This window comes from Odocoileus virginianus, chromosome 7, assembly GCF_023699985.2.
Source record: "Odocoileus virginianus isolate 20LAN1187 ecotype Illinois chromosome 7, Ovbor_1.2, whole genome shotgun sequence".
Taxonomy (NCBI): Eukaryota; Metazoa; Chordata; class Mammalia; order Artiodactyla; family Cervidae; genus Odocoileus; species Odocoileus virginianus.
The window spans coordinates 32,319,660-32,441,555 of record NC_069680.1 but is presented as its reverse complement, the minus strand read 5'-3'; the positions used below and the strand labels follow the sequence as shown (position 1 = coordinate 32,441,555).

The following is a 121,896-nucleotide window of genomic DNA, read 5'->3' as shown; positions in this document are numbered from 1 at the left end:
GGGCTGTCGGTCGTGCGTCAAGTTCCCGCCGCCCGTCACTGGGGCCGAGGGGTGTCCGCCGCAGAGACCGTCCTACTGGCAGCCGGCCTAACGGACGGCGGGTGGTCACCACAGCTGAGGGCCGGGCCTTCCTGGCCCCGCGTCTGAGGGACGCGGGGCGCTGGCCACAGCTACCGGCCTGGCTCCACGGGCAGGTTTACAGTCAGCCTGCCGGCCCCTCCGCGGCAACCAGGCCTCAGGCTGCATCGCTGGGCCGAGCCGTCCCGCCAGGCCCCGCCCGCCGGCCGCCTCAGTTTCCAGGCCGCTCCCGCACGTCCCGCGCGTACCTGCCGGACTCCCGCGCTGGCCCCGCCTGCGCACGCGCGGACCCCTCCCCCGCCCTCGGTTGCGCACGCGCGGTCCGCTCCTCAGGCGCCCCCGCCCCGCCCTGCCCCCGTCTTGCGCACGCGCGATCCGCTCCTCAGAGCCCTTGTACCGCCCCGCCCCAGCCTCGCGCACGCGTCGCACGCGCCGCACGCGCCCCGCGCCTCGCGCACGCGCAGGCCCCGCCCCGCGGCCAATGGGCGGCGCCGCCGCTTATCTGCTGTGCGTCGGCCGTCGGCGTCAGTCAGTCGGGGCCGCGGGCCGACGGCGCTTCGTCCGCTACCCGCGGTGCTCCGGCCCCTGCGCTCCCTTGGCTCGCCCGCAGACCCCGACCCGCCTGCCGCGGCGCCCTCGCCCCGCCACCATGTCGCAGAGAGAGAGCCCCGGGCTGCAGGAGGAGAGCCTGCACGGTAAGCGGGGGCCGGGCCGGGCCGGGGGCGTGCGGCGAGGGGCCCGCGGCGAGGGGGCGGCCTGCGGAGAGGACCCCCGGGCGGCCGGGGCGCGGGTCTCCGCGTCGGGGCGGCCGGAGCCCGCGGGTGCCTCGTCTTCCGAGGCGCAGCCGGGTGCTGGTGCCGGTACCGGCCCGGGGAGACTGGGAGGACACGGTCTGGGACTCGGGGCAGGGCGGCCTGAGGGGAAGCGGTGGGGGTCCCTGCGGCCGCGCCCTTCACGATCTCTCGTGCGGGTTCGCGGGTTGGCCTGCCGGAGGACACGGGGCAGCTGGCCGAGCTGCCGCCCCGCTAGCGGACACCCGCCCCCGAAACCGGACGGGGGCGGCCTGGACCCCCGCTCCGGCCGCGGCTGGAGGTGGGGCCGAGCGCCGACCTTTATTCTCTGAAGCAAGAGTTCAGTGGGCCGCGGGAGCGCGTAAATAATGTTTGGAGAGGACCGTGGACACCGTAGAGAATTTTAAAGATTCATTAAGATTTAAAAATCTTCACACTGCCTGAATTTGAGCCACTAATTCTCTTTATTTGTTAAAACAGCGTTTTTACTCGGCAAGACTTGGCCAAATTCGTCGTATATTGTGAAACGGCAATCACAGCCTAAAAGTCCTATAATCTTTTCTTAAATTTCGACATGGGCTATTTTCTTTGAGACAGATTAAGGGACTGAATCTTTGCCTTAAAAAAGATCTAAAGAGCGTTTGATGCACCGCCTTTAAGTCAGTCCTGTTAGTAGACAGCTCTGCCCCTACCGAGGTGTGTTCCCTTAGTGGTCACGTCGGTCCGAAGAGTCCGCAGTGTCCAGAGCGGCTTCATCGCCAGTCCTTGGTTGGCAGACTCAACTGCTGAGTCATTGGCAACGCAGAGTGCCAGCTTATGGGTTAAAAGGTTTGCTCCTCTGTTTTGTGTATTCTATAAAAAGACGGTTACACGGTGAGTGGAAACCTTCGAGGAGTCTTTGGGCCGCCGTCTGGGGGTACGTGCAGCCCGGCACTCGCGCCTCTGGCCAGTGTGGGAGGGGTCACGTGGGCAGGGCCGCCCTGGGAAACCGAATCCGAGAGGGATTGGTGGCTGGGCCGACACTTGTCCTGGGCTCGGTTTTGATTTGATTACCTCTTGTTTACCTCGGAAAGAACTGGGCGCAGTTGGTGGCTGAGCCGGAAGACAAAGGCTAAGGCGCTCCCCTCTGCTTGCCTCCTCTGGCCGGATGCTTTCCCTGAGTCTTGCTGCCTCTGCTCCTGGTCCGTTCTAGTTAAAGCTGTTGAAGGGCAGCATGATGTCCTGGACGCCTTTCCTGTCTCAGATAAACAACCCCTAACATGCAGGGGGGAAGGTGAAGTTTTGTAGTATTATCTTGCAGCATCGTGGGAGGGGGTGCGAGACTTAACTTCCCAGAGGTGTGCGCCCCGCCCCCCCCCCCCCCCCCCCCCGCCTGCTCTGCTGAGTGGGGATCAATGCCATCAGGTGGCACTGGCTTACCCTGAGATGGCCCCCACCTCTTCACCTGCTGGTCTGTCTGCAGCCAGTCAGAGGGTTGTGTTGTCACAGGCCCCCACCATGGACAAAGGTGCGGTGTGTGAAGAGGCACAGAACGTGCAGGTTTCATGTCCTGCCCTTTGAGAGGGAAGGGGTTTCCGGCATCGGGATCCTGGCCCGCCCTGTGCTTTTCAGCTGGCCGCAGTGAGGCCGAGAGGGGAGGCAAGGCACACAGCAGGCAGGTGACAGCAGCTGGGGCTCTTAGGGCTCCCCACTGAGTCCTGGGCTCCTCGGGCTTCGGTGACAGAAGGCCTCAGACAGGCAGACGGAAGGGGGGTCCACCGGGTCCTGTTCAGATACGGGAACCTCAGTGACCCACCTGCCTCACTTTATGTTTGAAATCACTTGTTGATCAAGCCTCTTGTTCTGTCCCACCTCACTCAGTAAGCTTTTAGAAACGGGGACTTCTTAAGGCCCACCTCTGGGGAAGAAGCCTTCTGACGGGGGTGGGCCTTGCCTCCAGGCGTAGCACCTGCGCTGCCCCAGGGCTGTGCTCAGGATTCCACCTGTCCCAAAGATCCCAGGACATTGGCCCCGGCGTCTTGTAGGTCATTCCCCTGTAGTTTTTAACCCTGGCTGCCCACCGTCACCATTGTGGTTTTTTCAGAGTAAAGGTACCAGGGTTCTGTTGTAGCATTCCAAATCAGGATTTTCCGCTGGTGGGTGAGACTGCTGGAGAAGAGGGAAGGCACCAAAGGGGATCCTCCATAGCCAGGTTGCAACCTGTTGTCCCCGACTGGGGTGTGGGGTGCTCTGCCGGGGCTGCTGGGGAGGGATGTTGGTCTGGGGCCGGGAGTGGCGAGTCTCACAGTGCAGGCAGGGACTGTGAGAAACCCTGTGCAAAATACTCAGGATGGAAAGTGTGGGTGCTATGTTGAGGTTATTTGATAGGGTAAGGCTCCACAGGCTAAGAAAGACAATTGTGATTATCTGTTTTCAGGCTAGGGTAAACTGGAAGCTTTAGTCAACCACCCAGCTTCCCGAGCAGTGGCTACATGTGATCACAGCTTGTGCCCAGTTACTAGCAGTTGAGGTCAGCTGAATTAATGGCTTTTGTGGCCCAGCCAGTAAGTGGATGTGTCTGGGTCATTCCTGTGGCCTCTCCAGAGCTTGAAGACGGGACAGCATTGTTGGCACAGATCCTTTTGGGGCCCATGAATTATCTCATTCAAGATGTGGTCTTTCCTTCCTTTGGGACCAAGTATCCTGGGGGTCACAGGAGGTTTTTTTAAACAAAAGTAAGAAATGGCTTATAGTGTAGGCCCGTCCTTCTCTTCTGCAATGATGGGGTATTGGCCTAGGCTCTCCGCCCATCTCATCTGCCCAGCCCACCTGCCCTGTGTCTTGTTAGTGTGAATTACAGGTCAGGGTGGCCAGTGGCCTGAGGCGGGGCGAGACTCGCCGGGATCAGCACCGCCACCCCTTTTCCTGTGGCCGATTATCTCACAGGCTGTGTGGGTTCTGAGGAAGCGATCCGAGGCCGGAAAGCAGCTCGAGGGCTTCCCTGGCGGCTCAGCGGTGAAGAGCCCGCCTGTGGCACAGGGGACGAGGCAGGTTTGATCCCGGGGCCGGGAAGATCCCCGGAGAAGGAAACGGCAACCCACTGCAGTATTCTTGCCTGGAGAATCCCATGGACAGAGAAGCCTGGCTATAGTCCCTGGGGTCGCAAAGAGTGGGACACGACCTAGTGACTAAAGAACAACAAAGCAACCTGAAACCCCTCCTTCTTGCTTAGAAAGGCGAGTGATCTTAACTGCAGGTGAAAGAAGATTAATGGCCCCTTGTCCTCATTTTCCAGGGAGCTGCTCCCCTGTGCAGTGGCTGCAGGTTAATCATAAACTCTGGTCCGTTAGTGGATCACAGCCTCTGAGCTGGCCCCAGAGCTCTGCGGTAGACAGCCCGGATAGAGGTCTTTCTAAAGGATGCCCAACACTTTCAGTGAGACGGTTCCATAAAGCATGCTTATCTCCATGGAGTCTGGAGTGGAATCTAAACACACACCTGAAGCTCATCGTGATGTTATTTTTTTAAAGAATATTCTGTCTGCGGCCGTGCTGGGTCTTTTGCTGCACTCGGGTTCTCTCTAGCTGCAGCGAGCAGGGCTCCTGTTCGTTGCGGTGTGTGGACTCTTCCCGAGGTGTCTTCTCCTGTGGAGCGCGGACCCTCGGCCTCCAGGGCTTCAGGAGCTGCGGCTCCCGGGCTCTGGCGCACAGGCTTGGTAGTTGAGGCCCGTGGGCCTAGTTGCTCTGCGGGCATGTGAGATCTTCCCAGGCCAGGGATTGAACCTGTGTCCCTTGCATTGCAGAGGGGATTCTTAACCACTGGGCCACCAGGGAAGCCCTGAGACTGACAGTGTTATATGTCCATTATATTTAATTTGAAAAATATATTTAATCTTTGTCCCTGGTTCCAGATCCAGAGCTCAGGTCTAAGAACCCTTGGACTTTCTTGAGATCTTTGAAAACACTTGAGTCTGTGCTAGTGAGGGGACTCCCGAGGCCCTCGGTAGCCTCAGGGTCGGGTGGGGATGGCTGGAAGCTCAGCACTTGCCCTCCCCAAGCCTGCCTGGGGAGGGAGGGGCGCTGAGGTGAGGTTACTGGATGTACCAGGAGAGGGCGGGGAACCAGCCTCGCCCACCACTGCCTGAGTACCTTCCCTTCTGAGAAGGCGTTCCTGTAAGCAGGGTACTGTTCTGACTTCTGTGACCTGTCCTAGGGAATTGTTGAATAGGGACGGTTGTAGGAGCCCCTGAATTCTTGGTCTGTCAGGCATTTGAGGTGGCCACTGTGGGGACAGTCTTGTGGGACTGAGATCTTTAACTTGTGGGATCTGAAGCTACTACAGGTAGTGTCAAAACCAAATTGCTGGGCAGCCAGTTGGTGCCGGAAAACTGGTTATTGATATAAAAGCCCCCCACCCCCCAAATTTCATGTCAGAGGCGGCGTCAGGCGCCACACGTAAAGGTGGTCTGGGCAGCCGGGCCCCGAACTGGGCCCCACAGAGCCCAGGAGAGGAGCCCAGGAGAGGGGCCCGGGCCTGAGCTCTGGCCCCGTTGCGTGGCGAGCGCAGGCTGGCTGTCCCCTCACCCCGGGAAGGAGGGGGCTGTGGAGGCGTCCACACGGAGCCGCTCTCTGTCAGCTTCAGGGCTTTCCTCCCCCGGGATCGCCACCACCTCCAAGCTGGGCTGTCGCCCGAGTGACGCGGCGTCCTCCTTGCTTCTGCTGACCTGCGGAGGCTGGGGGCGGGCAGTGCCCAGGGTGCCCCAGGCCTGCTGTGGGCCAGGCCGGTGTGAGGAAGCTGGAGAGGCTGAAGAGAAGACAGTGCGTTTGGTTGGAAACTGGTGATCATTTGGTTGGCGGCTCCGTGGGAGGGTGCCTGCGATGGACGTTTACATTTTACGCCTGGGATTTGCCTTTTTGATGACTGACCTGTTTGTAGCAGGCGGCTGTCGGGGCAGGCAGGACTCTTGAGGAGGCGGTGAGGCGGGGGTCTGGGCCGGGTCCGAGTGTCGGGGGGTGCAGAGCAGCGCTGAGGCGGGCCCCTGGAGGGCCCAGGTCTGCTGCCGGCCTGGGCACTCCTGTCCTGCACCTACTGGGGAGGCTGGCCCGTGACCCGCCGTGGACGGTCTTGGGCCCAGAGGAGACCTGTGTGAGCGGCCGACTCGGGAGAGGCCGGGGCAGGGATGGCAGTGTTGTCCGTGGACAGGGCAGTGGACGGCCGCGTGGAGTAAGCTCACCTTGTCAGGGCACACATGGGGGGCCAGGTCCCGGAGGGAGGCAGGGCAGTGGACCTTCGTGGCCTCAGATCTGACGGAATTAAAAGCAGAACTTGCCGTCCTCTCACCTGAAGACCGGGGGTGGAAGGGCAGTCTCCACGGTCGCCAGCATTCCTGGAGCGAAGGACGGCTCGTGCCGGCTGTCCCGGTGGTTTGGCGCTCAGGGTGGATTCAGTCCTGCAAGTCCTCCTGTGTGGCCAGAAGAAGGAAAGGCTCGTGTCCTGAACACTGAGCTAGATAAAGAAAGATGCTCAGCAGAAGAGAGGAGCGGGTTTCAACAGCTGACTTGGAAAAGAAGCTCTCCCCACGGCCCGCAAGCCTGTGGAAGAATGTCCAGCCCGAGAGGGCAGCAGCGCTGAATGAGCCGGACGACCTGCCCCCTCCACCCGCCCGCACCCCCGACCTGACCCCTGCTTGCCCGTGGTGATGACCCGCCCCCCACTCCGCTTGCCCGCGGAGGCTGCATCTCAGTACTGGTCCCCAGGCTGATGCGCGGGGGTTGGCTCTCCTGCCCGGGGCCGCGTTGGTCCCACACTGGATGCACAGCAGGGCTCCCCGCCCCACACAAGTGCCTTGAGTGGTTCAGACGTGAGAGCCTGTGGCTGCTGGCCACGCAGCTGAGCGTGGAGAAGTGGGCAGCGGCGCCCTGTGGGGCCACGGGGCTGGGCCTCCGGTCTGCACCGCAGGCGGACCTTCTTACCTCCGGAGCTCTCTAGTGTCCAGCCCTGTCCTCCCGTGGACTCGCCACGCTGCTCTCCTCCTGAGTTCAGCCCCATGTCAGCCTCCACAGCACCCAGCCGGGAGCAGCAGCGGCGCCGGGACCAGTGACCCCTCCCCTCACAGGGGCCTGGAGGGGCTCGGCCCGGTGACCGGGGCAGCAGGGGGCCCGCCGGCTCAGCTGCTGTTGCCCCGGTGAATTTACCAAGTCAGCTCTGCTGCGGCGGCGGGCTGGGGCACAAAGCTAAGCCTTGCTAATCGGTCACCCATCTGTGGGGCCTCAGGGTCAGAACGTGAGGCTGGAATGTGGACATTAAACCTTTCCTTAATTTCTAAGTCCCCAAGGCGCTGGTTGAGCCCTTTTTCTTCTGAGAGCTGAGTGTGGGGGAGAGTCCTGGCACTGGCCTCTGCTGATGGAGCAGATGGTCTGGGGGGCGGCTCCCGAGGGTCCCTGCCGAGGCTCACTGTGCACAGGGCCCGAGCCAGGCCTGGGGGCGCTACGGCCGGATTCCCGGCGGAGGGCCCCTGGCAGTCTCCGGCATGTCTCGAAACAGACGGGGTGAGCTGGATATCTTAGTGCCAGACTCTGGGATGGGCGGAAAATTGCAACCCTGTCCTTCCCTTGTCCCCGGCAGGCTCCTGGGTGGAATTACACTTCGGCAGTAACGGGAGTGGGAGCAGTGTTCCCGACTCTGTTTCTATTTATAACGGCGACATGGAAAAAATACTGCTGGACGCGCAGCACGAATCTGGACGGAGCAGCTCCAAGAGCTCTCACTGCGACAGGTGGGCGAGCGCGTGCGTCCCGGCGAGGCTCCGCGGGCCTGCCCGGGTGGGGCCGCTGCCCCTGCTGCTGCCGGGCATCGGAGCGCAGCTGAGGAGGCGGGCGGTGGAGGGGGGCCCGCTGTGACTCTGCGGCCCTGGTCCCCCCAGGGCTGGTGGGAGCGCCTCCTCCCCTGTGTGGGGGTCTGTGTGTCCTGATGGAAAGGTGACCGTGTGCTGTCTCCCCCAAGCCCGCCCCGCTCACAGACCCCCCAGGACACTAACAGAGCTTCTGAGACAGACACGCACAGCCTCGGAGAGAAGAACAGCTCGCAGGTAAGGTGTGCACGGCCTGCCTCCGCAATCTGTCGGTACAGGCTGCTGGGTGACCTGGCCCGCAAGCGGACTTCTGGTTCCTCAGACTTTCTCTCAGCAGTGGGGGGTGGGGGCATCTCCAGCACCTCCCAGAATGGACTGGAGGCGGCGGGGCCCAGTTTGGCTCAGGGTGTGCGGCCAGGGCCCCCTCTGCCCCACACGACCTCCCGGGGGATGCGGGTGGGAGGAGGGAGTGGTGGGAGCTGTGGGGGTCCTTGGGGGTCTGGAGTCACTGGAGGCCTGCCCAATGGGACGGCGCTGCTGCGTGCCTTCCTCGACGGCACTAGTTGCTTCTGGAAACCGTGCCTCGGGCTGCAGTGACCAGCGCTTCTGTGGTTCGGGTTAGGAGCTAACTAGGCTGGCTGAGGCTGCGCTGTTTTCTGACCTCCCTTTAATGGATCTCTTAGATTGGGGGGGGGGGGGGCGCATAGCCCCTGTTGGGGGAAGTCCACGAGAGCCGGGTGGGCTGTGGCCCCGAGCTGCCTCTCTGTATCCCTGGGTCGGGATACCTGGCCTTGCCAGGCCGTCTCCCTGCCTGCTGCCCCTTGTGATGCTCAGGGGTGTGTAGGGATCTAGGAACCTGGGGGGCCCTGCTCTCCTAGTAGCTCAGCCGGTAAAGGAGCCGCCCGCAGTGCAGGAGACCCCGGTTCCACTCCTGGGTCGGGAAGATCCCCTGGAGGAGGGAAAGGTTCCCCACCCCCTGGCTCCCTGTGAGAGCGGTGGGGACCGAGTCTCCAGCCAGTGCCCCCTGGTCCCCCTGCTCCCTCCTCAGGGAGTCAGCGGCCCTTGGCTCGGGCTCCTCCGGGGCGCTGCCCGCCGCTCGCGGATGAGCGGCTCCGGCCCGGCTTCGGGGGTCCGGGCAGCTGGCTGGTTTTGGTGCCGTGTTCTAGAGTGTTTCCATAATTTGCTCCTGAATTTAAAGAGGAATTCTATCATTAGGTACAGAGTTTTTAAAATTTGAAGAAATGCAGCTTCTTAACAGCTCTTCAGTTAGTGTGTTATCACTAACACGTGCATTTTTAAGAAGGCCACTGAAGCTGGGGTACACATCGGGGTCTGGTCTTCTCCTCTCCGCAGACGTGGGCGTATCTGCTCTCACCGCTGCTCAGCCTCCCGTCTGCTTAGGCATATCCCTGCTGGGGGCCTTTAGGGGGTTTCCGTTCTCTCCTTCATAGCTGCAACCACAGCCGGCGTCTCTGTGGACGTCTGTCCCTGCTGGCCGGTGCCTCCCTGGGGCGGTGCCTGCAGCTCAGGGCTGCTGGAGTCCGGCGGGCCCTCCCTGGGGGTGTGGTGGGGCTGGGCCGCGGGCTCGGGTGGTCGGCGGGCTTCCTGGGGTGGAGGCAGCAGGTTCACCGACTTCATCTCCCCGCAGTCTGAGGAAGACTTCATGGAGAGGAGGAAAGAGGTTGAAAGCATCCTGAAGAAAAACTCAGACTGGATTTGGGATTGGTCCAGTCGGCCAGAGAACGTCCCCCCGGCCAAGTGAGTCTGCATCCGGGGGCCTCCGGGGCCGGGTGCCAGCGCCCGCTGACCGCCCTCTCCCCGCAGGGAGTTCCTGCTCTTCAAGCACCCGAAGCGCGCGTCGACGCTCAGCATGCGCAACACGAGCGTCATGAAGAAGGGCGGCATCTTCTCCGCGGAGTTCCTCAAGGTCTTCCTGCCGTCACTGCTGCTGTCCCACCTGCTGGCCATCGGGCTGGGGTGAGTGGCGCTGCGCGGGGCCCGTGCCGGCCTCTGGCACAGGCGGGGGAGCGGGGCAGACCCTGGGGCGGCCCGCACGTGGAGGGCGCTGGTTGCTGAGGTGTGGGTGCAGGGGCAGAGCAGCTCCTCCTCGGGCGCGGCTGCAGGTGGGAGTCCACCACTTTGGCCGCGTGTGTGCCTGTCAGAGCCGCTCGGCAGTGAGACCGGCCAGGGCTCCCATCCTTGTGACGTGAACACGGGGGCCGCCTGGGCCGTGGGCACCTGAGCCCAGAGCTGCTCCTGGGGCTCACCCCGCCTCTGTTCAGGCGGGCGCGGCTTTCCCTGGTCCTGACGCGGGAGGATGGGCTTCTCCTGGGCAGCCTGCTGGGCCGCTGGATGTCAGGACAGGCTCCTGACGTGGGCTGGGGCCACCGGGCTCTGAGAAGGTGGCAGAGGAGGCGCCGGTCCTCCCTGCCCCACCTCCTGAGCCCCGGCCCACAGCCCTGCCTCCCGCCGCCACCCGGTTCCCCCTCTCAGCACAGCGCAGACTCTGTCTCCACCCGTCCTTCTCACAGTCAGGCTGTCAGGGTCCTGCAGGGAGCCTTGTCCAGAACCAGCAGGCAGGTCCTCCGGGGCCGGGCGGGGTTAGGCTTCAGCCTTCATCTCGGGATGGATTTCCGCAGGTGTGTCTGCTCCCTGACCTCCTGGGGGTCAGGATCCAGCCCTCTTGTCCAGTCTCCTCCATTGCTCTGCGGAGACTCCCCCTGGGCTGTAGGCCCTTGGTGTCCTCCCCCCGCCCTCCTCCTGGGCAGCCCCCCGAGCCCCTCCGTTTCGGGCTCCCTGGCGTGCCCGTGCGCAGCAGTGGTTTTTGTGAGATGTACTGAAAGGCCCAGGGCCGTCAGCTGTCCTGCGGGTGACTGCCTGATCAGGTCGGGAAGTGGAGAGGGAGCATCTCAGCTCAGGAGTCGTCTGTGTGTGCCGAGTGTGTGCGTTGCACAGCGTTAGAGCACAAGTGGATTCTTCTGAATTGGATGCTGAAGTGCGTGCTGGTAGGCGTGAAACACAAGTGTTCAGTCAGTGTTGACAGCCAGTCCCCTTCGTAGATGAGCCGGGCCAGTCCACTGCTGTCTCAGCTGCGCACGCCCACGGAGACAGGACGCCCTTTAACGACCGCCTCCTTTCTCTGCCAGGATCTACATCGGGAGGCGCCTGACCACATCCACCAGCACGTTCTGATGCAGGCTTCAGCCCGGCGTCCCCACGCTGCGGGGCCCGCGCCCCGCACAGCGTGCGGAAGCCGCCCCATGCGTCGTTTCTTCTGTCAGTGCCGCCTTCCTAACTCTGAAACAGACACTAAACCACGCTCTCCCGCAGTCACACGGGATCGAGCAACAAGCATGTCGTTGATTAATATCTACTGTAATAATTCGGTAGTAACCTTTTTTCAGATATTATAAATATCAAAGTATAAATAATTTTAAAATACCTAGCTATGTTGTATGTAGTATTTTAATGAATTACCTGCAACCATGATTGAATTAAACACTATTTTGAGAGAAGGAATACTACTGATGCTAGAAGGACTACCTGAGGGGTTTATCTGAATAAACATGTGGCCTTACTCCCGCTGCAGACGTTTCGGTGGACGCGTCCGTCCGCTGCAGACGGCCCTTAGGGCCGAGTGTCTGGTGGCTTTGGTAGGCGGCGTGCAGATTCCAGGCCACAGCGCGGTGGCGCTGCACCGTCCCCACCCCGGGCCGTCGGGCAGGACAGCGCGGACCCCCCGAGGTTGTCAGCACCACCCCGGGCAGCAGCCACTGGCGGCGTGTAGAATCCAGGCTGCAGCAGGTCGGGCCGCGCTGAGCCGTCCCCGCCCTGGGCCGTCGGGCAGCAGCCACTGGACAAGCATTGTCTCCTCGCGTCTCCGGATTGCTGAGTTTAGTCTGTGTTCGGTTTCTGTGTGGTCTTAGTATCAGCTTCATTCTAAGCTATTGTCTATTTTAAAAGGCTGGAAATAGAAAAAAAATAAATCTTTGCCAAATCCCTGGTTATGGTATTAACATATGGTTTAAAGCCAAACCATACGAGCTTCTTGGTGAAGCCAGGTGTATCCCGCTGCCTGGGTGTTAAAGGATGCCCTTTCATACACTGTATCAATAAATGCTGTGTATTTGCTTCACTTTTCCACACTAAATTCCAGTTGTGTTCAATAAATGTAACATTCTAATTTTTAAAAACTTGGTTTATATTTAAATGACCTTGGAGGTAGCTCGCAGGCCTTCCATCTGAAGGTGAAGCGTCGGCTTCTTTACACCGATTGGTCCTGAGGAGGCGAAGCCTGTGCTGCGCTGACCCGCCCGGGCCAGGGGTGCCTCTCACCGCGACGGGTGTGGTTGAGGCTGCCCTCGGGGCCTCCGGGAGGCCAGGGGTCCCCAGGGCCAGCGCATTTGGAGAGCGCGGGTGAGTGGGGCCGCGATGGTAGGCGGCTTCGTGCAGCCAGACTGCAAGGACGTGCCCAGGGCTGGGGAGTTGTAAGTTCTTGAGGGTATCCTCCCTTCATTCTCTGGAACACCAGTTTTAATTCAGGACTGATTGCACTAACTTCCTTTTGGTTTCGTTTTTTAAAACCTTGGTTCTCTTGTTTTCCGGCAGGATTATTTTTCTGTTCCTACCCCCAGGTTGCGTATCCTTTCTCCCAGCTGCCTGCTGACTGATGCTGTCACGGGCACAGCTGGGCTGCCAGGCTCCCTGAAGCTTCTCTCCCCTCATTGATGTTACAGTGGATGTCTGATCCAGTAAGGTGTGGGACTGTGTGTGTGAGCATTTTCACTTTTTTGGGCAAGAGGACAGCACGGTGACAGCTTCCATACCCCCTCCTGTTAACACAGATCACACTGTCATCCATTTTATTGACTGAATAGCACGTTCACACAACCTCCAGAGGATGTTCAAGCCTGTGCTTGGCTGTCTCCTAACTAGACTCGGCAGCTGCGCCTGCAGACTGTGGGGTCACGATGGGGGAGGAGGCAGGCAGGCCCACCCTGGTGGGAAGTGGGCAGCACCTTCAGCGACATGTGTCTGGGCCACTTCTGGTTTAGCACTTGACAATGCGTGTGCACGAAGATGACGACTTGGGAGAACATGACAGGGTCCCTGAACCAGTACCATGTGGTTTCCAGCATAAAATAAGCAGTGGGAAAGCATCGCAGTGTCCCCAGTTCTGTAAGCAGTGGCTAGGCTTTCTGAGGCCCAGCCTTTAGCCCCACCCCCAGCTGGTGAGCAGGACCGCCTGGAGAGCTCAGGCAGCCGTGTGGCCGGCCCGTCCCCCGCTGAGCTGTCTCGGGGAAGGGCTGAGTCTGCGGAGCCCTAACTGCAGGCTGAGTGACAAAGTGTGTGCAAGTGAAACGGTTTAGTATTGTTCATGCAGAAGAACTGATGGGGAAGACTCATGAAAGTCCCCTCGATGGTGAGGAGATCCAACCAGTCCATCCTAAAGGAAATCAACCCTGAATATTCACTGGAAGGACTGATACTGAAGCTCCAATACTTTGGCCACCTGATGTGAAGAGTTGACTAGTTGGAAGAGACTGACGCTGGGAAAGACTGAAGGCAAAATGAGGGTGGCAGGGGATGAGATGGTTAGATAGCATCACTGACCCCACGGAAATGAATGTGGACAAACTCTGGGAGACAGTAAAGGACAGTGAAGGCTGGCGTGCTGCAGTTTCATGGGGTTGCAAAGCGTCGGACATGACTGAGCGCCTGAACAACATGCAGAAAAGAGCCAGAGTATGCACGTCTGCTCACTTGTGCCAGAAACTTGGGATGAATCTGCCAGATATGAATGAGCCTGGCTGTCCCCATGGACTGGGTGTAACCAGGAGAGGGCGTGGGAACATGGTTGGGGGGGGGGACCCTCTGAATAACCTACTCCTGCGCCCACAGTGCTGCTTCATTTACTGCAAAAGTCATTAATTCAAGTCGGTGATAACATGGGAACCTGACTATTGAGAATGTGAACTTTCCTACCAGTCCAGTGGTTAAGAATGTGCCTGCCAACGCAGGGGACATGGGATCGATCCCTGGTCTGCGAAGACCCTACGTGCTGTGGAGCAATGAAGCCCGCGGGCCACAACTACTGAGCCCGCGCTCGACACGTGTAGAGAAAGCTCGCACACAGCAACTAACGCGCTGCAGCCAAAAATAAACACGTGAACCTGTGTCCAGTGAACCACAGGAGTTTTACATCATCAGGAGGAGAAAAGGCTTAAATGGAGTCAGAGTGTCAACTGGCAAAGAACACGGGAGAAATTCCTGTGCATCCCTTAGATTACACACTCCTCAAGGGAGACTCTGAGGGCTGTCAGCCCAAGACGGGGACCCCTGCCTGGCCACGCACACCCCAGCACAAGGTCCTCTGAGAGGCAGAAGGCTGCTTTCTTGTTCAGTGGGAAGTATGTCTTGAAGGAAACATGGAAAAAACTGTCCAATTACACAGTACGAATCTAGTTAAACATCAGAAATTTATTAAAACAGCTAAACAAATATGTACCCCCTCTTTCCAGAACTGCTTGAGGACCAGGGCTGACCTGATACTTAGACAACTGTTCAATGTCTCAGATTTGTGAACTGCATCACAACCAACACAGGGTACAAGAATTACCTTTAAAGTAAGTGTATTAGGTTGGTGCAAAAATAACTGATTTCAGACCGTGAATTTTAAATCGTCATCAGTCAGTTCAGTCACTCAGTCCTGTCTGACTCTTAGCGACCCCATGGACTGCAGCACGCCAGGCCTCTCTGTCCATCACCAACTCCTGGAGCTTGCTCAAACTCATGTCCATCGAGTCGGTGATGCCATCCAACCATCTCATCCTGTCATCCTCTTCTCCTCCTGCCCCCAATCCCTCCCAGCATCAGGGTCTTTTCCAATGAGTCAGTTCTTTGCATCAGGTGGCCAAAGTACTGGAGTTTCAGCTTGAGCATCAGTCCTTCCAATGAACACCCAGGACTGATCTCCTTTAGGATGGACTGGTTGGATCTCCTTGCAGTCCAAGGGACTCTCAAGAGTCTTCTCCAACACCACAGTTCAAAAGCATCAATTCTTCAGTGCTCAGCTTTCTTTATAGTCCAACTCTCATATCCACACATGACTACTGGAAAAACCGTAGCTTTGACTAGACAGACTTTTGTTGGCAAAGTAACATCTCTGCTTTTGAATATGCGATCTAGGCTGGTCATAGTTTTTCTTCCAAGGAGCAATAAATCGTTATAATTAATTTCTACAGAATAACAATCTGTGCTTTGGGATTTGATGAACTCTTGGAAAGTATCTTCTGCCTCCTGATGGTTGTGGAAATGTTTTCCCTGCAAAAAGTGGTTGAGCTGCTTGAAGAGGTGGTCTGTTGGTGAGAGGTCAGGTGAATATGGTGGATGAGGTAAAACTTCATAGCCCAATTCGTTCAACTTTTGAAGCATTGGTTGTGCAACATGTGGTCGGGCGTTGTTGTGGAGAACTGCGCCCTTTCTGTTGACTGGTGCTGACTGGCGTTGCAATTTTTGGTGTTCATTGATCCGCTGAGCCTACTTCTCAGATGTAATGGTTTCACTGGGATTCTGAAAGCTGTCGTGGATCAGAGGGGCAGCAGAACACCAAACAGTGACCTGAGCTTTTTTTGGTGCAAGTGTGACTGGAAAGTGCTTTGGAGCTTTTTCTCAGTCAAGCCACTGAGCTGGTCATTGCCAGTTGAATAAAATCTGCTTTTCATGACACGTCACAATCCAACCGAGAAGTGGTTCATAAGTTTTGCATACAGTAAGAGAAGTTAAAAACGACCATTTTTAAAATTTTCAGTCACCTCACGAGGCACCCACTTAGTGAGGTTTTACCTTTTCAATTTTCTTCAAATGCCAAATGACCGTAGAATAGTCAACACTGAATTCTGTGGCAGCTGCTTCTGTGGTTTTAGAGGATCAGCCTGGATGATGGTCCTCAATTGCTCACTGTCAACTTCTGATGGCCGGCCACTACACCCTCACCTCCAAGGCTCTTGTCTCCTGTGCAAATCTTCTTGAACCCCCACTGCACTGTATGTTCGTCAGCCGTTCCTGGGCCAAATGCGCTGTAGATGTTGCGAGTTGTCGCCGCTGCTTTCTGACCCATTTTGAACCTGAATAAGAAAACTGCATGAATTTGCTTTTTGTCTAACATCATCTCCCTAGTCTCAAATAAATATAAAATACACAGCAGGTCAGTCATTAGCAAAAAAACATAAAGCAAGAAATGATATATAACATAACCACATTAAGGATGTATTCCAGTATCAAACGGTAAATTTCAACAATGCAAAACCCGCAGATGTGTTTGCACCCGCCTAATACGCTTGGTTCTCAATTTGCAACTGAAATGTGTGCTGATGGGGCCCCTCCACCACAGCGACTCCACGAGCAGCGCGTGGGCCCGGCCGCCCGCCCCCCGAAGACTGGGGCCCCGGCTCCAGTGCGGGATTCCGCAGAGAAGCTCCAGGGACTTACTGTTACCTCTGTTTTTTGGGGGGGTGGGGGAATCTTGATTTCTGATACCAAAGATCCTACTGTTAAACCATCAAGGGATAGAAATTAAAACGGTTTAATTTTCGCTGCCTTTAAGTGTGAAATCTAGGGTATAATTTTAACATTTTAAAAAAGCATGTTATCCCCCCACCCCGCACCTAGTACTTTTAAACAAATTTTAGAAAAAGCACAAAAGTCTTCAACTGCAGGGCATCTGTCGTGTGCTCTAAACCCCGAGTTGGTTTCTCAGCAGCGGTTCTGTTACTACTCCCTGTGATTTTCTCTCTGTTAAGGCTTTGTCCAGTCCTTACCTGGTGGGTCAGGGGTGCCAGTTCTACAGAAACAAAGGTTACAGAACTTTGGGGATACATACACTCAGAGCCTCAAGCACTACACACGTTCCACCATTCTGTCAGTGAAGGATAAAAGAGTTTTAAAGTCTTAGTTCTGCATAATATCGTTATGTGCAATGAAAGCAAATAAAAAGACAATGCTTATTTTGGACTTAAAAACACTCTTTACAGTGCGTTGCTTTTATTAAGCGGTTGCCCCAGGAGGGGTGACAGTGGACGCAGGGGTGGCGGAGTGAAGCTGCCTGAGAGCCCCCGGGCGCAGAGCTGCTGAGGCGGGCGGGCGGGCAGCGGCCTGGCTACGGCCGAGGAGGAGGGCTGGCAGGAGAGCTTGCACTGACGCCTCTTCTCTGGGGTGTGGATGTCTGGCCTCTAATCTGGAAGACAGGCTTAGACCTAAATAAAGCCATCTACATTAGTCACGGCCCCTCGAGGCCTGCCCGTCACTCCGCTTCCAGCTGGCTTCTCACCTGAGCAGCGACACCCAGGGCTCCCCTCCCCGGAGCAGAAGCCGGGGTCCCCGCTCGGAACCCCAGGCAGTCTGCGCTGAGGCAGGGGGGCGTCCCTGCTTCTCTGAGGAGAGGCGGCCACCTGTGCTCCGACAGCGAGCAGGCGCGATTCTGCAGGCGCGGGGCCCTCTGCCGCTGTAGCTGACCTCATCCTGGAAGGTGTACTGGTGGCTGGCTGGTGGCGGCCACGGCGGTGACACTCTCGGCCGCGTGCCTGCGTGGGCAGAGTCTTCCTGCTGGTCCAGGCTGCCCACGCTCACCTCGCCTGTCCACTGCCTGCCCGCACACACCCTGTGAGGCTGCAGGCTGGCCTGGGGCCTGCTGTTCTCCCTGGAGGCCTCCAGCGTCTCTTCCCTCTGGGTGGACCTATTGAACATCCGGAAGAAGCTGTTGTAGGGCCCATCAGGACAGCGCCGCGTGAAAGACGACAACCTGTAAGCCACGAGGAACCCCGGCCCCGCTGCCCAGACAAGCGGCTCACCGCCTACCCCACCGCTGCACAGGTCACCTTCAGACATCAGACACGAAAGATCGTAACGGCCAGGGGACAACCACGGTGAAAATGTCTGACTGAGCCTCATACACAGCTGTATCAGTAAAAGCAAATACAAAGGAATCAAAAAGGAAAAAGTAGTGAATTTACACTTTTAATTATATTAATGTGTTTTTGAAAAAGGTATAAACCTTGACTTTCTCCTTAGAATGTTTCCCATCTTCAGTGAATTCAAGATCTCTTCAGCTGCACAGGGCGCGCTGAATCCACAGTGGGCTTTCAGGACGCAGCTCCCGTCTTGAGCCGCGGCTGGGGTCCCCTCCCAGTGTGGGGGCCACGTGCATGTCCATGAGCGCGGCCTGGCCCCTTCCTGCACCCCGCGTACACTCTGCTGCGCGGGACTCCAGTAGCTGGATTCTCAGGGCTCCACGTTCTATTGTTTCCGATGGCCTGTGTACACTGCCTTTCCTACGCGTGCCTGGCCGTCTGCGCCGGTGAGCTCTGGTTTCATGGGTTTCAGCCCGGGGAAATCCTGGGCCCTGGCGCCCTGGGAAGGGCAAATCCTCCACGGGGGCCGGGCACCCTGCATGGCCTCAGCAGGTCTGCTGAGAAAGCATTTTGTGAGGGCTCTGATCCTGGGTCCCATTGCAGGCTGCAGCTGTGTTTTCCACCTTCTGAAGCCGGGGGGACCCCGAGCTCCGTGTGCCGCTGGGACACCAAGTCTGCCACAAGGGTGGCCCACCCAGGCCCAGGGCCCCCACAGGGCTCTGTCGGTGCCCAGGCGGCTGTGCTGAGGCCTGAGGGCGAAGTCCTGTCTCTGCCCCGGGCGCCACATCCTCCGCGGGCATGGACACCACGCGGGGCACGTCAGCCTGTGAAGAGTGGGCACGCAGACGTGATGCGTACACTCCCCACGTGCCTGGCCAGGCCTGCTGGGCGTGCTCCGCACATCAACACACACACATAGGCATGCTCGTGGTCACAAATCTCAGGGGACGTGATCCACCCCAGCCCAAGGTCTCTCACACACACGTCTCCCTTGGGGCCAGTCTAACGCAGACGGGTGCCTTCTATGGATCCCGAGGGTGTCCGTCTCAAGAGCCAACCTCTGCGGGTCCAGAGTCACGGCTCCCCCCAACCCGGGCTCCCGGCTCCCGGGTCCAGCTGAGGCCCCGAGGCCAACGCCGCGCCCTCTTTACTCTCAACCACAAAGATGCACAAAGGACGGCAGCGTCACGGTCAGCAGTTCCCGGGGCCTGTGCCGCAGGGCGCCTCGGGATGTCTAACAGCCCCTCACCACCACCGGAGGTCCTCGGCTCAGATGCATGCAAGCCCCACCCGGCACACAATCCCATCACAGACCCGCGGCAACATCTCCTGCCGTCTCACGAGAGGAGATGTTTCAAATGTTATTAAACACAGACCTCTAGGCAGAACCAGCACGGTCGTCACTTCTAAGGCACGTGCCCACAGACGACCAGAAGCATCGAAACGGCTGTAGCCCCGTCAGAGCGGGGCGTCACACCAGCCACCGCACTGGCGTCCCCACATGGCAGCATTCTGGGGTCTTGTCCTCTGCTCGTTCCCAAAGCAAAGGGCATCCCACCCACACTAGCTTCCTCACCTCCTTCCTTTCACTCCTCTTGAAAATAATAGAAAATAAGAAATTATCATCCACTAAGCATTTCGGAAACAGCCAGTGTGAATCTAGCACTATGCTTGCTGTTCGGACTGGGATGGAATTGCAAGCAACGAGAGAAGCGTGCCCAGACACCCCGTGTCCACACTGGGCAGCCGGGCCCGCGCCTGCCCTGGCCCTGGAAGGCCCGGTCCCCACGCAGGCCTCACTGGTCAGGGCCACTCCAGCAGCACTTGGCGCTGTCGGAGACGCCGTCACCACTGCAGACGGAACACAGCTCGCTGCGAAGGTGCTCGTGGGCCTCGTGGAAGCGCAGGAAGGGCGGGGCGGTGGCGCCCACGGCTCGCCTGGTGGGTCTCGACGGGCCAGCGCTGCGTGTTCAGGTCCCACACCTCCACAGACAGGTAGTCCCGGCCCATCCAGTACCGACCGCGTGGCTGAAGTTCACGTCAGACATGGAGGAGCTACTTTCTGAGAAGGACCTGCTGCTGGGCTCTTGCCAAACCGGAAAACAGTGTTTCCACTTCTATTTAAAAACCAGAGAACAACCCACTCTGCAGTGCAAGCGAGGCCTCCAGGCTCACCCGGCCCTGGCCCGCAACCCAGAGCGCCGCCAGGGCACCCGCAGACGCCCTGCATAGCCTGTGGCTCCACGGGGGCCGGGGCCCGGCGCACCCCAGGTGGCAGCCTCCATGCCGGACGCCACGAAGGGCAGCGCGAGAGGCGGATACGGGCGCAGGGCCCTCCGCCACCCGGAGCGTAGGCGCTGCAGGGCCTCCCTCAGCTGAGGACGGTTGGACTCCAGCTGGAAAGGTCCCACCTGCCACGGCCCACCAGGAGAGGGGTTTTCCTTCACTATTCAATGGGCAAGACTCACTTCAGCAAAACCCAGTTACTGTTTTCAGATTCTGAAGACTTCCTGGGCAGACCTTCTTTCTCCAACACTTCTGCTCTATCAGCAATAACTTGAGTGCTTGTCTTCCCTCACCCGCCCGTGTGCCAGACCCCAGAGCCTGCTCTGGCTCGGGGAACTGTGGGCAAGGAGGCCTGTCCTTCCTTTCATTTTCAGCTGCTGCTTTTTTCTTTTTTTCCAGCTGCTGCTTTTTAAAAAATAAATGTATTACAAGGAACCTATATGTTTATTAACTCTGCATCTGAAGTTAATCCTGAGCAACCTAGTGGCAATACTGAGCGTTTACTCACATAAATAACTTGGCTGACAAATAAAACCGTTCTGGGAATCTAAACCTGCTTACTCAAGAGTGTTGTCTTGAAAACACAGGCCAAATGCTCAGGCCCTGGCACTTTGCAGCGGGAGACGCTCTGGACGGACTGACCGAAACACTGACATCACTGCAGGACAAAGCGTACAGAACAGGACAGTCCACGGTGCTCTGGGCCGGGATGCCGTCAGCGCTCAGCGCCCGGGGGCATGCTGGCAGAGTTCCCGGGACACACACGATGTGTCACGTGACACACAGACTTTCTGGTTGTCTACAAAGTAGGGCCTGCTTCTTGTGACTAAAAATGACAAACCCAAAGCTCTCCTCCCCCAGAAGAACTTCAAGGCTCAGTGGGCGAAAGCCTGGGCTTTCCTGAGGGAACTGGCTCCCAGGCCAGCAGAGCTCCGCAGGGACAGAGCCCATCCCAAGGGGGAGACGGCCTCCGGCCTCAGCAGAGGGCCCTGTGCACAGAGGGGCTGGCCGGGGTGACCTGCAGGCCCTACCGCGGGCACTCAGGAAGCAGGGCCTCCGCGCAGGCAGGCACACGGGAGGCAGGCGGCACCGCAAGGTCTCTGGAGGTGGTGAGAACCCGGACAAGGCGGGCTGCGGACGGGAGGTACGTGAGCTCGCCAGCACTTACCCTCGGCGTGCCGGCAGCACGGGGCGGACGGGCCCCTTGCTGGTGCTGTGGACGAGCTCGCTGCCCTGGAGGGGGCGGGGCTCCGCTGTGGACGAGCACGCTGCCCTGGAGGGGGCGGGGCTCCGCTGTGGACGAGCACGCTGCCCTGGAGGGGGCGGGGCTCCTCTGTGGACGAGCACGCTGCCCTGGAGGGGGCGGGGCTCCGCTGTGGACGAGCACGCTGCCCTGGAGGGGGTCGGGCTCCGCCATGACCACCTCCGTCAGCTCCTCCATGTTGGCTGGCTTCTGTCCACGATTTCTGGAAGCGCATGGTTAGGGCAGGGCTCGCAGGCAGGAGGTTTAAGAGCTTAGGTGTGAAGGAAGCGATTACAGGCACTGTAATCTGCCAGGTAAGAGGATCTATGTTAATGCACTAATCAGATCCAGCAACGCCTGGGGAGAGGGGGCTGCCTTCATCTCATTCAGAGCAACATAACACACATTAAAAGATAAGGAAGAAAAGCAGACAAGTGCCCACTGCACTCGAGTCCCACATAACAGCCACAAAACGGCACAGACCCAGGAGTATTGCCAGACTCCAGTGGATCCCGACAGAGTCGAAGTACCTGATACCAAGAGCCTGTCCTAAGCGGTCAGAGCAAGGTCACATGGCAGGCTGCCAAACAGAGACATGGCTTGACTGAAAACACGAGGAAGAGTGGAACCTGGCTGTGGGCCCGGCCAGGAGAGCAGGAACTGATGACAACATGGAGGCTGAGAAACCCAGGGACCCCCCCCCCCCCCCCCGCCCCGGCAGAGCCTGCAGCCGTCAGACAGCACGCGCAGGGCCCCGAAGTGCTGAAGCGCGACGCTGCCCAGCACTCGGTGGTAGGTACCGCCAGGCTGCCGAGCAGGGTGGGGCCAGGCTAGCCCAGAGTCGGGGAAGCACACGGGGCTCACAGGGCCGTAAAGCCAACGGGTTCCGGAGGACTGGTCAGCGCAGGCCTTCGAGGACACCCCCGACTGGGGGAGGAATCACCCCCAAAATGAGAGAATGGTGACCCAGCGCGGGAGAGAGCTGGTCAAGGGGCATGGCTGGGCATTGGGTGAAAGCTAAGTGGGAGGCGAGGAGCCACAGGGTGCCAGCTTGCCCCGTGAGTGGATCCAAGGCACAAGAGTGCCGACAGACCCCAGGAAGCACGTGCCAGTTCCCAGGCTTTATGACCTCGGCCACAAGAAGGGCATCTGAATCCTGATGGGGGGACAGAATCTTTACAAAAACCACGATAGATGCTACTACATAAACAAACCCTTCATGACTTACAGTCCTCACAAACTACTGAGAGAGGATGTGAGCTTCCAACAGGAGAAAAAACGATAAAGGACACTAATAGTGCCACAGGAATGGACATCAACTAACAGACGACATCCTAACTCAGCAATAATCAGAGAAACGAAGGCCAGTCTGGTTTCACAGAACCAAGAAGTGACTTTTTTAAGAGCTCCGACGTTCTGCTGAAAACGCTCACCAATGGCGGGGAGCACCCAGTCATGCAGGCGGCCGGGGAGTCAGGGTGCACAGCCAGCATCCAGTTCCAGGCCTGGGCACCGAGTCTGACCAAGCACATGAAGGCGTGTCCACAGGGGTCACTGCCAGTGACCTGTGGCTCCAGGAGCAGGCCTGACGTCCAGGCCACACACACCGTGGACCCGCGGCTGTGACAGGCGCTCCTGGCACAGACAGGTGTCAGGAGGGTGGGAGAGACCTAGGCTGAGCGCAGGGGCTCGCTGCTCTGAGCCAGGCGCGGAGCTGGGAGCCTGCAGCTGTTCTCCTAGTCTGCACCGTCATCCTAGGAGGCACATGCCAGCGCCTCAGCTTACAGAGGAAGAGAAAGGCTGGAAGAGACCCCCGACTGACGCCAAGGTCACTGAGTGAGCCCAGGCCCCGGAGCCCTCCCGACCGCAGGGACACTTCAGCAGGTGCTGGCCGGACAGAGGCCAGCGCTGCACGCACTGCTTCAAACAGCGAGCCACCACACCAAGCAAGAGGACAGAAACGGTCAGCATGACGCATCGGATGCTGCAACCACGGCCTGGCCCAGCAGACGCCATTCCAAGACGCGGCGTATCACAGGGCTCCTTCACTTTCTAGAGAGACCAATAACCTAATTTTTGACTATTCCGTACACAACTTGTCTTCTAGAACGTCATTCTTACATAGGAAGTCACTTCTGGATTGGGTAATTAAGCGTCATTTTAATCAAAGCCAGTATTTTCCATCCTTATTATCTATTAGCAAGTTTAGAAAAAGAAGCACAGAACAGGCAGCAGTATTTACCTTTGATGTACACACTGTTTACAACTGCCTTTGCGTCAGCCCTGGAGGCAGGAGCTGAGGCGATTCCCGTTACAGAGACAGCGAGCTTCCCTGAGGGAGAGGGAAGTTCCGAGTTTAGAGACAAACCTTGGAAGTCACAGTGAACATCCCCTGCAGGGGTCTGCAGCAAACCACATCCAGAAGAACAGACTCCGAGACACAGCAGTAGAATGGAGGTGAGGAGGACCCGTGCGAGAACAAGCCTACAAAACACTGCTAGGATCCAAACATCCTGGTTCAAATCAGGGTTCAGATTTTACCCAAGCGCATGGCTTTCTCTGCCTCGCCTCCTGGAATCAGGGTGCTGCCACTGACCTACACGGTCCCCCACCCTGCTCCCCCGTCCTCCTCACGGCGGGGCCGCGCCTCTGTCCTGTGCGGCCGCCCAGCACTGCGCGCACGCAGCTGGCAGCGCGGGAGGGAGGCGGGCCCGGGCCAGGCTGCTGCAGGCATGGGGGGCTGTCTGCCACACCCGCCCTCCTCTGGCTCCTCGGCCACTAATCCAGTCTGCTCACGCACTGGGCCCTCACTGGGCAGATCACTCCCAACAAAGCTTGAACTGACAGACCGACTGCGTGGCCCACAGCGCTCAGGGGACCCAGGCAGGTGGTTGAGGGGCACTCTAGGCGGTTGAGGGGCTGGTCTCCGGGGTGGGCGGGCCGCCTGGCCTGAGGCAGCACCCCAGGGTCTCACCAGGGCAGGACTCAAGCTTGTTGAACCTCTTCACACACTTCATTTTATTACAGACACCATCCATGGGGTCCTCACTAGGCCAACAGCAAGATACCAGATTTTAAGTTTTACTCAATTTCACCCATGTCAAATGTGATGAAAAATTGAGATATCAGAATGGATGTGGCCATTCACAGTGTTCCTAGGCACACCAAAAAGGGACTGAAGAATTTATTTATGAAAAAAGAACTAGCAGTGATGCTAATGGATTGATGAGCCAAGAATTCTGGGACATCAGGGTCTACTCTAGCTGGCTCAGAGGAAACCTGGCGGAGGCCTCCCTGCCTGTCTGCAGGTCAGCTTCCCACAGGGAACTGCACTCAGCTCCACCTGCTCCATCCCCACCGACCGAGCTACACTGAACCTCGGAGGGAAAGACAGCAGATGCATTCAGAGAGACCTGTTGTGGAATTAAATCAGTCTTTTCTTCAGTAGCATTATGTGACTTTTCGTCTTTGTGAAAATAAGAGGACTCCCACTCCACAGCACACATGAGGTGACTGTGCCGACACTCCAGGGGAGGCAGGTCTGACAGTATTTCTGCGCGCGGCACAGCGCTCTCTGCGCGGTTGATTTGAGCACTGCCACTGACTAATTCATGACAAGTACTGGATAGTTTAAAAAAAATGTACCATATACCTGCAGTGCCGTGACTCTAAACGGATCTCAGAGTCGTCCATCTTCGTCTTTTAAATTATAGTCTGCTCTTTTATCCCCTTCACTTATTTACCATACGTTAACAGTTTTATCTGAAAAGAAAAATTTCATTATCTATATTAAAAGAAAAACTGTATATTATGCACCGGTACTAGCTGAGTGTTACAGCAGAAAACTGTGGTCCTACCCTGGTTTACAGGGTAGGAGTATTAAACATTAGTATTTCCAATTATACACAAACATCTTGTTTCCTACAAATAAGTAAAGACATAGAGACGTATGCAGAATTAGGAAATGTACTACTGGGAGTGTGTTTTGCATACTTTGAGTTTTCAACCTGTCACTTGCTACCTAATAATTTACCATCCCCCCAAATTTTAAAGCAGAAATAACTTCCAAAGAAGGTTAAAATAAAAATGAATCTACACATAGAAATAAAATCCTAACCCAAACAGCCACTTAAGGAAAAAACGGCTCTTACCATTTGTACAGAGCAGAAAATAAGCAGCACTCTGTTAGGTAACCACCTAATTTTATCAACTTTTTCTTCAATTTCCAGACTTTTCAAATAGTCCAACTCTTAATGACTTTGAAAGGTACTGTAAACATTATACTCCCCCCTGGAATGAGGGTGGCTTTTATTCTGCAAGAAAACAGAAAGCCGTTTTAATGAAAAGAACACAATGTACGTAGAAAAATATTCAGTACTCCCCATTTGAATATCAAATGACCACATGCATTTTTAAAAGTTATTAAAAAGTCTGGGTCAAATAAATGTCAAACAGGTGACACTCAGAATTAACTTTACTTGGAAGAAACACATAATGAGGCCAAATCCCCAACCTCCTTTTCCACCTGCAGGCATCTGGCGGAGGGCAGGGTCTGGGGTGCTAACCCTGTGTGCACAAGGACCCGGCCGCCTCTGCTGGGTGGGGGGTGGTGCTCTGAGAGCGACCGAGGGGCGGAGGGGAAGGGGCTGCGGCCTGGCCCCGTGGAGAGCCCTGAGCTCACTCCTCCAGGGGGAGCCACAGGGCACGCTCCCCATCACCTTCGATAGCAGCCAGCACGTGCCGGCACCACCAAGGAAGGGAGTGCTGCCCGGCAGAGTCACGAGTGGGCCGTTATGGTCTAGGGGCCAGCGCAGGCACATCCCGCCGCACGCCAAGGGGAAGCGAGCTGCAGGAACACACCCGTGGTGAGATGCCTCTCGTGCTCAATTTTCACACACACAGAACAGTTCTACACACTGCAGTAAAAACAGACACACAAGCTCGTGACCAAGCTTGGGAGGCACAGAGATAATAACACAGGGTTTGAGGGTAACAGGGCAAGATGACACGGTGGTGGGTGGGGTGGGGCGAGACGCGTGTGTCGTCCACAGGCCAGCATCTCCTTTTCTTTCATAAAGGAAGGCAAGTCTGGGTGCTGGGTTCATAAATATATTTATACTAATCTCTGAAATCGTCTGCATGTCCAAAATGACATTTTCTGTGAAACAGTAGTGAAGTGAAAGTCACTCAGTTGTGTCTGACTTTTGGGACCCCATGGACTATACAGTCCATGGAATTCTCCAGGCCAGAATACTGGAGTGGGGAGCCTTTCCCTTCTGCAGGGAATCTTCCCAACCCAGGAATCGAACCAGGTTCTCCCGCACTGCAGGGGGATTTTTACCAACTGAGCTATGAGGGAAACTCATTGAAATAGTATTTCATAACTAAAAATCAAGGGGACCAGCATTTTAATTCTTACTCTGTACCAGGATCTAAAATCTTACACTTCTCAACATGTTAGTGTGTGTGTCCAATAAACGGAATAAGCAACCTTTATGTCTAGACAGACACCTCCTTATGATTCTGCATCAAGACCATGTATTAGGAAAAACTCCCCAGACCACCCACATTCCCTGCGACCCAGCGCTCCTCAGCAGGACCCTGGCACTCCCAGCCTGTCCCCAGGGGCGCGGGCTCGCAGTTCATGCTACTTACCCTGCTCTCCCTCTTCATGGCCCTCACCTGCTTCACAAAAAGAGCCAAATACACCAACAGATACTTCAAGCTCTCGAATGAACAAATATTTAAAAGGAAAATCTGTGGCACTGGTGGGTCCCGGGCCTCAGATGTGACTCTAGGAAGACAAGCGGCCATCACAGTGCTGCCCGACCTTCCCGGGCCACTCTCTCCTGGAGCGCCACCCTCAATTCCTGGGACCTGAGGTCACTGCGAACCCTCGCCCTTGTCCTCCACCCTGAGGCCCCATGAGCGGGGAGGGTGGGAACAGAACGGGGGAAGGAAGGGACTCCGAGCAGCAGAGGGTGTGGGGAGCAGAAGACGAGGAGAGGGGGATGGCGGAGTCCACTTTGTTTTGGGGCACGCTGGTCCCGTTAGTTTTGATGTCCCTGGGGGCTCCCGCAGAGAAAACCCATTCTGCATAGAGGGGGCGCCATATCCACAAGCTGCTCAGCCCAGACAGACACGCTGGGGCCCTCGGGCTGAGGGCTCTGCTGCTAATGTGGAAGACAGCTGGAATATCCGATGCTGACTAACTTCGGTGGCTCCCCCTCGACTGAACGTCCTGTGTCTCCCCCAGCCAAGCAGAGGGCTGCTCCAGCCTCCACAACTTCCACACTTCACTGATTCTGAAAGGCACATTCTGACCCCTCGGGAAGTTTTCTGTGGCTTCTGATCGAGAGCTGCGGGACTGTAACGGAAGCAGTGCCATCAACCTCTGAGGCGACAGATGAAGAGTCAGTCCACACCCTCAGCCACGCTTAACACGCAAGTCCACAACGCGGATTAGCATACAGCCACCACTGAGGCATCTTACAGGCAGATGGAATAGGAAAGCCTTCCTTTTATATTAACCAAATATGGGGAAAAAGATGGGGAAAAACGTTGCCCAGGATTTATAAAAGTGCCATTGTTTGAGCTTATCAAATTTAAACAACTTTAGGTACCTGCTACTGTACAAATCTGTCACAACCTTGACTTAATACTTCTTCACTGAACATTTAATGAGACAGCTTCTCAAAACTACAATACTTATTAACACATTTTATAGCCGGATGCTTTTGACTGTAATTCACATTTGAAGCTAGTGTATTTTTAGGTTTAAACACGACCCCCCCAAAACAAGAAAAACTTCATTTTCTATAAGGACATTAATAATGTCCATTTTAATAAAATGGCAAACTTCAAGGAGTTAAAAGTGAACTCTTAAATTTAAGATAGCTATGGCTTAGTAATCAGTTGAATAATCCTTCTGCTAAAAGTAATATTCAAATACTACCACCCACTTCCACTTCTGTTGAAAAGCATATACAGTTCTTTTTACATAGCTGTGTGATAATCTATCTCCAAAATAAGAATGCAAAATTATGAATTTATCAAATGGTCTGCGAAGATTCAGAAATATGAAAGATATATATATTCGCAAAAGAACTGTTACAACCCCAATCAGAAAAAATACAATTAAAAATTCTTAATGTACACAGACATAATTAAACTGAGGGCTGCAACAGGCATATGTTAATAACCAGCTGCTATATGTTAATAGCCCAGGGCGAGTCCCGACAGATGCTACTGCGCACCCCTCTGCGGTCACAGCGGTGCATCTCCTGCTACAGGAAAGGAGCGAGGGCCCACCAGCCCCAACACCGGAGCTTCACCCCGATGCAGAGACCAGAACGTGGAGAGGAAAAGGGAACCGCACACCGACCTGCCGGGCAGCAGGCAGGAAGGCCCTGGGTCAGGGAGCCCCAGGCCTGGCCGCCGTGAGGGGCCCCACCCTCAGGAGCACCGCCAAGGCCACTCGCCAGGGGCCAGAGGGGCTGGGGGGGCCGGTGCCCGCGCCCACTCTCCTCTTCGTGGTGAGTCAGAGGGGCTTCCGCCCCCCTCCCCCGAAGGGAGGGGCCTAACAGACGCGCCCACGGGTGAGGCTCACCCACGGCTCCTCCAGGGCCCGTGTGCTGAGGCAGGCAGCAACCAGCGGGCCGCACCTCCACCGCGGGGGAAGAGCTTCCCTTCGCTATGGGATGAGAGCACTCAGACCCAGCACCTCACCACCACCCGAGCCAACCTGGGGGCGGGGCACGGACCCTGCTCCCGCCCTGTGGATGGGGGCTCCGGGCTTCTCCTTGACCCCAAGATAGCCTCTGACAGAAGCCCCTACACGGTGAACGTTAACACTGAGAAGCTACTGTGCTTGCTTCCCCACGAGTGAGACGAGAAGGGTCGAACGACCTCACCAGCCGGTGGACTGCAACTACTGACCTGTTCCTGCTGGAAAATAACTCCGCCGCCCGAGTCCCCTGTGGCAAGAGGTCTCCAGGGTAATTAAACTCAACAGTTGAGATGATGTCAGCTGTCAAGAAACAGATGCAATCCACCAGGCTATGGTAAATGTAAAAAATCATCAAAAAGGATCAAAAGAAAGATGAGCACATGTGAAATTTCTCCTTGGATAAAGAAAATTTTCCCGAGAAACCTGAAATCATCCAGCAGCCACTTCCTGGCTCTGGAGCCCAGAGTCTGTATGGGTTCATTGGTCCCTGGCACGTCGGCATTTCTCTAGACTGGGCTGTCTTGATATATGATATAGAGTAGAAATTTAGGAAATTAATTTTCAGAAAAAACAAAAACAGAGAAGAACTGGCTCTAGAAGACTGCTGCCCAACGTATAACCCATGCCTGGCATCACCTTTAAAAACAAACCTGGTTCTTACACGACAGAGACAGAAATGCTTCCCCCTACGTGGTGACTGGTTAGCTTCTGTGCAGAGAGTGCCGGTCAAATCTCAGGTCTGGGGCATCACCGCCATTGGTAAGGATGACATCATCACCCAGTGGGATGCTGAGACTTCCGACACGGTCAGCAGAGAGATCTGGACATCCGCTCGGGAGGGTAAAGCGACAGGAACAAGGAGCAAAGCCCCGGCCGGAAAGGCCTCGGGTGTGCAGAGGCGAGCACTTCAGGCGGAGGAGACGGATCTGGGCTTAGGACACGGGTTTCTGGTCAGGAAGGACACCCAGGCTGGGCTTCAGGGGAAACCACCTTCCCTGGGGTTCAGCTTTGCTGAGCACCGACCGATCAAAGCCTTGGGTCTGGTCTCCTGAGGGGCTGGGGTGAACGTGTTTTCTGACCGTAAGTCAACTCTTCACTTCGGTCAGCTGCTGCAGAGAATCTCCTCTCTGGCTGCTCCATGGAAGGGTTGGAGCACTGCAGACCTGAGCCTGCAGCTGGGGCAGGCTCAAAGCAGGTATCGTACCTCCGCGTTACGGAGAATAGAGGGTTCAAAGACAAACAGTGTAAACAGCTGTTACACACAACTTACCTACCAATGGAAAATAGACCCCAAAGTTGAAACTACTTGAAGAATGTCCCAGAAAAGTGGCCACAAAATAATGTAACTCTTGAGTGAAAAGTGAAAGTGACTCAGCCGTGTCCAGCTCTTTGCGACCCCATGGACTATGCAGTCCATGGACTTCTCCAGGCCAGAATACTGGAGTGGGTAGCCTTTCCCTTCTCCAAGGGATCTTCCCAACCCAGGGATCGAACCCACGTCTGCCAGACTGGAGGCAGATTCTTTATTAGCTGAGCCACAAGTGAAGCCCAACTCTTAAAAGATCTGCACAAACATTATTTGTTAATACACGATATCCTTCCTAAAGATAAGTTCTTACTTAGATGAGGTGGTTGGACACAATCACTGACTCAATAGACATGAATCTGGGTAAACTTCAAGAGATTCTGAGGGACAGCGAGGCCTGGAGTGCTGCAATTCCTGGGTTCACAAAGAATCAGACACAACTTACTGACTGAAGAACAAAAATGTACTGGATTCTGCCACCTGGGTTTTTTTTTTTTTCTTTTAAATCTTCAGTAAGCCTTGGGAAAGAATAAAGCTTCTTGTTACAAGTGTCACCTTTTAAATTAAATTACCTGAAATAACCAACTTTGCTTAAATGAAACCAAAATATTCTTATTGGACTAAAAATCTACATCACTTATACCCAGCGGGTGCACAATATTATATAATTAATGGTATCCAGCTCTGCCAGTGATTCTCACACTTAATTAAAATGGCATGAATCTTTTAAGAGAAACTCCGTGACTGCCAGCGGTGAGAAAAATTATTTTCATTAAGCTACGTAAATATGTATGAGCCTAAATACCCTCTGTAGCTTTTAGAAGAGCTCTAAAATCAAAATAAACAAACTAAATACTAACAAAATAAAACAACCAATAAAATTTAAATTTCCAGCATAAATTTAATCTGATTACAGATGCCAGTTAAAAGCAAACTATAGTTTATCAAAATGTGAGGTGGCAAATGATGGTCTCAAGATTTAAAATATTTCTCCTATATATAAAGGTGTATCAGAAAAACAATGAAATTGTTGCAGGAAGGGGGACCCCTTCCGGGGCCCGAAACTGGGCTCTTGTCTAACTCCCAGAAATGAATTGTCCGAGGAGACACATGCTGACAAAGCAAGAGATTTTATTGGAAAGGGCGCCCGGGTGGAGAGCAGGAGGGTGAGGGAACACGGGAGAACTGCTCTGCCGCGTGGCTCCCAGTCTGGGGTTTCATGGTGATGGGACGAGTTTCTGGGTGGTCTTTGGCCAATCATTCTAATTCGGAGTCTTTCCTGGGGGCGCACGCATCGCTCAGCCAAGACGGATGCTAGCGAGAGGGATTCTGGGAAGTGGACAGACACGCGGTGCCTGCTTTCGACCTTTCCCGAACTCTTCCGGTCTGTGGTGGCTTATTAGTTCCGTATTCCTTACCAGGATCTCCTGTCATAAAACAGCTCATGCAAATAGTTACTATGGTGCCTGGCCAGGGTGGGCGGTTTCAATCAGCGTGCTTCCCCTAACAACTCCCCCCGAGAGACTTCATACTCAAGATGCTTCTTGGGAATTGGGGCGGAGGTCTCTTTCTTCTGTAACCTCTTCCTGCTGTGCCTGGGCGTAGGCTTGCCTAGCAGAGCAGAAGTCTCTCTCTCCCTGATCTAAGCTGGGGTGTTCCACATCTGAAACCAGCTTTCACCCTTGTAATAACAGCAATTTAGTTTGAAACTGTTGGCGCCTCTCAGAGATGAAATAGAAAGGGGCCAAACAGGAGACCTAACAGGATGGTCATCACTGGTCCCCAGAAACAGGAGGCAACATTGGGGTGAGGGCTGCGGGGTGTGTGACTTTTTTTTTTTTTTTTGATTGGCTGGCGGTGGAGCGGTGCTCCAGGAATCTCGTGTTTGGTCTGAAGTCACCACCCTCCACCCGGGCGGGGGCCCCAGTTCTGTAGAAGAACTCAAAGACGTTGTTATGCATATTTCTTCGAGTAGGAACGGGGACCGGTCTCAAGGTTGTACCACTGTTTGATTGTTTCGCCTCTGTTTCTGCATCCTCTCCCCTCCCTGATTAGCAATTGCTTGAATCCACCCTTCGGAACTCAGGGAAGGTCAAGGAAGCTGAATGAAGCCCATATCCTACAGATAAGAAACGGAGAACACACAGCACATCTGTGCTCCAGAGTCGCCACCCCACAGAGTCCTGCTCAGTTTTAATTTAGGGAACAGGACCACTATGACTGTGATAAGTTCCTGTCAAAATGGGGCATAGGACTGCCTCAGCTTGGAGAGGAGACACTGAATTGGAAGTATTCCTGAGTCCCAAGTCCTAGGTCTGAGCCTTGTATGATTAAAATCTCAACCCCTTGCCCTGCCATTTTGTTGTAACAGACCCAGTTAGTAGTAGCTGGAGGAGGGGTAACTGGAACTTTAATAGACAAAATAAATCTCTTTCTTTTTAGAAGAATAGGCCTAAAACCCAGTCTGGACCTGGCACTTCGGGGAGACTTTTAGCCAGGTGGCCAGTTGCCTAGTTTTATAAAAAGTAAGGCAGAAGTTACTAGCTTCCAGCAGACATTGTTTTGAGAATGGTGACATCTAAGCTTGACATGATTCAGAAAAGTCAAGTGTTTAGCAATACGAGGTCTAATCTGAAATCACAACCATACTAACACCTCGTTATATCCCAGGATGTCTGAACCATAGCTGAGTACTCTATTTTGACTTTTAATTGTAAAATTTTCCTTAATAGCCAAAGCAGATGTCACCATTAATGACGTCAGTGTTTCTCTAGGTATGAGAAGATGCAAGAATCGGGACTCATAAAATCTCCTGAAAAGATCTAACTATCTGAAGGCCTGTTCTGCCAGTTTTTCTCAGAGCACCGAGTGCCTCATTCCTGATTTTCACCCTGAACTCCTTTCAGGGCCATTGAAAGTCAGCAGTTGCAGTGGCCATGATTTAATCTCTGTAGATGTAGATGGCAAGTGTCAATCTTCAGTTGGCAGAGCCCCTTTTTGCTCATAAACTTGACCATGATTTTGAGGGGGGCATTTCATGACCATTTTATCCCATGGTGCTGAGAATGTCCATTCTCAGGTTTGGCTAAGATTTTGCTGACAGGCCACTCAATGTGCTGTGACTGGACTAGGCCATAAAGCAGTATCCAAAATTCTCTGGACCACCTGTCTTACTAGCCTCTTGGTCCAGGAAAACATTCCCTCTTGTTGCTTCTTCCCATATCTAGAGTTACATTGTTATCATCATCGATCTCATGTGGAACTATATATTATCCTATCAGGGGCCTCAGTCACACATTTGGCAGTGTAAGAAACAGCAATTTTGTGAAACAGGTGAAATACAAAGAAACATAGCCAGCAGTATTAGTAAAGTCACAAGTAAGACTTAAGAGCTTTCATTAGATGTAGCCCAGCATATCCCAGGTCGTCTTAGTCCACTCTGTATGAATTTTTATGTTTCAGGGAAATTATACATTGGCACCACTGTCTAAAAGGCACATAGCCCAGTTTTCTAGTGTTATTAGACTGATAATCCTTAGTATGATTTAATTGTTTCCAACACAGAGGAGACTTTAAACCTAAATTACCATAGCTTGGTGTTATCTATATAAATCCTTCCCATAATTGTGGGAGATTTCTTTCTCCTTTGCTGAAACTTTTTTGTTTTTTGTTGCTTTGATTGAGCTTGAGTAATAGAAAAAGGCTCAAATTTATGGCCAGAGTCGGAGCAGGCATTATTAATTGGCCTGGTGAGGGGATCCCATCTAGTGATATCACAGTGACCTGAATACAACTATAGTTTTTTCCCCCCCCTCAGGGCCAACCAGTTAGAGCCTTGTAGTAGAGAGATTTACTAAAGTAACCCAGAGCTAGACACAGGTAATTGGCCACAAACCCAACAATTGGATTGATTTCTAAAATTAGCATAGGATCAGGCCTATGATAGAAAAGCATTTGATTTATATACAAAGGTCTAAGAAGTCAAGAAAACACTATAAATGATCATACGAATCAGGTCCAGCATTTTGGGCAAGCTGTCTACCTCTGATGTTGTTGTCTTCTCATCCTGGTGTAGTGTAGTTTCTCCTATTTGAGCATCATTTTAAGGTGAGATCAGGTCGGCTGTCTTCTCTATAGACCAATCCAATGTAGGGGCCTTTGGAAGTGGGAATTAATCTAAGAGTTAATTTCCCTTCAGTTTCATTGTGCATGAGCTAGTAAAGAGTACCTGATAAAAGTCCTTCCATCCACGTTGGAGACAGTCCCTTAAATTATGTCTTTTTCCAGTCCTGGTTGCAGATTATGAGGCATCTGATCTTCATCCAAAGATAGATTACTGAGATAAGCTTCAGAAACTTAAGATGTTCTTTACGAATTCAATTAAATTTTACATTAATATTACATAACAGCAAAGAACTATCCAAGAAATGAGTCTTACTACATGCAGACCTCCATTAACAAACTGGGATTTAACATTTTTTGAAATATCTTTTTCTCCCTAAGGTTACCCTCATTTTTATCAAATACAACCAAATTAGGGCTAGTTTCTTTGCAAAATAAGTCTGTTCTCACTAATTTTGGTCTAATGATTTATATAACCATAATTGTTTACAGACTTTTTATTTTGCTGAAACATTTATAGAATCTCAGACTGAATTTTAATGTAAAACAGGGCTGGGAAACTCACACCAAAGGCTTATCATAGATTTTGCCTAACAAATCTAGGTGAACTCTTCCCTTTTCAAGGTCTCAAAAATTCCTTGAGATTTTTGTACCTGTTAGTGAGATAACCTTCCTAGCTCATTTGATAAACTTACTGGAAACCTAAGAGTTTCAAATTTCTGGAGGAGTCAGATAGAGAGAAAATATAATTGTTTTGTTTATAACGTATAATTTTACCAAATTATTTTCATAATTAGTTTGAGAGGAAAGTTTTCCCTACTCCCGGAAAACACAAGATTCAAACCTGTAATTTTTCAGATAGAAACCATAAAAATTATAAGCATATTCGCTGGTTCATTCAGTCCTTTGTTAACTTTTGTGAAGTCATTAGGTTTCTCATTAGAACACCAAGACATATCAAAATGTTAAGAACTCCATATAATTTCTAGGATATTATTAGTAATTTTACCATACATTATAACATGAGCAGATTTATTACTTACTTGATAATCTTTTTCATGTAATTTAACCAACCAAATTTATATCTCTCTTTGGGGTGTTTCAGGGGCCCTCTGAAGCACCCCAAAGTTAGCTAGAGGTCAAAGGAACTTGAAAAGAATTCGATTTAGGAAGTTTTATCGAAAAGATCAAGATCAATTAAAAGCGTTTAGAACATTTGGTCAGATTTAGTCAACGTTGATGGGTGTATCATTTAGCTTGTTGATGTCACAATGGGCGTAAAGACCAAGGCTCAAGGTCGAGTAAAGCTCAGCTCCACCATCTGGGACCTAATTGACTCTGGCCAGTTTTCTTATGATGTGTCATTCCTAACAAAATCCATTTATCTAACTAATTGTAATCCAATTTTAGAAAATCCTGACCATGCATAACTCTTTTTAGTATTTTTTCATACCTTTTATTTTTTTCACTGAAAGCAAACTTCCTGCTTTCCTTTAGCAACCAAGAGCTAACTTTTATATTAGCATTTTATAGATTGGTGAGCATAAATACCAGTGATAATTTCTAAAACCCTTGCTTTCTTAAAACATTTTAGGATGGCATCAAACATTATTCATTTATAGTCCCAAATCTCTTTAGTTTTTCTGTAAAAGGAAATCAGTGTTTAGTAATAAATGTTTCAAATTCTTATTTTATTTGGAAATGACCTAATTATTCAATAGACTTCCAATACTTAGTTTAGCACAACCCTTAGAAATTCAAGTTATGCCAATCTGGAGAGACTACTATAGACAGATATTCCTAAAGAATACAAACTCATATCTCATTTACATTTTTTAGAAGTTTCTTCACTCGAGGTAATTTCCTTGTTGACAAACTTATAACAGATATAAAATTTAACTTATATTAAACCTAGGTACAATGAAAATATTCTACTTGATGTTATTTACTCTAAGACATGTCTATATTAGATAGGTCAACAAACAAACATTAATATCAGGTATTTAATACTGAATATCTCCCAGTTCACCTGAACCTGGAATTTGTTTAATTTAGAATTATTTGATTTGTAAGCGCTTACCTTTTTTAAGCCAATTAAATAGAGCTCATTTACAAATTAAACTAAAAAATATTACCCAGAGACAAAGACATACCAAGACATATTTAGACAGACACAGTGCAAGATCTAGCTTCATTTTCTAAGTTTGGTCATGAATTAGATATTACAATATAAAATTTACTAGTTTATAACAAAGTTGAAATAAATAAAAATTTTAAAGGCTTTTCCCCGTTTTCCCCTCAGTCTCAGGAGTTAGAGATGGCCTAGATAAGTGTTCTTGAGAGCCCTGGTCTCAAGGCACAGGGAAAGAAAATCAAGTTCTAACAAAATGGCGGCAGGTCTAAACCAAATGGTGGCCAGACAAAGCAAAATGGCCATCAAAAATCACAACACAGAACACAGAGTTAAAACACACACATATAAACCTGGCAGTCCTCATCAGACACTCCCTTAAATACAAGAATGCAGTCTCTCAGAAAACCTTCTATAAAGACACAGTAGTTCAGATGTCTTCAAAGATTTCAAAAGGAAGAAAGGAAGCCAGGTTGAAAGAAGGAGGAGGAGGCGGGAAAGGGGGCAAAAGGCGTGGCCTTACAGACGTCTCCTGCCGCCTGCAGACACCCAGGCGTTACGGGACTTTTCCCTGGGCTTCCAGAGAAGGGAGGACTGGAACTCGGCCCTACCAGAAACCAGACCAGAATTCGAGTTCTCTGCCAAGAGGAGGTGATCAGTCTCCAATCCACAGCTCAGGTTGAGGCCCTTCGACCAGATTCCTGCATCCAGGACCGGGGAACTAGAAAAACGGGAAGGTTATGAAGGGCTAAGGAGAGGAAAGAGAGAGGGAAGGGGAGAGGGTCAATAAAGTCTCTTGTTCCTTACCGGTCGGGGCACCCCGGCCAGTTGTCCGCGTCAGGAGGAGACCAGGGACAAAAGGGTCCCAGTTGTGGCCGCTGGGTCTGGTCCACTGGCAGGCAAGCTGGCCCCTGAGTACCCCGAGCGAGTGGTCAGGATGTCAGTCTCAGCAAAGAAGAGTCCCGCCGGAGTCGCCATTTGTTGTAGGAAGGAGGACCCTTTCCAGGGCCCAAAACTGGGCTCTTGTCTAACTCTCGGAAATGAATTGTCCGAGGAGACACATGTGCTGACAAAGCAAGAGATTTTATTGGGAAGGGCACCCCGGTGGAGAGCAGGAGGTAAGGGAACCCAGGAGAACTACTCTGCCGCGTGGCTCGAAGTCTGGGGTTTTATGATGATGGGATGGGTCTCTGGGTGGTCTTTGGCCAATCATTCTAATTCAGAGTCTTTCCTGGTGGCACACGCATCGCTCAGCCAAGATGGATGCTAGTGAGAGGGATTCTGGGAAGTGGACGGACAGGCAGGGTCTCCTCTCGACCTTTCCCGAACTCTTCCGGCTGGTGGTGGCTTATTAGTTCCTATTCCTTATCAGGATCTCCTGTCATAAAACAACTCATGCAAATGGTTACTGTGGTGCCTGGCCAGGGTGGGCGGTTTCAATCAGTGTGCTTCCCCTAACAAAATTATGATATTTCTTTAAACATGCAGATTCACAGGTCAGTGCAAACGGCTGAAACAAAGCCAGAAGCAGCCCCCATGGTTTATAGAGTCAGGTCCGTTTACAAACGCATGGATGCACACAGGCCCTGAAGGGCCCCTTCAACAATCACCATGAGCAGGTTTATCATTTTGCTTTGTTTTACATCTAGTTACAAATACTAGAGCTTTAGTAATAGATATGTTTTCATGGGTATCTATTTTGTCGTTATAGATACCTCGGGCGGAACTAAAACTCGGAAAAGCAGAGTCAATGAATACAAACTGATATACACAAAATAGAAAAGCAACAGGATTTACTGTATAGCACACCTATAGTCAGTATCTTGTATCTTCTAGTAATAACCTATAATGGAAAATAATCTGGAAAAAAATACACAGAACGGAATCACTTTGCTGTACATCTGAAACTAACACGATACTGTAGAATCAACTAAACTCCAAGAAACAAAACCAAAAACCCCTCAAAAACAAAACCTTACAATGTTTAGGATGACAAGTGGCAGCCTCAACAGTAGGTGTTCATAAGCAGCAGGAAGAGGAACTTTTCTCCATTGTTATAAAGCTAGTCTTTCCCTCTTCTTAACAGGTCTTTTTATCATCACAAACAATGCCTCCACAGTGTGGAACATTAAGTAACAGAAAAGTGTAGAATAAAAGCCAAAGTCCCTCTTTGCTGCAAACCTGAGCCCTCACCCCCGGGCCCCCAGACATTAGCCATCCAGCACCTTCCTGACATTTACAACCCGTCTCAGTTTTACAGGGGATCACTGACCTGTCAACTGCTTCTCACCTAACTCACCTAACATTTCACAAGCTGCTTTCTGACAGGCACAGACCCTTTAATCCATGATATGGGTGCACCACAATGCATTTAATCACTTCACTACTTTTGCACATTTAAGTTTATCCAGATATTACATTGCTGCAATGCACAATTATAAATATGTCTTCAAGAAATGCTGACATATTCCTGTAATGGAGCCATATGCTCCCAACCCTTGCTTAAAGTTTGACAGATACTGTGAAACTGCCCTCCAGAAAAATGAGTTCAAGATACTCTTTCCAGAAAGTGAAAGTTGCTCAGTTGTTTCTGACTCTTTGCAACCCCATGGACTACACATTCCATGGAATTCTCCAGGCCAGAATACTGGAGTGGGTAGCCATTCCCATCTCCCGAGGATCTTCCCAGCACAGGGACTGAACCCAGGTCTCCCGCATTGCAGGCGGATTCTTACCAGCTGAGCCCCCAGGGAGGCCCAAGAATACTGGAGTGGGCAGCCGATCCCTTCTCCAGCGGATCTTCCTTCCTGCATTGCAGGTGGATTCTTTACTAGCTGAGCTACCAGGGAAGCCCACTCTTTCCAGAAATGTAAAGCAAAAATAAAACCTCATCACTGCTTTCATTAAAATGTGTATGCTCATTAATGCTCTTTCTTTGATGATCTGTATTAACTTTCTTACCCCTTTTTAAAACTGAATGACATGCTTACAGATATGGTTAAAAATGAGGACTCATCATTTGTTTTTCTCACCCGAATTTCCCACACCATTCTCAGGAGAGGTAACGTAATTCCTTTGGGGCAGGTATCAAGACTCACTAAGAAGTCACAATGCGTTAAGGTACTTCCTATGTGCCAGCACTGTACTAAGTACAGCCCAAGATGCAGAATTCACACTCCTGAACTTTAGTTGCAGCTTTCTGTCTCTGGAGATCTAGATAAAATGGGATGAACTCTGTTTCCAGTCTGCCTAAGTAAAATCCTCACCAAGCTTTCTGAATATCCCAGGCCGTTCTGTTTTCACGGTCACCTCTGAGCTCCTGCTACTATGAACCACTCTTCTCGCTCCACACATTGTTCCTCTTCTGCGCCATTAACTGACCCAAACAAGCATCTCAGCCTTTCTTAATTCCCAGCAGCAGCAACAAAAAAAAACGCTTTTACGATACATAGATACAGTAGATATAGTTGAAAAATTAAAAATCAAATAAAAAATATTCAGAGATTAATATTTGTAATGCATACAAAGCTTTTAAAAACTGATTTTTTAAAAAACTCAGAAAAATGGACAAGAGATACAATTTGACAATTCATGGAAGAAATGGATATAGTGGATAAAAGATCTCAATTGTGTAACTGTAAGGAAATGCAAATTACAACATTAAAATTGACATTAAAATAGCAACAATGAACAAGATGGATGTTCTCAGCATGCGTAGTGAAGGTTTAAGCGAGCAGCCTCTCTGGAGGACAACCCGGGCCACGTGGAGAGGTAACGTCCACGGCCTCAGTGTGTGTACTGAGTCTTCCAGCTACAGACCTGCCTGCGGGGCAGATAGAGGGGCAGTCTCTTTAACACAGCATCTTCTCAAACAGCAAAAACTGGAACGCACTCACTGAGGGCTTGTTAAATAAATCAGTAATTCATCCAACTAAATACTGTGCAACCGTCAAAGCATCCAGTTGAGCTATGCAAGAAGGCACAGCTTTTTAAACCATTTTTAAGCGTGAAAATCCATGAAATTAGAAGATGCTTGTTCCTTCGAAGGAAAGCTATGACAAACCTAGCCAGTGTATTAAAAAGCAGAGACATCACTTTGCCAACAAACCTCTGTACAGTCAAAGCTATGGCTTTTCCAGTAGTCATACATAGATATGAGAGCTGTACCATAAAGAAGGCTGAACACCGAAGAGTTGATGCTTTTGAACTGTGGTGCTGGAGAAGACTCCTGAGAGTGCCTTGGACAGCAAGAAGATAAACCAGTCAATCCTACAGGAAATCAACCCTGAATATTCATTGGAAGGACTGATGCTGAGGGTCCAATATTTTGGCCACCTGATGCTAAGAGCTGACTCACCAGAAAAGACCTGGATGCTGGGAAAGATTGAGGGCAGGAGAAGGGGGTGGCAGAGGAGAAGATGGCTGGATAGCATTAATGGACACGACTGAGCAAACTCCGGGAGACTTTAAGGATGGAGGAACCTGGGGTGCTGCAGCCCAGGGGGTCACAAAGAGTGGACATGAAGAGTGGCTGAACAACAACAGCAGCTGGGTTCTGGCCCCGGAACAGCTGGGCTGAAACCCTGACCTTAGCACCACCAGCTGCGTGTCCCCGGGCAGGCGACCACAGCTTCTGAGATCCACAGTGCGCATCGGTACACACAGCAACAGAAGCCCTCCCATCTCCAGGGGCTGTGTGCAGGGCCAGACGGGCAGAGGGCACGCAGAGCTCAGAAGCAAGCCTGGGTCACCGCACGTCTCACACCACACACTGGGGACGCAAACGGGCAGCAGCAAACCACCACCGACAGCAGGACTCAGACCGTGCAAGGGACGGAGAAACCGCTGCTCACACACAAACTAAGCGCCAAAACAGACGTACACAGAGATGCATGGACAGAAGATGGTCTAAAAAATGCACACACCCTGCTCAGGGTGGTTACCTCTGGGGAGGAAGGAGGGGAACGCTTGATTTCACTCTTTTTTACACCCGCATCGTTTGAGTTACTTTGAACAGTGAATGCCCTGCTTTGGTATTCTGAGACAAAACCAACAAGCTCCAGGAAAGATGAGAGGGAACAGATAATCTTGAAATCTGCCCTGTACTGTCATTCCTATTGCTTGAGGCTAGCTTTATAGCAGTCGCTCTCAAAGTGTGGCCTGTGGACTCCTGGGGGCACCCAAGAGCCTCTCTGAGGTCTACGAGGTCAATATGTGAACACCGCGTGTGCCACCTTCACTGTGTCGTCAGCTGCGTGAATGACCAACGGCAGCAGTGGCTGGAGCTGGTGTCCAGGACACATCAGCAGTGCTGCTGTTCACCTCGCCCGTGGCAGGAAGAAAGGAAGACAGCTGCTTTTATTCAGGAACATCCTTGACGACCTGTCAAACGAGTTGATTTTCTCAATCCCATGCCTGAGTGTGAGGCTTCTCAGGGTCTCTGTGGTCCTACAATCCCAGTGCCTGAGTGTGAGGCTTCTCAGCATCTCTGAGGTCCTACAATCCCAGTGCCTGAGTGTGAGGCTTCTCAGCGTCTCTGTGGTCCTACAATCCCAGTGCCTAAGTGTGAGGCTTCTCAGCGTCTCTGTGGTCCTACAATCCCAGTGCCTGAGTGTGAGGCTTCTCAGCATCTTTGTGATCCTACAATCCCAATGCCTGAGTGTGAGGCTTCTCAGCGTCTTTGTGGTCCTACAATCCCAATGCCTGAGTGTGAGGCTTCTCAGCGTCTCTGTGGTCCTACAATCCCAGTGCCTGAGTGTGAGGCTTCTCAGCGTCTCTGTGGTCCTACAATCCCAATGCCTGAGTGTGAGGCTTCTTAGAGTCTCTGTGGTCCTACAATTCCAATGCCTGAATGTGAGGCTTCTCAGCGTCTTTGTGATCCTACAATCCCAATGCCTGAGTGTGAGGCTTCTCAGCGTCTTTGTGGTCCTACAATCCCAATGCCTGAATGTGAGGCTTCTCAGCGTCTTTGTGGTCCTACAATCCCAGTGCCTAAGTGTGAGGCTTCTCAGGGTCTCTGTGGTCCTACAATCCCAGTGCCTGAATGTGAGGCTTCTCAGCGTCTTTGTGGTCCTACAGTTCCAATGCCTGAATGTGAGGCTTCTCAGCGTCTTTGTGATCCTACAATCCCAATGCCTGAATGTGAGGCTTCTCAGCGTCTTTGTGGTCCTACAATCCCAATGCCTGAGTGTGAGGCTTCTCAGCGTCTCTGTGGTCCTACAATCCCAATGCCTGAGTGTGAGGCTTCTCAGAGTCTGTGGTCCTACAATTCCAATGCCTGAATGTGAGGCTCTCAGGGTCTCTGTGGTCCGACGTGCGATATGCACCCGGCATGTTTCCTCCGTCCGGAGCATGGCAACGGGCTAGAGGGAAAGTCCAGGCGCGGCTGCGGTGCTGCAGGCTGCACAGGCACTGCTCAGAGAGTGCCACTCAGCTGAAACAGCAACGGCGCTTATTCAGACTTTGACACTAGGCGCAAATTTTCTTAAAAATGAACCAAGTAAGCTACTCTCTACACAAACTGGACAGTGTTTGTTGCCGATGATAAAATCCAGAATCAGAATTCTTGAAAATGTGTTTTGACTACTACTACTTTGACAGCTTCCTACTTTTAAGGCTTTTCTGATGAGATCAGTATTCATTTCCTCGATCTTGTATAATGAAATATATTAGCACTTAGAAGATGTGAATGAATACCAACACATCTAAAGTATACCTTAAAGAAGCCAGCATGTGCACAGTTTGTTGTAGCACTGCTATTAAAGTGGAAATTAGGGACTTCCTTGGAGGTACAGTGGTTAAGTCGTCCCACTTCCATTTCAGGGGGCATACGTTTAATCCCTGGTGGGGGAACTAAGATCTCGTATGCCACGCAGCATGGTCAAAATATAAAATAAGTAAACAAACAAAGTGGAATAACCATAAGCAGATGAAAACGCTATTAAATCATCCCTCCCTTTTCTAATGACATGTAAGTATGAGGCCAAATTTTCATGTATTTCAATAAAATAATTGTTAACAAATTGAATGCAGAAGCAGACCTGGAATCCAGCTGCATCCTATAAGCCCCACACTTAAAACGCTTGCATCGTATAAGACAAAGGTACTCTTCTCTATCTTTGTTTTGAGAAAGCTGTTTTTCACTAAAATATGTTAAGATGTAATAGATTATCACAGTGAAACAGCAAATATTTTCAGTTGTCCTAATTTTCAACACAGTAAATACTGATAGCTATAACCCTCATGGTCTTCAAAAATTACTAAGAATATAAAACCAAGAGGTTTTGGAACCAAAAGGCTTTGAGAACCACTGGCTTAGCACAGGGCAGGCAACCACCACCTGAAATCACAACCCGGCCCTTGCTGGTCGGTAGATACTGGTCCCGGCCGACGGCCCTGCCCTTGCTGGTCTGGAAGCAGTGGTCCTGGCTCACGGTCCCGGCCTCATGCTCCTGGGGCCTGCGGCTGCTTTCCTGCTACAAAGGCATAGCTCAGCTGAGCAGATGAGACAAAGAAAAGACCGGCCCGCAACGTCTGGAAGACTTACTATCTGGCCCTTTAAGGAGAACTGGAAACCTTCTGATTTGGAGCAAGTCTGCGCTCCTGGCCTTTGCTGCTGCAGCACTGCAACCCTGCGCGTTTCGGCCTCCTCTCTCCCCATCACCACCCACCTTCCAGAGGCCGGAGCCTTCCGTAAAGCTGAAGCTGCGCCTCTACTTAGAATCTGAAAGGTCTGTGAGCACATCCCAGGTTCCCAGCAGGGAGCTCTAGGCGCCCCCTCACCCCTCGGGCCCAGCACTCCAGGCCCTGCTTCCCAGAGTGCACACACCTCACCCTCTCCAATTTCCACTCCGAGCCCTCAGCCTGGATGCTCTTCTTCCCCTCCCAACACCCTGACTCCCCGTCACTCCCCGCCCGAGTCTGTGTACTGGGCACACGGGCACCTTCCCTCCGCACACCCTGCCCTCACCATGGGGCAAGGACCATCTGCCGGCCAGTCCCTGTCTAAGCGGAGGTTCCGAGGCGGACACTGGGTCTCTCCATCCCAACACGAGCAGCCCTCAGGACTCTGCTGCGAGCTGTGCAGATGAACGAAGCTGAGTCAGCTCCCCCAACACCCTTCATTTCCCCAGGCCGGCTTCCTGGAGGAAGTTATTCAGTAACAGAGTAAGTTATGGAGGAGGAAATGGCCACCCATTCCAGTATTCTTGCCTGGAGAATCCCATGGACAGAGGAGCCTGGCAGGCTACAGTCCATGGGGTTGTAAGAGTCAGACACGACTTAGTGACTGAATCACCACCAGAGTAAGTTATTCATCTATGCAAGAGGCTCTCTTAAAAAAAAAAAATCAACATTTCTCTATCATCAAAGAGGACACAACAAATGTCCAGGGTGTGGAGAAAAGGGAACCCCATGCACTGTTGGGTAGGAATGTAAACTGGGGCAGCCACTGTGGAAAACAGCATGGAGCTGTCTCAAAGAACTGAAAATGGACTTAACGTATGATCCAGCAATTCCACAACTGGGTATATATTTGAAAAGAACAAAGACATTAATTTGAAAAGATATATGCACCCCAATACTCACAGCAGGGTCATTTACAATAGAAAAGATATGGAAGCAACCTAAGTGTCCAATGGACAAAGATGTGGTACATACATACAATGGATGATGACTTAGCATAAAGAATGAGACTTCGCCATCTGCAGCAACACAGATGGCCTTGGGGGGGTATCGTGTTTAGTGAAGTAAGTCAGACAAACACTGTATTTTATCATTTATATGTGAAATCTAAAAAATACAACAAACTAATGAATATAACAAAAATGAAGGAGACTAACAGAACAAACTAGTGGTTATGGGGGAGGGGGATCTGGGGTGGGGAAGTGAGAGGCACAAGCTATTCGGTCTAAGACAGGTTAAGGATGTACTGTACAACATGGGGAATACAGCGAACGTTTTGTAATGACTGTTAACGGAAAGTAACCTTTAAAAATTGTATGAAAAAAATTTTTAAAAGACACCAACATCTTAACAGTTATCAGTTACTGTGAGCCAGTTTGCTGACGCTTTTCCTGCATTATCTGGAATCTAACAAACCTGTAAGGGTCACAGGAAATAGCACCCCTGTGTTACACATGAGGAACAGATGGTAAGTAACCTGTCAAGTTAACACAAAGCTAGTAAGAAAGTTGAAAGGGATTTGTACCAAAGTCTGTATCTTGATGAACACCAAGTTGAAGAGCAAGCCTAACCTATAAGATAAAACTGGAAAATAAGCAGGATACAGCCAATGCTCAACACCAAGACCTGCTAAATGACAGGAAGGTCAGGTTCTGATACAGAATACTGGATGTGAAGAGTGGCTGGGCGATGATCCATAAAGTGGAATCTGAGATGGATTTAGACGGATGAGTAGGTGTGGAAGGAAGACAGGAAGCTAAAACAGTACAGAAATCCGCCACTTCGGGTTTTTTTAATTTTGGTCACCCCACTTGGCTTGCAGGATCTTAGTTCCCCGACCGGGGATCGAACCTGAGGCCCTAGCAGTGAAAGCCTGGAATGTTAACCACTAGACCACCAGGGAATTCCCGAGAAATCCCCCACTTTTTGAAAGCTTGCTGTATATCATTTCACTTTAAAAAAAGGCCTGCATCAATAACCTGTCCTTGCTATCTGAAAGACAGCCGAAGATTCTCACTCTTGCAAAAAAAAAGAAAAGCCGTCAGCACTGTTTTGCAGGAAGTGTTCACACAGGCAGTGAGGCCTGAGCAGTGGGGGCCCTGGCAGGCCGCCTCCAGGAACTACACTCAGCACCTCAGCGCCAGGCCGGCGGGGCTCTGGACCGTGTCTGAGTGTCGGCTCTGCCTCGCTCCTCCGTGCCTCCTCGGCAACATGTGTCTTAAGCAACTGCCTCTTGCCTTCACGCCACTTCAGCTTACGGAAGGCTCTGCAGATAGGATGGGCTCTGTAGACAGGCTCTTCCAGATAGGAAGGCAGGAGAAACAAGTATTCTACACTGGGAAAGAAACGAGCCAAGAGCAATGGATGGGAAAGATCATTAAATAATAACAGAAAAACCAGGTCCCCCATGGAAGGGCCCTGGGTGAGTGGAGAGGGAGGTCAGGAAAAAATATGAAACTGCTACTTTCACATTTAAAAACAGGTACAACCAAACCCAAACACATTAAAATACATGAGAATTAATGAACAGCTGGACCTAACACTCCAACAACACCTTACAGGTTCAAAAGCACTGCACTGTTTCATCTCAACAAAAATCTTATTATGTGATTTCCAGATAAGCAAGCTGAGGTTTAAAAAGGGCCTTCAAACTTGATAAATAGCAGACACAAACTGAACCCAGAGCTTCCCATCGAAACAACAGATTTTAAAGGTCAAGGGGTATGATCTGGCCCTGCCATGCATCCTGTAAACCTGCACCTGGTTATACCACCAGGGTCAGGCCCGGTCCCTTACTGCACAGCCTGGCTGCGGACACAGAAGCAGACCTGGGCTCGGCAGGCGCGGTGGATGCATCCGTCTTAAGGAAGCCATCGATCTCTGATTTCCTAGAGGCAGAATCTCCTAAATAAAATGGCAAGAATGTTACTAGATTGTTTTCCTGTTTGATGGCCTTCCCCACGAGATGCTTTCCTGAAGGCCCTTTTCAGTGACACAGGCATAAATATTAAGTAAATGGGGATTCTAAAACGGAAGGTAGACACCAGACTGAAAACAATTCAAATAATCAAATAAGGTGTCCCACTGTGATTTAAAAGAAAAAAAAATCAATGATAAACACTGCATCTCTGTTTTCTTTTCACAGGAAACAACTCAATACTCCAGAAATAATGACCTCGACTGAAAAACTTCTGCATTCACAAATATGGTATTTCACTGATTCTAAAGAGCCCATTTCCTCTCATTTAAATGTCTTGCAAATTCCCATGTATCTAACAGTCAATGAAACATACTGAACATTCCTTCTATTCATGCCCAAGTGCTCTTAATTTTTATCCTTCCCCAATTTAAATGTTTCTTTCTTTCATAATATCTATGCAAACCCATTTATGAAGGGTGGCCATACCAGATTACCCAGATACCCATATGATTTATACAACTTCCCAGACTCAAGATTGAGGTTAGCAGATGAACCTTAGATTTTGTTAAGCACTATTTCTTTAGAAAAAGATTAATGCCTAATTCAAAGGAACAGATTAGATTATGGATTAAGAAACAGATTATACAAAAAACTATTTAAATCTGGGTAGCAGTTCATAGAGTTTTGCCAAGAGAATGCACTGGTCGTAGCAAACACCCTCTTCCAACAACACAAGAGAAGACTACACATGGACATCTCCAGAAGGTCAACACCGAAATCTGATTGATTATATTCTTTGCAGCCAAAGATGGAAAAGCTCTATACAGTCAACAAAAACATGACTGGGAGCTGACTGTGGCTCAGATCATGAACTCCTTACTGCCAAATTCAGACTTAAATTGAAGAAAGTGGAGAAAACCACTAGACCATTCGGGTATGACCTAAATCAAATTACTTACAGTGGAAGTGAGAAATAGATTTAAGGGACTAGATCTGACAGACAGGGTGCCTGATGAACTATGGACTGATGTTCATATGGATGAAGGTTCATGACATTGTACAGGAGACAGGGATCAAGACCATCCCCAAGAAAAAGAAATGCAAAAAAGCAAAATGGCTCTCTGAGGAGGCCTTACAAATAGCTGTGAAAAGAAGGGAAGTGAAAAGCAAAGGAGAAAAGGATATACCCGTTTGAATGCAGAGTTCCAAAGAATAGCAAGGCAAGATGAGAAAGCCTTCCTCAGCAATCAATGCAAAGAAATAGAGGAAAACAATAGAATAGGAAAGACTAGAGATCTCTTCAAGAAAATTAGAGATACCAAGGGAACATTTCATGCAAAGATGGGCACAATAAAGGACAGAAATGGTATGGACCTAACAGAAGCAGAAGATATTAAGAAGAGGTGGCAAGAATACACAGAACTGTACAAAAAAGATCTTCACGACCCAGACAATCATGGTGTGATCACTCACCTAGAGTCAGACATCCTGGAATGTGAAATCAAGTGGGCCTTAGGAAGCATCACTACAAACAAAGCTAGTAGAGTTGATGGAACTCCAGTTGAGCTATTCCAAATCCTAAAATATGATGATGTCAAAGTGCTGTGCTCAATATGTCAACAAATTTGGAAAACTCAGCAGTGGCCACAGGACTGGAAAAAGATCAGTTTTCATTCCAACCCCTAAGAAAGGCAATGCCAAAGAATGCTCAGACTACCGCACAATTGCACTCATCTCACATGCTAGTAAAGTAATGCTCAAAATTCTCCAAGTCAGGCTTCAACAGTATGTGAACCGTGAACTTCCACATGTTCAAGCTGGATTTAGAAAAGGCAGAGGAACCAAAGATCAAATTGCCAACATCTGCTGGATCATCAAAAAAGCAAGAGTTCCAGAAAAGCATCTATTTCTGCTTTACTGACTATGCCAAAGCCTTTGACTGTGTGGATCACAATAAACTGTGGAAAATTCTGAAAGAGATGGGAATACCAGACCACCTGACCTACCTCTTGAGAAATGTTTATGCAGGTCAGGAAGCAACAGTTAGAACTGGACATGGAACAGCAGACTGGTTCCAAATAGGGAAAGGAGTACGTCAGGCTGGATATTGTCACCCTGCTTATTTAACTTATATGCAGAGTACATCATGAGAAATGCTGGGCTGGAGGAAGCACATGCTGGAATCAAGACTGCCAGGAGAAATGTCAATAACCTTATATGCAGATGACACCACCCTTATGGCAGAAAGTGAAGAACTAAAGAGCCTCTTGATGAAAGTGAAAGAGGAGAGTGAAAAAGCTGGCTTAAAGCTCAACGTTCAGAAAACTAAGATTATGGCATGCGGTCCCATCACTTAATGGGAAATGGATGGGGAAATAGTGGAAACAGTGAGAGACTTTATTTTTGGGGGCTCCAAAATCACTGCAGATGGTGACTGCAGCCATGAAATTAAAAGACCCTTGCTCCTTGGAAGAAAAGTTATGACCAACCTGGACAGCATATTAAAAAGCAGAGATATTATTTTGCCAACAAACATCTATGTAATCAAGGCTATGGATTTTCCATTAGTCACGTATGAATGTGAAAGTTGGACTATAAAGAAAGCTGAGTGCCAAAGCATTGATGCTTTTGAACTGTGATGTTGGACAAGACTCTTGAGATTCCCTTGGACTGCAAGGAGATCCAACCAGTCCATCCTAAAGGAGATCAGTCCTGGGTGTTCACTGGAAGGACGGATGTTGAAGCTGAAACTCCAATACTTTGGCCACCTGATGCGAAGAGCTGACTCATTTGAAAAGACCCTGATGCTGGGAAAGATTGAAGATGGGAGGAGAAGGGGACGACAGAGGATGAGATGTTTGGATGGCGTCACTGCCTCAATGGACACAGGTTTGGGTAGACTCCGAGAGTTGGTGATGGACAGGGAGGCCTGGCATGCTGCAGTTCACGGGGTCACAAAGAGTTGGACATGACTTGAGCAAGTAAACTGAACTGAACCAGTTCATGACAGGCCCCTCCTCTGACTCTTTCCCACTGTTCCTCCAGAAAATCAGGAATGTGCTGAGTGCAGACCCAGAGCTCCCCTGCAGGACAGCCGTGGTCCTGAGAGGGCGGGCGGGAGAGGCTATCTTGGCACCTGAGGTGTCTGTGTCACGTATTCTCCCAGACTTTGAGAATGGCCACTCTGAATCCCTTGTTACCCAGCTCACAGCGTTTTGATAGGCACCTCCTTTAAAGACCTCTCATTTCCATTTTCTTTCAGAGGTCACTTTCTACAATTCTTGGTGGGGAGATCTCTCCTGGGCTTTTGAAGGACAGGGCAATCCCAAAGTGGGGCAGCCACATCCCACAGCGGGGGCTTCATCAGTGCTGGCCACAAATGGCTGCTGACACAGGCCAGCGGGCGTGGGCTCTGGAGCTTGCCGGCCAGCTGTAAACCCTGGCCTGGCCACCCTGCCGACCAAGTGACCTGCCCCGGTGCCTTGGCTTCCCTGTCTAAAGCTGGGAAGAAGAAGAGCCCCTCTTTCCCAGGGCTGCGTGAAGACTGAATGAATGGACACAAGGCACCTGAAGCAAACTCTGGAACATAAGAGACTCAACAACTGTTAGCCATCTTTACCTCTGGGTTGGGTCTTCTACAACAGGGGTCCCACCCTCCAGGTCGTGGACTGGTACCCCCCGTCAGACCAGTGATGGCACAAGGTTAGAAATGAAGTGCATAATAAATGTAACACGCTTGGCTCACCCTGACCCCACCCCACCCCTGGTCTGCAGAAACACTGTTTTCCACAAAACCGGCCTTTGAGGCCAAAAACGCCTGGGGACTCGGCTTTATAAGGTGGTGGGGTGGGGGAGGGGGCACCGAGCCCTCCAGCTCTAAGTAGAGCGCAGGGTACTGCAGCCGGACAAGGGAAGAACTGTAACACGGGGGATACCTGCAAAAGACGGCTGCGGTGACAGTGGCCTAAGGGAAGGGACAGTGCTGGGAGGCGGCGAGTCAGCACCACATGTGAAGAACCTGCCACCATTCTGAACAACTTCCCTAGGGCATAAGGACCTGGACCAGGAGCTGACAGCTCTCCTCACTTCCTTCTGGAAGTCTCCCCCGGCTTTGTTACTTTGACGCCTGCTCACCTACTCCACCTTCAGGGGTGATGCCTACCACGAGGGCCAGCTTGTCGTAGGGGAAGGAGAGAGGGCAGGCCACCAGTGACTGTCACTCACATATCTTGTCACCAGCAGCAGACACTGACTAGCTCCTCTTGAGTCCACCTCTATCCCTGCCTGAGGGGAGCATGATGGCTGACCTGACCCACAAACAATACCCTGTTATTTAAAAAAAAAAGCCACCATCAAATCTTACACATTATAATTCTTTCTTCAGGTGTCCCCCAAAACTAACAGTTTCAAAAGCAAAAAGGAAATCAAAAGCTTCTCTCCACTGTACTGATGCTTCAGCCTTCAGAAATCAGGGGAGCCCACACCACCCCGCGCCTTCATGCTCACTCAGCGCTGCCCGTACTCAGCGCAGGAGAGGTCCACCTCAGTCTCCCCTTCTCATCCCCCACGGCAGCAGAAAGCAGAATGGCCTCCATACTCTCAGGTTACCAGAGGACTCTTCAAAGTAGAGCTTGGAGTAGAACAAAACACTCACCAGCCACAATCTGAATAAATAAATTCACTGCACCTCTAGTCCAAAAGTCCAAGGATCAGTGCACAATAACTCCCTTAAACTACGAATCTGCCATTAATCATCTCTCATCAACATTTCCTCACCAAGGTTGAGTCTCACTTCATTGACCCACTACAGCCTTTGACTGTGTGGATCATAAAAAACTGTGGAAAACTCTTAAAGAGATGGGAATATCAGACCATCTTCCTGTCTCCTGAGAAACCTGTATGAGGGTCGAGACACAACAGTTAGAACCCTGTGTGGAACTGACTGGAGAAAGGAGAAACAAGGCTGTTTACTGTCACCCTGTTCAACTTATACGCAGAGCACATCATGCAAAATGCCAGACTGGATGAGTTACAAGCTGGAATCAAGATTGCCAGGAGAAATATCAACAACCTCAGATATTTGGACAATACCACTCTAATGGCAGAAAGTGAAGAGAAACTAAACAGCTTCTTGATGAGTGTGAAGGAAGGCAGTGAAAAAGCCAATTTAAAACTCAATATTAAAAAAAACTGAGATCATGGCATCTGGCCCCATCACTTCACGGCAAATAGAAGGGGGAAAGGTGAAAGCAGTGACAGATTTCCTCTTGGGCTCTAAAATCACCACAGATGGTAACTGCAGCCATGAAAATTAGAAAAGGACTGCTTCTTCGCAGGAAAGCTATGACAAACCTAGATGGTGTGTTAAAAAGCAAAGCTACCACTTGGCCAACAAAGGTCCGTATAGTCAACACGTCATTCCATTTGTCACGTATGGATATGACAGCTGGACAATAAAGAAGGCAAAGCACCGAAGAATTGATGCTTTTGAACTCTAGTGCTGGAGAAGTCTCTTGAGAGTCCCTTGGACAGCAGGGAGATCAAACCAGTCAATCTTAAAGGAAATCAATCCTGAATACTCTTTGAAAGGGCTGAAGCAGAAGCTCCAACACTTTGGCCACCTGATGCAAACAGCTGACTCACTGGAAAAAACCCTGATGCTGGGAAAGATTGAAGGCAGAAGGAGAAGAGGGCGACAGAGGATGAGATGGTTGGATGGCATCACCGATTCATTGGATATGAACTTGGGCAGACTCTGGGAGATGGTGAGGGACAGAGAAGCCGAGCGTGCTCTGAACAACAACAATCAACATTTCTTCACCAAGATTGAGTCTGGGCACAACCAGCTTCAGGACCGACTTGGCTTCTTAATTCTAGTTGCTTAACAATCACCACACTACTTTGTCTTCCTTTCTCACGGACTTTCACGATAATGATACAAGTCAAACAGTGTCACAGCTACTTGATAAAATGATGAATGTTATCAATGTTAGCCCTGAAGGGTCACTGAAACCAAAGTGTTATGTGAAGTAAAACAGAAAGCTTTGAACACATGCAACAAGCAAAAAGAAAGTGGGTAATTACCACAAAGTGATCTAAGAAAATAGATAACTCAAATATAAACCTTTTAGATATATTCAAAATTTTAGTTAAAGTAGGGGTTTAAAATTGGGAAAAAAGTCAGTTTAGTTAAGAAAACAAAATATTTTTGTGAAGATTTTTAAAAGTAAAAATACCATTTTCAAAGTATAACAGCAACACTTAAAACAGACCGTTTTTGTTAGACTTAAATTTTAATTCACTCAGGTTATCAACTAAACCTTCTTATAAAAAGGGAAGAAACCAGAAGTTAAGACAGACAGAAAGCCCTCCAACCTCTCTAGCCATAAACAAACGGGTTTTGCTTTACTCCCAAAAGCAATTTTCAGTAAGCTGAAGTTACCCAATTGAGACTGCAAATGAAAAATGCGTTAAATGAATACAAAGAAACAATTCGATCTCAAATCATACACATCTGCACAAACGTCCCAAGCACAGTTTTACCTGCTTAGTGATCTAGGCACTGTTTCGCTCCCAGGCCAAGGATGTCCAGATGTCACTCTACCCCGGAGAGGTGCAGAGTGAAGAAGGACTGAGCCGAAGGTCATGGGAGGGGGCCGAGGTGGAGGAAAGGGACCGGACACCTGAACAGAGGCTGTTAGTTCCTTGGGGCAAAGAAGGTATACTTCACGGAAGGACACACACTTTTTAAAGAGAAACCTAAAGGCTGGACTATAAATAAAGCTGAGCGCCGAAGAATTGATGCTTTTGAACTGTGGTGTTGCAGAAGACTCCCTTGGACTGTAAGGAGATCCAACCAGTCCATCCTAAGGAAGATCAGTCCTGAATATTCATTGGAAGGACTGATGATGAAGCTGAAGCTCCAATACTCTGGCCACCTGATGCGAAGAAATGACTCATTTGAAAAGACCCTGGGAAAGACTGAAGGCGGGAGGAGAAGGGGACGACAGAGGATGAGGTGGTTGGATGGCATCACCGACTGGATGGACATGAGTTTGAGCAAGCTCCGGGAGTTGGTGATGGACAGGGAGGCCTGGCGTGCTGCAGTCCACGGGGTCGCAGAGTCGGACGCGACTGAGTGACTGGACTGAACTGAAGGTTCCCTAGGTTGAAAAACGTGGTCGCACACAACACGGTCACTACACGACTCCAGTTAAACCGCGCCCCTGCGCACCAGGGGAGAGTCTGAGACGACACACAAGGCGGCGGGAAGCGCCCCGCGCCCTAAAGCTCTGCGCCTGGACTAAGGGAAAGACCACGCGGCTTCAAGCAACCCTAAGGCCCAGCAGCGCGACCTGGAGTGGGAGCTTTACACCGCATCACTGGAGCAGGGGGAGGGACGGACAGGACGCCCGGAGCGATCGGCCCAGCGCAGGGGGAGCCGCCCGCAGCGGAGTGACCCGGGGGCCCTCGGGCTCTGAGGCTGACCCTGGGCTCCTCAGGTAATCCCGGGGCCGCCTCCCCGCGGCGGGCCGGACTCCGAGCGCCCGGGGGCGCCAGGTGCGCGCCCTCACCTTCCGCCCGTCCAGTCCACGGCCCCCTGGACCTGCGAGAAGCACCACGGCAAGTGGATGCCGCCCGCCGGGCATCCGCCGGCTCCGGCTCCCGCGGAAACGCCGGGCGCGTGAGCCCACGGTCCCCGCCCGCGCCCCTCAGGCGCTCCCGTCCCCGCGCAGCGGGGCCCTCACCCGCCGCGGCCGCAGCGTCGCCGCCGCCCAAGTACCTCAGCCCGGCCGCCGCAGCCGCGGGATTTTTATCCCTTTCCAAAATGGCGCTCCGCGCGATGACGTCATTGTCCCCGCCTCCTCAGGCCCTGGAGGGGGCGGGGCCGCCGGGAGGCTCCCCTGAAGCGAGGACTCGGGGCCGCCGCGGGCGCTGGAGCTGGCGTGCAGCCTCGGGCCTCGAAGCCTGGCGCTGCCCTGAAGGTCCACCGCGGGGCTGCTGCTGGCCCTCCGCCCCTCTGGGCAGCTTTGCAGGCCGCGAGACGGCCCGGGCCCGCCTGGCCCACCCGGGGCATCCCTCGCCTGAGGGCATCTTGCCGGCCGCTGGCTCACTCCTCGCGCACCCGGCTCTGGCGCCCGGGGGTCGGTGTCCACCTTTGACGGCAGCCTGGTCTGCCTGGGTTCCTTCGGCCTCCACGCCCCCGTCAGTGGACGATCTTGGGGAAGTGGTGTTGCGGTGCAGCGTGGCCCAGCCTTCCTTCATTCGTGGGTGTGTTTCTGTGGCCTGCGCAGAGATTGTTCATTTGTGGGGTTTATGTGTCCGAAATCATAACTTTAAGTGATATTGTAAAGCTGGTGATGACCGCGTGGCACCGCTAGAAGATGGGCCTCCTACATCAGGAGCATTTGTCTGCAAATAGTACTTTTTGATTAGCTCAGGCTGTGTGCTACACTGCTGATGTCCCAGAAGGCACGAAGATAAACAGAGCAAATGCCTGCCCTCAGGGAGGGCACGTCTTGGTTTGAGTGAGTGAAGGTCCCTCAGTCGTGTCCGACTCTTTGTGACCCCATGGACTATAAGGTCCATGGAATTCTCCAGGCCAGAATACTGGAGTGGGTAGCCTTTCCCTTCTCCAGGGTGTCTTCCCAACCCCCGGATCAAACCCAGGTCTCCTGCATTGCAGGCAGATTCTTTACCAGCTGAGACACAAGGGAAGCCCAAGAATCCTGGAGTGGCCTCTCCCTTCTCCAGCAGATCTCCCTGACCCAGGAATCGAACTGGGGGGCTGCTGCATTGCAGGCAGATTCTTTACCAGCTGAGACACAAGGGAAGTCCAAGTACAGTGGAGTGGGTAGCCTCTCCCTTCTCCAGCAGATCTTCCCGACCCAGGAATCGAACTGAGGGGCTGCTGCATTGCAGGCAGATTCTTTACCAGCTGAGACACAAGGGAAATCCAAGAACAGTGGAGTGGGTAGCCTCTCCCTTCTCCAGCAGATCTCCCTGACCCAGGAATCTAACTGGGGTCTCCTGCGTTGCAGGCGGATGCATCTTGGTTTAGGGATACAGAAAATAACAGGAATATAGCAAAACATGTAGTAGGTCAGATGGAGTTGGGCAGAAAATCAGAGGGGGTAGGATCACGCGGGAGTGCCTGTTGGGAGGGTGGTGGTTTTAAACGGGGTGCCTCGAGAAGACCTCAGGAGGATGAGGGAGCAAGCCTCGCTGTCCTGGGAGGAGCGAGTGCGGGAGGTGGGATGGAGTCCAGGCAAGATAGGAAGCTGTGGGGCCATGAGCAGAGAAGGGTCATGGATGACTTGGCATGTAACAGGGCCACTGTGACTGCGCTGCTGAGATTACACTGCAGGGAGCCAAGGTCCGTCAGGCAGGGGGTGAGGGTTGAGCCACCGTGGATGTGGCGATTATACGGCGTGGACTTGAGAACTGGTCAGATATCAGAGATGGGCATTTTGAAGGCGGAGCGCTTGGGGCTGCGGCGGAGTAGGTGCAGTGTGAGGGAGCAGGGACTCAGGGACACTGCACTCCTTGGTCTGAGCGCCCGGTACGAGGGCATTTCCTGGCCCTGACATGGCAGCGGCGGGCTGCGCAGGTGTGCAGGCTGATTGAGAGGCTGGTCGTGAACTTGTGGAGTGGCCGCAAAGGGTGCCGGCACAGGCCTGGGGCCTTGGGGAAGGAGGCCCTGGAGGCGTAGCCTCCGGAGGCCCTGGCAGGTAGAGGCATTTCAAGCCAGAAGGGCCTGGTGAGCCCCTCACCCTAGTAGGGAGGGCAGATGGAGGAGAGGACTGAGATCAGAGCCCGGGAGGAGCGTGGGAGGACCGGGAGCCCAGACAGGGCGGAAGGAGCTCCGAGGGAGGGCGTGGGGCTGTGGCCGTGCTGTCACTGGCCCGGGAGCCGGCTCTCTGGGGGACCGGTGCGGCCTGCTGTGAGAGGGTTGAAGGGAAGTCGGAGAAGAGAGAAGGCCGTGAGGAGCAGCAGCCCTTTGTGAACGGAGAGGAGAAGCGGGCCGTAGCCTCCTCTTCAACTGACAGGTTCAGCCGACCTTTGCCCGGGCAGGTGGAAACCCAAGTTCACTCTCAGACTCTCCTCTGTGCCGTTGCTTTAACGCATGCTGAAGAGAAATCTTTTGAAGTGACCACAAGAGAATTAGTTTTAGTTTAGACTGTATTCTTTGGTTAATTAGCTGCCACTAAATTAAAATCCTAAATCAACAAACACAACACAAAACGAACGTTTTCCTGAAAGGGGTGAGCCGCCTCCTTTGTGTCCCATTGTGCTTCAGCTGATATTAAGAGACTTTAAACCATTCTGCTGTATAATGCAGTGAACTTTAAATATCCAGCCGGTTACTCTGGTGGAGTCTAACTGGTGTTTACAAGTCCCTGGGCATCACAAAGCCGTTTTCCTGTTTTATTATTTGTAAATCTCATGGCTAAATTGTGAAATGCCTGGTGTGTATTAGAAGCTAACTTACTGTATTCATACCAGAGAATACTAATAAATAGGGAACCTACTACTGAGACAAACAGGGATGACTCAGAAACTACACAGAAGGAAAGGACCCAGACACAGAAGAGCAGATGAGTGTGATTCCGTCTGCAGGATGATCCAGGTCTTCTGTATCTGCTTCACTAGGGCATAGGACCAGGATTAAGTCACACGGGAATCTAGGTGTTACTGTGAAGGAATTTTGTGGGTGTGGTTAACACCTGGGATCAACTGACTTTAAGGGAAGAAGGTGACCCCTGGTGATGTAGGTGGACCTCACCCCATCAGTTGAAAACTTTATGAACACATACTGAGGTTTCTCAGGGAAGAAATTCTGCCTCAAGACTGCAACATCCCCTGCCGTGCGAGTTTCCAGACTGCCATGCGGATTTCAGACGTGCGAGCTCCTGTGATCAAGTGAGCTATTTCCTTAAGATGAGTCTCTTAACGTGTCTCATGTATCCAGCTGGCTCTGTTCCTCCTGGAGAACCCTGAAGTTCTAAACCAGCGAAACCTACAGGGACTCTGCTCAGTGTTGTGCGGCAGCCTGGACAGGAGGGGAGTTTGGGAGAGAACTGATACCTGTTTATGTGTGGCTGAATTCCTTCGCTTTTCACCTGAACCTATCACGACATTGTTTGTTAATTGGCTATAATTGTTGTTGTTGTTTAGTCACTTAGTCGTGTCCGACTCTTGTGACCCCGTGGTCTGTAGCCCACCAGGCTCCTCTGTCCATGGAATTTTCTAGGCAAGAATACCGGAGTGGGTTGCCATTTCTTCCTGCAGTTAATTGGCTATCAGTTCAGTTCAATTGCTCAGTCGTGTCCAACTCTTTCGACCCCATGAACCCCAGCACGCTAGGCCTCCCTGTCCATCACCAACTCCTGGAGTCCACCCAAACCCATGTTCATTGAGTCAGTGATGCCTTCCAACAATCTCATCCTCTGTCGTCCCCTTCTCCTCCTTCAATCTTTCTCAACATCAGGGTCTTTTCAAATGAGTCAGCTCTTCGCATGAGGTGGCCAAAATATTGGAGTTTCAGCTTCAACATCAGTCCTTCCAATGAACACTCAGGACTGATCTCCTTTAGGATGGACTGGTTGGATCTCCTTGCAGTCCAAGGGACTCTCAAGAGTCTTGTCCAACATCACAGTTCAAAAGCATCAATTCTTCAGCACTCAGCTTTCTCTATAGTCCAAGTCTCGTATCCATACATGACTGCTGGAAAAACCATAGCCTTGACTACATGAACCTTTGTTGGCAAGGTAATGTCTCTGCTTTTTAATATGCCATCTAGGTTGGTCATAACCTTCCTTCCAAGGAGTAAGCATATTTTAATTTCAAGGCTGCAACCACCATCTACAGTGATTTTGGAGCCCCCCAAAATAAAGTCAGTCACTGTTTCCACTGTTTCCCCATCTATTTCCCATGAAGTGATGGGACCAGAAGTGGAAGATATTAAGAAGAGTTGGCAAGAATTCAGAGAAGAACTGTACAAAAAAGATCACAACCCAGATAATCACGATCGTGTGATCACTCATCTAGAGCCAGACATCCTGGAATGTGAAGTCAACTGGGCTTAGAAAGCATCACTATGAACAAAGCTAGTGGAGGTGATGGAATTCCAGTTGAGCTATTTCAAATCCTGAAAGATGATGCTGTGAAAGTGCTGCACTCAATATGCCAGCAAATTTGGAAAACTCAGCAGTGGCCACAGGACTGCAAAAGGTCAGTTTTCATTCCAATCCCAAAGAAAGGCAATGCCAAAGAATGATCAAACTACCTCATGATTGCACTCATCTCACACGCTAGTAAAGTAATGCTCAAAATTCTCCAAGCCAGGCTTCAGCAATATGTGAACCGTGAACTTCCAGATGTTCAAGCTGGTTTTAGAAAAGGCAGAGGAACCAGAGATCAAATTGCCAACATCCACTGGATCATTGAAAAAGCAAGAGAGTTCCAGAAAACATCTATTTCTGCTTTACTGACTATGCCAAAGCCTTTGACTGTGAGGATCACAATAAACTGTGGAAAATTCTGAAAGAGACGGGAATTCCAGATCACCTGACCTACCTCTTGAGAAACCTGTATACAGGTCAGGAAGCAACAGTTAGAACTGGACATGGAACAACAGACTGGTTCCAAGTGGGAAAATGAGTATGTCAAGGCTGTATATTGTCACCCTGCTTATTTAACTTATATGCAGAGTACATCATGAGAAACGCTGGGTTGGAAGAAGCACAAGCTGGGATCAAGATTGCTGGGAGAAATATCAATAACCTCAGATATACAGATGACACCACCCTTATGGCAGAAAGTGTAGAAGAACTAAAAAGCCTCTTGATGAAAGTGAAGGAGGAGGGTGAAAGAGTTGGCCTAAAGCTCAACATTCAGAAAACTAAGATCATGGCATCTGGTCCCATAACCTCATGGGAAATAGATGGGGAAACAGTGGAAACAGTGTCAGACCTTATTTTTTTTTGGCTCCAAAATCACTGCAGATAGTGATTGCAGCCATGAAATTAAAAGACATTTACTCCTTGGAAGGAAAGTTATGACCAACCTGGATAGCATATTTAAAAGTGGAGACATTACTTTGCCAACAAACATCTGTCGAGTCAGGGCTATGGTTTTTCCAGTGGTCATGTATGGATGTGAGAATTGGACTATAAAGAAAGCTGAGTGCTGAAGAATTGATGCTTTTGAACTGTGGTGTTGGAGAAGACTCTTGAGAGTCCCTTGGACTGCAAGAAGATCCAACCAGTCCATTCTAAAGGAGATCAGTCCTGGGTGTTCATTTGAAGGACTGATCCTGAAGCTGAAACTCCAGTACCTTGGCCACCTGACGGGAAGAGCTGACTCATTGGAAAAGACCCTGATGCTGGGAGGGATTGGAGGCAGGAGGAGAAGGGGACGACAGAGGATGAGATGGCTGGATGGCATCACTGACTCGATGGGCATGGGTTTGGGTGGACTCCGGGAGTTGGTGATGGACAGGGAGACCTGGCGTGCTGCGATTCATGGGGTTGCAAAGAGTCAGACACGACTGAGCGACTGAACTGAACTGAACTGATGGGACCAGAAGCCATGATCTTAGTTTTCTGGATGTTGAGCTTTAAGCCAACTTTTTCACTCTCCTCTTTCACTTTCATCAAGAGGCTCTTTAGTTCTTCTTCACTTTCTGCCATAAGGGTGGTATCATCTGCATATAAGGTTATTGACATTTCTCCCAGGTTTCTTGATTCCATCTTGTGCTTCTTCCAGCCCAGCGTTTCTCATGATGTACTCTGCATATAAGTTAAATAAGCAGGGTGACAATATACAGCCTTGACGTACTCATTTTCCTATTTGGAACCAGTCTGTTGTTCCATGTCCAGTTCTAACTGTTGCTTCCTGACCTGTATACAAGTTTCTCAAGAGGTAGGTCAGGTGGTCTGGTATTCCCATCTCTTCCAGAATTTTCCACAGTTTACTGTGATCCACACAGTCAAAGGCTTTGGCATAGTCAATGAAGAAGAAATAGATGTTTTTCTGGAACTCTCTTGCTTTTTCAGTGAGCCAGCGAATGTTGGCAATTTGATCTCTGGTTCCTCTGCCTTTTCTAAAACCAGCTTGAACATCTCGAAGTTTACAGTTCACGTATTGCTGAAGCCTGGCTTGGAGAATTTTGAGCATTACTTTACTAGTGTGTGAGATGAGTGCGATTCCAATACAAAAGGCTGAAAAATACAACAGGCTAAGAACCCTCTAGTGATAAGGGTGGTAGCTGCAGAGCAGGGAGGGGGTTGACTGGGAAAGAGCAAGAGAGAACTTTCTAGGGTGATGGAGATGTTCCAAGTCTTATTGGAGAAGAGATTACACAAGTGCATGCAGCCGTCGAAACTCATCAAACACCGAACCATACACTGCAAGTGGGTTCCTTTTATTGTATGTGAGTTATATCTCAATAAAATAGATGTGTAAAATTATAACTTATAACTTACCATATGTCTAATTTTTCTCCAAGCCTAAAGAGGAATTTATGTCTTAAAAGTTTGGGAGAAATCATAGAGAAACCTTCTCTGTTAATTGTTCTTCCCTGAATGCTTATATTTTTTAAAAACAATTTCTTTGATTTATTCAGAGTTAAGGGATTAAATGCCATTTAACATGCTAAACGTCAGTTGTTTTCCAGTTGAGACACAGTCGCCAGCCCAGAGGAGAGCCGTGGTTCCACAGCCCACCAACCTCAAGGGGCGGAAGGCCGCCAGCAGCTGGAAGGAGCTCGGAAGGACACACGTTCCCTGAGCATGCGGGGGGCGGCGCTGCTGAGGTTCACCTGGACACTCGGCCGGGCCGGGCCGGCTGAGCCACGCTCCCGTGTCTGTGAGGGCGTTCATGGAAGACGCTGATGCTGAGTTGGCAGGCTGAGCAAAGGTCCCTTCCGAGCAGGGGTGGGGATGCGGGCGGCGGCTGTCAGCCAGCCCCTCGGAGCCTGAACGCAGCAGAATGCAGGCTGGGTGCGGGAGGCTGTGCCCTCTCCGCCTGCCGGTCTTGAAGCGGGGACGCTGGTCTCGGCCTGCCTCTGACTGGGAACGTTGGCTCTTCCGGGGCTCAGGTCTTCAGACCGCAGGTCTTACGGCTTCCCAGCCCTCAGCTTCCATAGTCTCTATATGTGTACACATCCGTGTGCACGCATGCGCGCTCAGGCACTTCAGTCGTGTCCAACTCTGCGACCTCATGGACTTCAGTCTGCCAAGCTCCTCTGTCCATGGCATTTTCCTGGCAAGAATTCTGGAGTGGGTTGCCATGCCCTCCTCCAGGGGATCTTCCCAACCCAGGGGTCAAACCTGAGTCTCCTGAATTGCAGGCAGATTCTTGACTGCTGAACACAAGGGAAGCCATGTTATATATATATATATATATATATATATATATATATGCACATATGGCTATCTGTCTGTCTGGCTCAGTTCAGTTCAGTTCAGTTACTCTGTCGTGTCTGACTCTGCGACCCCATGAATCACAGCACACCGGGCCTCCCTGTCCATCACCAACTCCCGGAGATTACTCAAACTCATGTACATTGAGTTGGTGATGCCATCCAGCCATGTCATCCTCTGTCGTCCCCTTCTCCTCCTGCCTCCAATCCCTCCCAGCATCAGGGTCTTTTCAAATGAGTCAGCTCTTTGCATCAGGTGGCCAAAGTACTGGAGTTTCAGCTTCAACCTCACTCCTTCCAATGAACACCCAGACTGATCTCCTTTAGGATGGACTGGTTGGATCTCCTCGGAGTCCAAAGGACTCACAGGAGTCTTCTTCTATCTATCTATCTATCTACCTACCTATCTATCCACATCACTTCCTGGCTCCACTTTGGAGAAGCCTCACGATACTGTGACCTATTGTCCTACTTTTCCTAGGAGGCAGGACTCTCAGTGCTAGAACCAGGACAGCCCCAGGCAAGCAGGGTCATCGTCACCTAACTTAGGAAGAGTGGAGACAGTCAAAGGGAAGGTTGCCAAATGGCTGAACCTGCAGGAGCAGGTCTGGGCTGTGGCTGAAAGATTCTGTGAGGACGAAGCCCAGAGGAGGCAACCGCAGGACTTCCTTGGCGGTTGTATGGAGTGACCACAGCCGGACGGGCTCCACACGACTGACCCGCGTGCTCATGGCGCGAGGTTGGGTGTGAGCAGGGCCGTGTTGCCTGCAAAGGCTCCAGGGGAGGGTCCTTCCTGCCTCCCTGGCTGTGGTGGCCCCGGCGTCCCTGGGCTGTGGGGCATCCTCCCAGCCTCTGCCTCCGTCATCACATGCGTCCCCCCCCATTCTGTCTGATCTCCCTCTGTCTCTCTTTGGTAAGGACACTTGTCACTCGGGGGCCAGGATGACCTCATCTTAGATCTGCAATGTAATCCCTTCGGCAAAGGCCCTTTTCCCCAACAAGGTCACACTCGCAGTTCCCGGGTCTGGGGCGTGGACTCCTCTCTCGGGTTCCCCACCCGGCCCTCTCCGGCAGAGCGGGGACGCAGGTGCGTCAGGCCGTGCCCTCAGGGACTGGCGGGAGCAGACGTGTTTGTGTTTAGCAGATGATGTGTCTCGTGGTCCAGACTGATGGGAGACACAGTCATAACTGATCCTGATTCTGGGGAGTTCAGGTGTGTCCCAGATGAGAGTGAGTCCTGGGTCAGCCCAGCTGCTTCCTGTGGCAACAGGACAGGCCGAGTGTCACAGCATCGCGGCAACACCGCAGGCGAGTTACAGAAAATGGGACATCGGGGGAGACATGCATGTCACGGTGGGTCAGAGGTCACCGAGCCCTTCCTCTGTCCGAGTCAGGGGCTCACACCCGTCTCTGCCCCCGTCCCCCCCACAGCATCCCGCTCACAGCCGGAATCAGCTTCTCTCTTCTCTTCCTCTGGTCTCTAACTTTTTCAGGATGCCCATGACAAAGGCTCATAGGAGGAAACACTAGCCTGTAGCTTAACCTGCCTGGGAGCCCCCAGTCCTGCGGGCAGGGGATGAGCTCGGGCCAAGGGTGGAGCCGGAGCCCAGCGCCTGCGCCCTGTGACCCGGGGGCAGCCGGGTCAGACCAGCCTACGCAGAGACACCGCCGGGGACTTCCCACCGTGGTCTTGTCCAGAAATACTCAGGGGCTTCTCTGCCCTTTGTGTTTTCTGGAGCAACAGACCAAGGTCATGGGTGTGAGGTGATTGGACCCTCCATCTCCGAGTGTCCCTGAGCAGCGGGGTCTGGGAGAAACTTCATACATTTTCCTGGTGGAGAAAAAAAAAAGAACTCTCTCCAAATTAGACACCCACCTGCACCTGTGTGTTTCTCAGTGTCCGGGACACCGTCAGTCATGTGGTGGCATCTCTGAATCAGATATTTAAAATTGAGAACACTTGCTCATTTTAAGTGTTTTTTTTCTTTTAAAGAAATAATTCACAATGGGGATAACTTCCTTTCAAAAGTAACATGAACTTCATGATATTCTGCAATGTGGTTTTTGTTCTTTAGATTATAAGAATTAAGGCAGATCTAAGGCGACGTGGAGTCCTCCTGTCAGCAGAAGGATCAGACTCCAGACCATGCAGTTGAGAATATCTGGTGATTTTCCTTTGCTGGGAGACGTTTTGAATTTTAAATTATGCGCAGTAAATGTCAAATCTCCCCCCATTTATCTTAGCAACTTAGGAATTCTGTATATTGAGAAAGATCTTTGTTCTTCAAAGGCTCCTTGACAATCTGAGTCTCCTGGTCTCCTGTGGGAGCCGGTCTGCCTGGTTGATGGGGTGGCTGGAACCTGCAGAAGGCCCCTGAGGAGGGCTGCCTGCCCTGGCATGCCAGACCCTGCACCCCAGACCCTGCACCCAGACTGCACCCAGACCCTGGGGCGCCCAGACCCTGCGCCCAGACCCTGCGCCCAGACCCTGCACCCCAGACTGTGCACCAGACCCTGAGCACAGACCCCGTGCCCAGACCCCACACCCAGACCCTGCACCCAGACCCTGCGCCCAGACCCCAAACCCAGACCCCACACCCAGACCCCGCAGCCCAGACCCTGCGCCAAGACCCCATGCCCAGACCCCGTGCCCAGACCCCACACCCCACACCCCGCGCCCAGACCCCGTGCCCAGACCCTGCGCCCAGACCCCACATCCCAGACCCCATGTCCAGACCCCACACCCAGACCCCGCGCCCAGACCCTGCACCGCAGACTCCACGCCCAGACCCTGCGCCTCTTCCTCTGTCTCCTGCGTCAGCCTCCGCCTGCCTCCTGACGGACCGACCCCCTCTTCCTGACCGCTTTCTTTCTGCTGCAGCGACGGTGAGCTTCAGACGCGGGCCTCGCAGGGTGTGCGGAGCAGATCACCGATTACATGGAGGGGTTCACTCGCGGGCACACAGCTGGGCCTCACACACAGGAGTTCAGGCTGCGTCCCAGCACCAACTGGAAATGCTCAGTGCGAGGGCGTCCCTCCCAGGACCCGCCCTGGACGGCGCCGGTTCCCCGGAGCCCAGTCTGAGCTCTGAGAACAAGTCCCAGTACGTGGTGGGGAACTTGGGGCGTGGACCCCTGATACGCAGCACCTCCGGGAATGACTGCGAAGTGCTGTGCGCGCAGCTGGGTGAACGCGCGCCCCAGGTGGCCCCTGCATTGGGAGCCTAGTGACCGGGTGCCCACCCCTCCCCGGGGCCGCGGGGCCGCGGCGCTCGGGCTCTGGGTCACGAGTTCCCAAAGCCTGGCCTGCAGCTCTGGCCGCGGGCGCTCGGGGTCCGCAGTCCCAGTCTGCGTCCGCCTCCTGGCAGACATGCGCAGTCACCCCACGCGGCCACGGAGGTCACAGGGGACAGATGAAAGCTCCGCAAACCGTCGCTGTGTCTACCTGTGGGTGGCGTTTGTCACTGAGCTTTAGAGAGGGGGTGACCATGTTCCTGCCCCGAGCCCTTACTGTAAAGTGGGGTCAGCGTGGAGGACGCAGCCAGGCGGCCCCTGGCCGCTCGCGGGTGGCTGTCCCGGCTGGACCCCGACCTTTCCTGGGCTGCCCTCTGCTGGCCACGCGGGGAAGCGCGAGGCCGCTGCGGGAGCAAACCCGGGTCTGCTCTTGGAGCTGGGCACTGTGGCCCCAGAAACATCTTGGAAACGGGGGGCCCTCAGGGCGGGGCCCACAGCGGGGGCTCGGCTTGCTGGGCAGGTGAGCACCGTGGTCGAACAGCAGCGGGTTCGGCGAGCTCTGTGTCCGCGTCCGCCATGGAGGGAGAGGTCGTGGGGCCGCTTGCTGAGGGTGGACTTGCCCGGCGGTGGTGAGGACCCGGCCCGGCTGGGGCGGACGGTTCACCCGACTGGCGCCGAACCGTCGCAGCAAAGCGGAGGCAGAGCCCTCCCTCCTCAGGGGTTTCCGAGCTCAGGGCTGCGGCTAGCCCCGTGGGAGGCCGAGCTGGTCTTTCGGCCGCTGGTTGAAACGCAGCCTTTGCCTGGAGAGCCGTGGCTGCCCCACGGCCACCGTCTTGCAGAGTGTGTGTGAGGCTGCTGTTCTGATGAGAGTGAGCCACCCTGGGGGGAAACACACCCTTTCAGTTACTTTTATTTAAATTTTAAAAATCAAGTCCGCACCCCAGGAGGAGGTGTGAGTTGCCCTGCTCTGTAGGACGCTCAGGGCTCAGGCTGAGAAGGGCGGAGCGGAGCCAGGCCCCCATCCTTTCTGCGCGCGCTTTGCTGCCCCAGGGCTGAGGCCAATCTCAGAGCTCATTGGGAGGGTTCAAGCCCCGCCCTGGCTCGGGGTGGGGAGTGTGTGGGGGGTGGTGGTGGGTGGGATAGGAATGTGGGTGGGGGGTGGCAGTGGCGGGGCGGAGGGGTGCTGGCTGCCCGTCCTCCGGAACACCACCTCCCCTCCTGGTTGTCCCTGCGGGGGAGCAGAGCTGAAGCCCAGCGGTCACCACGGCCCCTCCTCGCGGGACGAAGCAGCTGAGCCATTTGGTCGAGCTGGTTAGAGCCAAGGCGAGATGCAGATTTCACCTGAAGACGTTAAATGCAAGCCAGCGAGTCAGGTTGTGTCTTTATGAATGCCGTCTTCTAAGGAGAGTTTAAAATATTTACCTTTGTCTGTGCGGGGTCTTCCTCGCTGTGCGGGCTTTGCTCTGGCTGCGGAGAGAGCGGCTGCTCTCCAGCTGCGGGGCACGGGCTCTCTCTGCGGGGGTCTCTCTTGCTGGGGAGCACAGACAGGCTTCCGGCCCCCTGGGCTCAGGAGCTGCGGCCCCCAGGCTCTAGAGTGGGCGTTCAGTACCTGCTGCGCACACAGGCTTAGGTGCTCGGTAGCCTGTGGGATCGTCCGGACCTGGGATTGAACTCGTGTCTCCTGCATTTCAAGATGCATTCTTAACCATTGGACCACCAGGGAAGCCCTGTGAATGTGGTCTGCACACAGACAGACACAGACGCACACACAGACACACACACACCCCAGGCGCTTTCTGGCCCCGCCCGCAGAAACGGCCCAGCCCCTGTGTCTGCTCATGGCCTCCAGAAGCAGCTCCCACTAAGGGGGGCACTGACCCCCGGATCTGGGGCAGGGGAAGCACAAGGTGAGCCTGTGAGACAAGCAAGAGGGAGATCAGGGTGGCTCTCCTGCCGACAGTGGAGGCCGGTGCCGCCTGCCACTTCCCTGTGGGCGTCTGCCACCCCCATGACGGTATCGGTCTCAGAGGGAGGCAGGTCGGAGGGATTTGGGGCAGGGGTGTCCTGGGGACCCGACACATTTGTTTTCCTTGGAGGTGCTGGGAACCCATCCAGGCCCACCTTCCACCGCCTCCTGAGACCCCAGGAGCTCGCTCTGGGCGAGGGTGTCCTGAGTCCTGGCCGAACGCAGGCCACTGGTTGTGCCTAGAAGGAGCCCAAAGACGCACAAGCCTACGAAGGTATTACAATGCCCAGCATATAGTGTGTAATTTTGAGATCTACTTTAGAAATGTTTCCTTTGGAAAAAGGAAAGAGTGGCTTGTTAAAATCCACTGTGCTCCGATGGCCTGCAAATTTTCCAGATTCAAGGAAAGACTCACGTGGCCGAGGGCACTGGGGAGACGAGGCGCTGGGAGCAATGGGCCAGAGGTCACGGGTGGGTGGCGGGGCCCGGGGCTCATGGGCGGGAGCTGGTATATCTGATTGGGGTGAGGAAGGGTCCCAGAGCAGAGGGGGAATGGAAGGGGTGTCTACAGAGCAGATGGGAGAAAAATGGATAAACTAGACTTCATTAGAATAAAAGAAGACTTCTGCTCTGTGAAAAACGCTATTAAGAGAATAAAAAGATAAGTCACCGACTGGGAGAACGTATTTGCAAAAGAAACATTTGATGAAGGACTTGTATCCAAAATGTACAAAGGAGTCCAGAGAAATGAGACAGTGAGGAGCGCGAGTACCCTGAGGCTGCAGTGACAGAGCACCGCAGACCAGCCGGCTGGAAAAATAGGAATTTGTTCCCTCGCAGCCCCGGAGGCCCAAGTTCAGAATCAGGACCGCTGGGACCGAAGCGAGACGCCGGCAGGGCCCCGCTCCGTCCGGAGCTGCGAGGGGAGAAACCGTGCCCTCCCCAGCTTCGGGGGCCGCTGGCGTCGGGCTCCGTCTCTGCATCCGCCCCATGCGGCCTCCGCTCTGTGCGGCGGCCTCTCTCCGCCTCTCTCGTGACGGCGTGTAGGGCCCGCCAGCCCCACCCTCCTACCGAGCCGGGCTCCTCCTCTGCCCCAGGGGCCCAGGGGACCCAGCAGGGGCGGGTCCCTCCCGGCTTGCCTCCGGGACCTCCGTCTAACGCAAGAGATGCGGGAATTGGGTTCCCAGTCGCACATCAGCTCGGCCCCCGCTCTGCTCCGAGACCGGCTCTACACCCGGAGAGCATGGGTGGGGAGGGGTCTCCGTCCTCAAGGCGCTCCTAGCCCAGCAGGGAGTGGACGCACAGGTCCAGTCCAGGGCCGTCCAGGAAGGCGGGCCGCCGGGAGAAGGCCGCCAGACATCCTTAGCGGAGACGGGCCCTGTGCCGGGGCCTGTGAGGTCAGCCCAGTGGCCTGGGGGAGCCTGCCCCCGCCTGGGTCAAGGGTAAGCAGGACGGTCAGGCCGTGTAGTGAGGAGGAGACCACACGTACAAGACAGCCACAGAAGTGACGGCAAGTCAGCCTTGCTGTGATCTAAAGGGACCGTGTGGCGTCAACGTACGTTCAATGAAACCCCGATTGGAACACAGTCTGGATTATCACGGACTCATACAAACGCCTGGGGCCGCATGTACCTAACGGTCTTTCTGAAGAAATTCTTTTCCTATCTTTTTGTTGTTGTTTTTGGCTGTGTTGTGTGGTTTGTGAAGATCCCCTGGAGGAGGAACTGGCAACCGATTGCAGTATTCTTGCCTGGAGGATTCCATGGACAGAGGATTCTTGCCTGGAGGATTCCATGGACAGAGGAGCCGACGGGCTACAGTGCATGGGGTAGCAGAGAGTCAGACACGACTGAGGGGACTCAGCAGGCAGCAGGCAGTGTGCCTTGGGGGGGCTTAGTTCCCCGACCAGGGAGCTCCCTCCAGCGTCCATCCTCCAGGCTCTGTGGCTGGAGCTCTGGGCAGGCCCCCTGGGGAGACACATCCAGAGACGCGCTCTCGGGGGACGCCCCCTCGGCCAGGGTGGGGCAGGGTCTGGGCTCCCCTGGCATAAGGAAGGCGGGGAGCAGCTGGGTGGCTGTCTGCTGACCGACTGGCTCCCCTGGACACTTCCGTCCGGATGAGCGTGCTGGGTGGGGTGTGTGGACGTCCCAGGCACCCAAATAAGTAAAATTAGGAGGAAGATGCTGGGAATTCCCTGGGGGACAGGTGGTTGGGACTTGGCGCTCCACTGCCTGGGCCTGGGTTCAGCCCGGGTTGGGGAACCAAATCCCACTGCAAACGGCTGATGGGAGCGGATCGCCACTGGGTGGCGCCCTTGCACCTCATTTAAAGGGCGGGGAGCCCGCCGCCTCTGTTCAGGGTCCTGAATTGTTGCTGGCCTTTTGCAAGAGTGTATCTAGATAGAGTGAAATATTAGAATTACAAAACAGTGGATAAAACTTGCATATTTTCTGCGTGCGGCGGGCAGCCCCGGGTCACACCCGAGATCCTGGTGTGGTGAGCTTCCTAGCCTCTGAGTTTGGAGAAAGTTCAAGCAGCCTTGGGTTAGGCGTCATGCCACCCGGCATGGTTGGCAGGCCCCGTGGCTTCTCCCTGGATGACGCTGGGAAAGCAGCTCAGCGTCTGATGGCCTCGCCTCCTGCAGGTGAGGGGATGTGGCCTGGTGCCTGGCAGGCCTCCCTAGCCCCTCTCCTTCCTGCCCACCAGCCGGGAGGGACTCCCCGCGTTCAGCGGCTCAGGCCTTTGCTGGTGGTATTTGGAGGTGTGCCCATCTGAGTGCTGACACTGTTGTCTGGACGTCGATTTGGGTTTTAGTCTTAGGGCTTAGTTTCCCTCGTAGCAGTGGTCGTACATGCGTGCTCAGGCGTGTCCGACCCTTTGCGGCCCCACCAGGCTCCCCTGTCCAAGGGCTTCTCCAGGCAAGAGAGCTGGAGTGGGTTGCCATGCCCTCCTCCGTGGCAGCGCGCACACGGTCATAGCCAGGGGAGACAGAAACCTTCTTACTGGGAATGATCAGAGCTGTGGGACGTGCCCGGCAAGCGGCACCCTGGAGACCCGAGGGCCTGCAGGGCCCCCGCACAGACCTCTCAGGGACACTGCTGGTTCAAGGGCAGCAGGGCAGCTCTTTAAAAAAGCCTGCTCTCTGATGAGCTCACGGGCTCTTAAACAGGAAGGAGAAGCACAGACACGCGAGTCTCTGAACCCCGGACGCTGGGTCCTGTCAAGTGCATCCCCTTACTTTTCCCTCTCCTGTGACCCCGTCTTTCTCTCCCACCTGGGGTCCAGCACGAGGCCCATCCACTCATCTCCCCTGCCCCCCGACACAGGGCTTTGCAGGTAATGCCATCCCCATGTTTATCACCATAGATCAAATATGCTTACTTTGGACAGCGTTAAAAGGTTCATCAGCTCTGTCTTTCCAAATATTTGTTAAATTAGCAGCAGTTCAGGTTTTTCCCTTAAATGGACGAAGTGCTGGTGTTGATTTATTTAGTCTGCTCAACATAATTGCAAAGTGAGGTCTTAAATACAGCTTATTAACACTTACAGTAGGATGCAGAAAAAGAAAATTTCAACTGAGATAAAACTCTGGCATAATAATAAGAGCAATTATGAAGGCTTTAGGAGGTGAAAAGTCAACTTCATGCCTTAAACGGATAATGCTGGAGCTTTAATTACTAAATATGGGTTTTTGTCACCTGAGAGGATGCCCCAGCAGGGGAGGTGGCAATGCCATTCTCTGGAACCAGGCTTCTCAAGCTGCCCTCTGTTTTCCTGGGACACCACCGTGGCTGTGGTTTCATTCGCTGCTCACACACTGGGGAGTATTCCAGAAGCAGCCACTGAGCACGTGGGCAGGACGGGGGCCCTCTGGAGTTTCTCCTCTTGCTTCTGGAATTGCTCGGTGCTTGGGGGCCACTGAGTAGGTGTGATGTAATTGAGCCTTGAGGTGACCTCCATACCCAGACGGAGGATGTGACCGCCTCTAGGAGAGCTCTGCAGACAGCAGCTCATGCCGGGACGGACTGTTCTAGATCCGCACTGTCGGTGCTTTTGCTGCTGCCGCTGTTTAGTCGCTCAGTTGTCCAACTCTGTGCGACCCCACGGACAGTAGCCCGCCAGACTCCTCCATCCATGGAATTTCCCAGGCAAGAATACTGGAATGGATAGCCATTTCCTCCTCCAGGGGATCCTCCCAACCCAGGGATCAAACTCAGGTCTCCTGCTTGGCAGACAGATTCTTTACCACTGAGCCACCTGGCAAGTCCACTGCAGTTGCCACTAGCCACGTGGTGCTGTGGAAATATGGCTAGTGTGGCTGGAGAACTGAGTTTTAAATTTTATTTAAGCTTAGTTTACATTTAAGTGAAATAGCTTATGTGACTAATGGTTACCATATTGGGTGATAAACTCTAGTAGGAGACCTAGAGTTAATCCCTGTCTTCATCACTGACTCAGTGGACATGAACTTGAGCAAACCCTGGGAGATGGTGGACACGGGAGCCTGGCGTGCTGCAGTCCACGGGGTCGCAAAGAGTCGGACACAACTAGGCGACTGAACAACAACACAGGAGCCTCTGGGGCAGCTGGCCTGCGTTTCCACGCCAGTGAGGGTTCAGCTACTGCTGTGCATGCTGGGAGAATCCCAGGATCGGGGGAGTATGAGCCCCCCTGTGCATGCTGGGAGAATCCCAGGATCGGGGGAGTATGAGCCACCCTGTGCATGCTGGGAGATTCCCAGGATAGGGGGAGTATTAGCCACCCTGTGCATGCTGGGAGAATCCCAGGATCGGGGGAGTATGAGCCACCCTGTGCATGCTGGGAGATTCCCAGGATAGGGGGAGTATCAGCCACCCTGTGCATGCTGGGAGATTCCCAGGATCAGGGGAGTATTAGCCACCCTGTGCATGCTGGGAGATTCCCAGGATCAGGAGAGTATGAGCCACCCTGTGCATGCTGGGAGACTCCCAGGATCGGGGGGTGGGGTATTAGCTACCCTGTGCATGCTGGGAGAATCCCAGGATCGGGGGGTGGGGTATTAGCCCCCCTGTGCATGCTGGGAGATTCCCAGGATCAGGGGGTGGGGTATTAGCCCCCTGTGCATGCCGGGAGACTCGGGCTACCTGGAAGGACTTTGGAGGGTGAGGGGCGCTGCATCAGTGCTGCCTCCTCTTGGCAAGTCCATCTTTCTCCTGTTGACCACCCTGCTGTAAATCTTCTCACACTCGTGAACGTAGGTTTAGGATAGAATTCACAATGGTTCTTATCAGGGAGCCACTGGTGACTTGTATCCCATCTGTCCTCAGTTTCTCAAGAAACCTAGAGTCATTTCTTCCCAAAGTCCCAGGGTAGCAGCTGCATTGCTCTGTGTGGAGGATGGGGAAGCCAACCCATCTACCAGGGCTTAGGGTCCAAAGACCTGTTTGGAAGGCTTTTTGCTGTTCATCTATTTTCATGTTGCTTATGTTAACGATCTTTAAAGAGTTCAAATGAGTCTCCTGCTTAGGTCTTCAGGCTGGGTACAGAGCCTTTTCAACATCTCAGACAGAGGCTTTTTCAGACCACAAAGCACCCTGCTGTCCCTTTATGTGAAAGCGCAGCCTTGGGTCTCCAAGTCTGCTCTGTGGCCTGAAAGGACAGAATCTGAGAAGTCACAGCAGAAACTCTCCAAGTCTGTTTTGCTGCAATCTCAAAATATGGTGGGTTATAAATATGGGACAGTTTCAATAGAATCAAGTTAAAGTTTCAGTTTATTATTGTCAGAACATTAGTGATGCTCCTTCTTTCCCGAGGCTGGCTTGAAGGGTGCCTTCTCAGGACTCAGGGGCTCTGGGCAGACGGTGCAGACTCACCTGCAGGCTTCCCCTCTTCCCAGGGCTGACAGCGCCGCTCACAGCCCCCGGGCAGGACTGTTTGTCTCGTCAGACTAGTTGGGCTGTTGTCCCGATATGGAAAGACTCCTTGGTCTCCCTAGTCAACAGAAACCGACTCGAGGCCACACAGAAGGTCAGGCAAGGCTTCACCGGAGGCCCTGCAGCACCGGGGAGTGGTCCCCTCGTTCCTCACCCCCTGGGCCGGGAGCCGGTCCCTCCTGTGGGGTGCGGTGGGGGTGTCCGGGCCGTGCGGGCTCACGTGGCTTCCTGCCCCTGCACTGTCGTGTGCGGGGGCCTGCTCAGTGCCCTGCTTTTGCTCCCAGGCTCTGCAGAAGTGGCAGTTGAGGTTTTTGGTCCTTTAGTTTCTTTTGTCCAGGATTTGTCCCAACTGTTCATGCAAGAAGTTATTTTTTTTGCCTTTATAGTTTATTTGTATTTGTTGCTCGAGGAGACATCTGTCCAGGCACCAGGACGGCAGCTCAGGGTCCCAGGTCCCAGCCTGTCTCAGCCTGCCCAGGCTGGCCTAGGGGCTGTCAGGGCATGGGCCTTGAACTTTTAAAAAAGTGCATTTTGATTTTCCTTTTTAAAAAGTGTGGTGAATATATGTAATATAAAACACTTCTCGAGTGTACAGTTCAGTGGCATTAAAGTTTATGCATAATGTTGTGTAACCATCTCGAGTTCCGTCTCAGGAAGTGTCTCATCGTCCCAAACAGAAACTCTGTCCCCATCAAGCACTCCCTTCCTCCCCATTCCCCAGCGCTGGGAATGTCCACTCTCCTTTCTGTCTCTAGCGTCAGGCTTGTCCACCCACCTGGTGAGCTGGGATCACACAGGGTCCCTGCCGGAGCGCGTGTAGCCTGCGGTCCTCAGGGTTCACCCGGGCTGCAGCTCGTGTCAGAACCTCCTTCCCTGGGAGGCTGGATGGCATCCTGTGACGTGGATGGACCGCACTCCCTTCTCCGCTTGTCCCCTGACAGGCGCTGGGATCCTTTCCGCCTTTCCCTGGGTGTGAATCAGGCTGCTGTGAACCCGAGTCTACAGATACCTGTTTGAGTCCTTGCTTTCAATGCTTTTAGGTCAATACTCAGAAGTGGATTTGCTAGTTCATATGGTAATTCCATTTTAGATTTTTTTTGAATAATTGCCATACTGTTGTCCCCAAAGGCTGCACCATTTTGCATTCTTGCCGATAATGCACGAAGTTTCCAGTTTCACCACACCTCCCTAAACTTCCTGTTCTCTATTTTGCTTTTGCCGCCTCTCTGATGATAGCCATTCTAATGAGTATCTCATTGTACTTTGATTTGCATCTCTCTAGTAATGAGTAAAAGACGCTTGCTCCTTGGAAGGAAAGTTATGGCCAACCTAGATAGCATATTAAAAAGCAGAGATATTACTCTGCCAACAAAGGTCCGTCTGGTCAAGGCTATGGTTTTTCCAGTGGTCATGTATGGATGTGAGAGTTGGACTGTGAAGAAAGCTAAGTGCCAAAGAATTGATGCTTTTGAACTGTGGTGTTGGAGAAGACCCTTGAGAGTCCCTTGGACTGCAAGGAGATCCAACCAGTCCATCCTAAAAGAGATCAGTCCTGGGTGTTCATTGGAAGGACTGATGTTGAAGCTGAAACTCCAATACCTTGGCCACCTGACGTGAAGAGTTGACTCATTGGAAAAGACCCTGATGCTGGGAGGGATTGGGGGCAAGAGGAGAAGGGGACGACAGAGGATGAGATAGCTGGATGGCATCACCGACTCGATGGACATGAGTTTGGGTAGACTCCGGGAGTTGGTGATGGACAGCGAGGCCTGGCGTGCTGCGATTCATGGGGTCGCAAAGAGTCAGACACGACTGAGCGGCTGAACTGAACTGAATAATAAGTAATGTTGAGCATCGTTTCATGTACTTATTTGCTATTGGTCTTTTTTTTTTTTTTGAGAAATGTCTTTTTGAGACTGTTGCACACTTTCGAATTGGTTTGCATTCAGTTCAGTTCAGTTCAGTCACTCAGTCGTGTCCGACTCTTTGCGACCCCATGGACTGCACCACACTAGGCCTCCCTGTCCATCACCAAATCCCAGAGTTTACTCAAACTCATGTCCATCGCATCGGTGATGACATCCAACCATCTCATCCTCTATCGTCCCCTTTTCCTCTTGCCTTCAATCTTTCTCAGCATCAGGGTCTTTTCCAATGAGTCAGTTCTTTGCACTGGGTGGCTGAAGTTTCAGCTTCAGCATCAGTCCTTCCAATGAACGCCCAGGACTGATCTCCTTTAGGATGGACTGGTTGGATCTCCTTGCAGTCCAAGGGACTCTCAAGGGTCTTCTCTTGGTTTGTGTAGTGGTTTTTTTTGTTGTTGTTGTGGACCCACCTTAAACTTCAAACCCTTGGAAACCTACACTGCAGTGCTTGCCCTAGTAAGGAATCAGGGAAGTCTTTCTAGTCTAAGTTGATAGACACTTGGTGTACAAAGGGCCGGAGGACAGACACTCTGTCGCAGCGCGGGGGTGCGCACCTAGCAGAGTGGCCTCGGCTCAGTTCAGAGGAAGAAAGCAGGAGGGCCTCCTCTGTGCTGTCAGAGAGAGTGTCTCCCTGCGGTGTCCCAAACTTCTGAGGACTTGGCTGATGGAGTGGGAGTCATGAGGGCCCAGTTCCTGCAGGGAACAGCAAGCCCAAACGTAATTATTTGTAGAAGTGAATTTCTCCCCCTGAAAGTTGCAAGCTTTTCATAATTGGGGTGAGAGGCATGGTCTGTGCACACAAACGGGGTGATGGAGAGGCGCCTGGTAACTGGCCAGCGCTCGCGGCAAAGCCGGCTGTGTCCGAAGTGGGGGTGCCGCGGGCTGCCATGTGAGGGGAATGGGAAACACTGACGTCAGTGATCGTGGGTCATTATTTAATCAGGGGAGAGACTGGGGAGCTAATAAGGGCTCCAGGAATAGGATTTAATGAGGGGAGAAAAAGCAAGAATTCATGCAAAGGTCAGCAGAACCGTGTAAAGTCACTTGGAATTCTTAATGAGCACTCGTGTCCCGACCTGCTCTTCGCAGAAAGACTTTGTGATCATGGAATATGGCTGGTTAGTCTGATGAGGAGCAGTGATACTAACCGCCCTGACGCACATTTAGCTCTTGGCGATTGACAAAGCCCATTTGGGGCTCTCTGACCCCCGGGGATGGGTGTCATGGCCAGCCCGGCCCTGTAGGGTCTGCCCAGGACATGGGGCCCGCGGGCCGGGGGGGCTGCAGACCCCCTCTCATCACTCACTCCCCGGAGCGGCCACCGCCAGCCCCCGGGCCTTGCCTGCCCTGGTGTGACGGGCAGGTGGTGAGAACTGCTTTTGCCGCAGGGCACCCCAGCTCTGGCCTCCTCTCAGGCCTCCCCATGCTCTGCGCCCCTTGGGGGCCCGTGGGTGATGGTGGATCAGCCGGCAGCATTTCCGTGTCCCTTTCAGGAGTGGCCAGGATTCAGCGATGTCCTGGGGGTGATCACGAGCTCAGTGCCCTCAGGTCGGGGGACAGCAGGGGCAGCTCTCCTGCCAAGCCCCAGCCTCCGAGGACCTGCCAGCAGGCAGGCCCCGGGCTCCATCCTGAGCACCAGATGCCATTCCACCCCAGGCCAAGCCCCGGAGAGTCTGCCAACAGGAGTTTCTCATTAAGAAGGCCCACACTCCCTGCTTGCAGAGAGATGCCAGCCTGGAAGGTGCCGGAGCAGCTGGCGGGCACCCGGGAGCTCAGGCAGGTGGCAGTGACCCCAGAAGAGCATCCGAGCTCTGGCTGCCCACACCCTAGGGCCTTCTGCCAGGTTCCCGCCTCCTTCCGGCCAAGAGCACTCCCCCGCGGGCTCAGGGCATCTGGCGTTTGGCACCTGGAGGCGGCCTTTACCACAAAGTGGCCTCTGTCTCTGCAGGCCCCTCTTCTGTTCCTCATTTCATTTCAAGGCAGAGCCTTAACCTCCAGAGAGAGCAAAGTGTCCACGATTGTTTCATTTATTTATTAACTCGTTTCTGTTCCTTGCTCTTAATTGAAAATACGTGGGTATCACAGTAAGGGAAAATATGTCTATCAACAAATAATTTAAAAAATCCTTTTAGGACAATTAAGTTTTTCCTTGTCTCGTCAAAAGAGGCTTCTCTGCCTGCATATATTAAGGATGAGACAGTAACCGTGATGGCAGCTGATTTACTGAGGAGTGTTCTGTGTAAGCACGGAAGAATTGGTGCTTTTGAACTGTGGTGTTGGAGAAGACTCTTGAGAGTCCCTTGGACTGCAAGGAGATCCAACCAGTCCATCCTAAAGGAGATCAGTCCTGAATTCATTGGAAGGACCAATGCTGAAGCTGAAACTCCAATGCTTTGGCCACCTGATGCAAAGGACTGACTCACTGGAAAAACCCCTGATGCTGCAAAAGACTGTAGGCGGGAGAAGGGGACAACAGAGGATGAGATGGCTGGATGGCATCGCCGACTCATTGGACAGGTCTGAGCAAGCTCCAGGAGTTGGTGATGGACAGGGAGGCCTGGCGTGCTGCAGTCCACGGGATTGCAGAGAGTGGGACATGACTGAGCGGCTGAACTCAAGTGCTCTGTGTAAGAGAATATGCTCAGTGCCCACTGTGGATGCTTTTTAACCTTTGTAGTTCTCCTAGGAGATAAACCCTATATTTTACAGATGAGGAAACCAAGGCTATCTACTTCCAGAAGAGGTTCACCATGCCAAAGAGAAATCCAGTTCCCATTAGAAGTCAAGTCTGTGTGTAGGTTTTTTTTTTTTTTTTTTTTTTGCATGTGGGCACCATTGTTCCATTCTTAAAAAGACTATATTTTCTCCTTTGAATTGCCTTTTCACCTTTGTTAAAAAATCAACCAACCATGTTTATGTGGGCCTCTATTCAGTCCTCTGGTCTGTGTGTCTGTTCTTTTGCCAAAACCATGCTGTGTTGATTACTGTAATTTTACAGTAGTTCCTGAAATTGGGTAGAGTGAGACTTTCACATTTGTCCTCCTTCTTCAGAGTAGCCAATTTTGGGTCTTTTGCCTCTCCATGAAAACTTTATAATCAGTTTGTTAATATCTACCAAGTGACTTTGCAATCCCATTGAACGTCTTGACACCTTAAATATTACAAAGTCTTCTGATTGTGAGCCCAAATATCTCTGTGCTCATTTAAATCTTTGATTTCTCTCATTAGTGTTTGCAGTTTTCAGCATACGGATCCTGTAGTTCTTTCTTATTCAGATGTGCACCTAAGTATTTCAGTGTTTTGGAGCTGTTTTTAAAAGTTCAGTTTCTGATTGCTCATTGCTGGTAGGCAGGGAAGAATGCCCTTTGCCATTCTCCTGGTGTGAGAAGTGTGTGTGCTGCCGCCGCTGGGTGAGACAGCCCCCAGGTGACTGAGGGTGCTGTTGGGGTCATCTGTGTCCTTGCTGCTTTCCGCACCTGTCAGGTGCGGAGGCGTGGTGATGAAGTCTCCATCTATCACACTGGAATCCCGAGTTTCTCTTTTTGGTTCTGCCAGCATTGGTCTCATATGTTCTGATGCTTCATTGTTAGGTTTGTCGTGTGCCCTGGAGAACCAACTCTTTGTCATTATGTAATGCCTCTCCTTGTCCCTGATCATTCTCCCGGTTCTGAAATCTGTGGCTCCGTGGCCTGTAGCCCACCAGCCTCCTCTGTCCATGGGATCCTCCAGGCAGGAATATTGGAGTCGGTTGCCATGCCCTTCTCCAGGGAATCTTCCCTACCCAGGGATCAAACCCGGGTCTCCTGCATTGCCCGCAGATTCTTTATCATCTGAGCCCCCAGGGAATGAAATCTGAATAAACAGAGCCGATCCAGCTTTCTTCTGACTAGTGATCCATGGTACATCTTTCTCCACCTTTTCACTTTTAACCTATCCTTGTCTTTCTGTTTAAAGTGGGCTTACTGCAGTCAACAGCTAGTCGGGCCTCGTTTTATAAAAAGTCACTCTGACCATCTCTGCTTTTAATTGATGTGTTTAGACCATTCGCATTTAAAATGGTTTGATATTATTGAATTGATACTAATGCCTACCATTTTTAACTCGTTTCTTTTTCTTGCCTTTATTCTTTTTTTTTCTCCCACTTGGCTTAGATGGTAAGGAGTTTGCCTGCAGTGCGGAAGACCTGGGTTCGATCCCCGGGTTGGGAAGATCCCCTGGAGAAGGGAATGAGAACCCTCTCCAGTGTTCTTGCCTGGAAAATTCCATGGACAGAGGAGCCTGGCGGGCTGCAGTCCATGGGGTTGCAAGGAGTTGGACACGACTGAGCGACTTCACACTTTTCCTACCTGCTCTGGTTTTCACTGACCATTTTGTACGATTCTGTTTTATCTCCACTCTTAGGGTATCAATCTTCCTTCTTTTAAGAAATTTCTTAGTGGTTGCCCCAGGGTTCTTAATATACATTTTTAACAAATTAGAGTTTGCCTTCAAGTAGCACCTTACCTCTTTACCTGCAGTCTAGCACCTCACAGCAGAATATTCCCAGCTCCCTGTTCCCAGCCTCTGACTGTGCCTGCCTTCCTTTCATCTCTCCACTCACCATAATCACCCCACACACTCTTGCTACTGTTATTTTGAGCTGACAGTTATTTTTTAGCGTTTGCTTTTATTGTTTAGGAGTAGTTTATTTATCTGGGTGATAGGTATATGAATTTTCTTTATAATTATTGATAAACTATACATATAAATTTTATGCATTTTATCTGTATGTAAATTGCAGAAGAAAAAAGGTGAAAATAATGATGTGATAAGATATATAAAAATATTTTAAAAGAAAAACTGCTATACACTTGTTAAACTATCATACTTTCCTTTATGGTTTCCAGATTAGTTGTCTTAAGGGGGAAGGTCTCTCCTCTTTGAAGGATGAAATGTCATTTTTAGCCATCTCTTCCTGTTCTCACCCTGTCCACGCACGTCTCCATCCACGTGGAGTGGGTTTTAACCCCTGGTGGGCACAAGGTCTGCATTTCTCCCCCTGGCTCCCGGGATGTTGGGGTCTCGCGTCCAGATGCTGTTCCCGCCCCAGCCCGCGTTCCCGGCGGGATCTGGACCAGCCTCGGCCGCTCTGCTGGCCTCTTGCTCCTCCTTCGAGTTCCTGGTCGGGATTCCCTGGTGATGCTGGAAGTTTTCATAGCTGAAAGGTCGATTCCCATCTCATGATTAAAAAAAAAAAGTTCTCAGCTATTTTCAGACATCTTTCTTCCGTGTGATTTTACACACCATTTTGCTTCTTTAAGCAAAGAAAACGGGCAAGATTGCTTTAGGATTCTGACTCAAGTGGCACTGCACTTACCCACTCGTGTGGAAGATTTTTTAACAAGACGAATTCATCTGTGCATCCGGGCACTCCCCTCCACGTGGACGCACTGCCTGACCCCGGCCTCATCAGCGTTCCTGGGAGCTGCGCTGGCTCCGCACACCCTCTCGGCCTTTGGAGAGAGATGCTGGCTCTCCCTGGCCCTTCCCGTTAGGGGTGCAGTCACCCACGGGCCCTGTGATGGTACCGTCATGATGGTACCGTCAGCTTGGCTGGGCCTTGGTACCTGGGTGTTTAGGCGGATGTTATTCTAGGTGTTGCATGAAGGTATGCCTTGGATGAGATGAAGATTTTTATCAGTAGATTTAGATAGATTATGCTCTGTGTGTGTGTGTTGGGGGGCCGGCTCCCCCAATCTGATGAAGGCATTAAGAAGAGGACCGACATCTCCAAGGGAGGGGCTCCTGCCAGCAGACACCTTCCCGCGGGGGCTCCAGGCTGTGTCTGCTCGGCAGATTATGGACCTGCCAGCCTCCCGTATCCTGTGAGCTGAGCGCTTCAAATTTGTCTTCTTTCTTCTCCCCCCGCTCCCTTCCACCTACTTGTCTATTTATCTCTCAGCCTTCTGTCTCTCGGTACACACACCTCTGTCCTGCTGGCTCTGTTTCTTTGGAGAATCCTGACTGTCGGCCCTCGGTCCTAAAGCTGGAAGCTGCTGATGGTTCGGTGTTCGCAGCGCCGGAGTCCCATCCTCAGGTCCTTGGGCCACAGCCTGGCCTTCTCGCTCGTCCCCCCTCTGTTCCCACCCCCCCGGGGGCGGGGGGCCTGCAGCCCCACTGAGATGCTCCTGTGTTCCTGGAGACTTCACTCCTCTCGGGATCACTGTTTGTTGCACAAAGTTGAAACATTTTCTGAAAAACTTGCCCCCTGCGGCTATTGGTCAATATTCCTTGGACTTGAATGGCCATGGTGACGGCCTCTGACTGCGGAGTGTCCCCCACCCCCTGCTGCCATGCCTGTGGTCGTCTGAGGTCAGCTCAGCCCTGGGGGAGGGGGAGAGGGCCGGGCTCAGTGTCCAATCACACAGTGCACCCGGCTCGGAACACGGAGACGGGCTTTGTAGCAGACTGTCTCTCCTCGCCCTCTGCTTGTTCCGTCTCTGTAAACACCGCATCCTCTGTCTGGGCAGATCGAAGCTGGGTGCGCCGGTCCTCATTCCTGTTTGCAGGTGGCGGCCCCCTTTCCTCGCTGGTGGTGGACTGAGGTGCCCATGCTCGGGGTGGTGCGGACTGTGCCCCAGGGGCCCACGCACACACAGCCCTCCCCTGCCTGCTGCCCACGATCCCAGCGGGTCCTCTCCCTGGGTTCCCACCTTGCTGCGTGCCTCCTATGTGCGCTCTGAATGGTTCTCCGCATCTGTGCCGAGCGCTGCCAACCGACTCTGGATGACGTCTGCTTCACCCACTTGCACCAGCTCCCACGACAGACCTGCCATTGCCTCCACCGTCCCCTCTCCTGGCCGCACCCCCGCTAGAGGGGCTGCTTCCAGCTGCACTGGAGCCACACCCTGCCCACAGATGCACCTGCTGTGGGCTTGGTCTCTGTCCCCTCCCCATCACAGACCCGCCTGGAAAGCAGCCCCAGGGCTGGCAGGGCGCGGGCCCCAGAGACGTCTGCACCTGGATCTGCTGAACCGGTGAGTATGTCGGGGACGGAGGCTGATGAGCAGCTGGCCTTTCCTGGACCCTCCAGGCGGGCCCAGCCTCATCCGAGGGGCCAGCAGAGCCTGAGAGCCAAGGCTGGCTGGGCATCGCGGGCTTTGAGGATGGAGGGGTGGGCATGACCCAGGGGAGGGGATGCCTCTCAGGCCGGAAGGCGGAGGGAGCCAGTTCTCTCCAGAGCCTCCAGGAGGGGCCAGGCCTGCGGAGACCTGGATTCTAGCCCAGATGGACCTTGTCAGACTCTGGCCTCCAGAGCGCTGAGATAATAAGTGTGTTCAGTTGTGAGCTGCTGTGAGGGTGAGCAGATTTGTTACAGCTCCCCAGACACGTCAGACAAGCCCCGGGGTCTCGCTTGTGCCCTGAGGACCCCAGAGAGAATGGCAGTCTCCCTTCTGCTGGGCCTGGGGGTGTCTTGCCGCTTTCCCCCAGCGTCCAACCAGCCATCCGTCCCTCCAGGCCCCGAGGCCCTGATTCTGAGCTCACAGTCCCTCTCCTCTGGCTGGACCTGGGCTCTGCGGTCTCTGGGTTCTGACCCAGTTCTGTTTCCGTGCCTTCCACCCGACCCTCTCTGCTCGGTGTCCGCCCGGCCCTGACCAGCTTTGCTCTGGGAACTGAACCTTTACCTCTGGCCTCCTCTGCTTGGAGCCGGTTCTGCTGGGGCCACCACCTTCCTGTTCTTCCCTGGCTCTCAGCCTGGGCTGGGATGGACACTTAGGGGGTCTGTGGCCGACCAATACGCAACACCCTCCCCCCACCCGGTCCTAGATGTCTCAACATGCCTGGGTCACTTCTCTGCTCAAAACCTACCTAAGGCCGCCATCTCACACTTGGCCCGAAACCTGAGCTCCCCGTGGCCACCAGGCCTTGCCCTGCCTCTCTCTTCATCCCTCCGGCCTCCCTCCTCACCCTTCAGATTCCCCTCTCCTTCACCTTCCTCACTCCCTAGCGGCTCCTGGAGCCCCAGGGCCTTGGCACCTGCTTTCTTTTCTGCCTGGAACGTTCTGCAGGTTTCTGGGTGGCCTCTTCCTCGTGCTAGAGTTTTGCCCATATCTCATTTTCCCAGAGAGACTGTCCCGTTCACTTTGGTAAAGTCGCAACCAGCCTCCTGTTCCCCCCCTCACCCTGTCCCTTTCCCCGGATCAATCATCACTTCGAACACTGTATCTTTCTCCTTCACCTGGGTTCTTCCCTCGCTCTCCCTTGGGGGAAGGATGTGGGGTCTGCGGCCCCAGGCCGCGATCCCTGTCTGCAGACATTTCAGATCCATTCCTTTGCTTTCTCCTCACAGCCACTTTTGTAAACCCGGGGGTGCTGCGTGCATGCTGGGGTGTGGGAGGCTTGCCCCCAGGCATCCTGGAGGAGCCCTTGCTCGCTCGATGGGCCCTGGAGCGTCCCCGTGGCCTCCGCCAGCCTGCCTTCCCTTACTGCCCTCCGCTGGTCTTCCTGTGAGGAGGCGCTGCTGGTCGATGGGCTTCTTGTGGGAGACCCTCTCTCCGGGCCCTGCGGCGACTCTGAGCCTGGGAAGGGCCTTTCAGGTGGCAGGGAGGCAGAGGCAGCCCGCCGGTCCTTTGGGTCAGGTGGCCGAGGGGGCCTTGAATGTGACCCCCTCCTGGGTCCGGCCGGCTCGCCCCGCACATGTGGTCGCAGCAGGCCCCCTGACTGAGCACCCACACAAGACACAGCCTGGAGCCGCCCTCCACCCGCCACGCCTCCCACGAGGCTTCTCCCCGAGAGGCAGGATGCAGGGAGCCCCCGGCTTGGGGTCTTGATCAGCCAGTGGCCGTTCAGCCAGGCTGCTGGGCGTGACCCTCAATGGGGGAGGTCATGGGGGCCCAGACTTCACAGACACCTCCCGCAGAACCGCTTCAATCAGGCTACGGTCCACGGGGTCGCAAGAACTGGATGCCGGTTAGCGACTAAACCACCACCACCAGGGGAGGGGGCGCCAGGGGCTTTGCGTCGCATCCTTGTGTTAACTTGCTCATGCATTCGTTCACCCACTCATTCATTCTACACCCACGGCCGCCTCACAGGGAACCTCTTTGGCTCTCGCCTTCGGGGAGGCCATTGCAGGGGGACAGCCCAGCGCTGCTGTGAGGCTGGGTCCACCCTCCTGCCTTGGGGGTGGTAGTGCTGGGGAGGTGGACCTGGGGAGTGGTGCTGGGGAGGGTATTTTGGGTGGGGAGGTTGTTTTTGAAATGACTGAACCTTATTGCTGTCTTTCGGTGACTCTTGAGCAAGAATGGAAGCCCATTTTGATGGATTCGGAGAGGAGCCAGCTCAGAGAGCGACTGCTCTCTGCCCTGATCAGCCTTGAGCCACCCTCCCTGTGGAAGGCTGGCCTCCTTCCGTGCTGGGAACGCTGCCCCTCTCTGTGGGCCCCCGAACCTGGCAAGTGAGTCCCTGGGGTGGTGATTCTGGTGGCTGGGGGATGCCTGGCCCTGGGCTTCAATCCCCCGTAGCCTCCCAGCAGCACAGACCCACAGTGGTGGCTTCCTGACCCGCATCAGGACAGAACTGGGGCATGGCCCCTGAACGCGAGGGTCACAAGGGGGTCCTGCATGTGTGACAGTGACAGCCTCCTTCAGTGACTCAGAGGCAGCTCAGCCTCTCGGAACTTGTCCCCCAGCACCCCCTCCCGGAATGGGGCTCCCCGGCCTTGTAGTTGAGGGCCTGGTCCAGGCTGTGACCGTCCTGGGGCCACGTGTCTTAAAGACACTTACTTACCAACCCCCCAGTTACCCGTCCACACATGAGTTACTTCAGGAGCTGGGAGGCCGAGGAAAGGACAGTTTACTCTTGTCCCTCCTAAGCAGTCAGCTTAGCTAATTGTCACATGTAATTTTAATATGTTTTCATTAAATTATAGATACAGCTTTGAATCCTGCCTTCCCCCATATTTTAAAAGTCTTTTTGATCATCATTTTTAACAACAGCCCACTGTTCCGCCCCCGCCCACGGGAAGGCACTTGAGTGGGCTCCCTGGTGTTCCCTGGACCCCTGCTTGTCAGTATAGGGATGTTTCTATGCAAATACCTTGTGAATGTTTCGTATTGTTTTTTTAGGTTTTATTCTCAGAAGTGCAGGAAATGGGTCAATGGATGTTGTTATCAGTTTTTAAATATTGGTTGAATTGAAACTCCTCTGTCCTTTAGTGCCGGGGCTTTGCTAGACGCCCAGTGGTAAAGAATCTGCCTGCAGTGCAGGAGACAAGGGTTCGATTCCAGGGTCGGGAAGATCCCCTGGAGGAGGGAACAGCAACCCCCTCCAGTATTCCTGCCTGGAGGATCCCATGGACGGAGGAGCCTGGCAGTCTAGGATCCATGGGGTCGCAAGAACTGGACGCCGTTTGGTGACTAAACCACCGGGGAGGGGGCGCCAGGGGCTTTGCGTCACATCCTTGTGTTAACTTGCTCATGCATTCATTCGCTCACTCATTCTACACCCACGGCCGCCTCACAGGGAAGCGTCTTTGGCTCCTGCCTTCGGGGAGGCCACTGCAGGGGGACAGCCTGGAGGTGGAGCGAAGCTGGGCCCACCCTCCCGTCTGGGGGGTTCGGCGTGCTGTGAGGTGGACCTGCCTCCCGGGCCGCGGACTTGCGGCCCTGGGGGTCCCGCCTTTCCCGGGCTGTGGGCATGCCTGCCATTCGCCCCGCGAGCAGCAGAGGGCAGTGTCCCGACGCAAACGGCGGGAGCTCCCGCGCCGGGCGGGGCTCGCTGTGAGCGGCGCGGATCGGGGCTCCCCGGGCGCCGCCCCCTGAACACCGCTTAGGGAGACCGAAGCTGGGTGCGAGGTGGGAACGCCGTTTCCTGCCTGGCGTGGAGGCGGGTCTCCAGCCCCACCTCCAGACCTTAGGAACGAAGCCGTCCCGCTGGGAATGCTCTCGGTCACTTGCTAAAGTCGTGTCTGACTCTTGGCGGCCCCACGGACTGCAGCGCTCCTCCGTCCTCCACTGTCTCACTCCTGTCCATTGAATCGGCGACGCTATGAAGACCCCCGAAAACAGACATTATGCGATGGGGTGAGTGCCGATCACCCAGGGACATCGATCCAGGCCTGGATGACGCGTGCACTTGCCAAATAAATCTCTAGAGCCGAAATCGTCCCCTTATCCAGATCCCAAATCTTAGCGTTTATAGAAAGGATCTTATGGGCTTGCCTGGTGGCTCAGACGGAAAGAATCTGCCTGCAATGCGGGAGACTCGGGTTCAATCCCTGGGTCGGGAAGATTCCCTGGAGAAGGGAATGGCAACCCCCTCCAGTGTTCCTGCCTGGAGAATCCCATGGAAAGAGGAGCCTGACAGGCTACAGTCCATGGGGTCACAAAGAGTCGGACACGACCGAGCAGCTAACACTTCCCTGGGGCTTGCGCGGATAACCCATAATAAATCGCCGAGAAAAGCTGCCGGGAGGGCCTTGCGTCCCCGGGTCTGATGTGAGCACCGTCTCTGCTCCTTCCTCCCACTGGGCTCCGTCCCCCATCCCCCCCTCTTCCCAGTCCTGCATCCATCTTCCCGTCGTCTTTGTCTCGGATTTTTCTTCCCATTTCTCTGTCCCCTCCCTCTGTCCCACGTTTTCAGTCTCTGCATTTGTTAAACGCCGTGGAACTGGTTTCTTTTCTCTGGGAAGTGGTGATCCAGTGAGATTCCCACCCCCCACTTTTGTGATTTAAACTCTAAAGACATTTATGTATCTTATTTTTCGGCCTGCAACTCAGAACTTTTTAAAAAAAGCACCAAGTCACCGTCCGCATGTGTGCGCATCATCATGGTTGGTTCCCGAGAGTTTCCTGTGATGAAATGAGGAGGTCTCCCACCTCTGCTATGGAAGCAACTGTGCTGACAGCGCCGTAAAGGGCCTCTTCATGCCCCTCCCTGCCAGTGACGCGCCCAGACCAACAGTGTGCCAGTACAGTGACCAGCAGGTGTCAAGGAAAGGCTACTCTCCAGTGCATTCCCATACCTGCCCCTCGTTTTCAGTGGCTTAGGGAAATTTCATAATTTTACTGATTTGCTTTCTGATTTTCTGAATATGTTTACCCTATAGAAATGATTTTATGAATTCGGCTTTAATTGCATCTTCCTAGCATTACGGCTAGCACTCCCACAAGCTAAGCCATCCAGAAAATTTGCGTGGCTTTCCAGTTCTTCTCTACTTGATAACGGCTCATTTGTTCCCCCTCCCATTTTATTTCCTTCATTGCTTCCTTTGTCCCAACAAGCTCTTAAAATTAACTTTAAATACCTGTAGGAATAACAGAGGGCTTCCCAGACAACTCACCAGGTAAAGAATCCACCTGCAATGCAGAAGACACAGCTTCTATCCCTGGGTTGGGAAGATACCCTGGAAGAGGAAATGGCAACCTTCTCTGCAATTCTTGCCTGGAAAGTTCCATGGACAAAGGAGTCTGGTGGGCTACAGTCCATGGGGTCACAAAGAGTCAGATACAGCTGAGTGACTGAGCACACACACACAGGAATAACAGAAAACTTCCCAGTTGAAAGCGTAGGAGCATCTATCTTTATGACCTTGGATTTGGTGAAAACTCAGGTGTGATATCAAAAATCACAGACCAAAAAAGAAAAAACAACCCAGTAAGCTGAACTTCGAAATTAAGAACTCCTCTATGAAAGATGCTGTTAAGAAAAGGAAAAGGCAAGCCACAAGCTGGAAATCTTTGCAAACCATATTCTGAAAAAGACTCGCAAATTCAGAATATGTAGCTAAATCTCAAAATTCAATAATAAGTAGGCAAAGGATCTAAAAATGGGCAGAAGATTTGAATAGATGCTTCTCTAAAGAATATACATGAATGACAAATAAGTACATGAAAAGACACTCAACTTCACTAGTGAATCAGGGAGATGCAGATTAAAACCATAGGAGACCAGTGGAAAGGCTAAAAATCAAAACAAGCAAAAAATACTGCCAATACCCAGTGCTGGTGAGGACGTGGAGACACAGGAGTCCTGGTTCACGGCAGGTGGGAGTCAGAGCTGCAAGTCACCTTGGAAGGCAGCGCGGTGGCTTCTTACGGGATGCTTAATAGGGGTTTACAACGAGACATTCAGCTCCTCAAGAGACACCCACGAGAAATAAAAAGCTACCTTCCCTTAAGGTCCCTAGGTGTCCTAAATGTCCACGAACATTTAGAGTGGCTTTATTCCTCACTGCCCCAAACGAGGAACAACACAAATGCTCTTCAGCTGGCAAGTGACCGAGCGAATGGTGATCCGTCTGTGCAAAGGGCACGTGGCAGAAAAGGGGGACCGACCAGAGCCACACAGCACCGCGGACGGAGCCCGAGTGTGTCACACGGTGCGAAAGAAGCCAGCTGGGAAACGCACTGGTTCCGTTTGTATGACACTCAGCTAAAGGTAACTCAAGAGGAGCAGAAATCAGAAAAGTGGCCTCGTGGGGGTTGAGGGTGGGGTTGATTAAACAGCCAGCAGAAGGGGATTTGAGGGTGATGAAAGTGCCTCGTATTTTTTTCCAGGCTAAGTCATTAATGCCACTCATCAGTTTTTTCACATACAGTATTATTGAGAATATTGGCTTGGCTGGATGTAACAGAGATACCTTAGTGACCATGGCAGACACAAAAATCTTCTCTCTTTTATGTTGTAATTCAAAGACAAAGGGTCCCAGGCTACGAAGATGTCTCTGCTCCCTGCGGCCCTCCAAGGACACAGGTTCCTTCTCTCTCGTTCTGCCTCCCCCGTGAATTACCTTCCTTTGGTCTGCAGCTGACCTGCTGCTTGGTCTACGTGCCACGCAGCAGGGCGCAGGAGTGGGCGCCATCCGGAAGCGGCACACATTGTCTCTGTAGCTCACTGGCCGTAGCGTTCACGGCCACACCCAGCTGCAGTGCCCAGGTTTCGATCACGGTGGTTTCACAGGGCAGCAGACACCCCATCCCTGCTGCCTGCTTCTCCCAGAGGGCACCCTTCAGGTTTTTACAGGTGCAATATCATTTCTCATCAATATCAGGTGCGATTATTGCTTTAAAAACTTCCTTCAGCACCCCATATTCTCTCTGTTCCCCCGCATACTTCTAACCTAACAGGTGTTTCCTTGTGTATCTTCCAGCCTTTGGCAGCTGAAGAGTGAGGCAAGTGAGAGGGACTGCGGGTCCTTGGGCTTCCCTGGTAGCTCAGACGGTAAAGCGTCTGCCTGCAATGTGGGAGACCTGGTTTCAATCCCTGGGTGGGGAAGATCCCCTGGAGAAGGAAAGGGCAACCCACTCCAGTATTCTTGCCTGGAGAATCCCATGGACGGAGGAGCCTGGTGGGCTATAGTCCACGGGGTTGCACAGAGTCGGACATGACTGAGCGACTTCACTTTTACTTTCAGGGGGTCCCTGAGGAGGCCTTGCTGAGTGCCAGGCCTGCTGGATGGAGGAGGTGATGGGCTGGTCCCTGATGGAGGGACCCCCCACACCAGGGCCTGGGGGCCCTTTCTCAGGAGGAGCGCTGGTTTGTCTCCTCGGCTCCGGGCCTTAAGCCTCGGGCGGTGTCCTGGGAGCTGGGGTGTTCAGGATGAGAGCCTTGCTGGACCCCTCAGGTCAGGTCAGGCCATCACTTGGCCCCAGCCGTGTTCAGGGAGGCCAGGCCCTCCATGGCCTGTGCACCCCAGAAAGAGAGCCTGTCCTCTGCTGTGCGGGCCAGCGGGGGATCTGTGGCTGGACAGGGGAAACTGAAAGTGAAAGTCGCTCAGTCGTGTCCGACTCTCTGTGACCCCATGGACTATGCCGTCCATGGAATACTCCAGGCCAGAGAGTGGCGTGGGCAGCTTTTCCCTTCTCCAGGGGGTCTTCCCAACCCAGGGACGGAACGCGGGTCTCCCGCACTGCATGCGGGTTCTTTACCAGCTGAGCCCCCAGCGGGGCTGGGCTTCAGCCCCGGCATCCGTGGTTCTGCTCGGGGTGGCCTCTGACGGCCCCCCAGCCTCAAGCGGAGCGTGAGCTCACACTCGGCCCCCCGCTTTGCCCGGCCACCCGCTGCCCTCCCCAGACTCCTGCCCTCCCTCTTTGGTGATTTCTGCGCTCGTGGACTCACATTTACAACTTTCTGCTGTCCTTTCGGTCGGCTGCTCGGATGGAGCAGCCGCGAGGCCTTTGTCTGAAGGGAAACCCCCTCAGGGCTTCAAGACAAAATCTCAGAGGTGGGGCTGTTTTGGTGAAAAGCAAGAACATTGTCCAGGTTTTCCCAGCAACACTGCTGGTCCCCCTGTTCTTCTGGTCCATGCGTTTGGGGGGAGGTTCCTGTCCTATGTGGACCTTCCCTTGTGGCTCAGACGGGAAGCCTGAGCTTCCTTTATTTATCTATTGAACATGCAGCATGTGGGATACCAGTTCTTCAACCAGGGATTGAACCCATGTCCCCTCCACTGGGTGCTCGAAGTCTTAACCAGTGGACCAGCAGGGAAGTCCCCACTCCAGTATCCTTGCCTGGAGAATCCCGTGGATGGAGAAGCCTTCACCTTCACTTTCCTGTTCTGTGCAGCTGCTCGGGGACGGGCTGTGCACTCCAGCTGAGAGCAGGGTCACTGCCTCCGTGGCAGAAAGGTCCCAGCAGGACATATGGGGTTCCCGGTGGGACCCCGAGGAGGAGGGCGGAGCCTGTGCTGCTCGAGGGGCAGGGGGCGTGTGTGAGCCCTCAGGCCTCTGCCCGGGGATGGGGGGACGGGGACCTCCCTCAGGAGGTGGTCTCAGCCCTGAGGACACCAGGCCGGAGCTGGGACTGGAGGCTCTGGTCCTCCTGAGTGGCGCTGGGCGAGCGCCGGTGGCTCTCGGGCCTGGGACCACGTCGCTGTCACTCAGACCAGTAGGCCTGGGGCCTTCTGCAAACACCAGCCCTCCCTCATTGGAGCGCTGTGTCCTGGGCAGGGGTTTCATGTGCCAAGCATCTCCATGGGATGAAAGAAATGGTTTCTCCTGCAGCAGAGCCCTCGTGAGCAGGGTGTGGCCAGCGGGATGCCCGTCCCGAGGACTGTTTGCTTGTGTGTTGTGGGGTTAGACGGTGCTAATGCCCGCAAGGAAAACAGCCACTCTTTCATAGAAACCACATGGCTAATGTCGAGGGTTTGCTTTCCTCTGTGGTCTGGCCTGTCTGAACCATCTCAGACCCACAGGCCTCTCAGATCACTAACCAGGAATGGCTTCGAACTGCTCAGAGGGTCTGATACCCTCCCTGGGGGACAGAGCACCTGGGGGCCACGGTGGGGCCGTGGGGCACTGGCCAGTCACCCCAGGGGTCGTCAGGGGGTGGCTCCTGGGATAAAAAGGGGGAGAGGGAGGCTCGTCTCCTGGACGGGTGACCGCTGGGTGGCACACGGGGGTCAAGGCTCCTCCTGCCAGAGTGAGTGTCCGATGAGACTGAGACCTGGGAGCAGGACTCTCAGTTTCTTTTCACTCCTTTTTGCTTTCACGGCAAGTTCACAGGCTGGCCGGCGACTGTGCTACAGCTTGGGGGTGGCTGAGCTCTCACTCCTGGGAAAGCCGTCCTTCCAGCAGCTTCTCCTGGGCACAGCGGCCGTGATGGGCGTCAAGGGCACCAGGCGGGTCTGTGACCTCTGACTTCAGGTTCAGTGTAAAAGCCTAGCTGGTCAGATTGTCTAATCTCATGGCCTTGGTTTAAGTGAGACAGAAAGCACTGGTCACTTGGAGTGACCCTGGGGTCGAAGCGAGACCGAGGGCTCGAGTTGGTGGAGCAGAAGCTGAGGGGCCGCTGGGGGCTCTCGGGGGGCATGTGGGGAGGGAGGCCCGGGCCTGCTGTCTGGAACCCACCGCTCAGGGCCCGAGTCCCGGGTCCTCCCCAGCAGGAGCTGACCTGAGTGGGCCTCATGGCTGTGGCTGAGTCAGCAGGTCCTCGTGCTCCTGGGGAGGCCCCTGCCCACCCCCCCCCCCCCCGCCCCGAATCCTGCTTAGCCCCAGTGTGGATGGTCATCACCAGCACCGATGCTGGACATCAGCTACGCCGCCCGGGACAGAGCACCCCACCCCTAACAGAGGGCGAGGGGGCCGCCAGAGCCACCGGCTGCCCCCCTGGGGACTTTGGAGAATGTGCATTTTGAAGCGAATGCCTTCCATCCTTTTGTTCTCGGGGAGGGAGAGACATGGGCCTCTGAGGTCTCAAGGGGCAGGTAGGCGTGGAGTGGCCCTGGGTCAGTGCTGAGTCCCTGATTTTACGGGTGTTTCAGGGGCGAGAGACGGGCCTGGCGCAGGCGGGCAGGTGTGGGGGCTCCCTTCCCACCCCTGGGGTGGGGATCAGCGGGTGCTCGATGGAATCGCTGCGGTCTGGCTGGTTCTAGGAGGGAGCGCCCCCAGCTCCTCCCGCCCCGCCTGTCCCCCGTCTCCAGGCAGAGGGCAGGCGCACCTCGCAGGGAGTGGTCAGTGCCGCATTGGGCGGGCCTCCCGCTGCCCGGCCCAGCTCGCCCTGCCTGGGCCGGTGGGCCTGGACGTGTCCGGCGGCCCTGTGGCCAAGCATCTTCCGGTGGCTGAGATACAGCTGGGCTGACGTCCTCCTCCGGCACCCAAAGAGGCGACGCCTCGACGGGCAGCTTTGGCATCAAGTGTGGGCATTGCTTATTTAGCACCCCTATTTCACCTCACAGAGGGCTCATTACAGCGGGCATAAAGTCAGCTGTAAAGTGTAGAAAAGCCATTTATTTAGTCTGATGATCTGAAAATCAAACCAAAGTCCACTTCTGGTGTTTTTCTGCTTTAGGGGAACCCGTGTCCTGAAGGGAATAAATGTGGCACATAGATTCTCCTGCCTTCACATTGTTGATTTCAATTTGGAATTGCCTTAAAAAAAAAAGAAACAATTTTATTCCTTAAAAATTACTTATTTCTTTATGGCTGTGCTGGGTCTTCATGCTGTGTGTGGGCTTTCTCTAGTTGAGGCGAAGCACGTGGGCTCCGTGGCCCCGGCTCCCGGCCCCAGTGCGCGGGCTCCGCGGCCCAGGCTCCCCGCCCCAGTGCGCGGGCTCCGCGGCCCAGGCTCCGCGGCCCAGGCTCCCCGCCCCAGTGCGCGGGCTCCGTGGCCCCGGCTCCCCGCCCCAGTGCGCGGGCTCCGCGGCCCCGGCTCCCCGCCCCAGTGCGCGGGCTCCGCGGCCCCGGCTCCCCGCCCCAGTGAGTGGGCTCCGCGGCCCCGGCTCCCCGCCCCAGTGCGCGGGCTCCGTGGCCCCGGCTCCCCGCCCCAGTGCGCGGGCTCCGTGGCCCCGGCTCCCCGCCCCAGTGCGCGGGCTCCGCGGCCCCGGCTCCCCGCCCCAGTGAGTGGGCTCCGCGGCTCCGGCTCCCCGCCCCAGTGCGCGGGCTCCGTGGCCCCGGCTCCCGGCCCCAGTGAGTGGGCTCCGTGGCTCCGGCTCCCGGCCCCAGTGCGCGGGCTCCGCGGCCCCGGCTCCCGGCCCCAGTGCGCGGGCTCAGCAGCTGAGGTGCACGGGTTGGTCGCTCCCAGTGGCTCCGACGTGGGATCTTCTCAGACCAGGAGTGGAATCTGTGTCCCCTACACTGCAGGCAGATTCTTGCGCACTGCATGACCTGGGAAGACCCTGGAATTGCTCCTTTTCTTAGAGCTTTTTATTTGATGGAGTGGTACAACTGGTGGACAGTGTGATGGTTTGGGTGGACGGTGAGGGGCTCAGTCACACAAGTGCCCGTGTCCGTTCTCCCCTTCAGTCCCCTCTAGTCTGGGCTGCCACCTGACCCTGGCCAGACTGTGCTGTGCTGTGCCGTAGGGCCGTGTGGGTTACTGTGTTAAATATTGGAATCGCTCTGTTTCCAGGACACCACCCAACGTTTACAGAGCTCACAGAAACTCCATGTATAGTTGGCATCACGTGTGGGCTGCCCACAAAACAAAATGCAGCGTCCTCCGAGAGGATCAGGTGGCGTCTTACAATCAGTCAGTTCATTTCAATCACTCAGTCGTGTCCAACTCTTTGAGACCCCGTGGACTGCAGCATGCTGGGTTTTTCTGTCCTTCACTGCCTCCCAGAGTTTGCTCAGACTCATGTCCATGAGTCGGTGATGCCATCCAGCCACCTCGTCCTCTGTCGTCCGCTTCTCCTCCCGCCCTCACCCTTTCCCAGCGTCGGGGCTTTTCCATGAGTCACTTGTTCGCACCAGGTGGCAACACCAAGTCTTTGAGAACCAGACAGCGTGTTCCCTAATCTTAGGAGGAGACTGAGTTAGAATGACTTGTTTCAGGGGGCTGGTGGGTGGTGGGCCCCCTGGGGGTGGGTGTGGGAAGGAGGGAGCATGCCTGTTGCACAGGGGAAGGTCCCTGAGCACCGACTCCCTGCAGGGAGGCGTCTGCTGCAGCCCCCTCAGTCAGGGGATGGTGCGGGGGCTCGGAGGAGCCTGCCTGCGGCCCTGGGCCTTGGCCATCTTGGGGTGTTTACCTGGGGTGGACACGGGAGGGCCGGGCCACGGCCAGGCTGGGAGGCGCAGGCCGGACACAGCGCATCCGTCTCCCTGCACCTTCGCCTGGCCCTTCTGTGCTTCAGATGCCCCCAGGATTGTGCGAGTTTAAAAGAACTTAAGCAGTGACTGTGGGCCTTTCCACTGTCCATTCAGGCTCCAAATGAGCCTCTTTTCCAGCCCCATTATTAGTGCTGTGAGCTGGTTTCTCCCCCGTGTCCTGCACCAAGTAGCTGCCCCTAGCCCCGCCCAGAGGCCTCCGTAGTGACGCGTGGACTCTGCCATGGGCGCTTAGCTGGATTGTGGAGGATTAAGTATTGCTGTCAATAACCGGAAACTGCTCTTCAATATGATGTCACGGACAGTCGGGGGTAAGAGGCAGGCCTGTGACCTGTTCTTGGCCCCGGTGCTGTCTCCTCTTTGACTGTCATTTCGTGCAGGTGAGCGGATTTAAAAGTTGCGCAACCTTGGGGACGCTGCGTGTCAAGTCTGACTTGGGGTGGGTCTGGAGGGCGCGTGATGCTGTGACGGCGCTCTGGTCCTGCCGGGCACGCCGTTCCCCTGGTGCGGGGAACTGACCAGGCCGGGCCTTTCCACTCGCTCAGGGGCCGGGGTTCCTGGGGGACCCCGCCACCCTGGTGGGACCCCCACACCCCGCTGGGGTCCTGCCCAGCAGGGCAGCCCCGGGCCCCCTAAGCCCCAGCCTCCCCCCTGGCTACCCTCTGGTGGATCGCGCGCTGGCCCAGGTGGGCTGTCCCCTCCGTCCCCTCCCCCAGCAGGCCTGCCGCAGCCTGCTCCCTGTCCCTCTGCCCCCTGTGAAGGGCGGGTCACCGCCGTCACCTTCCCAGACCTCTCACATGACCCCCCTCCCCACACCCCAGCCGAGCGTCCGCTGCAGAGTATCTGTCACCCAACCAGCAGGGCTGGGTGCGGTGGGGGGTCTGCCCTGGGGGATGGTGGCTGCTCTGCGCCCCGCCCTGGAAGACAGCAGGCTGCCATCGTGGGCAGGGACGGGCGCACGGCAGCCCAGGGGGCTTGTCCAGCAGGGACTGAGGTCCTGGGCGCTGGCATGGTGACGCTGCCGCTGGGGGGGCCCCCAGGGCTGGCTTCTCGTCTGCGGTGTGATGAGGCGGTGATCGGCTGGCAGCTGGGCTGAGCCTTGTAAGTCCGTTCAGACTCTGGAATCACGGCGGCAGTATAGTCCCTAACGTCCGTGTCGAGTTTAAAACCTTACCTCTCGCCCTCTTCCTGCTTGGAGACTGTCGCGTCCACAGCCAGCGAATGAGAGTTGAGAGTGGGGCTGCAAAGGGGTGAGCTGGGGGTCCCTCCCACCCCTCTGCCTGCACGCACCGCGGTCACAGCGTCTGCGCGTGGGCCCCTGCGGCCCACGGATGGCTCATCCTGCATCGACTGCTACCATCAAACGTCCCCGTGTCCTGTGACCCGGGGATGTTACTGGGTGTCCATCTCCTGCAGGACGACTCGTGAGCCCAGCAGGGCTCCTGTTCCGGGATGCTGTCTGGTGCCGGCTCACGGAGTCAAAGCCCTGGGAACCTCGAGAGCTGAGAGCCGGCAGAGGGGGTGGACACCGAGGACCAGCCAAGCAAGACCAAGAGCGCATCGGGGCTCAGAGGGCGTCTGGGGTTCCTCGGGAGAAGGAAGAGCCAGACTCAGAAGGCCGTGCGTGTCCCATTCCTACTTTTGGACCACAGACAAGGCAAAACCCCTCTAGATGGATGTTTGCCTAAACAGCGGTACCTTTACATGTATGTGATTGAAGAGAAAAATACAGACACACTCATGTGATATTTTCCACCTGGTTACCTGGGGGCAGGTGGGAGAGCTGGGGGTGGGCGGAGAAGCGGTCAGCAGGGAGAGAGACAGATATGAAAGTGGAGAGAAAAGCAGCTAGGTTTTAAAATACAGTTTGTGTGGCGCCGTATTGCATGCACGTGCAATTTTATTGAAGTGTGCATCTGTGGATACCCATATAAAGACGTTTAAAAGCCCACCTCGCTGGCAGATTTTCTGTCTGAATTGATGAAGGGTTGGGACTGGTCCTTCTCTCTCTCTGGGTCTTGGCGTGGCGTCTCCAGGCTGTTGGCAGTAGCCAGGGAGCTCCGGCAGGTCGTGGTCTTGGGCTCCGTAGGCACGGATGCTCGGGGGGGCCAGGAGGAGATAGGTCTTGCCGGAGAGGTGCGAGTCTGGTCAACACATTGGTGGCAGAGAGTCAGCATCCGCTCTGCGGCCATGCGGGCGCCCCCCAGGCGCTGCCTTCAGAAGAATAACCAGGAAGAGAGACACTTGGAGACAGAAAGTTGGCTCCTGTTCCCGATGCTTAAATGAAAACTTATGAAATAATAAGCTACACAGCATAAAACAAAACATCCCCATTCACTAGTAATTAAATGCTTAAACATTTAAATTATCCGCATCTTATGTTTATCAAATTGCTGGTAGCCTTCAGGCTATAAAAACATGCATTCCTCGAGTTCCCCAGATGTTTCATAGCTTTGCTATGTTAAATCTCAAGTTGTCAATTAAACTGCTCTTAGGAAGGAATGGTGCTGCAAACTCTAGCACGCCACACACTCGTGATATCGCGACTCCCATTATTAAGGAAGTAAATCTCCTTCTTCCAGAATAAAGACGTAAGGACTGTGTTTTTGCTAGAAAAAATGATGTGGGAAGTTGGCCTCCAGAGATTGTCTGTCAAACACCCTGGAAGAATCGTGTCTGGGTGTGTTTATTGCAACGAACATTCTCTAAATTGAACACCAGCTGCAGCTCCGCTCTGCACACTCCCTCCTTCCCCGAATTGAATGCGGTGTCAGGTTCAGAGGCAGACTGGGCTCGTCCACGCAGGGCTGCCTGAGGCACCTGAAGGCCAGGAGGACAAAACACTCAGGAATCTGAGAAAACCCACAAAGAGGCTTTGCTGCCACGTGATTAATCAGGGCCCAGGGCAGCATCAACTGAGGTGGCTAACCAGGGCCGCCCACCTGCCAGGCTCAGCCAGGCTGGGCAGAGGATGGCACGCCCCTGAGTCTGGTGAGTGATGCCAACACGCCTCACCTGTGACAGGGCGGAGGCAAGCCTCGGACCAGCAAAGTACTTTCTCTTTAGCGTGAGAAAACAGAAGGTGTTTCGTGGGATCACGTCCCCGGAACAGTCTCTCTTGCCCAAAGCTTTGCATCTCTTGGGTACAGATGTCAAGTCAAGCTGTGGCTGAAACAGGTGGCGTCTTGGTCACTCCTGCTGTGTAACACGTTGCTCCAGGAGTTAGCAGTCATTTCGTTGGGCTTCCAGATTCGGAGGTGGGGGGTTTGGCCAGGGAATGGGGGATGGCTTGTCTCTGGCCCACGGAGTCTGGACCTCAGCTGGGAAGACTGGAGGGCGGGGGTGACGGCAGAGCTGGGCGCTGGGGTTATCTGGAGGCGTGGGCAGTCCCGTGTCTCTATGACCGAAAGCCTGGGACCACCAGTGGGGTCCCCTGGGTGGCCTGGCTCCTCACAGCCTGAGGTCAGGCATGGGCATAGTGCAGGCAGAGGTGACAAAGTCTCCTGTGACTAGCCTCTGCCTTTCCTGACCTCATGTGCTTTGCCTATGGCCCACCCCAAGCTGGGGGCACCCAGGGAGGGGCCCTGGTACATGCAACTCCAGCCTGCAGACACTACCATCCTCGGGGGCCTGTCTCAAGCTCCCTTTGCCAACGTAAACGTTTTCTCCTCTGAGCCTCAGGGGGCTTTACAAGGGCAGAGCAGCATGGGTGGTTCATAGACGTGGACCCCAGTGTCAGACGCCAGGAATCGGGGTGGGCAGGCTGAGACTTCCGTTCAAGGATGAGCACGTGGACAGTGTGTTCACAGTGTGGGCACAGTGTGGGCACAGGAAACAGGGCAAACTGGGTCCCCGATCACAAGCAGGGCTCTTCCCACCCAGGCTTACCTGGGGGGAGCTCGATCTGGAGCATGATTGGAGAAAACGAAGACAGAGCTGAGGACGAGTCTCAGTGACGGCGCTGACCCTGCAGGGCTGCCAGGCCATCAGGACAAATGTAGGGAGTGTGTCCCAGCTCGACTGTCAGCTCACCAACAGCCAGGAAGGTGGGGCTCGTGAAGGCCGTGATGGGGGTGGCGGGGCTGAGCACGAGCTCAGGACTCCGCCCTCCCCACCCGCAGCCACCCCCGCTGAGCTCCCTGGGCAGCCCATTAGCACTTTGCGGGGGCCAGGACTGTGACTGGAGGTGTGGCCTAGACCCAAAGGATGGTTCTGCCCTTGAGGACTGGCCTCAGGGTTGGCCAGGCTGAGAAGCGCCACCAAGAGACTCTGTGCGGGAGACCACCTGCGGGAGACTCGACTGATCCTCTGAGAAGGTCAGGCCCTTTTGCCTGCCAGGGACAGCCTCAGACACCTGTGGGCACCCAGACTCTGTGTGTGTGTGTGTGTGTGTTCACGAGCCCCGGGAGTGCTGAAAACACTTGCCGATCCTGGTGGCCCGGGCAGAGCTGCTGCTTGGTGGTGGTTTATTGGAGAAGGTTGGCCAGGACCTAGCATCCTGCTGCCCGCTGGCTTCATGGGGGTCCAGGAGCTTGAGCCAAAGTCGCATATGATTTAGGTCAGCACACCGGCTGCAGACCATCCCGTGCCATCAGACCTCAGCGGGCGGGAAGCGGGGACCCGCGCTGGGGCGGCAGTGGCACCTGGACAGAGGGGGGCCTTCATCAGCCGCCACCCAGGGTGCTTTGACCCCTGCAGCTTGCTCCGGGGCGGGGAGCGGGAGTGTGACATCTGCAGAGTCGGGAGTTGGGACAGCCGGTGTCCTTCGACAAAGGAGCTGTGTTTTACAAACTTGGCCTTCTCGCTGCTGCCCGTTACCAAAGCTCGTAAATCCTGCTCATCAGAGAAGAGGCCAAGGAGGAAAATGCCACCTCGGTCGTTTGTCTGTTCGCGCGCGTGCCATGCACTCGACTCGCTGTAAATCTCCTCCTAATGGCTGCTGCCTGGAGCTTCCTGCCTGCGCCGGCCTGCAGGGACAGGCCCGAGGGACCCGCGGGGCCAGGGGCTGCCCCGGGACAGGCACTGGGGACCGAGCAGCTGCCCGGGAGGCCCTGGGAGAGCCGCTTCCAGCAAAAGAGCAAGAAAACCCACCACATTCCACGTGCTCATTTGCCATCCGTATTGCTTTTTAAGCAAAGTATATGGTCAAATCTTTCCATTAAAAAAAACCTGAGTTGTTAGGTTTCTTATGATTTAGACAATTATTTCTATATTCTGGATATAAGTCCTTTATCAAATATATGGTTTTAAATATTTCCTGTTGCTCTGGGACTTGTCCTTTTGTTCCCGTAACAACATCTTTCCAAGAGTGCGTACATAGATGCTCAGTCGCTCGGTCACGTGTGACTCTTTGCAACCTCATGGACTGTAGCCCACCAGGCTCATCTGTCCATGGCATCTTCTAGGCAGGAACACTGGAGTGGATGGCATTTCCTCCTTCAGGGAATCTTCCCAACCCAGGGATTCGAACCCTGGCGTCCTGCATCTCCTGCATTGGTAGGCAGATTCTTTACCACTGAACCACCTGGGTAGGAATTCTTAATTTTGATGAAGTCTAATTCACCAAGTTTTTCTTATGTATCATGCTTTAGGTGTCCCATTCAAGGACTTTTTGCTTAGCCCAAAGAGTTAGATTTCCCCCGCTATGTTTCTTTTAAGAGTATTATAGTTTTTTATATTCCATCTAAGCTGATGGATTGTTTTGAATTAAGTTTTGTGTAGTGTGTGAGGTATAGGTTGAGGTCCATTTTTTTCTGCATTGTTGTCGTTCAGTCGTGTCTGACTCATTGCCACCCTGTGGACTGCAGCACTTTAGGCTTCCCTGTCCTTCACTATCTCCCAGAGTTTGCTCAAACTCATGTCCATCGAGAAAATAATGCCATCCAACCATCTCATCCTCTGTCATCCCCTTCTCCTCCTGCTCTCAATCTTTCTCAGCATCGGAGTCTTTCGCAATGAGTCAGCTCTTCACATCAGGTGGCCAAAGTATTGGAGCTTCAGCTTCAGTATTGGAGCTTCAGCTTCAGCATCAGTCCTTCCAATGAATATTCAGGACTGATTTCCTTTAGGATGGACTGGTTGGATCTCCTTGCAGTCCAAGGGACTCTCAAGAGTCTTCTCCAACATAACAGTTCAAAAATATCAATTCTTCTGCGCTCAGCTTTCTTTATGGTCCAACTCTTACATCAATACATGACTACTGGGAAAACCATAGCTTTGACTATATGGACTTTCATTGGCAAAGTGATGTCTCTGCCTTTTAATACACTGTCTAGGTTTGTCATAGCTTTTCTTCCAAGGAGTAAGCATTTTCTTCCCCCTGCATAAGGATGTCCAATTGTTCTAGAAACATTTCTTGAAAAGATAATCTTTCCTCCATTGAGATGTCTTTGCACTTTTGTCAAAGATCAACTGGTCACTTTGTTGTGAGTCTATTTCTGGCCTCCCTCTTTGTTCCATTGAGCTATGTGTGTATCCTCTCACCAGCATTACACTTTCTTAATCATTGCAGTTTAGGGTAAATAAAATCCAGCAATATGAGTCTGCCAATTTTATTCTTTTTCCAAAATATTTTGTCTATTATGCTTCCTTTGCCTTTCCATATAAACTTTCGAAAAAGTATCTGTATGTATTTTTAAAAATCCTGCTGTGAATTTGCTTGGGATTGTGTTAAATTTATAAATGAGTTTGGGGGAGAATTAACTTCTTATCTAAATTGAGCGTTCCAATCCATGATCATGGTATACCTTTCCATTTATTTAGGACTTCTTGTATCTTTCACTTTTGTTAGACTTATGCCTACATGTTTTATCTTTTAGAACTATAGTAAATGACATTATTAAAAATTTTTTTCCCTTTCTAAATATTAATTCTAGTATATAGAAAAATAGTTGATTTTTATATGTTGACCTTTATTCTGTGAGGAATGTGATAACTCATGTATTGATTCCAGAACTTTTGTAGATTTCTTGGGGTTTCTTACATAGACAATAATGTTATCTGTTCACAGGGACAATTTTTTTCTTCATTTATATTCTATGCCTTTTTATTTCATTTTGTTTTCTTACTGCATTGACTAGGGCTCAGAAGGACGTGGAACAGGAATGGCAAAAGAAAGTGAAGAAATTCCTGCCTTGTTTCCAATATTACCACAAAAGCTGTTAGCCTTCTGTCATTAAGTATGATGCTATTCATATTGATAGCTTTTAAAAAATTGTTTTGTTTTTGGTCAATGCTCTTTATCAGGATAAGGAGTTTTTTTCCTCTTGAGAAAGAAAGGTTGTCAAATTTTGTTAAATGTTTTTCTTGCTGCAACCTATATGATCATGTATTTTTTGTCTCAGTCTGTTAATCTGGTGGATTCCATTGACTAATTTACAAAAGTGCATCAACCTTGCATTCTCAGAACAAACCCTGGTTGGTTGTGATATATTATTCTTTAAAGGGATTGCTGAATCCGAACTGCCTGGAGTCTAACCCAGGAAAACAGGAGGAAATAAACCAGGAGATTATCTGCTGTGTTATCTCCTTTGACTTTCAATTTCTGGCTCCAATCTTCTGCTGTTACTTGATTTTCAGTGTCCGCAGATGGTTGCCTATGTTTTCTGCCTGTTGTTTTTACTTGTAGTCAGTGGGACAGATGGGTGTAGTGTGTTAACTTCATCGTAACCAGAATTAGAAGTTTCTCATTTTTCATCAGTTCTTAAAATTGTCTCATTTACCAATTTTGCTTTAACTCAAACACATTGACCAAATTTTTTTTAAAAAATTGCTTTGACCAAACACTGTGGACAAAGTGTGATGATCTCTACCCAGTGTCGTCGCCTGGGCCCCCTTGCCTCCAGTGTTCCCTGAACTAGCAGTCCTTCCTGGGACACCCTCACCCAGCCCCACTCGGGGTCAGGGGGCCCTGGACAAGGCTGTCCTCTGCACTGGGATGCTATGGTCGGCTGAGACAGGCTTTGAGGCTCAGCCCATGTTTGTGGCCTGACTTCTTGCTGTTGTCACGGTTTCAGGCACGCCTGGCCCCCTGACGCCGTTCCTGTTGGCATCCTTTTTCTAACACTGTCGAGCAGCTCAGAGTGCCGTGCTAACAGCCTCTTCTGCACAACGGATGAGCTCCAGAGACATGGGCCTGGCCTTGTCAACAACAGAGGAGGTTCCCTGGGCTCCTAACAGGAGTGGAATCAACCCCTGGAGGTTCAATTACCGAGTGTCATTGTAAACTCTCTCTCAGTGGTGCCGTCTGCCTGCAAAGCCCGATCCTCTCATTAGGGAGATCTGAGTCACCAGGCCAGCTGCCTGGGAGCCCTGCAGGCCGAGCTGGGGATGAGGACTCCCCCGGGGGCTGACCGATACAGGGTGGACCCACGGTTGGGCCCAGGACGGTGGTCCTCGAGTGGCTGAGGCAGGACATGTCGTGAGGGTCCATCTCCAGGCTGACTGTCCCCCTTTCCTGTCCTCCCTCAGGTTCCCAGGAGCAGGCTCGAGGCCAGCTGTGAGGTTTAGGGAGCCTTCAGTGCGCTCTGGGTCACATACTGCGGCTGTGTGTCCTGGCCAGCCATCACTCGGCTCGGTGGACACTGATGGGTATCTGCACCCAGCTTTCTCCCAAAGCTGCCCTGCCGTTACTGTGTTTCCTGACAGAAGCACAGTCTAGGGCCTGAGAAGATGGTCTGGGTGTTGCTGTGGTAGCCATGCGTTCCGGGAGACAAATTCACTTGGAAGGACAATGCAGATAGTGGAGTGCAGTTTATTACACTGGCAGGCCCAAGGCAGAGTCTCCTCTTAGCCAAGGACCCCAACCAGTTTTGTGAAACCCTTATATATCCTAAGTGTACGTGCCCAAACCCACCTCCCCAAATTCTCTGAAACTAGTCTGAACAAAGGAAAAGAAAGATACAATCAAAGTTAACCCGTGATTCGTATGCCTTAAGCCTAGGTAGTTAACAGTGGACAATTATCAATAGGCCAGTGGTCATAGCCCAATAAGCATAATAGAATGTGTGATTCTGTTTGGTTACACAGATAATTAGGGCATTCTTCTAGGTGATGGAGAGTCTAGGTGCAAGCCCTGGGCTCTTCCATCCAGGGGGCCTGGTCTTCCAGTTGGTGTGTCGGTTCCATAGATCCTGGGCATAGAGCTCAAAGTCCACAGTCCGGCCCAAGATGGAGTCCTGCTCTCAAGGTGGAGCCTGTTCCGTCTGTTTCCTCCTTCACTGTGTCAGAACCAGCGTCACTGCGGGGAGTGGTGCATGTGGGCTCCTGCTCCCTGCCCCCTGCCCCAGGCAGGCAGGGGGACATGAGGCCGGGGGGCTGCCATTTTCAACCTCCCGAGATGCCGTGCACTCCCCGGGGTGGCTCTCAGGCTCACACTCAGCCCCGCTCCCTGTTATCTTGCCAGGGGCTCCCCGTCTCCACGCCCTGCACCCCCATGCCCTCCAGGTGGTCTCTGAGGCGGAAGGCCACCCTCACCCCTCACTCTAAGCCCCCTGTGTGTTCAGCTTCCTGACTCAGGGAGGGACCCCTGGCTGTCCTGAGCAGCTGCTCCGTGAGGACCCCTGGGAGGCCTGCAGGACGGGCACAGCTGGGGGTGTGCACCCCTTGAAAGATAGGAGGGGGCCAGCCCTCTGCAAATGTGTGAGTCCCGGAAGCTCTCAGGCCTGGCCCTTGGGCAGAGCCTGTAAGGGGACAGGATGGACCCTCTGCTGAGCCGTTGGCCTGGGTGGTGTGGCCGGAGTCCCCCTTAGGAGCTGCCGACTCCAGAAGGACAGGGTCCTGGCCACCGTCCCCAGGAAGAGGCTTCCTCCCTGTGTTGGGGGCGGGCATCAGTGCCTGCACACGGCCCTGGGCTTCTCCCGGGAGCCTGAGTCTGGGTTTGAGGACTCAGGGCCCTCAGGACGGGGCCAGAGCCTGGGTGGGTGGAGGAGCAGGGAGAGCTGCCCCCTCCCCCCATTGCCCCCTCCTGCCCGCTGTCCCTCACCCACTGCCCCCTCCCCCGCTGTCCCCTCCCCCGCTGTCCCCTCCCCTGCTGCCCCCTCCCCTGCTGTCCCCTCCCCCACTGCCCCTCCCCCAATGCCCCCTCCCCCGATGTCCCCCCTCCCCCACTGCCCCCTCCCCCAATGCCCCCTCCCCCTCTGCCCCCCTCTCCGCTGCCTCCCTTCCCACCCCTTCTAGAGGGGAAGCAGGCGAGTGTACACTGAGGCCCACACTCTCCTGCGCCCTGGGTGTGGGTGTGTGCTAAGTCACTTCAGTTGTGTCCGACTCATTGCGATCCTACGGGCTGTAGCCCGCTAGACTCCTCTGCCCATGGCAGAGGATCCTGGAGCGGGTTGCCCTGCGCTCCTCCAGGGGGTCTCCCCAGCCTGGGACTGAACCCGCATCTCCTGCGTCTCCTGCACTGGCAGGCGGGCTCTTTACCACTAGCGTCGCCTGGGTGTCACCTGCAAATTGAGCCCCCACTGGGGGGGGCAGGCCCAGGGCAAGGGGCCCCGTGTGGGTCGGCGGTCCTCCTCCGGGCAGTTCCGCAGCCCTCTGTCCCCTTCCCCTGGGGGCATCCCCTCATGGTCAGTGGTGACTGTCCCTGCGGCAGTCTGTCCCTCTGTCAACCCGGGGCCACAGCGTTTCACGTTCGGGGAGTAATTGCCGTGTGTGGCTTCTGTTAAGCCCGCGTTTTGACTGATGGCCACGTCACCAGGAAGGGCTGGTTAACACCCAGACCTTGGAAGGAAGGATAAATACAGCATGTCTATATTTTCTCACTGTGGGTTAGTACTTCTGAAAGCAGAGGGCAGTCATTATTTCTTGAACCCACTTAATAATAAGTTCTTCATAATACCCATGATGAGGTGGATTTCTTTGGCTAATGTTGGAATCGATTTCCCATAATAGTCACTGGCCAGCTTTGGCACTTTAGTTTTTGTCTGACGGCACGTGTAAGGAGCTCCCCACGGTCTGTCCGCAGTTGGATAATCTCTATACAATAGCGTACAGTTCACCAGCCGCCCCTGGAGCTGCGCCTGCTTGCGGAGGTGGGCTCCGTGTGCCTCCCGGGATGGATGTGCGGAAGAGGTCGCGTGGGGCTGGCGGGGCCCTCAGAGTCCCGATTTTCTCGGTGAGGCCGAGGCCTGGCTCGACCCCAGGCATGTTTCTTCTCCTTCCGCCGCTGCTGTTGACCCACATCAGAGCTCAAGCTTCCCGACCCCATTCAGGCTGCGGGCTCAGCACTGCTGAAGGGCCAGCTCGGGATTTGTGGGGGAGGCATCAGAGGCGTTGCACAGTGGCCCTGGGGCAGGACTCCAGCACCCGGAGAGCCGGCTCCCGGGCCTGGGAGGCCTAGATGGTGTCTGAGGCATCCCGGGCTGTGAGCCCAGCTCCCGGCTCTGCAGGGAGAGTGGGGGGCCAAGCCTCACTCTGAAGGGAACATACCTGAAGGGCTTTTCCTGGCACACCCAGCCAACCGGCGCTGTCTATTTGTACCACATAATCTTCTGAGTTGAAAACACCATTCAGACACAACTCCTGCTGTCAAGGAACTTTTAGTCTGGAGGAGAGGGACGTGACCCCCAGAAGGGGCACAGGCCACTGTGGTGTAAGCTCACGTCGGGAGCAGAGCCGAGGATGCTTAAAGCAAAGGGCTTGGGAGATGCTGAGACGATGAGAAGGGCAGTAGGTTCCTAATGAAAACTCATGAGGAAGCTCAACCCAGGGTGCTGGTCTGAGAGGGCCATGGGTGTTGCGTAGGAGTCCGGCAGACAGACCGTAAGGAAGGTTGAGCACTGAAGAGTTGATGCTTTCTAATTGTGGTGCTAGAGAAGACTCTTGAGAGTCCCTTGGACTGCAAGGAGGTCAAATCAGTCAATTCTAAAGGAAATCAGTCCTGGATACTCTTTGGATTGATACTGAAGCTGAAGCTTCAATACTTTGGCCACCTGATGCGAAGAACTGACTCCTTGGAAAAGACCCTGATGCTGGGAAAGACTGAAGGCAGGATAAGAAGGGGACGACAGAGGATGAGATGATTAGATAGCATCACCATCTCAATGGACATGAGTTTGAGCAAGCTCCGGGAGACGGTGAAGGACAGGGGAGGCTGGCAAGCTGCAGTCTGCACGACAGGAAAGAGTCAGACACAACTTAGCAAGTGAACAGCAACAGCAAAGACAGACACAGGACAGGAGAGAGGAAGGCGCCTGCATAAACGAGTGTGTATGTTTCCAGGGCAGACAGGTCCCTGGGAGTTCTTCAGCTTAGTGATTTGTTTCCAGCGGTTTTGGTGTTGGTCCCCCTGCCAGCTCCTCTGCATTTGGAGTCAGCGCGTGTCATCTGTCCAGTCGGTGCCTGACCTTCCCCAGACACGTCCCGGCACTGGCTACCTTCCCACTCACCCCACCTCACGACGGGGGATGTCCTTGTCCTCGCCTGCTCTGGGATCGTCCCATCATTGAAACATGCTGGTGATGGAAACGACCAAAGTGCTTCGTTTCCCCTCGTGCTTGGGTCAGAATATTATGCTTGTGGTTGTTTTCTTTTTAAACCAGTTTTGCTTCCTCACAGGTTTGGCTAGGGTGATCACAGTTGTTGGACTGAAATCTGTTTCTGTCAAAAAAAATGTAGATTATTGGGAGTTCCCTGGTGGTCCAGTGATTAGGACTAGGTGCTTTCACTGTTGGGGCTGGGGTTCAATCCCTGGTCAGGGAACTGAGGTGTGACTCTCCCCCCTCCAAAATCATTGTCCTCAAACACGTAGATTATTAAATCTACAGCGATGAAGCTGACTTGGGTCTCCAGGAGGTTAGCAATGACGACCCCGCTCTGCTGTTGGCGGCTGACGGCACAGCGGGCCCGCACAACCTCGCCAATCCTCCAGCCCTCCTGGGGCAATGCGTCTCTTCTCTGGCACCAAGGGGTAAAGGTCATCGTGGAGCACGTGACCAAGTCTGTGTCTGAATCCGGGCGACGTGACCTGGGATGAGCTCATGGCAAAGCTTGTGACGGCCCTGGGGCTGGGGCTGGGTCCCGGGTGTGAGTGAGGACAGGCCCGGCTTAGCCCCCGTGAGCCCGCTCCCTGGGAGTCTGAAGGGGACCCTGGAAATGATTTGGGCGTGGGCCAGGGTAGGGGTCACTGCAGGTTCCTGGGTGTACTGTTCCTGTCCTGGGGTTTTAATGCCTTCAGCCAGGGCTGTAGGAGGGATCCCAGCCATCTGCGCTTGTCCTGGAAGCTCCTGATTGTGGTACCGAGTCCTGCCCCTAGAAGCGCTGGGTCTTGGGCTGTCCAGGCTACAGTCCTTGTTGGGGTGACTTTCTGGTTTTCTTCCTAGCTGTTAAGAGATGAATGTGCATTTCACAACCGAAAGAGTCCACATGCCAAGGAACTGGACCCTGGTCCCGCTGCGGGTCCCTCTCAACTCCCGACAGACACAGGCTTGGATGCAGGACAAGAGATGAGCCCCTCACTGGTGCTGGGTGCATGCAGCAAACACACGGGGGGGGGGGGGGGGGGATGCAGTGAGCTGGGGGCTTAGCCAGCGAGGGGGCATCAGAAAGAGAGGACGGGGTGCCCCATCAGGAATCTGGAGACACAGAAGGGACCCCGAGATTCCTAGGTGGCTGGGAGTGTCCTCCTCCACGTTGTCTGGAAAGACCGAGGACCTGACCTCTTGGCCACGGGTTTTACGAATGGCAGCCGGCAGGGGGGACATGCAGGCAGCCCTGCGCTCACATTCCCCAGGACAGAGGTTTGCAGGGAGACCCAGCTTCTGCACAGACCTCTCCTGGGCCGGCTTTGCATGTGTTTGCTGAAGAAGGGGTTCCTTGGGTGTGTGTTTGAGGAAGGCCCTTCCCTGAGAACCTGGCAGGAATGTTCCTTGGAGAGTGGGGGACCCTCAGCCCCGCAGGTCATCACTGCCTGGCTCAGGGGCACCAGGGGCCTGTGCCCCTCTCCTGGTGGTGACACCAAGTGGCCACTGGGCTGAGAGCCGCTGTCCTCGGAGCCTGGCTGTTTCCGGGGAGCCGCTGGGGAGAATGGGGAGCAGATGGTGGTTTGGGGTTGCCCCCGGACCTCAGGTGCAGGCTGATCCCTGGGACACACAGTCTTCTCTGGAACGTGGGTCTTAGCTCCTGCTCCTAGGGTGCTGGGAGGGTGACCTGGAGGGACGCGCTGTCTAGGGCAGGTGGGTGCACAAGACCCCCGACCCCAGGTGAGAGCTGGGGTGGCCTTGTAGGGAGGTGGCGCTTCTTTTGTATGATCCTTTGAATTAAACGCCTGCTGGGAGACTGGCCTGACTCCTGGTGGTTTTGTTCGGCTGAAGCTATTAGAAATGCCAAAGATACATGGCTTGATAAATATAATTTCAAAGGATAACATCAAATAAATCATCACTGTTGTCAAGTTATGTTTAAATACACTCTGTTTACAAAATCAATTGTGCTGCACACAAAGCAAATAATGTCCTCAGTGGGCAAAGTGAGAAGTGATCGCCCAATCAATTATTAATAAATACTTTCTAAGGAAAGCATCTCTAAATATGGCTGTCCGGGTACTTACAGTGAGATCTCAGGTTCAGAAAGCACTGTTATCACATAAATATTTGGGGGCTTAGGCACTGTACTTGCCTCTGCTTTGTTAGCTGGCAGGAAGCCTTTCAGAACTGCTATCTGCACCCAAGGCTCCACCAGGGACTGAGCCTCACAGTTCTGAGTCCTCATCCCTCCCCACCCTCCCAACCCTCCCCGCCCCACCCCACGGAGCACAGCATGCATCTGGAGCTCTTCTGAGATGAGCTGTACCCCACGAGTCATGAAAACTTCTGGGCACAGAGAAGGTGGGGTTTTTAAGTTCCTGTTGATCCAGCGCTTTAAGTTTTCCCAAACATGTCCACACACTGTGCTACTTGATCCTAACAGTCTCTGTAAGTGCAAAGTTATTAAACAGAGAAAGGAGTATTTCTGTAAATGTTGCTGAATAACTGAATATCCAGATGCAAAAGAGGATCTTCCCCGGTGGCTCAGATGGTAAAGAATCTGCCTGGAGACGCGGGTTCTACCCCTGGGTCGGGACGATCCCCTGGAGAAGGGAATGGCAGCCCACTCCAGTATTCCTGCCTGGAGAGTCCCACAGACAGGAGCCTGGCGGGTTACAGTCCCTGGTGGGTTGCAAAAAGTCAACCACGACTTTTTGCACTGGGGACTGCACGTGTCTCTTGCACACGACACCAGCAGAGGGCGCACAGCCCACCTAAGCCGCCCCCCAGCTGGCCCCACTCTCCCCCCGGAGAAGGACCCAGCCCGGCCCCTGCGGGAGTGAGGAGCAGGGGAACCTGCTGGTTCAGCCCCCAGGGCTGAAGCAGGGGCTTGATAAAGCCTTGCCTACATTTCTCGTCCAGCTTCTATCCGTTTTTTTTCCTTTTAATTTACTTATTTTTAATTGAAAGATAATTGTTTTACAATATTGTGGTTGGCCTCCGCCATACCTCAACATGAATCAGCCATAGATGTACATATGTCCCCTCCCTCTTGACAGTTTCTATTGGTACCTATGTCCCCTCCCTCTTGATAGTCACTTTCTATTGGTGGGGAAGGCCGAGGACCCTGGTGGGTATCAGGGGGCAGGACAGGCGGCCCTGCTCCCGTGCAGGGACCATCTCCTGGTCATGGTGACGGCCTGCTGCAGGTGACCAGGCCGCGGGAGCTGTTCCCGGGCTGCTGGCCGCATCCTTACTTCCTGGGCAGACTGGGGCTGGGGTCTGAGTCCCTGCTCCCCTGCAGGGACCATCTCCGGTCATCATGGCGGCATCCCTGAAGGCTCGCGTGTATTCTGTAGGAACATCTCAGGCAATGGCTTCTGCCGCCTTTGAGAGCGTGAAGCTTACGCAAGTAAATAAAAGACGGTTTCTGGTAAATGAAGTCCACGCTGCGCCTTCTCACCAGGGTCCCGGGAGCTTCGGTCTGCAGCCCAGCTCACCTTTCTGGGGATCACTTGCCTGCATTTTATTTGTTTTAAAAGAATCAAATCAATATTTTATGAAGAAATATGGTCATTCCCAAACCATACATAATTCAAATCTTTCTGAAGGTAAGCTCGTCAATCTTCAGGATGGAAGCGAGTCACCCGCTCTGCTTGGTTAAAATCTGCGGGGTTCGTGGTCGGGGTACAGGTGGTGGGGGGTCGGCAGCCTGGGCCAGCGCGGGCAGGGGCCTGACCGCTGTCTTTGGGGTGCGTGTGGCTGCAGGGGGCGGGGGCAGGGGCGGCAGGTCTGGGTCCTCAGCCGCGCTCACAGCGAGACACCTATCTGGACCCCCAGGTGGGGGCTGAGATGGGAGGAGAGGGGGTGGGGAGATGGGGGCGTGGGGGAGGCCATTCGTTCCCTTAAAATGCTCCTTTTAAACCTTAAGTCTTTTGTTATAAGTTGAAAATATACCGTGTGCACCTGGAAACAGCTGTACACAGGCCCGGCGGCAGGAGTGAACGAGCGCCACCTTCCTCTCCTCTCAGCGTCAGAGCGGCCCGGCCCAGCCCGGCCCGGCCCCTCCCTGGCCCCGACCCCGCCCCGCCACAGCCCCGCCCCTCCCTGGCCCCGCCCCGGCCCGCCTGGCCCCGCCCCACCACGCCCCGACCCCCGGCCCCGCCCCGCCACAGACCCGCCCCCGGCCGCGCTCCGCCCCGGCCCCTTCCCGGCCCGCGTGGCCCGCCCCCGCCCCAGCCCCGCCCGCCATCCTGTCTTCAAGGCCCCCCTGGAATTGTCTGGAGGAAGCCAGACAATCCACTTTGTGAAGTTGGTAAACGACAATGTGTTATCTGTTCTGTACTTTTCTTTTTTATTAATGAAATATTTAAACTGTTACTTGCTCAGTCGTGTCTGACTCTTTGCGACCCCATGGGCTGCAGCTCACCAGGCTCCTCTCCGTGGCAATCTCTAGGCAAGAACACTGGAGTGGGTTGCCATTCCCTCCTCCAGCGGATCTTCCTGACCCAGGGACTGAGCCTGGGTCTCCTGCATTGCAGGCGGATTCTTCACTATCTGAGCCACCAGGGAAGCCTACAAGTAAAACTGGACTTCGCTTGTTTACTAATGAAATATTTAAAGTGTGTAAAAAATAGGGAATAAGACACCAATGCCACTCTCCACAACTCAAGAAATAAAACATGACAAGCACACCCTGGGGACCTTCCCCACCCCACCCCGAACCCCACGGAGGGAACCCAGGCTCTGAATTGGGTGTTTATTATTCTCATGCACACTTACAAAATACTTTTAACAGTGTGTATGTATTGATAAACAGTATGTACATATTGATACACAGTGTATTTGTATTGATAAACTGTGTATGTATTGATGAACAGCGTCTATGTATTGATGAACAGTGTGTATGTATCGATGAGCTGTGTGTATGTATTGACGAGTTGTGTGTATGTATTGACAAACTGTGCAAATGTATTGATGAATGGTGTGTATGTATTGATGAGCTGTGTGTATTGATGAGCTGTGTGTATGTATTGATGACTGTGTGTGTATTGATGAGGTGTATGTATGTATTGATGAATGGTGTGTATGTATGTATTGATGAACAGTGTATATGTATTGATGAACCATGTGTATGTATTGATGAACAGTGTATATGTATTGATGAACAGTGTGTATGTATTGATGAACAGTGTGTATGTATTGATGAATGGTGTGTCTGTATGGAGTGATGGACAGTGTGTATGTACTGATGATCTGTGTGTATGTATTGATGAATGGTGTGTATGTATGTATGGATGAACGGTGTATATGTATTGATGAACAATGTGTATGTATCGACGAGCTGTGTGTATGTATTGATGAATGGTGTGTATGTATGTATGGATGAACGGTGTATATGTATTGATGATCTGTGTGTATGAATTGATGAGCTGTGTGTATGTATTGATGAATGGTGTGTATGTATGTATTAATGAACAGTGTATATGTATTGATGAACAGTGTGTATGTATTGATGAGCTGTGTGTATGTATTGATGAGCTGTGTGTATGTATTGACGAACCGTGTGTATGTATTGATGAGCTGTGTGTATGTATTGTTGAGCAGTGTGTGTGTATTGATGAGCTGGGTGTAGGTATTGATGAGCTGTGTGTATGTATTGTTGAACAGTGTGTGTGTATTGATGAGCTGGGTGTATGTATTGATGAGCTGTGTGTATGTATTGATGAACAGTGTGTATGTATTGATGAGCTGGGTGTATGTATTGATGAGCTGTGTGTATGTATTGTTGAACAGTGTGTATGTATTGATGAGCTGTGTGTATGTATTGATGAGCTGTATGTATGTATTGATGAGCTGTATGTATGTATTGACGAACCGTGTGTATGTATTGATGAGCTGGGTGTATGTATTGATGAGCTGTGTGTATGTATTGATGAACAGTGTGTATGTATTGATGAGCTGGGTGTATGTATTGATGAGCTGTGTGTATGTATTGATGAGCTGTGTGTATGTATTGATGAGCTGGGTGTATGTATTGATGAGCTGTGTGTATGTATTGATGAGCTGTGTGTATGTATTGATGAGCTGGGTGTATGTATTGATGAGCTGTGTGTATGTATTGATGAACAGTGTGTATGTATTGATGAGCTGGGTGTATGTATTGATGAGCTGTGTGTATGTACTGATGAACTGTGTTTCCTGAGATTTCTCTACAGTGACGTATGGGACGCTCGTCACTCCACATCCTGCTCTCTTGCCGCTGTCTGTTCTGAGACTCACAGCCGGGTCTGTGCCTCGTCTCATGTGCTGCAGCGGCCTGTCTTATCCAGCGTGGAGCGCACTGCTGTTCCCTGTGGCTACTGTCCACACAGATTCCGATGCTGCAAGAGCAGGAGGATCGTGACTCAGTTTCCAAGAGCAATTCCAATATTTCCAGAGGTCGCAGCTTCTCTGACAGGCGTGATCTCTGCAGAAACACCCCCACCTCTGCAAACGCGTGGTCAGTGCTGTCTGTAACGCTGACCTCAGGCCTCCGCCCGTCAGTGGGGTTGAGCAGGGACCTCCTCCCCTCCAGATGGGATGCTGTGGGGCGGAATGCTGGCGTGAGAGGGACTTGAGGGGTTCTCAGGGGGCTGCAGATTCCAGGCAGTGTGTCTGGCAGGGGCAGGTCGGTCCCTGGGGCCACCTCCACGGTCCCCCAGAGACACTGGCCCTCCATGGTGATGCCCCGTCTTGCCCAGTGGGGACATGGGGAGCCCTGGTGGCCGCGGCTGAGGGGCTCCCCTGACTGGGGGTGAGCTCAGAGGGCCGGTGCCCGCAGAGGAGGCGGTGGGTGTGGCGTTGGGTCCTGGTGAGATGGACGTGTGAGGCATCTGCAGGTGTCAATGTGGTGGGGACAGAATCGTGTCCCATAATAACCCTCATGTTCCTTGGAGACTTTTCTGTCTTGGGCATTTCACTTCCTTTTCACCCTCTGCTTTGAGTTGTTCTTTTTAAGAAATACTTTACATCTGAAATGAACGCTTGGTTGAGTTGATTTTTCTTCTTTTAGGTTTGGAGGATTTCCCTGGTGGCTCAGAGGTCAAAGTGTCTGCCTGCAATGCGAGAGGCCTGGGTTCGATCCCTGTGTAGGGAAGATCCCCTGGAGAAGGAAGTGGCAACCCACTCCAGTATTTTTGCCTGGAGAATCCCATGGATGGAGGAGCCTGGTGGGCTACAGTCAATGGAGCCACAAGGAGTCAGACACAACTGAGCGACTTCACTTTCTTTCTCTGCATTTGGACACAAGCAGTGACTCAAGGGGCTTCCCGGGCGACTTAGCAGTAAAGAACTGCTGAGTGCAGGAGACATGGGTTCAATCCCTGCCTGTGCAGGAGACATGGGTTCAATCCCTGGGTCGGGAAGATCCCCTGGAGGAGGGCACTGCAACCACGCCAGTATTCTTGCCTGGAGAATCCCACGGACAGAGGAGCCTGGTGGGCTACAGTCCATAGGGTCCCAAAGAGTCAGACACGACTGAAGCGACTTAGCACACACACACACAGGGACTCAGGGTGGTGGCCACGCCTTCACGGTCACACTGTCCCCGAGCCTGACCCGGGTGACCAGGGACATGTGTCCAGGGCTGCAGTGTGTCTTTCTGAGGACATCTGCGCCTGAGCCCTGCAGGATGGGGCTGGAGGCGGGCCTCCTCACTTGGCTCCCGTCACCGAGATTCGCCGGAGGGGACACACAGCAGTGCTCGCTCCGTTTGCCCTGGCTGGTGTTCCCTGGAACCACAGGTCACAGCAGCCCAGAGGATGCATGTGGAGCCTGGTCTCCATGCTCCAGGGCAGACACCCAGGTGTGGGATTGCTGGGTTGGGGGGGCATGTCTGCTTTCCTTTGCATGAAGCTGCCCACCTCTTCTCAGAGAGGCTGCACCATGGCAACGGTTCATCTGGCCCGAAGCTGCTCACCTGTTCCCCAGACACCTGGGAGCTTCAGCACCTGGGAGAGGGCAAGGTGGCGATGCCGGCTGGGACCGCAGCCCCGCGGAGATGCTGGGCGGGGCTGGCCGAGGCCGTTCCCAGTCTGAACACAGCACCCTCATGTTGCCTCCAGCAAGGCGGCCTCCTTGCTGCTTCTGTCTGCAGAACAGCAGGTGGGTCCCCACTAATGACTGAGATCTGCTCTCCCCCCCATCCTCGTGGGGTGTCTGGAATCAGATCTGACTCAAATTAAAATCACATGATGGTTAGGGCACATCTGGGCTCCCAGCTGCTGCCCACACACCAACAGGCCTGGGGGCGAGGGCTGGGTGTCTCCAAGAGACCCCTTTGTGGGGGCCGCAGAGCCCCGAGTGGTCCGGTTCCCCCACCAAGGTCACTCTGAGCCAGTGGACATTTTTATTTGGAGCACCTTGGCTCACGACCCAGCTCTTCGAGGATGTGCAGAGAGACATCTCTAAGAAAACGCTGCTATTCTAGCTCAAGGATATCGATGGTTTCTATTTGCTTCAGCATCAGACCTGGTTTTATTTATTTAAGGGGCCAGTCACCCGGGGAGAGGATTGAAATGTTGAGCTGAGATGGCCAGAGAGCCAGCAGGCTTCACCATGCAGTTCAGGAGTTTCTGCTGATTTTGAAAAGTACCTTTCCTGCTTTTTAAGTGGAACCAGAAAAGCAATGAAGTCCAGGACTCTGTTGTGGAATGCTTCATTTAGTTGTTTACTGCAAACGACTTTTGTGATTATTCTCCAGTATTTGGAGAGCAGGATTTCTTCTTTCAAGAAACACATTTACACATTTGGGTATTTGAGAAGATTTGAACGTCAAATAATCAAAAAACCCAAGAGAGTCATGGTCCAGTGAATTCGTTGAAAGTTATCTCCAGGTCCTGGGACAAGGGGTCTCTGACTCGAGAGTTGCGAGGATACGTCCCCTTGTCACACCTGGGGGGGCACAGTGATGTGGCTTCAGGCCCCCTGGACACTTGGGGGCTGTCCTGTAACTGGACCAGAAGGGCTTGTTTGCCCAAACGTGGCAGTCGGAGTTTTGCAGGAAAGCGAGCTACCCAGAGCCTGGGCGCAGCAGTAACCTGACCTGTGATGCCGGGCGAGCACAGGATTAAGAAGATTTTCTAGTGTCTGAGAAACAGTTGAACTTTGAACTTTGAAGTATAGCGACACTCAGTGTTTGCTTCTGATTTCTGGTTGTCACTAATATTCCCTCGTCCCCACCCTCTGAGAAGGCGCGGAAAGCTGATCGTGCGGAGGAAGAGCCGCAGGTTAGAGGCGCTCTGGGCTCAGCCCCGCAGTCGCGTCTGACTCTCTGCAGCTCAGCGGGCTGCAGACCACCAGGCTCCTCTGTCCACGGGATTCTCCAGGCAGGAGCACTGGAGTGGGTGCCATTTCCTTCTCCAGGGGATCTTCCCGACCCGGGGATCAAACCCGTGGGTCTGTTGCGTTGGTAGGCAGATTCTTTACCACTTGGCTACCACCTGGGAAGCCAAGATTTGCTTTAAATCCACCAAATAGAGCTAATTGACTGTTTCCTAAACTGGTCTAATAGGAACGGAAAACCTGAACTTTGGTCTCTGTGTGGTGTTTGTGGGGAGGTGGTCTCAGGAAGCAGGGAGGGGAACTCTGAGGGGTGACATGTAAAATTAGGGCTCACTGCTCTAGGTAGAGTCAGGAAAGCTGCATTCCGCCCCCTTTCCGCTCCCTCCCCACCAAGAGCCTGGGGTCCCCTAGGGCGGGAGACGGCTGAGCTCCCCTGCCGTCCGAGGGCCCAGGCTGTCCACATCTCTGGCTTCTAATACTTCGGTCATGAAATTCCATTTGGTTTCATAAATCTGCATAAATAATTTAATTTAAACGACTTTCATCACTGAGACCTGCCTGTTACCGTGAAGTTTACTAAGATTAATCCACCTCCTTAGAATTTAGATCAGCCTGGGAGAACATTCCTTCAGATGAAGCAAGGACATAATTTTAGTTAGGAAAAAAAAATCTGGTGAACTGCAAGCAAAATGCCCTCTGATCATTCCCACCGCTGAGACAGCTAATACAGACCACTTAAAAATGTCACAAAAGAGGGGTCTCTGAAATAATGGTGTAGGGACAGTGTGCAGTGCTTTTTACTTTGTAACCAATTATTAGGAACTCAGTAGCTTAAAACAAGACGCATCGATCGTCCTATGGTAGTGGGCTCCAGCCGCCGTGTGGGCAGGGCGGGTGCTCCTGGGCTTCCTGGGGAGGGCGTGATTCCCGGCCCCCTTCCGTCCAGAGGACCCCCTGTTCCTGCCTTTCCTCCACTTTCAAGCCAGCAGCCTGGCGGCTCCAAGCTCTCCTCTGTTTGCTGCGGGTGGAGCGTGGGCCTCTCTTGGTGTGGAGCGCGGGCTTCAGGGCCTGGGGGCTTCAGTGGATTCAGCTCCCGGGCTCTGGAGCGTGGGCTCTGCCCTTGGGGTGCACCGGCTTAGTTGCTCCGAGGCACGTGAGGTCTTCTGGGACCAGGGATAGAGCCTGTGTTTCCTGCCCTGGCAGGTGGATCCTTCACCACTGAGCCCCCAGGGAAGCCGCTGCGCAGTGTTTCTGAGGGTGACTGGTGTTCGGCCAGTGGCCAGAAGAGAAGGTGGTCCTCTCCAGTGGGGACGACCCGCCGAGGGTCCAGGGGAAGAACAGGGGGGGCATCTGCCTCTGCCTGAGCTGGGCCTCCCCCGCAGGCCCCCTTGGTCACACACACACACACACACTCACGTGCACCCTCTCTGCTTTCCTTTTAATGAGCCCCTGAGATTCGGGGATCCAAGCTTATTGCGGCCCACCAGCCTCACCCTGAGGACCCGCCTCTGAGCAGACGGCCTGCAGCCCCCCCACCCCTCGCACACCCAGGACGTGGTTCTCGTGGAAGGAGAGGAGATCAGACCCCACCTGGGCGAGATGGTGGGTGTGTGGCTCGCTGGCTGTGTCCTTCAGAAGCTCTGAAGACGCCTTTCTGAACAACAAGGGACAGACCCTGGCCACCACCAGGCATGCATCTGTGGACCCCCAGGGGCTGCAGTTTCTGGAGCATGGAGCCGAGCCTCCCACGGTTGCTCAGTGGGCCGCCAGGGGCAGGGCATGGCCGCAGCTGTGACTCAGGTGCGCCAGGCCTGCATCTGTCTCCTGTCTCAGTTTGCTCCAAACCACACCTTCAATCCATCTTACTGATTGCACCCATCCGTCTCTGCCAGGCTGTGGCCCCAAGTGATGCCTTGGGTGCATCCTCTCGCTGCATTTTGTGTTTCCAGACACTGCTCATCCAACAGAAGCTTATTTCGCTCCAGGGGGCCCCTCCCCGGGCTCCCAGGTGCTCCATCTTTTCTGCAATCATTAGGGCCAGAGAATGCCTGGGAGTTTCTTAAGATGTGTGTCTTGATGCCCGAAGCTTCGTGGAGTCCGGGGATTCCCGCAGACAACAGGGTGGGGGGCCTGGAGGCAGCCAGCTGGGAGGGCAGGCCTGTAGGGACCTCCAAGGTCACGTCCTTCCCAGTGTACGCGGGCGAGGCGCCCGGCAGGGCGACGCTCAGGGCCAGGTAACTCAGGGCTCACGGGGGCACGCTGCGTCTCAGCTCCAGCTCCCCTGCTAACCCTGTCCCCCCACTTCCCAGGGGCTCCCCAACACACCCTGCCCACGGGACAGCGTCTCAGCCTGCTGGGGAGACGCTGACCACAGACGGGACCCGGGCTGTGATGGCGGCTCTGCGGCCACCGTGATGGGCCCCCTTTAATCCTTCCACGGCACCAACCTGGGGAAGTGCTGCAGCTCTGTGATTTGATGAGAAACAGGGGCTTGGGCTGGCACCGCTGCACCTGGGCTGTGGGGGGAGCAGAGAGGGTCCTGGCTCCAAGGACCTTGCCTTTGGACACTGGTTAGTGACATCTCTTGAATTCTGAGGATGCCCTATCTACCCAGACTGGCACCACTGCACCTGGGCTGTGGGGGGAGCAGAGAGGGTCCCGGCTCCAAGGACCCTGCCTTTGGACACTGGTTAGTGACATCTCTCGAATTCTGAGGATGCCCTGTCTACCCAGACTGGCACCGCTGCCCTCTTCGCCCCCCGCCCCTGGGGGCCCTCCACACCCATGACCTCAGTGGACACCCCTGCGGAAGCACCCTGGCCAGTCTGCCATCAGGACTCCTGGGTCCCCTCCGTGAACTGATCCCAGAGGCAGGAGAGCAGGACCCCCGCCCCTGCCCCTGTCCTGACCGTCGATCTCGTCACGGCTCTGGGGTGGCCCACGTGCCTCGCTCTCTTGCCTGGCGGGGTGCGGGGGACCCTCTGGAGCGGGAAGTGTTGAGAGCCATTTGTGCCTTCTTCATCCTTTTCTGTTTCAAGGTCACTTTTAAAAAAGTCACCATCTCTCTGCTACACGGACGGGTTCATCTGCTTCCAAACACAGGCTGGGTGGCCGACGCAGCAGGGCACAGCTGCACTTTATTGAAATAAGTAGCAGCTTCTGCCACAAGGGTGGGGGCGTGATTCCATCTGGGGGAGCAGACGCCCGGAAACCGGAGCCGGGGGCCGGGGGGGAGACTGGACGAGGATCCAGGGTTGGGAGGGGATTTGTGGACACCTGGGCCCGGGGATTCTGAGTCACTGTGGACCGGCGCGTCAGTGACTGCCCCTCCCCAGGACTGATGGGCTGGGGACCCTGCCCCCCCCCCCCCCGCCCCGCTCCATGTCACCACTGGCTGAGGACTGGTCCAGGGTCAGCTTGGGCACTGGCCGCCTGGCACACATGTGGGCTGAATAGGGAGTCACAGGACAGCTGGGCAGGTGGACCTGGGGGTGGCGTGGGGTGCAGACAGGGCCGCTGCAGGGGCTCCCAGGGTCTAAGACAGAAGGTTGCCTTTCCTAACTGTTGGAAATTCAACTCAAGGCAATAATTTCATCCAAAATTTTAATAAATGTTTTGTGTGGGTCTTAAGTTACTACGTAGAAATAAAAAGCAGATAGTCTGATATAAAAAACAAATGTGAAGGTGTGGACATTGCGGTGTGATCTTGGGTTACCCTTCACAGGTCCCACTGCCCCTCACTCCCTCTCTGAGCGATGGCGTTTGGTCCCCTGTGGACACGCTGTGATGACCGGCCCTTCACTGCGCTTCGTCCTGAGGGTCCTGGCTGGCTGAGCACACAGCACTGCGGGGAGGGCTGTGAGCTCACGCGGCCACAGGCCGAGAGGGTGGGCTGGCCACTGCCCAGGTGACATCGGGCAGAATTTGGCACCTTCCCGAGAGCCCCTTGCGTTGGCCGCTGGCCACAGCGGTGACTGGACGCAGGGCCTCTGGCCCCATCCGCCTCCTTCCAACAGTCTGCGTGCCCCCTGCCACTTCTTACTGTCACGCCCCTGGGAAGCTGCCTGCCGCCAGTCCTGCCTCCGCCTGTTCAGGAGGAAGCCAGCCAAGCAGACCCACGTGGATGCCAGTGTAATGGCGCCCTGGGGGTGACCTGGTCAGGGGCGTCTTATCCAGGAGTGCTCACTGCAGGACCCTCGGCCATGGGAGTGCAGACCGGTGTGCTGGGCGGCTCCCTCCTGACTCCCGGGCCCTGACTCAGGACCCTCTGATCAGCCCCGTGATGACATCGCTGAGGGCTCTGTTGTCCTGTGTCCCCTGGACGGCACACCCCAGTGGACACGCCCCGGGGCGCAGCTGTGATGTGCTGGCCTCACCTGGACTTTTCTCCTCTTTACCCCCATCAGCCTTTTAAAAGAAAAAGGTACGCGGTTCAGCCTGCAAAATCAAGTTTATTGGGGAATAGCTGGGGAATCGCAATTCAGGATGAGCAATCTAGGGCCAACCCCAGGTGAGGCTGCAGAACAAAGTGCGGGGCGGGGGCCTGGAGACTGTTTTGAGCCTAAGTTCACCGGGGAGAATGAAAGTGCAATGTCCACTGGGTGAGTGCTCCACCGTCGTCAGGGACAGACGAGAACCCCCACAAGGCGGAAGTGTGGGTTAGATCAGGTATTTGCTTGAATGTGAAAATTCCACCAAAATCCAGGTGTATTCAAATATTCAGCTTAAAATTTTTTCAGGACTTTTTCCCTGTTAGATGTTTGGCCAGACGGAGACATGGGTTTAACATCTATCCAAGGAAACTCCAGTACTATAGTGGAATAGGACAATCCTTTAAAATACAGTATTCTCATAGCACTCACAAAATATATGTCCATTCATATGAAATACGGTCATCCTTCTGTATCTGTGGGAAGTTGGTTCCAGGATCCATAAGGATATCAAAATCTGAGGATGCTCAACTCTGTTATAGAAAATGGCCAAGTGCTTGCATGTAACCCCCCAACACCCTTCTGATACTTTAAATCATCTCTAGATTAATACCTAATACAATGTAAATTCATGTAAATAGTTGTAAATATAATGGAAATGTCAT

The 121,896-nt window shown here is 53.4% G+C and overlaps 1 protein-coding gene and 1 long non-coding RNA gene across 2 annotated transcripts; one reads left to right on the top strand and one right to left on the bottom strand.

Annotated features, from left to right (window-relative positions):
- The first annotated feature begins 592 nt into the window (after positions 1-592).
- On the top strand, positions 593-11,848 carry BNIP3 (BCL2 interacting protein 3). The gene is made up of 6 exons (XM_020892780.2): positions 593-773; positions 7,473-7,623; positions 7,851-7,935; positions 9,347-9,456; positions 9,523-9,675; positions 10,845-11,848. The coding sequence occupies exons 1-6, from the start codon at positions 728-730 to the stop codon at positions 10,888-10,890; spliced, it is 591 nt and encodes a 196-aa protein (XP_020748439.1). The 5' UTR covers positions 593-727; the 3' UTR covers positions 10,891-11,848.
- Positions 11,849-32,857: 21,009 nt separating this feature from the next.
- LOC139036003 (uncharacterized) lies at positions 32,858-42,676 on the bottom strand. Its single transcript, XR_011488681.1, has 2 exons — positions 37,231-42,676; positions 32,858-37,144 (listed from the first exon to the last, which is right to left on the bottom strand). It is a non-coding gene; the product is annotated as an uncharacterized lncRNA (long non-coding RNA).
- Positions 42,677-121,896: the final 79,220 nt, after the last annotated feature.

Bases quoted from the DNA above. Each gene is read 5' to 3' on its own strand.
- BNIP3 (XM_020892780.2), top strand. From the start codon at position 728: ATGTCGCAGAGAGAGAGCCCCGGGCTGCAGGAGGAGAGCCTGCACG. The intron at 774-7,472 runs GTAAGCGGGGGC...TGTCCCCGGCAG, and splicing joins GCAGGAGGAGAGCCTGCACG to GCTCCTGGGTGGAATTACAC. The intron at 9,457-9,522 runs GTGAGTCTGCAT...CTCTCCCCGCAG, and splicing joins GAGAACGTCCCCCCGGCCAA to GGAGTTCCTGCTCTTCAAGC.